A 144,179-nucleotide genomic window follows, 5' to 3' on the forward strand; every position below is an offset into this window, starting at 1 on the left:
GAAATTAATATAATTTGTTATCAACAATGAGAGTTATTTTTGAAAGTATGATGTAACGCATATGTTTGAATTACAATTGTTACATAAATTGTCAATCCTTGAAAGTTTTTTTTGTCTTCTTTTCAATTCTTGGTAAATATATATATATTAATCGGCCCCTAAGTACATTTAGTAACCTAAACACATCGCTCTCACTCTAACAATTTCATTACCTATAATTATTCAGTTGTCCTGAAGCTTCATACACTTAAAACATGAAACCACCATATTTTCTACAGGTACTCATTTAAACAGCTATGGGTCAAAAGTTTCAATGTTCCTGCACTACTGACATTATTGATTTAAATAATAGCCGATATTATTTATTAATCACTCTCGTTGACCTGGATGGAATCTGTCCTAATATAGAGTCAGCCAATTAAGTGACACTATACCATTTCACGTCAAATCAGTGAATCAAACTCGCTGCCTAGGTGAAAGGCAAGTGTGTTACCAATGTGTCACCTGACCACCACAGTGAAAGGCAAGTGTGATACCAATGTGTCACCTGACCACCACAGTGAAAGGCAAGTGTGATACCAATGTGTCACCTGACCACCACAGTGAAAGGCAAGTGTGTTACCAATGTGTCACCAGACCACCACAGTGAAAGGCAAGTGTGTTACCAATGTGTCACCTGACCACATGGCAAGTGTGGATATGATGGATATTTCTGCCAATCACAAAAAAAAAAAAAAAAAAATTCAAGTTGAACAGTTTATCATTCACGTATTGCTGGGGAGGCTAGGTCATGAAGGTCAATGTTTATATATATTATCAATGGTAACATTTCATGATAACATTATGAAACAAATTCAATATACCGGTAACTGGAAATATCTTAAATGAAATACCCAGTTCTCCAAATTTATTTCAACCCCCTCAAAATCTTGCTAACATTTTTAACCAGTATTGTGGTAGGACAGATGGATGAACAGAGTCAAGGTAAAACAGTTATGCCTGACTACAGGGGCATAAAAAACAGAAATGTGATATTGTGAAACTATTTTTATTCAAAAGTAAAATAATAATAATAGAATTATCTGATATTTCAGATACATGAGGTTCTATGGTAACAGTAAACACATGTGGAAAAATTCCACCTAATTTCATTATTCAGGAATATCTTGATTCACAACCCAGTCCTCACATAAATCATTAACCTTTGACATTAATGTACAAAAAACATATCCATATCTTAGACAAGCATTTCAAGATATCTGAAAACCATAGACAGATATTTACATTCAGTATGCATGAAAGCATTGGTGAACATCGTATTCATTCTTCATTAAAACATTAGCCTCATCACAGTGTGTAGTAATGTTGGGGACCACTTTATTGCAGGTAGTTCTCTCCGCCATTGGATTTTTTCTTCTTCTCGTGTTCTTTTAAATAAACACGGTCCATGAAATATATACATAAATCCAGTGTTGTTACAGTCTCCTAAAAGTTTAAAACATAAAAATCACTCCAAACATCTCACGGAATAAATGTTGGAGATGGAACTACATTTTGTTTGTGTTGTTGTTATGATGGTTGCTAATTATAAGAGCATGCCAAGAAATGTCCAACAATTTCATACAAAAATGGCTGTTCTCTCTCTGACGTTACTTCCAGGTAAAAACATGAAAACATTCATTTTATCTTAGTATTGGGTGCTTTAACAGATAAAATCAAAAATAATCATAACGTAGATATAAGGAATGAAATTTATTTTTGCATTTATATACAAAATATGTATGTCCAGAAGCCAATGTTGTTAAGATCTCATGAATGTTGAACAAATAAATATCATTCCTTAAATAATATCTGTGAGGTCATTAAAATCATAATCAAACATATGCCTATCTTGTATACTGTCAGCTTTTATAATAAAGTAATAATTTGGGAACCACTGAAGTATAACCTGAAGTCCCAATTTGCTTCATGTCCTATCATCAATGAGGAATAATGAATTGCAGAAATACTTAATAGTGTATTATAATCAAGTGTTGAGACATACCAAAATCCTAACTTGGCTAAAACCCTAAAAGGATCATCACCACTTTAAAGATCAAATGTACCCCTGAAATGCCAACTGTAGTTCACCAAAGATCAAACATATGCCTTACTGTGGACCACCAAAGATCAAAGATTTCTATAATCTGAAGATCACCGTCCAAAAGTCAAACTTATGCATAACTACATGTGGATCATCAAAGATCAAACATGTCTAGCTCATGGGTATCAACAAAGATCCAATACACCTAACTGGGTATCACCAAAGATCTAATATACCTAACTGGGTATCACCAAAGATCTAATATACCTAACTGGGTATCACCAAAGATCTAATATACCTAACTGGGGATCACCAAAGATCTAATATACCTAACTGGGTATCACCAAAGATCAAATTTACCTAACTGGGTATCACCAAAGATCAAACATGTCTAGCTCATGGGTATCACCAAAGATCTAATATACCTAACTAGGGATCACCAAAGATCTAATATACCTAACTGGGTATCACCAAAGATCTAATATACCTAACTGGGTATCACCAAAGATCAAATACACCTAACTGGGTATCACCAAAGATCTAATATACCTAACTGGGTATCACCAAAGATTTAATATACCTAACTGGGTATCACCAAAGATCAAATATACCTAACTGGGTATCACCAAAGATCAAATATGTCTAATCTGGGTATCACTAAAGATCAAACATATGCCTAACTGTGGACCACCAAAGATCAAACATGCCTAACTGGGGATCACTAAAGATAAAACATTTGCCTAACTGTGGACCACCAAAGATCAAACATGCCTAACTGTGGACCACCAAAGATCAAACATGCCTAACTGTGGACCACCAAAGATCAAACATGCCTATAATCTGGGGATCGCCAAAGATCAGGCATACATGTATATACAATGCCTAACTGTGGGTCACTAATGATCAAGCATGCATACCTCAGGAAGCAGTGAGATGAAGATATTTAACCTGGGTGTACTTACTTGTACCTATAAGCTAGTAGCTCAAGATTTTAATGCTAATTAGTAAATGGTTGATTTGTGGATAAAATAGTATACTCTAAACCAAATGACTGCATGTCACTTTAGACATGGCGGTCCACCACATGCTTGTTACTAAATACATATTACACATTCTTCATGTAATGAATATTATCTTATGTACACTACATTATGAAATACTGAAGTACAAAAATGTATATTAAAATAATTCAAATATAATGACTAGATATATAATAATATAAAAGCACCTACTTTAACTCAGAAAAATTAATTAATGCATTCATTTATATTTATCTTATCCAATAAGACAAGTTTGACAATAGGAAGCACATGATTGAACATTTTTGTACATTTTTTACACTTTATCTTATTCTACATAATGCTAATTAATTACCTCTTCATATGAAATAGGTGCATACATCAACAGGCAACAAAGTCGTCCTCTGATACTAAAACTATCCAAAATATTTTCAAAATCTACATACGGTAATAATTATGCATATGGAATGAACTTCTAAAAATATTTAACAAAAAATATCACCATATGAATGTTTGAATTAATAACATTTTGTTTCTTTAATTAAAGCTTTCTGTTACTGGCCCTTAAGCTACTAGGGATGAAAACATGTATAATGTGATCAGTGCTGGAAGTATTTATTTCAGAACTGAATGTGTTATGTCAGTATTATAATAGAATGTGTGAGTGTCAATGAAATATATCATAATGTGTAAGTGCCATTATACAAATCTAATACATGTGCATGAACTTAATTATAAACAACATAACTTATTTTTTTCGCCTGCATAAATCTTGTATAATAACATATATGATATACTACTTCTCCTTTAGATAGCAACGTTCAAGCTGAAAGGAGATCACATTGATTAACAATATAGTGTTATATATGGGTACCACTAAATGATTGTTACATGGTATACTAGCTGTCAAACGATTTGCAGGATTGTTACAGCTATAGGGTACTGGTGAAAATCAACGAATTGCAGGATTGTTACAGGGTACTGATAAAAATCAACAAATTACAGGATTGTTACAGGGAACTGGTGAAAATCAATGAATTGCAAGATTGTTACAGGGTACTGGTGAAAATCAACGAATGGCAGGATTGTTACAGGGTTTTCGTGAAAATCAACGAATTGCAAGATTGTTACAGGGTATTCGTGAATTCCATGAATTACAGGATTGTTACAGGGTACTGGTGAAAATCAAAGAATGGCAGGATTGTTACAGGGTACTGGTGAAAATCAACGAATGGCAGGATTGTTACAGGGTTTTCGTGAAAATCAACGAATTGCAAGATTGTTACAGGGTATTCGTGAATTCCATGAATTACAGGATTGTTACAGGGTACTGGTGAAAACAAAGAATGGCAGGATTGTTGCAGGGTACTAGTGAAAATCAACAAATCATAGGACAATGTAAAAGCTTTTGGAGCATTTAACTAACCTGTAATATGCATAGATGTGGGCTTATTACCATGCATGGTTTTATTGGCAGAAAAATATGGTGTATGAAAAAAAAATAGGTTGATATGCCAAAATAAAGCAAAATTGATAGTCGTTACATTTAATGTAATACATTTCAACACGTACATTGTATCTTAAAAAGAGACATTTCAAATCCACAGAGCTGGCAGTTACCAGTAAGACAGTGCATCTATTAAATAATAATATACTGAAATTATTTATATATTTCAATGAAGTAATTAAATCAAAATATTGAGTAATGATTAAAACAACATAGAACATGTCTTATTTCATTCCAAGCAAACTTTGAATATAGGTTTGAGGATTCTGTTTAACATCATGCAATCAGTACCTAATTGATCAATGACTAAACATTCACACGATTAACAATTAAAATGTATATAATTAATGTAAATCATTAATAATAGTAAGTTATTTCTGCAAATGTTTTAAAACAGGAATGTAACAATAAAAAGAATATTTTTTTTTTTTTTTTTTAAATATGAAGTAGTTTTGAGACATAGTAAATATGACAAGATCGGCTTATATATGTGTAACATTGACTTACAATAATGGTGCCATTAATATTGTAAGATGAGGAAAGTTTACATGGAAAGTGGGCAAGCAAAGACAGATTGAGACATTTACTTTGGAAATTTGAAAATATACAGTAAAATGTTGATATATATATGAATTATTTGCCTACTAAAATTTTGACAAAGAAAATGTTTATTGGATTTGAAAATATAATACAGTGTATACATATGTACATATAAACAAAAGGGAGGTCTAGAGCAAATATACCAACATACAGACTGTATATGATAAATGAAATTAATGAAACAAAAACTATGGGTCATATAAATGACCAAAAAGTATCACTGATAAATCAAAATAAAAAAAAAAAAAAATTAAATATATACGTGTATATATATTTTACATAAAACCAATACAAGGATATGCACCAATAATCCTTTGTTTGTTCCCTTTGTATCCTGTATTTACGTTTACAGGATCTTAATTCACAAATGTATAATTAAACAAACTGGACTTAAAGATTATACATACAAATTATGTACTTATATAATTGTTTAAACATAACCTTATTTTCATTTGATAAACTTTGAAGATCATTTATAGGAGCTGTATCCTTTCACAATATTGTAGTTATAATACAAACAGTTCAACACAGCATTTAAAAGGCATTTATACAACAATTGTTTGCCATGTAAATTTTGAGCAGCTGGACATATGGATTATCTCCCCTTACAAGTGAGATCTCTCCTGACTTAGGAGGTGCTCCAGCTTTTGGAGATTGTCTTTAGCTATAGTATGATTGGGGTCCATGGACAGCACCAGTAAATAGTGATGTTTAGCTTCTGTATAGTTTCCCTGTAATAAAGAACAACCATACATGTGATCTGTAATCTGTACATGATAACTAAAGTATTTAAAACACAATGTTACTGTCAACCCTGTCTGACTACACTGGCACTTAGTGATAGGCATTAATGCCTGTATGCCCTTGATCTCAACAGAGAAGTAACGTTTGAGTTAAGTCTATGATTTTGACATTAACACTATATATAAATATTATGTTACATATGTGTGTGATGAAGATGTTCTAAACTCAACAAGTCTATTGATATTCTGATGAAACAATATTTTCCAAAAAAGGGAAATATCTCCAGTGTTTCATCATCATATAATACATACCAACTTGTTAGTTTTATTAGATTCAGCATTTGAGTTAAATGTTATAATAATGAATAATGCTCTAATTGTGCAGTAGATGTTATGAATAACGCTCAATGTAGATGACAGTGTTATTCCTATCTTATGCTTTCGCCTACATCCGTTTCCTTTCCCCCAAAAAATATTTGATGCCTATAGCTGCTTCTTATCCCACCTAAAATATTTTTATTATGCCCCGCCAAGAAATGGGGGCCATAAAGTGTTACCCATGTCCGTACTGTCCCGTTTCGTGTCCCGTCCTGATGCAAAGTAACTAGCTAATCTTGGAAACTACTAATGCGATCCTCACTTAACTGTGTTTTAAGGTGTCATGTACATGTGGCAGCAGGGGGATGTCTTAAAGGCATTTTCTAGTTTGCTTATATAGCTGCTTTATTTTCCCACCTGAAATACATTGGTGTACATTACCTACCAGTATATGATTCAGAGCTCCTAGATTGAGATGGACATTGGGAGAGTTTCCTCCTAGTTTCAAGGCTTCATTGAAACTCTATAAGGACACAAAAGAAATTTACATTGGAAGATTTCAAAACTTACAAGAATATCTGCATAAAATGAATAAGATTTTTTCTGTTCCTCTCACCTCCACCTCTAATGTATCAGGTTACAGTATTTAATCAACCCTAATTTAAGATTTCACCATATCTTAGTAATCCAGGTGGTAAACGGAATTACCTGTTATTTTGAGTATAATTGGAAACCTTGGAAAATTATCAACAGTATATTTAGGCACTTAATCTTTTATGCACTACATCTTTCATCTCTTAAGCAATATTGATTGAAAGCTACCGGAGTGTTTTAATGGGATCAACACAACAATTTAATATCTGCATTTCATTTCAACTAGTAAATAAAGCTGATTGAGATTTAATTATGAATAGATACAGTGTTTGTTTAAAGCTAAATATGGAACCAAAGAAATCACAAAATAAATTCCTTACAGTTTTTGTTTTTGAGGAGAGTAAACCCCAAAGGAACTGTTATGACACACCCTTGGGTACTTACCTTGATGGCTGCAGAGTACTGTTGCATGTCTTTGTTATGATCACCATGTTGAAGGAAGAGGTCCATCAGGGCCTGTTTATCATTTGTCCGCAGGGCTACAGTGATAGCGTGGTCAAGGTAGGTTAGGGCCTGTGGGTGACATGAACATTCCTGTATTAGATTCATCACCTAGGTTTAAATGATCTATTCAGTTAATTACATAAAATATATAATTTACCAACCTCAGAAAAATGTTTCATAAAAAGTGACTAGCATACTCTACAGGAAAGTGACCCAGGCCTACAACAACCTGTAATATGGGCCAGTGATCTTGACCTGTTATACAAGGAAGTGACTTCTAAGTGACATAGACAGGAAAGTGACCTTGACCTAGCGTAACCTGTAATCTGGGCCAGTGACCTTGACTAAGTGGTTCACAAGAAACACAAACAATTTATATAAACAGGAATATGATTAATTACCTAAACACAAAGACCAGATAAAAGTGATCCAGACTTTATTAACCATGACCTTTAATTACCTACCTCTTTGTGTCTTGCCTGCTGTCCAAGGATCTTGGACATCTGAGTGAGGATCTCTATACTATTTGGAGACAGTCGTACAGCCTGGAGTAAAGCAGCTTCAGATTTCTCAAACTCCAAGTTCTTTGCCAACACCTGAGACTGTTAAAAAAAAAATATCTATTAAACATTTTTATGCACATGTAGGGTGAACTATTATAAGGTGGGTTAATTTTAACAATATTTTGGATTTTAACACATATCAACACTTGTATGCTTATATTTGAGCCAAAAAGAATTACATTCTATCAATGTTAATTATTCTTTGTAGTTTAAACTATAATGCTGCTCCTTACATAATGGAATAGTAGATTTGTATTGTTAGGACGGTCCTTTAGAACATCTTCATATAAAATAATTGCTTCCCTGCTACGTCCCATCTCAAAGTAGACAACCCCTAGCATGTCCAAGGTAGCATCGTCTTTTTCCATCTTCAGGGCTCTACAACACACCAGCACAGACTTAGGTATAGCTATTAGCTAACCATATCCAATATTTCAGTTTCAAAAAATATTAAGTGGCACCATTAGTCCTGACAATATTTCTGTCAGAAGCAAAACCTCCTGGATGAAAACAACCTATGTATTTGAAATACGAAACTGATAAATCTCATTCCAAATGAATCCATCTTTCTAAAACATATGACTTACTGTTTGAGCTTGTGTTCTGCCTGGACAAGTCTTCCCTGGTTCTTTAGACATCTGGCTGTATCAACAATTGAGATGATGTGGCCAGGGTCCACCTCCAGGGCCCGCTGATAAAACTCTAGTGCTCTTGTTTCCTCTCCTATACATACAGTCAAAACAGATGTCATTTTCATATTAATTGCCAATTGCATTTCCTTGTTAACTGTAATTCTACTATCGAGTAAACTCTTTCAATGCTAAAAGCAACAATTGTTGTGTTGATAATACTGACCTTAATTCACCTCTACATCTAGCAATGAAAGTTATTAGATTTCTAGCTTTTTTTCATAACTAGGCCAAACAACAAAATATATCAAATAATAATGTTGTTTTCTTCTGTGAAAAGATATGAACTTGCAAGCTTTTAACTATATTGCTACAGTCACACACAGGTCTTTTACGATGGTACATTCCTTCCATGGTCTTGTTGTCTTGGTAAGAACAAGAAATGTTTAAAAAGAATAATGAATCTTTAGCCTTCGCCTTCAGCATTGAATGCATTCTTATCTCCACTTTTGTCTGGATGAAATGTTTGGAATAAATACATATTATGTAACCAAGGAAAGGGTAAAAGTTGAGCAAGGGTTCTTAGATATAACAATTACATAGCTTGCCGAACGGTTTGAAATTTAGAATTTCTTTTTTTCAAGATAGGTCAAAGGCAGCATGTGGGTAAATGTAGTACTTGCATTGGGAATGTCTCGTCACAAGGAACACAATTAGGTAAAATACCTAAACTGTATCCTCATTAGTATTGACACAACACTGTTTTATAAAAACTTTAAGGCAGGGAGCACTAGCAATAGCTCCCCAAGACTCCCCAGAGCTGAGATCACATTTTTTTCAATTTCCATTTAGTGAGGTCACATAATACCCTAACACTTGCCTCTTCTGTGTAGAAAAGTACCGTAGTTGTGGTAGACCTGAGCAGACATGGGGTTGTTGGACATTGCTGACTGGAACAGTCGGTCAGCCTCATTCCAGTTCTGGGTTTCCACCATCATACCAGCTAGAGCTACAAAGGCTTCCTTGTAGCTGGGGTCAATCTCAAGAGCTCTCTGTAGAAGGCTTACACCAAGCTCTCGTTCTCCTCTGTTACTATCAACGAAAAAAGGAAAACCAAGGTAATGTATACTACAATGCATTTAATAGATCTATAAAAAGAGTTTGTAGCAGCATACAGAGGCTCAATGGGCCTGTATCACTCACCTGACTCTACAGCAACTTTGAAGTTGATCTAGGTGGTTTCTGCAGATACTATGCTGATTACCACTTCATTTAGATATCAGAGTATAGGCTAGGTTTATATTAATTTCAATAAATTTTCGTCTTTCATTCTAGCACACTATTGGCCTAATATAAGGTCTCAGAGTCTCTTGGCAATCGAGAAATCATTGTTTAAAGACTTAAACCTATTTTGACCCTGTGGCCTTTATTGTAGGTCAAGGTTATTCATTTGAACATTCTCCCCAGCATGCTACAGGCCCAGTATCAAGTCCCTGGGCCTCTTCATTATTGAGAAGAAGTCATTTGAAGACGTTAGCCTATTTGACCCATGTGACTTTGAATGTAGGTCAAGGTCATTGATTTGGACAAACTTGGCAGCCCTTCACTCCAGCATGCTTCAGGCCTAATATCAAGTCCCTGGACCTCTTGGTAATTGAGAAGAAGATGTTCAAAGGAAACAGTTGACGCCGGCAGGATGGACAATGGACGCTGCACCACGGCATAAGCTCACTTAACAATATGATATACTGCCACAATATCAAAATATAATTGTTGATATCTCCAAAGTACTTTTCATTGCCAATTGTATGGTTTTCAATAACTGCTTTTTGGACTACAAATTGAACCGGAGATCATATAGAACTTAATCATTTACATGTCAGCTCTCTTTACATGTCAGCTCTCTAACGTTTTATAATCATAACAACAGTGATCTCTCGTTCTTTTTTACTATGTGAACTTTAAATTTTCTATTTTTTTTTTTTTTTTTTTACATTTCTCTGGATAGGATATCATGGTATGTTCCTTGAGTAGTTACAATAACAGGGCCTATAATGATTTTGACATATGTGTAGTTACATTTAAAGCTCATTGGGTATAATACTTACAACAGCAATGAGCCCAGGTTAACATGAGCCCCTTTGTGGTCCTCACACAGAGCCAGAGCCTGTCTGAAGTGGTACTCAGCTTGAGATTTGTTGGACAGCAGTGTCCCTAAGTTGTTGTGGGCACTAGGATTGTCTGGGTACAAGCTGTGATGGCAAATGTTATAAAAGGACAAAAATTATTGCAAGGGAGACAATTCTGTTACACCTATTTCAATGCAACTCCTATTTCTAACAGGACCAAAGTCCACACAAGGAAAATAAGTTTCTATACATTTACTCAAGAGTAACAAAGGAATTCTTTAATAAATACAGAGAAACATGCATGCTTTGGTACATGGTTCAAAACAATCAATCCATGTGCAGCGTGGCCCAATTAAATAATGAAATTATATATATCAATCCCTAATTCTTGTGTATGCTATATATTGGTAATTAATATGATCATACATTTGTTTATTGAATAGTCAGTATGTTTTAAAAATTCCTGAATATCTCCAGGAATTGAGCAATTTATAACTAAAATATTGAGGACAAGGTATATTCACTGTTATGTCACTCCTCTAATCATACTTACTTGACTGCCACCTGGTAGTGATCGGTTGCAGCAGCCAGTGACCCTTTGTCTTTCAGGTAATTAGCATAATTATAATGAACTTTGGCATTGTGTGGCAAAATCTTCACTCCGGATCTGTAATGATAGACACTTTAGTCTAACAAATTACAAATATTCCGGCCTATATGTCATAACCTTAAAATACAGCAGGTGGATCAGACATATAAATGCACTCACTTACAGACAATGTCAAGGATAATAAGAGTTAGAAATCAGTTTATCAAATGTAAATCCATCTCCTGTATGTATTTCCTCAATTTTGAAATAATATATTAATTAATATTAGGAAACACATATCTATTTTTTATAGGATGTGAGACAGATCGATACCTGCATGATGGAGACAGACATAGATACCCTGAGGGATCAAGAAAGATATACAAAATGTATGGACTCTGGTTTATGTCACGACCAGTATTGGATTTAACCTGATGTTTCTGTGACTTGTAAAGTGTATAAGACTCATATAATCAAATTGACAGGTCTTTTTGTCTACACTATACCATAGACAACTGTACCTGAAAAGGGACTCCCTAGAGATCCAGGTGTAGTTCTGGTTCCATGTTTTCCCCACGAGAACCAGAATAAGAAGGGCAGAGGTGGTGAAGATGTGGGTTTTCCTGGTCGGAAATCTCTCCAGTAGATGATGAACACCCAGGGATATCAGGATGCAGTAGCCAGTACTGGAAACAGAAGAAATACACATTAAACATATTGGCCATGGAGTTACATAATGTGAGATTTATATATATATATAGGCATTGTTAATTGTAATACATGTATGTTGCACAGAATTACGATTAATACAGCATTATAGGCTGCAGTCTACTACCAGTAACGGCAGGATTAATTTTTTCACTTGATCATTCTGACACCTGTATCTTAGCAAAGTTATTACTATTTGTTATACCATACTCATTTGAGTTTTGCAGCTGTGCTTTTTGTGAATTTCACGTAGGGGGTAACTTAATTACAAGACTGATCATTACATTATCCCTATAAGCTCACTTTCAGTCAAACTTTGGTATCATATAGAGCAACACTTATATGTTACAATTGGATTCATCTTACAAGTGTATTGATATACATGTACAGTATATAAGCCAACCAATAAAATTATATTATAAATCACAAAACCTATATATGTCAGGTTTCTTCGGTACAAAACACTCGTATATAGCAATGGCATTTCCTTTCAGGATTTTTCATATAATAAAAAAAAAATGGACTTTGGTATGCCCAATAACAGACAGGGAAATAGCTTGTCTCAATTTAATTGCAACAATACTGCTTTTGCTTGAGGATACCTACAACAAACCTTATATTTATTTTGATAAGATATCAGCCCTCTCTATAACCCAAGACTTAAGAGATATATATATATATACATCTAAGATGTGCCTTTAACTCAAGTTTCAGTCAACTTCCCGGAAAAATGAATATATATGATATAAACTCTTGTAAAAGGTCAGACACCAGCCGACCCATGCCATATTCGAGAGATGAAATCTGGAACATAACTGCAGCAAAGATACTGCTGTGAGACATCTTTAAACATATAGCCTATCCACTGACTATATAATGGCTATCACAAGATCCCTGCTGACTCGTAACAACTGTGTACAAGGTATATATGTTAAAGGTGGTTACATTTCATGCTTTTACTTAAAACTGATAGTTTTATTATATATTTTCATCACATATATTACCCAAACTTCACCACAATATCTATCTACTTATAAAGATCACATTTATACCACAAACAAAATATTCAGATTGTACCTTATTGACTATTCAAGAATTAATATAACTGTGAAATGTTATACCGAGACAACAACCTACCAAAAAACCTGTCTATGAAGACATCTTTTCATCAAAACCCACTCACATTGAATTATGTTATATACAGAAACCATCTGTTTATATTAGATATCTGATAACTGAGACCAGAGTAGACAATACCACCAAATAAATTTAAAGCTCACATGTTATACCATTTCCCCCTCATTACCAGTCGTCTGCATACTGATATAATATGTTAATTGCAATCACCTGCTTATTGATGTCACTTTATTGAGATCACCTCTTTACCACAGTCCCCTACTTATTGAGATCACCTCTTTACCACAGTCCCCTACTTATTGACATCACCTCTTTACCACAGTCCCCTACTTATTGAGATCACCTCTTTACCACAGTCCCCTACTTATTGACATCACCTCTTTACCACAGTCCCCTACTTATTGACATCACCTCTTTACCACAGTCCCCTACTTATTGAGATCACCTCTTTACCACAGTCCCCTACTTATTGAGATCACCTCTTTACCACAGTCCCCCTACTTATTGAGATCACCTCTTTACCACAGTCCCCTACTTATTGACATCACCTCTTTACCACAGTCCCCTACTTATTGAGATCACCTCTTTACCACAGTCCCCTACTTATTGACATCACCTCTTTACCACATTCCCCTACTTATTGAGGTCACCTCTTTACCGCAGTCCCCTACTTATTGACATCACCTCTTTACCACAGTCCCCTACTTATTGACATCACCTCTTTACCACAGTCCCCTATTTATTGAGATCACCTCTTTACCACAGTCCCCTACTTATTGACATCACCTCTTTACCACAGTCTCCTACTTATTGAGATCACCTCTTTACCACAGTCCCCTACTTATTGAGATCACCTCTTTACCACAGTCCCCTACTTATTGACATCACCTCTTTACCACAGTCCCCTACTTATTGAGATCACCTCTTTACCACAGTCCCCTACTTATTGAGATCACCTCTTTACCACAGTCCCCTACTTATTGAGATCACCTCTTTACCACAGTCCCCTACTTATTGACATCACCTCTTTACCACAGTCCCCTACTTATTGACATCACCTCTTTACCACATTCCCCTACTTATTGAGGTCACCTCTTTACCGCAGTCCCCTACTTATTGACATCATCTCTTTACCACAGTCCCCTACTTATTGACATCACCTCTTTACCACAGTCTCCTACTTATTGAGATCACCTCTTTACCACAGTCCCCTACTTATTGAGATCACCTCTTTACCACAGTCCCCTACTTATTGAGATCACCTCTTTACCACAGTCCCCTACTTATTGAGATCACCTCTTTACCACAGTCCCCTACTTATTGAGATCACCTCTTTACCACAGTCCCCTACTTATTGACATCACCTCTTTACCACAGTCCCCTACTTATTGACATCACCTCTTTACCACAGTCCCCTACTTATTGACATCACCTCTTTACCACAGTCCCCTACTTATTGAGATCACCTCTTTACCACAGTCCCCTACTTATTGACATCACCTCTTTACCACAGTCCCCTACTTATTGACATCACCTCTTTACCACAGTCCCCTACTTATTGAGGTCACCTCTTTACCACAGTCCCCTACTTATTGACATCACCTCTTTACCACAGTCCCCTACTTATTGACATCACCTCTTTACCACAGTCCCCTACTTATTGAGATCACCTCTTTACCACAGTCCCCTACTTATTGGGATCACCTCTTTACCACAGTCCCCTACTTATTGAGATATCCTCTTTACCACAGTCCCCTACTTATTGGGATCACCTCTTTACCACAGTCCCCTACTTATTGAGATATCCTCTTTACCACAGTCCCCTACTTATTGACATCACCTCTTTACCACAGTCCCCCTACTTATTGGGATCACCTCTTTACCACAGTCCCCTACTTATTGGGATCACCTCTTTACCACAGTCCCCTACTTATTGACATCACCTCTTTACCACAGTCCCCTACTTATTGACATCACCTCTTTACCACAGTCCCCTACTTATTGGGATCACCTCTTTACCACAGTCCCCTACTTATTGAGATCACCTCTTTACCACAGTCCCCTACTTATTGACATCACCTCTTTACCACATTCCCCTACTTATTGACATCACCTCTTTACCACAGTCCCCTACTTATTGACATCACCTCTTTACCACAGTCCCCTACTTATTGAGATCACCTCTTTACCACAGTCCCCTACTTATTGAGGTCACCTCTTTACCACAGTCCCCTACTTATTGAGGTCACCTCTTTACCACAGTCCCCTACTTATTGGGATCACCTCTTTACCACAGTCCCCTACTTATTGAGATCACCTCTTTACCACAGTCCCCTACTTATTGAGGTCACCTCTTTACCACAGTCCCCTACTTATTGAGGTCACCTCTTTACCACCGTCCCCTACTTATTGACATCACCTCTTTACCACAGTCCCCTACTTATTGAGGATCACCTCTTTACCACAGTCCCCTACTTATTGACATCACCTCTTTACCACAGTCCCCTACTTATTGGGATCACCTCTTTACCACAGTCCCCTACTTATTGAGATCACCTCTTTACCACAGTCCCCTACTTATTGAGATCACCTCTTTACCACAGTCCCCTACTTATTGGGATCACCTCTTTACCACAGTCCCCTACTTATTGACATCACCTCTTTACCACAGTCCCCTACTTATTGAGATCACCTCTTTACCACAGTCCCCTACTTATTGGGATCACCTCTTTACCACAATCCCCTACTTATTGAGGTCACCTCTTTACCACAGTCCCCTACTTATTGACATCACCTCTTTACCACAGTCCCCTACTTATTGCGATCACCTCTTTACCACAGTTCCCCTACTTATTGAGGTCACCTCTTTACGACAGTCCCCTACTTATTGACATCACCTCTTTACCACAGTCCCCTACTTATTGACATCACCTCTTTACCACAGACCCCTACTTATTGACATCACCTCTTTACCACAGACCCCTACTTATTGAGATCACCTCTTTACCACAGTCCCCTACTTATTGAGGTCACCTCTTTACCACAGTCCCCTACTTATTGGGATCACCTCTTTACCACAGTCCCCTACTTATTGACATCACCTCTTTACCACAGTCCCCTACTTATTGAGGTCACCTCTTTACCACAGTCCCCTACTTATTGAGATCACCTCTTTACCACAGTCCACTTATTGACATCACCTCTTTACCACAGTCCCCTATATAGCTACTTAATGACATCACCTCTTTACCGCAGTCCCCTACTTATTGAGATCACCTCTTTACCACAGTCCCCTACTTATTGAGATCACCTCTTTACCACAGTCCCCTACTTATTGAGGTCACCTCTTTACCACAGTCCCCTTCTTATTGACATCACCTCTTTACCACAGTCCCCTATATAGCTACTTAATGACATCACCTCTTTACCGCAGTCCCCTACTTATTGAGGTCACCTCTTTACCGCAGTCCCCTACTTATTGAGATCACCTCTTTACCGCAGTCCCCTACTTATTGAGATCACCTCTTTACCACAGTCCCCTACTTATTGAGATCACCTCTTTACCACAGTCCCCTACTTATTGAGGTCACCTCTTTACCACAGTCCCCTACCTATTGACATCACCTCTTTACCAGTATCCTACTTATTGGGATCACCTCTTTACCACAGTCCCCTACTTATTGAGATCACCTCTTTACCACAGTCCCCTACTTATTGACATCACCTCTTTACCACAGTCCCCTACTTATTGACATCACCTCTTTACCACAGTCCCCTACTTATTGAGGTCACCTCTTTACCACAGTCCCCTACTTATTGAGATCACCTCTTTACCACAGTCCCCTACTTATTGAGATCACCTCTTTACCACAGTCCCCTATTTATTGAGATCACCTCTTTACCACAGTCCCCTACTTATTGGGATCACCTCTTTACCACAGTCCCCTACTTATTGGGATCACCTCTTTACCACAGTCCCCTACTTATTGAGATCACCTCTTTACCACAGTCCCCTACTTATTGAGATCACCTCTTTACCACAGTCCCCTACTTATTGAGATCACCTCTTTACCGCAGTCCCCTACTTATTGAGATCACCTCTTTACCACAGTCCCCTACTTATTGAGGTCACCTCTTTACCACAGTTCCCTGCTTATTGAGGTCACCTCGTTACCACAGTTCCCTGCTTATTGAGGTCACCTCTTTACCACAGTTCCCTGCTTATTGAGGTCATCTCTTTACCACAGTCCCCTACTTATTGGGATCACCTCTTTACCACAATCCCCTACTTATTGAGATCACCTCTTTACCACAGTCCCCTACTTATTGAGATCACCTCTTTACCACAGTCCCCTACTTATTGAGATCACCTCTTTACCACAGTCCCCTACTTATTGAGATCACCTCTTTACCACAGTCCCCTACTTATTGAGATCACCTCTTTACCACAGTCCTCTACTTATTGAGATCACCCCGTTACCACAGTTCCCTGCTTATTGAGGTCACCTCTTTACCACAGTTCCCTGCTTATTGAGGTCATCTCTTTACCACAGTCCCCTACTTATTGGGATCACCTCTTTACCACAATCCCCTACTTATTGAGATCACCTCTTTACCACAGTCCCCTACTTATTGGGATCACCTCTTTACCACAATCCCCTACTTATTGAGATCACCTCTTTACCACAGTCCCCTACTTATTGACATCACCTCTTTACCACAGTCCCCTACTTATTGAGATCACCTCTTTACCACAGTCCCCTACTTATTGACATCACCTCTTTACCACAGTCAGTACCTGTTTACAGAGATCACTTCCTTACCACTGAGTCATCTGCTTATTTATATCACCTCTTCATTTATATAGTTAGGATTAGAAAAAAACCCACATAATTTAAGGAATAATTCAAGTATAATAGCATATAATAATTCATGAATCTAACGTATATTTTTAGCATTTAAAAACTCTGAACAATTAAATTTTTTCTATGTTTACTGCAAAGAAAATATTGAAGTGGAATATGAAAAATATTTGCATATTTTTTTTTAATATAGAGATGCTAAATATTCATGAGTACATTATTGCATCATTATTACAAGTTTCTTTTCTGATATATATATATGTTCTACATACATTTATTCAAAATATACAAGAACAAGATAAAAACTAATCATAACATCACATTAGAAATTTAATGGAACTTTATTGTGATATACAAGGTGGGTGTGTATATCACATTACAGTTATGATTTTATTTTACCCATTAAATTTCTTCACCACTATTAACATAACTTAAGTCAAAACATTAACAACCTAACAAAATTCATTGAAGCATTAAGTCCATGACAAAATTTCAGATTATTTGCAATTAAAGTTGAAAATTCAATTATAGCAGAATGCTCAATTAAATGGATCTCCAGTACAGATGATCCATGTCATAAGAAAACAATGTATAATTTCCCTCCAGTAGTTGTGACCATCATAACACCGACACCGTAACTGTGAAAATTACGATGGCCGATATCAGCCTGGCAAAAAACAGTTACTAAAAGAGAAATGTGTACACCACCAACATGATGTTGGCAAAAAACTGTTACTAAAATGGAAATTTGTCACCAATATGATTTTTGTCATTGACAAAAAACTGTTACTAAAAGAGAAATTTGCCCAAACACTGTTTTCTGTCAATGACAAACAAGAGGCCCAATGGGCCTGTATCGCTCACCTGGCTCTACAGCAACTTTGAAGTTGATTGAGGTCATTTCTAAAGATACTATGCTGATAACCTCTTTATTCAAATATCATAGTAAGATAGGTATATTCACATTAATAAATGTTCTAGTCCTTCATTCCAGCATTCTATCAGCCTAATATCAGTCTCGGAGGCTCTCGGCTAGCGCAAAATTATTGTTTACAGATTTAAGCCAATTTCACCCTTGTGACCTTAAATGTAGGTCAACGGCATTTATTTGAACAAACTTTGTAGCCCTTCAACCCAGCATGCTACAGGCCAAATCAAGTCCCTGGGCCTCTTGGTTATTGAGAAGAAGTCGTTTGTAGATTATAACCTATTTGACCCATGTGACCTTGAATGAAGGTCAAGGTCATTTATTTGAACAAACTTTGTAGCCCTTCACGCCAGCATGCTACAGGCCCAATATGAAGTCCCTGGGCCTCTTGGTTATTGAGAAGAAGTCATTTGAAGATTATAGCCTAATTGACCCATGTGACCTTGAATGAAGGTCAAGGTCATTTATTTGAACAAACTTTGTAGCCCTTCACCCCAGCATGCTACAGGCCCAATATCAAGTCCCTGGGCCTTTTGGTTATTGAGAAGAAGTCGTTTGAAGATTATAGCCTATTTGACCCAAGTGACCTTGAATGAAGGTCAAAGTCATTTATTTGAACAAACTTTGTAGCCCTTTATCCCAGCATGCTACAGGCCCAATATTAAGTCCCTGGGCCTCTTGGTTATTAAGAAGAAGTTGTTTGAATGAAAAAGTTGACGCCGGACGGTCAGACAGACGGACGGACGAGCGGACGGACGGACGGACGGAGGGACGGACGGAGGACGGACGCCGCATAAGCTCACTTGCCCTTCGGGCAGGTGAGCTAAAAACTGTTACTAAAAGAGAAATTTGACCAAACATTGTTTTTGTCACTGACAAAAAACTGTTACTAAAAGAGAAAATTTGACCGAACATTGTTTTTGTCACTGACAATTATTTTTGTCAGGTGAATTAAAAAAAAAAATACTTTGATCTTAAATATCTAACAAGACGCAGATGTCGATTGGGGTTACATTGTAATTTGGCTGGGGTGGACCAGAATGTGATTCTTCATCTTTAATTGAAGATATGTTTAGATTATACATTTTGCTTGATATTTTCCCAAACAAATATAGCATAATGTACTAAGTATCAGTTACTCCTATTCCCATGTATGACTCATGTATGTATTTCCTTATTTTTTGGGTACGAATTCCACACATATGTAAGGATTAACACTGGGGCTCGTTGACGATAGATTATACAATTTTTTTTTATATAATGTAAGGTTATTCTATCCTCCACAATCGGTCTCTATATGTATATTTTATTCTTATCACCTGAATTTGGAATAAAATTATTAATTGCGACTTCGAATTCCATCCGAATTACAAATGTATGTAAAATATGTGTAAAGCCTAGGCCACAGGAATTTGCCGCTAGTGTATTCTTGCCTGGTTAAAATTAATTGGTACAGTCAATGTTCCTGATAAGACCAACATACACAAATATACACCTCTTAGTGATGTCACTGATAGAACAATGTTTGGGAAAGTATCTCTTTTAGTGACATTTTTTTGTTATTGACAGAAAACAATGTTTGGGCAAATTTCTCTTTTAGTAACAGTTTTTTTGTCATTGACAGAAAACAATGTTTGGGCAAATTTCTCTTTTAGTAACAGTTTTTTTGTCATTGACAGAAAACAATGTTTGGGCAAATTTCTCTTTTAGTTACAGTTTTTGTCACTGACAAAAATCATGTTGGTGACAAATTTCCATTTTAGTAACACTTTTTTGCCAGGCTGATATCGGTCATCGTAGAAAATACATTTATGTACAAATATCATGCACTTATGCATGACCTTGCACTACAGCAAGCCATCTGAATGTATTTGAACACTGATTTGATACTGTGTATATCAAAACTGAGTTAATCAGCCCGCAAAACCATAAAACTGTAAACTTATTCTTGGTAGATTAAACCCCTGTGACAGACGTTATACATAGTATAGCGCATTTAAGGAACCACCTTGATAGTGGTGGAAACCACATACTGAGATTCAATTTAAAATACGAATCAGATTTCAAATTCACAACAAAGACAAATTGAAATAGAAGAAAACTATATTTTTTATAAACTGGTGACTCACTAGACTCAGGTTTCTGTATTTTAGAATTGTACCTGTACATTGCAGCTAAATGGCACACACTGCACATTAATTTGTAGCACTTTAAAGATAGATTATTGTGAAGTAAGTTCATTAAAAACGTATAAGAGAACAAAATGGAATCGGAATTCATGATATGCAGCAATATTGATCTGAATAACCAAAACATGTATTCTCACAATACAATGTTGCCTACTGTACTGATCTCTTATTACATTGTACCAGACCAAAAATATGTTGTTTTTGCCCTGAACATTTGAAACAAACGATAAAAAAATGCAATATAAACCAAGAAGATTACACTGGTAAAATAGAATGATTTCAAAATTATTAATATGAAGATTATAACAATAAGAAAAAATTGTCACAAAAATATGGTCGCAAAAATAGATCTGTCTGGGTAACAACAGACAATAGATCTGTCTGGGTAACAAAAAACAATAGATCTGTTTGGGTAACAACAGACAATAGATCTGTCTGGGTAACAACAGACAATAGATCTGTGTCAGGGTAACAACAGACAATAGATCTGTGTCAGGGTAACAACAGACAATAGATCTGTTTCAGGGTAACAACAGACAATAGATCTGTCTGGGTAACAAAAAACAATAGATCTGTGTCAGGGTAACAACAGACAATAGATCTGTGTCAGGGTAACAACAGACAATAGATCTGTGTCAGGGTAACAACAGACAACAGATCTGTGTCAGGGTAACAACAGACAATAGATCTGTGTCAGGGTAACAACAGACAATAGATCTGTGTCAGGGTAACAACAGACAATAGATCTGTTTCAGGGTAACAACAGACAATAGATCTGTCTGGGTAACAACAGACAATAGATCTGTGTCAGGGTAACAACAGACAATAGATCTGTCAGGGTAACAACAGACAATAGATCTGTGTCAGGGTAACAACAGACAATAGATCTGTGTCAGGGTAACAACAGACAATAGATCTGTCTGGGTAACAACAGACAATAGATCTGTGTCAGGGTAACAACAGACAATAGATCTGTGACAGGGTAACAACAGACAATAGATCTGTGTCAGGGTAACAACAGACAATAGTTCTGTGTCAGGGTAACAACAGACAATAGATCTGTGTCAGGGTAACAACAGACAATAGATCTGTGACAGGGTAACAACAGACAATAGATCTGTGTCAGGGTAACAACAGACAATAGTTCTGTCTGTCAGGGTAACAACAGACAATAGATCTGTTTCAGGGTAACAACAGACAATAGATCTGTTTCAGGGTAACAACAGACAATAGATCTGTCTGGGTAACATCAGACAATAGATCTGCTTCAGGGTAACAACAGACAATAGATCTGTGTCAGGGTAACAACAGACATTTCTTATTCTATTTCCTAGTATATATACAGTGTTTGACTAGAACATAAGGTTATATACAGAAGTCTTATACCCTCAGCTATTTTCAACATTATATTTCCAATTATGTAATGAAACTACTATAACCACACTATATATCGTATTGGGACAGAATAACACATTACAGAAATCCAAATCTTCATACTTGAATAAAAATAAAGTCTCCCTGGATATTGACAGTTTAATAATACTGGGCTGAAACTGACTGATTTATAGAATCAAGAAGATGATTGTTTCAGTAATAAAATCTCTGGGTGACATTTAAAACTGTCACATAAATGAAGGCAGCAGGATGATGTATAGGAAAAAGGCTGACACACCACCTTTAAACCAAGAGTGTTACTTTTTATCTCCCAACAAGAACATTCTACATTCTGGTATCAGCAATTTTTTTTATAACACTTTGTACGGTTCTTACCATATACACTAGCTAATGTACATGTACGTATATATCACAAAATCGTATCTAGGCTTAGGTTTGAAAGAAAAAGTAAGAGTTGCAATCATTTTGTGATAAACACTGACAACATTGTGGAAAACCCTGTTGTTACATCTAGTTTCATGAATATGAATACTGTCCATTAATCTCAATGATGCAAGCTTAATTCATACACAACAATGTATTGCCAAAAGTTAGAAAATCTTGCTAAAAAATTGTAGTAATCTTTGTATTCATTGATATCTATTAAAGGCCCAATATTTTATTATGTTAATAATGATTGCATTTTTCGATGTGAATTTTACTCATTCATATTTCACATCAAAACAACAAAATAGCTCACCAAAGCCTGTATGCTAACAAGTCTTGATGAACTAGTTATACATGGTGTACTTCCGATTCAGCTCGTTTCCTGTTTAGCATATCAATAATCTTTTAGAATAAATTATCAGTAACAAATATCTTTACTCAGTTTTAACTACTTATTCAAGTTAACATCTTTAGTTTTAAAACTTAAAAAACTTCAAATTCATACAAAAATATCAATTAAGAGTGAAAATATAAGGCAACATTTCTATATTTCTCGCATCAAACTAACCAGACCTGGGGAACTATGGAAGTCCTACAATCTCTAGTTTTTAATGAAGGAACACCTACAACACTTTCTCCTGATATTGATCTCCATTCCTGTTAACTGAATAGCATTCTGTCCTCCTCTGTTACTTGTGATACATGGCCGACCTTTAACCTAACACTGTAATTTTAGGAATCTGTGTATATTAGACATTATAGCTACTGTTATGTAGAAGTCAGATGCAGATAAAAAAATTGTTTCATTTATTTTCCATACATAGTGATACTGCAACTATAGTGCATATTTATTCACGTACAGTACAGAATTTGAACAAATAATTTATCACAGCGATGAATTGGCGCCTAAGTAACAATTGTCATAGAAAACAATCATCTTTTCTGTACTTTTTTTTATTGTTGCTCTTTTCTTCTTATTCAAATAATTTGAAAACAAAAGGAACTTATAGGCCTATATCAAATCTAAGAAAGATCATTAAAGAACTTTCTGAGACATAGCAATAACGAACTTCAACAGCAAATGAAACGGAAACCTATACAAATATGAAATTTGAAATGCTATCATACTAATTCATGATAAACAGAATCGGCACAACAAGGGGAAGAATTACCTACACATCAAGTTTGAAAAATTCCCTTCCTTTACTTCCCAAGAAATATAATGATTACAAACTTCAGCTGTCAAAAACCAAGATAGCTGCCTGTCAGCCATTTTATTTTCCTGATCATAAAGGTCCAAAATTGAGTGGTGACACAACAAAGTACCCAGGGGAACTTACATATGAAGTATTTAATAAGGGAAATATCAGTGTTCCTCCATGAGGACAGACTGAGGTAAGGGAAATATTAGTGTTCCTCCATGAGGACAGACTGAGGTGAGGGAAATATTAGTGTTCCTCCATGAGGACAGACTGGGGTAAGGGAAATATTAGTGTTCCTCCACAAGGACAGACTGGGGTAAGGGAAATATAGTGTTCCTCCATGAGGACAGACTGAGGTGAGGGAAATATTAGTGTTCCTCCATGAGGACAGACTGAGGTGAGGGAAATATTAGTGTTCCTCCATGAGGACAGACTGAGGTGAGGGAAATATTAGTGTTCCTCCATGAGGATGGACTGAAGTAAGGAAATATTAGTGTTCCTCCATGAGGACAGACTGAGGTGAGGGAAATATTAGTGTTCCTCCATAAGGACGGACTGAGGTGAGGGAAATATTAGTGTTCCTCCATGAGGACAGACTGAGGTGAGGGAAATATTAGTGTTCCTCCATGAGGATGGACTGAAGTAAGGAAATATTAGTGTTCCTCCATGAGGACAGACTGAGGTGAGGGAAATATTAGTGTTCCTCCATGAGGACAGACTGAGGTGAGGGAAATATCAGTGTTCCTCCATGAGGACAGACTGAGGTAAGGGAATATTAGTGTTCCTCCATGAGGACAGACTGAGGTAAGGGAAATATTAGTGTTCCTCCATGAGGACAGACTGACGTAAGTTCCTCCATGGACAGACTGAGGTGAGGGAAATATTAGTGTTCCTCCATGAGGACAGAGCGAGGTAAGGGAATATTAGTGTTCCTCCATAAGGACAGACTGAGGTGAGGGAAATACAAGTGTTCCTCCATGAGGACAGACTGAGGTAAGGGAATATTAGTGTTCCTCCATGAGGACAGACTGAGGTGAGGGAAATATTAGTGTTCCTCCATGAGGACAGACTGAGGTGAGGGAAATATTAGTGTTCCTCCATGAGGACAGACTGACAGACAACAGAAAATGGGGCAATGAGATGTAAATGAATAGCCTACACCATCTATCAGGGCGGTGGGCTAAAAACCAGCAACTGATAAAGAAGAGTTCAATTAATTAAGCTTAATTTGAGAACTGGTAAAAGAATTTGAGAACTGATAAAAGAATTTGAGAACTGGTAAAAGAATTTGAGAACTGGTAAAAGAATACATATCTAATTAAGATATCATTAACATTGTGGCAATAGGTTAATTGTTGATGTCATGAAATGTATATGAACTGAAACAAGAATGATGTGCTGAAGTAGTGGTAATGGGCCATCTCCTGTGTGGCCTGGTTTTAATCACATACATTGATTTACACACTGTACAGTGACAGATAATTCAGAGTCAATATTTTTGTTGGTTATCCAGAAATTGTGATTTTGGTTAACCAAATAATAGGATATAACTAGATTTCTGTATTAAAGAAAACAGGAATTATTACTTTAAATGGTAATAAAAAACACAGTACATTACCCGATAACACCTCATATTGATTGGATAATCACAAAAGGGAGTGACAGCCCAGAGCCTGCACAATTGCACAGTATAAAGTTGGCATGGGTGCAGCATTATCTCAGCTTCAGTTCACAATCTCCAACAGCTATGAAGTACATGTGTATATATACTAAATCAAATATTGCATTCTGCTCAGGCACTTTATGGTAATGTCTTTGGAAGAAAATATTTTCATGATTTTTTTAAAGAAAACAATTTTAAGAGGCCCAGGGGCCTTAACGGTCACCTTAGTTTCCGATATATATATATACCTGATATTTCTGTAAATTTGACCATGTTTTACCCCACCAATCAGCCCCTGGCAGTCAGTTGTAGCCAATAATCTCATTCCAGCAAACTGCCTTCCAAAACTGCTAATTCCAATAGAAATGAAACAAACGATATTCAAAAATGTGATTTCCTAATATAGAAACTATTGTAAAGTTTTTCTCTTTCCCAGGGGCAAGCATGAGACTCCAATGATGAATGTAATGAAATTCACAACTCTGGTATAGCACCTTAAGACCCTTCCATCTAGTATGAAGAGTATTTAATTCTACCTTATTTGGGTTGCGAGAAGATCTATTTCAAAAGTTCAGTTAATATGACCCTTTTTGGCCCCACCCATCAGCCCTTAAGGGTCAGTCAGGGCCAACATGTGCATACCTGATGTTGACCAAGTTAGAAGGAATTCCAATAGAAATGAAACAAATGATAATAAAAATGTAATTTCCATATATATATTTAGTTAAGTTTAATAAAAATGTAATTTCCATATATATATTTAGTTAAGTTTAACCCCTTCCCCAGGGGCAAACATGAGACCCCAGGGTCATGAAATTCACAATTTTGACCTTTCTATCTGTAAAGAGAATTTGATTCTATCATATCAGGAAGTTGCAGAAGATATTTTAAATCTTAGTCAATTTGACCCATTTTGGCCCCCTGTCCCTAAGGTCCCCTAAGGGGTGGGGACCATATTCGAAATTTTGGTTGACCTTTACCCATAGAAGCTTCCTGCCATATTTCGAATTTGGTTCAGCGCTTTTGCAGAAGAAGTCGAAGATGTAAATTATAATATTTATGATGGACAACGGACAACGCCGGACAAAAGGCAATCGCAATAGGTCAACAAGTGACCTAAAAAATTCCACATTGTTAAAATATGGACAGTGATGTTTTTTTTTTATAGAGCTGGCCATTAGCCCCTAAGTCTTTTTACAATGAATTGCTCAGCTGAATTCTAAAACTAGATTATCTCCCCCTTGTTTAAAACTTAGAATCGGTCATAATTAACCCTAGAAATCATACAGCTAAATTTTATTTATAATATTAATATTCAGGACAGGGGGCCAATCTACTGCTTTTATTAACTTGAAACAGTATGTCAATTATTGTCATACTTCAATGTCAGGTTAATGTAAAATATCTCAAAAAAAATAATCTTACACATTATGTAAGCATATGTAATAGCTTGAGTAAATAGAAATATCATATCCATGCTACACTGGAATGTAACTACACTGTAATAATTAATCCCAGTGGTTCTATTTCGCTCAATCTGATATATAAGGCCTTCCTCATTATTATCCCCTTTACCTTTCATTTGGACACCAAATCAACAAATTCTTGCCCATGACGGAGCTCATGCAACCTTGGAACCTTTCACGCTCTAAATTGAAGTGAATGTAATATCACTATAGGCCAACAAGAAGTTCCAACCAGATCAAGATAATATTATTACACTATCAATGAGGAAAATGCATGGATTTATGTGCATTAAGCTCACGTGCAGAGCTAATGACCGAGATTCTCACTTTGTTCACATCTGGAATTCAGATTTAAGAAATCAACAGGTTTCTGTAATAATGCGTCTAGCCATTGTCATTAACAATCTTTGTTATGCCAGTCATAATGAAATGGGGTTTAAGAAGGTGACAAATATTTCTTCCTCGTTTATTTCCGCAGACAATACATCGAGTATAATAACATCACGGTGAGAGACCCCTGATAGATTTGTCGGCATCAATGTATTTAAGTCAGCACTCTGTCAATTTCCCATTATCTATATCTCGCTGTATAGTCACAATATCAGTGCTCTACTGAAACGGTTTCCTGTCAGGCTATGGTAGGGACAGACCGATATCTAGTGGTGATCTGGGGTCTCCTGCAATAAATCACTGGTTATTATTGGTGAGGGCTAGCTGGTGTTATAGCTTTAGTTATATAATGAAAGGTTTTAAGAAAGAATATTGGAATATTTTGACTTTGAACTAAACAAATTGCCATAATTGCATAGCAATTTATGTTCACCAGGACCATTTCTCAGATAAATTGTCTTAAAATGTTTTTACCCTGTTTTATTATTTTGGAAATACAACTCAAAGTCTCAGGAGATTTTAAGGCATTGGTAGATACAGTCAAGTTCTTGCAACTCAATAACAAATGATTACATACAAGACATTATGGCGTGCTTAAAAGTTCACAAATCTAAAAGGAGGCAAGAAAAGTGAAATACAATCTCTGCAGAATATATATAAAGACAAGGAAATAGAATAAAAGATGATTGGTAACTGGGAGCTTGAAATATGCTCACAAATAAGTTGAAATATTTCGCTAGATTTTGTAACGAAAACATTCTGAAGCATGCATTTTTAACAAATTTTAACAAATTAATGTACAGAGTAGGAGTTTGTAGAATAACTAAGCTGTTTCTTATTTTATTATGTTTAGGTTTTATTTTGTTTATAAACCTCCTATTAACATCCAGGGTCATTTAAGGACTTACCAGGTTTTGGAGGTGGTGGAAAGCCGGAGTAACTGGAGAAAAACCACTGGCCTATGGTCAGTACCAGGCAATTGCCCCACATGGGTTTCAAACTTGTGACCCAGAGGTGGAGGGCTGAGTGATTAAGTGTTGGGACACCTAACCACTTGGGCACTGCAGCCCCCTGCTTCTGTTTCTTAAAAATCTATAGGAATTGTTATGTTTAAAGTATAAGGAGCAGAAATGTAATAAAAAATAACAAGTAAATTAGTAAATTGCAGTTGCTATATAATGAAGATCGATCTAAAACCCTATATACAGAAGGTCAATCTAAAATGCTATATACTGAAGATCGATCTAAAACCCTATATACTGAAGGTCAATCTAAAATGCTATATACTGAAGATCGATCTAAAACCCTATATACTGAAGGTCAATCTAAAATGCTATATACTGAAGATCGATCTAAAACCCTATATACTGAAGGTCAATCTAAAATGCTATATACTGAAGATCGATCTAAAACCCTATATACTGAAGGTCAATCTAAAATGCTATATACTGAAGATCGATCTAAAACCCTATATACTGAAGATCGATCTAAAATGCTATATACTGAAGATCGATCTAAAAGTCAATGCAAAGTTTCAAAATTTCATTAATTGTTTGGCTAATCAGAAACAAAGAAATGCTTTTTAAATGGTAATTGCTTTAACAAATGTGATGACAAAATAGTCTTCAATTCTCCCAAGTGAAACTGAGAATTTTATATACAGACAGACCTTGGGAAAGGACATCTGTATATTCAACTATATCAATATTTGAGATAGGATTTTTTATGTCTACTTTCGTTTCCATTGTTTCACTTCCAGTTGTGTGCGGTGAGGGAACTAAGTATTTTGTAACTTTTGGTTTATCAGTAGATTGGTACTTTTGTGCTGGGATCGCGAGTTGTCAGCAAGAGAAGAACAAAATTAGAAAATTTGCAAAAACGTTTACCCCCAGCATGCACTACACTTTTCTATTCGGAACTCCCCAGAAGACGGAGCGCATTAACACGATCACACTTCCGTGTGGTTGCAATCTCCCCTGGGGGAAGACAAGTCAGAGTATTCGGTCCAATCATTTTGTTTCTCGGTTTGATTTCTAACTTATATTGAATAAATTTTTGAATAAGCGTTAGTTTCAATTTTCTAGCAGTCCAGCACAGACGTACCAGCATATATAGCTGTCACATTCGCTTTTTGCTCCCTCCCGCCCAACCCAATATATATATATATTTCTTTCATAGTTATAGTCATTTAGTTTAGTTCAGACCAAGGTTTAAACAGGAGAATATTACTATACTAGTGGTTTATTACTACCTGTCATTTTTAACTCTAATTGCATAGCTTCGGCTCATTAATAACATTTTATATATAGCTTTATGCAATTATGCATAATAATCAGTGTTGTTAATATGAAGCCTCTTACGTAATGTTACGTAGCATTACATATGCTGAAGTAATAAACCTCGGTTCTTCACCCAAACTTGATTGTTTATGTTGTTTATATTATGAATACCAAGGTCACGTAGAGACAACGCATCATAGATGCGTTGCTCCATGCATTCGAGACGAATAATGTTTTAATCTGCAAGTAAACTCTGAGATGTAATGGAATCTGATATAATTTGAAGTGAATGAAGCTTCCAGCAAGCAACTCCCAGAGGATGGTTTACCAGAAATGCTTGCATCAGTTACTTTCTTATAGATATATGAGAGTACTGATTACGACATTATTATCTGTGTATTAATGCCCTCCAATCCTTTAATCTGACAATTCTTCAATGTGACACAATATGGGATGAACAAATGTACATGATTTTAGCTTTAAGATTGCAACAAATGTACCAAATTTACATATATAATGTTTTCTGCAAATCAATTTCCTTATCATAATCCTACAGGTTTAACTCTGCATACCGGAAACTTTATCTAAACCAGAATGCTGTAAGAATTAAATATTATAGGTTGTGATATCAAATTACTCGAAATCATTGCCTCAAATAGATCTGAAAACATTAATCAGCTCTTATTTTGGAGGTAAATGTGTTCTGCTAATTATCATTGCTCCAATTTAAGTTTCTTTTTTATTTTAACATATAATACTCTTGATGCTGTAACTCATCAATACTGATTTATCTAAACAACTGGAGTTCACATGTTGAGCAATTTGCAAGTAACATTTCTGGTTTAGAAACGGGAAGAAATATGGGGACATTATCATAAATACTCTTGAAAACATATGAAACAGATATATTTGTAAAATCATTCTGTCTGTAGACTCATCAATATTTTATTGTCTTTGTTCATGTTACAGATGTATATATATATACTGTCTTATAAAATATATTGTGACCAATAATTTCAAGGACATGTGGCCAGCATGTAGTCACTGGTATATTTTTCACAGTACCAATAATGTTTCTTCTTTTGGGTCCATTTTTATATTTTGTCTTAAAAAACAAAGCGTTTTTACCTCTCATTCTTTATAATATTGCAAACACTTTATCATACAACATTTATTGATTTGGTGATGTTGAATAATGTGATGTTAAAATGTAAATTTTGTACCAATGTTTGATATCTGGAGACATTAATCCTCATTTTCCCCAGATATTTCCTCAAAAGATTGCTATTAAGGTATGTTGTCATGATCGAGTAACAAAAAAGTTGTCAAATGCCAGTTTATATGTACATGTGTACTAACATGCCTTAAATCAAGATTTTTGGCTCTGTGCTCTTGGAATGATTCCTCTAATAACATCTGTAAAAACAATGGCCATGACTTATATTTAAGGTCATAGGGGTCAAATTTGTTTAAACAACTTCTCAAAAAACAAACAGCTGGAATCATGTTATTTGGCTAGTATAAGGTTCCTGGGATGCATTTCAACAAAGTTTACGAAAAGAAATGATCTTGAATGATATTCAAGGTCAACTGACCAAGGGATTCAATACTTCAAAATGACTTCTAATTAACTTAAAATGTTTTAAACCAATATATTTGGTTGGTAGGCTCCTAAGATGAGGAATGGCAATTAATGTTTGTAAAAAAGAATATGTCCTTGAAATTTAATTCAAGGATATGTCCTTGAAATTTAATTCAAGGTTATCAGTGTCAAATTGGTTAAAGACAGAATATCATCGAAGAAGTGAATACCAGGTAAGGGATGCAGGCCGAATGGGCCTCTTGTTTATAGTTTACACCCTAGTAACTTATGCAGTGCTCAAGGAAATAATATAAAAACCAATATAAAAATCTACATGTTGATAGTTAAATTTAGCGATGTACTTTTGATGCATTGTTTGGAACGCAATAAAATGTTTGTCAACTAGGGCAAATACATTCACCATCAACAGGTGACAAATCTTTTTTAGTCATCAACACAATGCTCATTATTTACAAGTGAAGTTTATTGCTATGTTGAAATATAATTGTAGGGCAGTATTGTAATGAGAGCTGTGCGAGTTAAATACATTGATCTCCTCTTTCTGTTTGGATAAACATTCATTGCTGAGGCTCCATGACATAATAAAGCAGTTGTGGATAATTTGTATACATTTCCTCAGGTGTTCACACGTTGTGAGCATTCAGAATAATTGTATAAGTATCAAATTTCCATTCTTTTACAGTTGACATTATATTCTAACTGAATTCAGACAAATACACATTTCCTAAAAGATCCTGTTGTGGTTTTGGTGACAGTCACGTAATGACACTTTTTAACAAGTGCAATCAATGATTGTGTAAGCTCACCGGCGGCAGCAATCACACTATGCATTCATTTTTTATGTATGTATAAGCATGTCATTTTAAAATTGTATGTCACATAATATCACTCCTAGACCTCTAATGGATGTATAAACCAAATAAGAATGGTGTGGACTTACAAGCTATTCAAAACTAACCCCCAAAATCTTTAAAGTGAGTTTTTGTGTCAAAAAAAGTAAGTCCACTAAATAGTAAAATGCCAAAATGCCAATTTTTTTCTGCATGATTTGCCACAGCATCACTCCTGAATCTCTTATGAATGTATAAACCAAATTAGAAGGGTGATAGATGTATACTTTTGGACTTACCCCCAAAACTTTAAAGTGAGTTTTGGTGCCAAAAAAGTTAAGTCCACCAAATGGTAAAATGCGAAAAAATTACATTTTTTTTCTGCATAATTTTGCCATAACATCACTCCTAGACCTCTAATGAATGTATAAACCAACTTAGAAGGGCATGAGGTGTATACTTTTGGACTTACAAGCTTTCCAAAAACTTACTCCAAAAACTTTAAAGTTTTGGGGTGGGACGCGGACGTGGACGCGGACGCCGGGGTGACAGCATTAGCTCTTGGTTACTCGTAACCGGTGAGCTAATAAACACATAATTTGATAAGTTACACTGAGACTTTTAAAGCTTGATTCATGCTCAGAATTGATTTCCTTTACAGACATGATGATGAGAAGATTACTGAAGATTTCGTATTGTTTTGATTCTTGACTCTTAAATTACTATATATAGTTCCTGTGATAACTTGAAACTACATGAGTATTTTGCTCTCTATGTAAAACTTTGCCACTAGGTAATCGTATACTCTTCATTTTGTATCTATCAAGTTTTGAATCAGGCTTAAATATAGTATTCATCTTGTTTATTTGGATACACTATACTTAAACTTGATAGCTTATAATAAAACAAAAATGAAATTGTCCATGAAGGTGTTAATCGCAGTATTAAGTTCTGTGTGGTCCTTTTGATCACATGTTGATTGCAAACTGAGAATACATCTACAAAAAATTTATTGGTTTTGTGTACATTGCCAGATTTTTATTTGTAAACATAATTCTGCCATTTAAATCTGCACCTGCACTCAATGTTACCTTGACGATAATGAAATATAAAGTAAAAACATTCTAAATTTATACAGGATCTGTGTAAATACAAAATACTGAAAAGTGTCAGTGATCTAACAGTGATCCTCCCACCATACACCACACAGATTATTTGTCATCCTCCCACCATACACCACACAGATTATTTGTCATCCTCCCACCATACACCATACAGATTATTTGTCATCCTCCCACCATACACCACACAGGTTATTTGTCATTCTCCCACCATACACCACACAGGTTATTTGTCATCCTCCCACCATACACCACACAGGTTATTTGTCATCCTCCCACCATACACCACACAGATTATTTGTCATCCTCCCACCATACACCACACAGGTTATTTGTCATTCTCCCACCATACACCACACAGATTATTTGTCATCCTCCCACCATACACCATACAGATTATTTGTCATCCTCCCACCATACACCATACAGATTATTTGTCATCCTCCCACCATACACCATACAGATTATTTGTCATCCTCCCACCATACACCATACAGATTATTTGTCATCCTCCCACCATACACCACACAGATTATTTGTCATCCTCCCACCATACACCACACAGGTTATTTGTCATTCTCCCATGACCCATCCTCCCACCATACACCACACAGATTATTTGTCATCCTCCCACCATACACCACACAGATTATTTGTCATCCTCCCTGACACACCACATGGGTTATTTATTATACCTCATGTTTATAACTGCATGTGATTAGCCGAAATGCATCACGTGGAAGGGGGATAAAACATCATATCTCCCTGAGGCGCGTGAGCCAGGGAGATAAATATCATATCTCCCTGGACCGCGTGCCCCCATGGTGACCCCCATATTCTGTTGTGAGGAGTTGTCTCCCTTCCAGTTATTTACAAATGGCAGTCGAAGAAGCAGAATAGAAAAAATTCTGTAAAACAAGATTGCTCACAACACGAAAATATCAACAAATGTACACGCCAACTGTTTCAAAGTGTTTCTAAAAGAAACTGTCAATAACACCTTGACTTGGAATCGTATTGATTGAGCGACCGGGATCACAGTGGTTTGTGATAAAAATGAGATTTCATATCTTCAGTTTATTTTTGAGTATCATCATTACTGATTATTTTTCGGTATAATAAACAATTTATGGCCCTGGATGCAGGGTAATATGAAGGCTTGTTTACCCTCAGCTCTCATATTTCCCTTGGGCAACCTCCCTCACACCACACAGATTATTTGTCATCCTCCCAAAACCCATCCTCCCACTGACACACCACATGGGTTATTTGTCATCTTCCCCCATACCACAGATTATTTGTCATCCTCCCTCACATCACGTGGGTTATTTGTAAACCTCCCTCACACCACATGGGTTATTTGTAAACCTCCCTCACATCACGTGGGTTATTTGTAAACCTCCCTCACACCACATGGGTTATTTTTCATCCATCCACCCAACATGACATGGGGTATTTTTCATCTTTCAACCCTCATATCACATGGGTTATTTGTCAACCTCCCTCACACCACATGGGTTATTTGTCAACCTCCCTCACACCACATGGGCTATTTTTCATCCATCCACCCAACATGACATGGGGTATTTTTCATCTTTCAACCCTCATATCACATGGGCTATTTGTCATCCTCTACTTAGTGACACACCAGATGGGTTATTTGTCATCCTTTAACCCTCGATTAAACCTATGACAAAATTTCCAAATTAATAGCGATCCATCTTGGCCAATACAACATGAAAGTTGTGATTCACATAATACAAATTTTAAGGAAGTTTATCTACCTTGGGATATATAGGACCCTCTCAGCCAAGACAAATCCAACCCGGAATAGGATGTTAGAGGCAGGTAGGAACGGCAGCACCAGAAGGAGAAGGCTGGTCAGGAGGACATCACTGGAGGACTGAGACTGTAAAGGAAATATATAGGAGGAATACAGATCATGATATTATGCTTATTACTGCAAAGCTTTCAGGGATAGAATTAAATAGTGTAAAATTGATTCAGTGGTCAGTATAGGAAAGCAATTTGGTTGAATCATGAGATGTCAATTACAGATAATATCATAGCTAACAGTCCACGAAACATGTAGAGGCCCATTGGCCTTAATGGTCACCTGAGTTTTGAAATATTTTAGCAAATTTGGCCCCTGTGAATGAAGGTCATAGTCATCCATTTGAACAAACTTGGTAGCCCTTCATCTCAGCATATGCTAGACCTAATCTTGGGTCTCTGGGCCTTTTGGTTATCAAGAAGTTTTAAAGATTTTAGCATATTTGACCCCTGTGACCTTGAATGAAGGTCATGGTCATCCATTTGAACAAACGTAGTAGCCCTTCATCCCAGCATACTACAGACCTAATATTGGCTCCCTGGGCCTTTTGGTTATCAAGATGAAGTCCTTTAAAGATTTAGCATATTTGAATATTAGGTTTCTTCTTGGTAACTAAAATGCCCCTAAATTAATTCCACTGACTGGACCAGAAAAGGTATGAGGTCACCTGTCTGGTGTCATGCATCACGTTTTCTCCCACAGTAAGACTCCTCACACCCCTTCCATCCAGGCCAATAAGTGTTATTAATATAAGATGATATAACTTGTTTTGCAATTGATGTAAAATAAATAGATTTTAAATTTCAGACGCCCTAAATTACTGGTCTTCAATCTAATGTACAATACAGTGTAAGCTAGGTCCTTTCAATAATGATACATTATACAATTCATAAGGTATACTTAAGTCCATGTACCTTGAAAGAAATTAAAATTGTACTTACATCAAAATGTTTCCACCAATGCCATATCAGTAAAGCCAACATAAAGAAAAATGAAATGGTTGCCAGGTTACGGGGGTCAAAGATGCTTTCAACCAATGGGATACTGCCAACTTGCCAATCATAGCAAAGTGTAGAGGGAAACAGAAGGAGCAGTCCATTGTACATCCACAGATAGGAGTATGTCAGACACCTGGGAAACAAAATGTTATACAGGTTAGCAAGTGGGAAACAAAATGTTATACAGGTTAGCTAGTGGGAAACAAAATGTTATACAGGTTAGCTAGTGGGAAACAAAATGTTATACAGGTTAGCTAGTGGGAAACAAAATGTTATACAGGTTAGCTAGTGGGAAACAAAATGTTATATAGGTTAGCTAGTGGGAAACAAAATGTTATACAGGTTAGCTAGTGGGAAACAAAATGTTATACAGGTTAGCTAGTGGGAAATAAAATGTTATACAGGTTAGCTAGTGGGAAACAAAATGTTATACAGGTTAGCAAGTGGGAAACAAAATGTTATACAGGTTAGCTAGTTAATAAATTAGGGAAAAATAAGTTCATACAATGTAGAAACCATGCAGGCTCCAGGGAACTACGTGAACAGAATATATTTGTATTTACAATCAATTTATTTTACACAGTTACTGCTATCATTCATTATATAGGTATGTAATTTTGAATATTCATCTACCAAATAAAATCGTATATTTTGTTGCAATGTCTCTCCCTTCAATATGTTACATTTTAAGCTCTTTTCATCTCTATGTGGATCCTTTTATAAGAACGAGGAGGTTTCTGAAAGGGAGCTGTCAATTATTTCTGGCTTAAACAATTACTGTATACCTGGTATTTTTCATCCCAGGTTATTTTCACCCTTGAGCAACACAAAAGATATTCGCCCCTTTTTAATTTCGCCCTAAACTACTTTTGAGAAATTTGTCTTTTCTTCGTTCACAATCTTAAAATTCTGTTCGGAATTCTCGATACATTTGCACTCGGAACGCTCAGGATTTATCGAGTTCCCCCATTTTCTTTTCTTTGCATATCCCACTGAGGTGTGAAATGTAATCAGGTGTGAAATATACAACGCTTGCCTGTGTTCAGATTTACTTTTAGCCTTTATTGATTCAAATAGTATCAGGTATGCATGGTCGATTTTAAGCAAACATGATTAATGGTAAGTTCACTGTGCCGTGACAGTGACTACATGTAATTAGAAGTCTACTGACCAGTGTTTTCTTTTGTTCATTTGTCATTGATGGAAGCCACAAGCGATGGTGAACTCATAAAATCAGTCTTCACAATGGCAAGAATTCTATGCTATTTTGTGTGCATCATTTTAAAAAATGATTCGATTTTAAAAGTTACTTAATAGTTTTCATAGTTTTTTTTAAAAAATCAAATACACTTTTTATACTAAACATAGTACGCTGTCTTAGCCCATATTCTCGATTTAACTCCATGTGATATTGCAAATTTACTAGGCCTAGATTTAGATTTAGATCTAGATTTTATTTCACATTAGATTGGAATAAAACAATAAATTAATTTCTAAATTTAGTGTAAACATGTGTTGCTTGTAATTGTATAGGATAAAACACTTGAAAAGTATGAGGGCATGTTTTGGATCCGACTACAATTAACCTAAGTACGATAACTTGTAAATCCTACAATTGAGCTCGAAATTTTCGCCGTCATCTTAAATTCGCCCTATCATCAAAGGCCGAAAATGGCGAAAATTAAACGGGGGCGAAAATTACCAGGTATACAGTAATTAACAAAATTTAAAACCCGCTTATGTAACTCAATCCCTAATTTTAAAGGTAATGAATCAGGCAGAGTTTAGATAAGCGATCCAATTAAACAAGAATCTAATCATAGAAGAAACTTTTAGAAAACTGTATGAAAAAACACAGAATTTTTTAGAACATTGTTATTTTTCTCTAAGGGAGATTTCTGTCTGGAATCTGATCGTCTTCCTACAATATTTCCTACAAGTCCAGGTCATCCACCAGGCTGGGAATTAATTTATAAAAAAAATTGTCTGGTTGAGTCAATTGCTTTACTTAATGTGTCCCTGTTATAGCTTCTTTTTAAATGTCAGCCACTTCTTACGGCAATGCTCGAGGAGTTGACCCAAAACCAAATTGGCAGTCACTGAATATTTTGTTTTCATGCAGACAACAATGCACTGTACACTGCACGTTTTTATCCTTTTAGGGGAAATCAGTTGTCATGTATTAGGTTTAATTTGTATAACTGTTCAATTACAATATCTTTTTTCTGGTTGAACATCAAAATTTTACTCTTTATTATTTAGAATCATTCAGATCTTGCTGTGTAGGAAACGAGATTTCAATCATGGATGCCTCTAACTGGGCATAAGACTATGTATTCCCACAGGAAACGATTTTAAAGTTCAAGGGGTATAGAATTGATTGGAAATGATAGCTTATACACTTAAAGACAGTTTCGCTTTTAGGGGGAATCATGATCAGTTGTCCTGTATAGGGGGAATCATGATCAGTTGTCCTGTATAGGGGGAATCATGATCAGTTGTCCTGTATAGGGGGAATCATGATCAGTTGTCCTGTATTGGGTTTACTTTGTATAACTGTTAAATTACAATATCTTATTCTGGTTGAACATTAAAAATTTTACTCTATTTTCTTCACAGGAGCCATATATATGATAATCAGTCTTTAAAAAGAATCTGTTTATATTAAAATAAAAAGTATCCTTTGCCTGTTTGGAAAATGGACCCAACAGTCCTCCAACTCATGCAAATCTGAACCAAATTGTATAGGATATATTGTACACTTCCATAATTTTCATATAAACACTATATAGATGTAATAACAGAATGGTGATAAAGAAATATATCTAGCTTATAAAAACTCAAATCAGGTCGCAATGGACTACCAGGTATATGTAAAAGCATCATACATGAAGATCTAGAGTTAATAAATTGCAGTGATGATATCAAAGACAAAATCAGTAATTAAGTGGTTCACCTGATAAAAAGGCATTATGATAATTCATTCTAGAGATAAGAATCATTCTAGAGATAAGAACAGTTCTAGAATCATACTAGAATATTAGCACACTGACAGACCAGCAAAGGCCCAGTCTTGTGGCAATATGTCCCCAATAATCACAGAAGACATCTTCCCATATAGCTGCAGAGGTTGACATTAGACATTTGGACTTAAAAAACAATCGCATGTAATTATAAGCAGTATATACATTTTACATTTACTATATATATATATGATGAGACTCTTTTTGCTGGGCTAACAGAAATGTAAATACTGGACTGTGCAATCTTAATTTGATAGTTTTGATTTGTTTTATTTCAAAGCCTCCCTCATCAGAGATCCACTTTGTCTTTGCCCTTTCCACTAAAATGCCATTGACCATTAATCCAGTGAGGGGCTGTGATACACTGTAGCTCATAAGAGCAAAGATTTGGTTTGTTTGTTTTTGTTTAACGTCCTATTAACAGCCAGGGTCATTTAAGGACGTGCCAGGTTTTGGAGGTGGAGGAAAGCCGGAGTACCCGGAGAAAAACCACCGGCCTACGGTCAGTACCTGGCAACTGCCCCACGTAGGTTTCGAACTCGCAACCCAGTGGTGGAGGGCTAGTGATAAAGTGTCGGTACACCTTAACCACTCGGCCACCGCGGCCCCATCATAAGAGCAAAGAGCCACAAAACCTCAGGCTAAAGATACAAGATGAGTGGTTCGACACTCCCTACCTGTGACGATTTGTGTTTCTCGAGAAGCTAAGAAATGCTCACTTTAAAAAAGCACTTCACCCAAATTCATCTGGATGGCATGCGATGGCCGGACCACCCCTGGTTGTTCAGTGAGGTAGGCACAACCTACTACAACTTGAGACCCTGCTTCAAAATGACCACAGAATTCACGGGGTGATAAACGCAAAAAACAAACAAACCATAATCAAGTGACCTTGACTTTTTATCACTTGATCACTTATCCTTTAATTCAGACCAAATTTGCTTCATAATGTCATAACAAAATTTTCATCAGAGAAAAATTCTAAATCTGACCTTGACATTGAACCTTTGGACCCTGTGAGTCAGTTGACTCCTTGTTAAGATCCAACTTATATCGCTTAATAGTGTCATAGCAAAGTATTCAATAGTAAAAAGTTACAAAATTTTACCCTTGACCTTTGGTGAGTTTACTCCTTGTTTAATTCAACCAACATTTAGGTTTTTTGGCCATTTGTCTCAAATCTTAGTACACAGCTATAGAGGCCATGGGGAACCTATAAATGAATTTAGGGAAGGATACATGAAGGCATTTCTGAGAAATAGAAATAACAAACTAACATTTCAAAATGGACAACTGTTGGCCATTTTTTTCTGATCAGTCTCAATTCAATTCAATATGTATACAAGTAGAGACCAAGGGGAGCCTATTGAAAAACAACCACGAAGCACTTTTTGATTGACTCTAATTTTTTTCTGATCAAAAGTTTTTAACTATGATTCCAGCACAATTTGAGCAGGTCATGATATATTGGCTAATATCTAGTTTACCTGACATTAGGTTGGTGGGGGACACTGCTATGAGTACACATGTATCAAGAAAGAAACTGTGTGATTATATTACCCTTGCTTCACCCAAACATTTATCTCACAACAACAAACACAAACATTATACCACAATGTCACTTACAAGGCTTCTCCAAGTGTATAAACATTTGTATTCAATTTGGATGGGAATTGATGTGTCGTGCCACATATGTTTCTGATTTTCATTCTGCTACATTCAACAATGATGGCCTAATAAAAACCCAGTCCGCAATTTTTTACAGTAAGACTGACGATTTCTAAGGAAAAATCAATGAAGCGAAACAAGTAAGCATCAATATTCATGTCTATGTGTATTAAACACCCTCCGTGGATCTCTTTCAGGTATTCTTCCTATTGAAGGAGAGAAAAAAAAGGAAGAAGGAGTGAAAAATACAAACTAATCCCCTATGAATACCACAGGTAATCTCATTGACTTCTCAACAGGTGAGAATCATTGTGAACAGCCATCTCAGTATCTGTATCAACTGAAATTTCACCAACCTTTAACTTACATCTCTTCAGTTTTGGTATGCATAAAAGCAAACAAACATATAGGCTAAATGCAACAGGAGAATATCTGAGTTCGACCCTATGGACTAATTCAGAACTCCAAATGATTAATGATTTAAAATCATACTTTTTTAAAAGAGCATGTGGTTTTCTAATAGGACGGAACACATACTTGGAACTAGCTCTAGACACGTCAGCTGACAGGATATGCAGCTCGAAGTTAAACACAACTATCCATTACTTAAACAGTCACTGGTTAAACTGTGTCTACAAAGTAAAGATCTGGTCCCTTTTTGATGTCTATATCATTACCCTTACATTTAATTCACAGCCTGTAATGCGTGTTGGTCAATGGTGACAAGAGATGATAGGGAAATATCACAGGGACTTTCATCTAGGGTCTCTGCATGAGGCTATTCTTCTGCACCTGATTCTACAATTTCAATTATTTCCAAAACCAATTTTTTTCCCATGAAAGCAGACTTTCCATTTTTCATCAAATGAAGGTTCAAGCATTATGATCCTTTCATAAATGGATCCTGCAGTTATTTGAAAGCATGCTACAGGGCTAATATAATGTCTCTCGGCACTTTGGCTATTGACAGAAGTCATTTAAAGACTTAAGCATACTTGACAGACGTGACCTTGAATGTGAGTCAGGGTCATTCATTTGAACAAACTTGGTAGCCCTTCACCCCAGCATGCTACAGACTCAATGTCAACTCTGTGGGACTTGGTTATTGAGAAGAAGTCGTTTAAATATTTCAGCCTTTTTGACCCCTTTGACTTTGAATGAAGATCAAGGTCATTCATTTGAACTAACATGGGAGCCCTTCACGCCAGCATGCTACAGGCCAAATATCAGGTCTCTGGGACGCTTGGTTATTGAGAAGAAGTTGCTTAAATATTTAAACCTATTTGATCCCTGTGACCTTGAATGAAGGTCAAGGTCATTCATTTGAACAAAGTTGGTAGCACTTCACCCCAGCATGCTACAGACCCAACATCAACCGCCTGGGACTCTTGGTTATTGAGAAGAAGTAATTTAAAGATTTCAGCCTATTTGCTCCCTATGACCTTGAATGAGGGTCAAGGTCTTTCATATGAACAAACTCTATATAGCGATTCACCCCAGCGTGCTACAGACCCAATATCAAGTCCCTGGGTCTTTTGGTTATTGAGAAGAAGTCGTTTAAATGATTTTAGCATATTTGCTCCCTATGACCTTGAATGAGGGTCAAGGTCTTTCATATGAACAAACTCTATATAGCCATTCACCCCAGCGTGCAACAGGCCCAATATTAGACAACAAATTTTCCAATTTAGGGTTTGGCGCCAGTTTCCCAAAATTAGGCTGGATACTAATCCCTGGGTATATTGATCTTGTTATCTTAGACATTCTAATGAAAGCCATATAGCTGTCTTTGGTATAGTTTTTGACAATCTTAAAGTTCCCATTCATATCATACAAGAAGTCCAGCATTTAAGCAATACGTTAGAAGTATTTCACCAATAATATCAATATGGATTAATTGTTTAAAAATACAAGTACAAATTACATCAGGCAGAAAAGACTCAACATCTTTGATCAACATGTTTTCGAGTCCCGCTTTTTCATTACTTTTACTTATCTTCCATTTTTCACTTAAGGGTTTTCCAGGCTGAATCTTATATTACTACTTGTACAAGAGGTCTTATATATACCCGATTGCATTGGTGGATACACAGCACCTGTGTAATGTTTCTCACTTAATGTTAAACCTCTAACATTCATGTGTGTGATGTCAGGAGAGCAATTAAGCCCTGATGTTTGTAATAGTGTTGTATATAGAATTTATACCCTGTAAAGAAAACCACTATACATGATAATAACATGTATATCACATAGGAAATAGGAAAATCATGACAATTTCATCATTTTCATCCACACGTTCACGGACACAAACTTTAGGTGAAGTTCATTCATCTGACTGTTTTGCTTCTTTATCATGCAAACATCATCAAAGTCATCATCGTCATCGTTGTCATCATCATCCAACATCATTACTATCATCATCATCCTTATTACTATTCACATTGTTCATCAGCTTGATTAATGAGTATGCTTGTTAATGACTCCTTGTGTGTTAATGACGTGGTGGTGGTGGTGGTGGTGATGATGAGCCAAACAGATAAATATTTGATAATGTTTAAGTATATGATGTAAAAATTCTTCAAAAGTGAAAAAAATATCCAACATGATATTATATTACAGTAAGCTGTCAGATACCATCACGGTTTCCTAAATCAAATATAATGTGAAATGTTGAGAATTTTGAAATTTAAAAATTTCCATCGGAGTGAATAATTAGAATTATCTATGTCTACAGGTAAATACATCTTCTGATATATATAGACTGTGTTCTCACACTATTTATTCAATCTTGTTAGTATCAATGTCATGTCTTTTCATTCCCGATAATTTGTTCAAGCTGAGAGGAAAACTTGTCACTGTTTGCCCTGCTGATCGCACATTGTGATATAGAAAATAATCCTCATCCAGGTCAATAACAGCATACAACATAATTTGACTGCCATTCAACACCAACTGGCTGTTTTAATGGTTTTTATATATTTTTGATATTTAGAAAGACTCCTCCACAGGTAGCTCCTGAATCCTGATGCCTTATGTGAGACTGTTAAATAGCCCACCAATGTCACTGTAGAGCTCGATAATATATATAAAAGACACTTCATATGTGACCCTGAGATAGCCGCCTCGGTGAGAAAGGTGATCACGAAGGATGAAACAGTACAATATGTGCAAAATTGCAAATGTGTGCACATCAATTTAGAAAAAGAAAGTTGTCATTTGCCTATGTTTCAAACTTAGCATTTTCATGTTTTGTACAAAAGAACTCACTAGAAATATGTTTCTACAGTATGACCTTGATTTTACTGTTATAAACATATCTTTAAGTTACTACACCATGCACGTCACGAACATACAATTTAATCACTAGATCCCAAATGTGTTGGATTTTTATATGATTATACTGCGTGTTTCAATCTAGACATAATTCAATTTGACATTTCAGCTGCAAGTAATATATACTTCTGGAAATATCTTAACCATGTTGTCAAATACAGTGGCCAAATTGTGTCTATACAATTTGTAGATCTACATCCCTGCTGTGAGGAGATCATTTGCTATTTGGGTTGAAGGTTCTTCTCCTCCATTCAAATCACTATAATGTCTTTTGGCTATATACACTTGTACAGTATGTAACTATATTTCATTTCTGTATTTCTGACAAATTTGTCAATGAATATTAAGATTGAGTTTATCCAGTCTCACCACTAAATTTAATATACCTATAAAACTGGCCCTCAAATAAAATTTGATTTATTCATCAATGCTGTGGGACACAATCTTCCCAATAAGCCTTAGCTTTCCGCCATTATCAGGATGTCCTTCGGGGATTAACTTACGGTAATAGTAAACTTAGCTCTATTGATATATTCTTGTCAGCTGGATAAACTTGTATATTTCGGTCTGTGTTCCTGCTGGGTTGTGTAAGTTTCCCCTGATAGCATCTGTATCTCATCCTTTTGTACGGACAGTGAGTTTCACCCTATGATGCATACACGGCCTTGAATCTTCTGTATTCACCAAGGTATCTGCATATATACTCAGATAAAGTACTGTATGTTTTAAATCACTACTGAAGAGATCTAATCAAGGAAGGGTAATCTCCAGGCGGCGGTTACAACAAACAGTCTCCTAGAAAAAAGTAGCTTTATATTTCAGATTCTACTAATCAATACCATCAGAGGAAACCACGTCTCTGCAAATGTTTAATTTTGTTGAAGTTTAAAAACGACGGAAGTTTTATCCAGCACATCATATTGTGTATCAGTTGTTAAATTTTACTGGGCCAATATTTCATTCTTGTCAGTTTGAACTAGTTTGTGGCTATTAAATTTTCTGCAACACACCACCTCCAAATTCTATAAGCAGTTAAATGGGTTGAGGCATTTGTGTGTTTTAAAGGCATAATATGATTTTACAGAGATGATAATTAACAGTATAAATGTTTGAATAATTGAATAGCACAAATAATTTTTTTTTTAAATATTTTTGCGATACTTAATGAAATTTAATTTATGAACTTTACGCTTTAACACTTAAAGGTAGCATTTCAAAATGGCCTAAGAATATACAAAAGCTTGTATGTGCTATTGCATGGTAGCCTCTGTATAGTCCTACGTTTACAAAGATATGCAAGAATATAACACCTTTTTGTGCCCAAAACGTTTGGGGGAAACATGCTGCAATATATACCATTTCATTTTTTTTTTTGGACAATAACATGATAGATATATATATATATATGCAAAGCAAGAAGCTAGATTTGTGAATACATTCAGAAACAGGAGATAGAAATGTGATGGATTTTTAGTAAGAACTCTTGTTACATCAAGCAGAATTTTCTGAAGGTCAAATATCAATCTTCCTATTGCAGTTCATTTGTAACTTAAATGTGCTAAAAACATCTTCAAACAGTATAAAATAAATAGCCCAATAATAGTAATAAGTTTTGTGCAAAGTAATTAAAACTGAATGACAATATTGCAATGTAATTTTTTAAAGGAAAATGAGTAAAGAGGAAAATCGGTTTTGCCTTGAAATATTGTAAAGTAAAATTTCATACTTGCTTTTATTAGTATACACTGACACCGGTACCTACACTAATAACAAGTGAAATTTCCACTTTCAAAATGGTCATCATATTCCCTGATAACCACATACATTAAAATATATATCAAGCTCAATCAATTGTCTGACAAGAACGCTACACGATAGTAATTTATGTTGGTTTACACATTAAACCCCTAACCTTGAATACAATATGGCTTCCTCGTTCTAGAACCTCAGATTGGCCATGTCTGTGTTGGCCTACATCATAGTTCTAATTGTCAAAGTTAATCCTACCTTACCTGGAAGATGACAGTTGGTAACGAAATCTACATTACTTGAGGTTTATGTTAAACGTTTTGACTTTTGGCTACAAAGGCTTACTGGTTTCCAAATAGTATAGGATACAAGTTGTGTGGCCACATGATTCTCTGTCCAGTAAGACACCGGCAATGATAATCCTTTATGGGATTAGTGGTGTCGGAGCTGTCATGCTGGATCTTAGAAGATTGCACTTTACACTGCTCTAAGTATGCCTTGCATAGATCTGACAGCGTACAATATCCCGTGAGTGCCGTTAGATCCAAATCTTATAGTCACCATCATCACTGAGGTGCTAACTGATATAGCCAGCTGCTAGTGATATTTGGTATGTAGTCACAGGATATTGTCCGAAGGTAGTCCATATCTAATTTTGGAAAGTCACAATTATCCAGAGTCATTATTCCATATCTAATTTTGGAAAGTCACCATTATCCACAGTCATATCTACCCACAACTATAGTGATTTGGCCCTTCTGGTAGGATCGGGCTGATCTTTTGCCAAGCTAAAGCACTAAACTTAAAGGTGTTGTGAACACCAAGGTGTGTTTTCATTTTGTCAGCCACTGCCCTATCATTTGCATCTGCCTCTGGTGTTCAAACATATATGGGTCCTTGGATTCCATTGAGGCAGGCTGTTACTATTCAATGAAAAAGCTGGAGACAAGTTGTGTATCCATTGCTTGAACCTTCCATCATATGACTCCAATACCCATTGGATGTAGTTTATAATGGATCTATCAATGCTAGCTTGTAGGTTATCGAGTCTGCCCAGGGTTTAGCTAAGACGGCATCTTAGATTTGACCATTTCAAACCATGCATTTCTTAATCTGGCAAACCATCCCTAAACCCTCAATCAACAATGACATTGTATGATCTTTCTTCAGCCAGGAGACACTATCCATGGTGGCTTTTGTAAATCTTGGCATCATTATTGCTTCCAGGAAAAAGGTCCTACCGTGTCAAGAATGTAACCATTAGGCAGGACTATGCTCATGGACTTCAAATAGTTCTAGCTTCTTCTGGCAGCAGTAGGAGATTCTCTAAATTATGTGATCAGAACTCTTAGGAATAAAGATACAATTAAGTATAATGACATTCACCTGCTTGCCAATACATGCTTCGGAGAACACAGTTGTGTCATGCTCAGGAATGTTTTCTCTTGTAAGATGCTCATGTCCAAGGAACAATGGAACAATATTGATGTCTATATAATGATTTTACTATGGAATAAAATATTTTTGATATACTGGATACTGACATAAAAAGAGTTGAACACTGTTTCCATGGCATTCACTTTTACCCAGAACAACAGTAGTGCATCCTCGTGGTCTGGAGTGTAATTTACCCAGAACAACAGTAGTTCATCCTCGTGGTCTGGAGTGTAATTTACCCAGAACAACAGTAGTTCATCCTCGTGGTCTGGAGTGTAATATACCCAGAACAACAGTAGTTCATCCTCGTGGTCTGGAGTGTAATTTACCCAGAACAACAGTAGTGCATCCTCGTGGTCTGGAGTGTAATTTACCCAGAACAACAGTAGTCCATCCTCGTGGTCTGGAGTGTAATTTACCCAGAACAACAGTAGTGCATCCTCGTGGTCTGGAGTGTAATTTACCCAGAACAACAGTAGTCCATCTTCGTGGTCTGGAGTGTAATTTACCCAGAACAACAGTAGTCCATCCTCGTGGTCTGGAGTGTAATTTACCCAGAACAACAGTAGTCCATCCTCGTGGTCTGGAGTGTAATTTACCCAGAACAACAGTAGTCCATTCTTGTGGTCTGGAGTGTAATTTACCCAGAACAGTAGTCCATCCTCGTGGTCTGGAGTGTAATTTACCCAGAACAACAGTAGTCCATTCTTGTGGTCTGGAGTGTAATTTACCCAGAACAGTAGTCCATCCTCGTGGTCTGGAGTGTAATTTACCCAGAACAACAGTAGTCCATCCTCGTGGTCTGGAGTGTAATTTACCCAGAACAACAGTAGTCCATCCTCGTGGTCTGGAGTGTAATTTACCCAGAACAACAGTAGTCCATCCTCGTGATCTGGAGTGTAAATACCTTTGTCAAAAGAGGACGATGTAAAAGAATTTCTAGAGACTTATGTTCTTGTCAAACTAGTCCAGGCTTTACAATCTGCATCATCCAGAGAGGAGAAATGCAAAGTAAAGGAAGACTCCTGATTTGATAGCATATGTGATATCTCCAAAAGATCATTGATGATTTTCTTTTTTTTTATCAGTGCAAATTTCACATTAGGGTTAAGATCTTTCCCTATGAGGTGATGTGAAAAAATACAAAAAAAGGGACCAAGGATATCATAGTTTTGGATGAAAGATTAGTTGCTGTTTTGCACACTTGAAGAAAATCCGTAGGACAACTTTACAACCCGCACCTACACACCTATTTCTCATTGTGAGAATGGTACTGTATTAGGTGTTTAGAAGTCTCCATCAAACACAATTTTATAAATAGGATTGAAGCTCTTTAAAATTGTATTTCAAATCATGGACACAGAAGCTATCTACTTGATGAAAATATAAAAAGTAATGTGAAAAGAACAATAAGACTGGGGTATATGGGGTATATTGTTCCAAGATTTGTTAATTTAGTCACTATCAGTCGTGTAATATATCATATTTTACGTCCTAATAATAATTAACAGTGATGGTCATTTAAGGACATGGTTTACACATGTTAGCATGCTATGGGTTGTTATATATTAGGAAAGCCACATGCATATATGTGTACATTAAAGTTTGGGGTGTAACGTCACAGGGGGTCTGTTATGTCAACTAGTTTGGGGTGTAACGTCACAGGGGGTCTGTTATGTCAACTAGTTTGGGGTGTAACGTCACAGGGGGTCTGTTATGTCAACTAGTTTGGGGTGTAACGTCACAGGGGGTCTGTTATGTCAACTAGTTTGGGGTGTAACGTCACAGGGGGTCTGTTATGTCAACTACTGTTCAATTAACAAGTCATTCAAGTGACATGCAATTCAAAGCCGGAAATCTACACTTTGCACCAATGGTGAAGTTTTGATCTTTGGGCAGAGTAAGTGATAAAGAATGGACTCAATATGGATGACATTCTAAAAGTCATTTGTTCACAAAAATTTGATGTTTTCTTCACAAAATACTTAAAAAATCAATATCATTGGCAGTAATCACTTACTTTTTTAGTATTGAAGTATTTAGTTTATATGGTTCTAACTTTCCTATTTTGTTTTTTTTTTATGTTTAGAGACAAGCTGTGTTCTTTAAGTTAAGTAATATTCAGTTACGTAATTAGTTAATTAGAGTAGGAAAGTGCATCCTCCATTAATCCGAGTTAAATGTATAGCCAAGGGAATCAACTTCGATCGAACAAAGCAATGTATCGGTGACAGTGGTCTTTAAGGGTAAAACATTCCTATAGGCCAATTCCTATGGGAAATTAACATTGCTGGAAAGCCCACCTTTAGAAAATTATCTTGAACATTTCACAGACTCGGTATATAGTCTCATTTGTAATTTGCTGGACTGCAAATGTATGATTTTTAGCAAATAAAAAAGTGGACGCCGTAACAAATCACTTTCGGTTCAATTAAGACTGCTAAATATATAGTGTACGATTTTCAGCAAAAGCAATATCTTATCTTGAATGCTTAACAATTGGAGAAATGAGAATAATTGAAAATCCAAGAAAAATTCTCAAATCAATAAGTAGTCACTTACATGTATATGTCTAAGATACTCTCTTTTTTCAAGTGATGTCTATATTTTCCGGACGATAATTATGAGTTGACTCAAAAAACAATCACTAATATTTCTTTAAACACGACAATGAGAGTGAAAACAACAAAAATGTAAGGTATTTCAAATTGAGAGCTGTCTCCATGAAAACTGGACATATGTTTTTCACAAGAATATCACAGTCCCTATAACTTTTATGAGCTGGGATACATAGACATGTTATATGTTTGCATGATATTTTATTTCCAACGCTGACAAATATCTCCAGGGACATGTTATGTTTGTATAGACTTAGACTATTTCTACTTGTCTACAGTCATATAAATGTCAGCAATATAATTGTCTATGGATGCAGTGTATATATATTATACATGTAGTCCAAGCATTTAAGATGTTGGAACCTATACCTTAACAACTTGTGTAGTAATAAGAAAGTTCTGAGAGTTCCCATTGATACTGATCATGAGGGTATCATACAGTACACATTCCCTAGATCTGTCTGAGATACAAGATCTATATGACAGCAGACTCCAAACAGTTTCGGCACCAATTATGACCATCACGGGAAGCATCTATGTGTAAAAATGGTCAAGAACACACTCAGACTGAATGGTCTTGAACTGTTGGCCTTTTACACTATTAACATCATTATGAGAGTTGAGATAGTATTGATTTCCTATATCAGCTAGAAGCAGCTGTCAACTAGTCCCCATGTTATTTCTCTGTATGGGAGGAATAGATGTTAAAAGCAAGTGAGAGAGAGAGAGAAAAAAACCATTATAGTGTATGATTCTGGTGAGAAAAATAAATTCTCTAACAAAAGAATAAGAATATTAAATCATATATACTTGTACATCATCTGTTGGATTTGTTTCCTTGTGTGTTTAGATATTGTTTGTTTGCTAGGTTTGTCATGAACATGCATGCAGCCAGGGTTATTTTGAGGCAGGGTCTCCTTGTAGTAGTTGATGACTACCTTACTGAACAATATACGGGAGGCCCATTGCATACCATCCAGAGCAATAAGGGCAAAGAGTCTTGTCCAAGGACACAACCATGACAGTACAGACCGTCCTGTTTCTCAGCTTCCCGATAAACACAAACCAACACAGGTGGGGAATGTTTAACAACACACCTCCAATCTTCACCTGAGGTTACATCATGCTGAAGCTCTATACAACTGAGCTATCACAGCCCCTTCGTCTGTTCCGAGGATTTGACATTAATTTAAAATAAAAGCTACATGATGTCATGAAATTTGTTCGAGCACTTCACATCAATGTGTTGCAGAAGGAAGATTCAAAATGACATAAAAGCACGTTATTATGAAGTTCTAAGACTTGGAAAGACATTTTCCTTTATAATTGGCCACGTTTGTTTAATAAACAACCTTAGCTGTGTCTTTGAAACTGTTCAATCAATAGTCAGTGAGACTTCTAGAATAGGTTCCCGAGTTACACGAACTTTATAATCTCTGCAACTTACTTGCATCTTATAATGAGAAATGTTGTTTTTTTTATTCACTTTTTGTCATTATCAGTTGGAGTTGGTTTAAAGCTTCAGTTCTGCAAAGCCTTCTTCATCCAGTAAGACTGACAATTATACTTTAGAAAGATTTTTCTGTCATGCAGGGTGGTTAAACCAATTCTAAACAATTAAGAGACAATTTAAATCTTCAATTTCATGTTCAACATCTATTTAACTATAACATTTAATCCCAATAAGTGTATATGCATCAATATTATACATTGACCTAAATAAATTATGTTTTGTTTATGATTTCCAAACTATTTTTATAAGGACGCATACAGTCAATTTAACTCTTCATTTCTGTACTGTCATTCTCAACCAACATGCAAGGTTTTCAGACTTAGTTGTATATTCAGTGATATTTTATTTGAGTACACAATGGGGATTTTGCTGAAATAGAATTTTGACATCATATTATATATCAGAATCCGGAGAAACATACATCATAGTCCATAAAAATGTCGCACTGCTGAAATCTTGTAGACCAGCATTGCCAATAACAGTGTCTAAAGACATAAACAATTTGATTGTCGATTCCCACAATGATGGAAGATTTTGTCAGTGGATGCTGGATTCTCTAAGGAAATCTAGTCCTGATATTTCAAATACTAAATCCCTGAAAGATTATTGTCTAAACAAGTATGGCGCTGATTCCCTCCAAAGTCTAACAATGTTATTCCTAATTTTTGTAGCTGACAGATGACGGTTGGCCAGGAATACTTGCCCAACTAATTCCACTGAAACTTGCACAGGAAAAGTGAACTGTAATGAAAATATGCCCACACTACTGATTTCAAATGTTTTAAGTTCCAGTCAATGCAGCCCAATTGTACTATGTAGCTGGGGGGCTAGTGGGAATTTCCTTTAGCCTTTAAATATATATATAACTGGTGGGTGATGTATAAGGCTTAGAAAGTGAGATGTTGCTTAAATATATAATTAAAGCCATCAGCACAGACAGGATATTTTTCATTACCCATCCTGTTGCAGATTTGGTGTTGTAGACCAAACCAAGTGTTATTAAGCCAATAGGAGATTGAGAGGCTCCTATGGAGCCAAAGAACCTGGATTGATCACAGTCTTCAGGGAAGAAATATAAAGAAGGGAGTAGTATAAAAGTACAAAGAATGCATGGTACATAATTTTTTGTTACGCTTTCCTATAACAAAATTTGTAAAAACAAATGTCTGAAGAGGCCCATAACTCTAATAAATAAATCCCAAAAACATAACTGCTTAAAATACTCAGAGTGTATAAACCCCTGTCAAGGTTTTCAGGCAAGTAGCAGTTATAAAATCCCTTTATCATATACTTGACAAGGACATAATCTAAGTGTCAGAAAAATTGTAACACTGATAAGAGTACCAGATCATTATACCAGTGCACGGGTAATATAAGATGAGCTATTGCTTTTTAATTGTTGCAGAAAAATATTTCTTAATTTGTTACAGCAAATTGCTCAAATCCTTGTACAAGTGTACATGTACTTTTGGGTTTAAATTCTGTTGGGACTAATACTCAGTGCTCTAGAGTTTCCATATAAGTACAGTGTTTTTCCTGTTTTAATCTATTTGGGTAAAGTTCTGTATCAGAGGGAAGCTTAGAATGTCCTGGGAAAAAGCTCAAAACTAATAAATCAATTTAAATGTTGATCGAAACATTCAAGTATACTAAGCTATATCATACAACAAAAATCAGGTGCGTAAAACATTACTATGGTTTAGTGAATTTAATGACCTACTTAGTTATTTCCAAATCATCTATACTGTGTGTTCGTACAAATGTTTTCTCCTGCCATGAGCCTAATTTCTATACAGCTATATATTCATCTGTAGAAGTGTACTCATGCACGTTCATTCTGCTCCCTGACATACCTCGATAATCCTTTACTTTATAATACTTTCATGTTCCAACCCTAAATCCTCCGGATGGTTTGAATGAAAAGGAACTTTGATGCAAATAGCCATAAAGGATATACAATATACAATAGAAACTCATTCATCGACAGCAGGTTGGAAGTCATCGATGTGTAGGGTTGCTGAATCGTCTCCATGAAAGTGCACAATGTATTAATAAATTACATGCTGTCTGACTACAGTCACTATAGACAGCTAGGGAAGCATGTTTCTTGTTTTCTGTGGTAATAGGACAAGCTAACTGTAGTAACATGAAATTCTCAGTTATGAACATTTAACCATAAGATGTCGCTACAGATAAAACTGCTGAGCATTTTCAAGAAATTATTTCATGGATTGATGTATATATATACCATGCTAGCATGGCATCTTGAATATGACCAAAACTAGTATTTGAGGTTATTAAAGTTCAAGGTAAAATAGAGGTCATGAAGTTATTAAAGTTCAAGGTAAAATAGAGGTCATGAAGTTCATTTGGTATGTTATTCATATTGAGCGATGAAAACCAACTTAATTCATAGTTGTTGCATTCCTTGTCATAATATTCGAAGTATGGATGATGATGATGATGATGATGATGATGATGATGTCCAAACTGTTATAGCATCAATAAAATCTGGGATCTAGTTTTGACTATACAATGTATATATATCTCCTGTGGAGCACTTAACATTACCACACATGTAGAGATCAAATCTTAAATTACAGTTGTTTAAGAAATTTTAAAGGTCATTGAATTCATGCAGGCAGTTGCTAAAGCAATTTTGACTGTACTTGTGAATTCACATGATACAAATATGGTTTTGTGTTTACAGCCTAGCAATTGAACTGGAGCGAACATGGCTTTAATGACTACTAAAGTCACATTGATCACAATACTATAAAAAGTTCAGAGGATGAAAGCAGAAACTAAACTGTTTCATGAATTTCTTATTAACATTTTATAGATTTCTTCATCAAAAGAATTGGATGCATGCAAAATAGAAGGTTTTCATAGTGTATTGATTCATATATGTTTGAGGATTCTGAAAGAGCATTTCAGAAAAACACACCAAACATGTAATGTATGGTTACATGATGGAACATTTACCAGAAAGGCATCGGAAAGGGTTAAAACCTTCAAACTCAAAGTATCTTTTAAAGTCAGGGCCAGAAGACCTAGTTCACTGTTCTTCAATCCTTTTCAAGATCTATTCCACAGATTACACAATTCCTTCAAATGAGACATAGACGATTAACTGACCTTAACAATAACTAAATGCTCAGAAATAAATCCAAAACTTGACTTCTTCATTTCACCATGACATCCAAGATTGAGAATTCACCTATGCACATGGACAAACAAATTGCAGAGACACATGCACAACACAGAATAAACCATTTGACCCAGTTAAAGCAGCAGAGGCTGAAATGGGCATCTTACAGCTAAGAATGCATAAAAGCATATCTGATCTTGCTTTAAAGCACATTTAAGACACTGATTTAATGTGTCACCACAATATGTTCTGTTTTAATTCCAAGCACTTTTATAGTTAGTCAGTAAATCCATACTTCCAGCTTTTATGTTCAGGTCACATAGCTATAGGTATAGGTTCAATTATGACTCAAATGATTTTTGTAAATATTTTATCGATGTAAAAGTGAAAATACAATATTGCCAAGTCCCGTAATATCTATGTACATATGTAGGTATCAAATGTTCTTGTGCTTTTTATGAATTGAGAGCTAATTGTTATGACCAGCTATCTCCCCCACCCCTATCTCACAGATCTGTCTATTGGTTGCGGGTTTCATGTTTTCAGTAACAGTTCAGGCCATATTTTGAGACTGTGGCAGACAGTGTGAAAAAGGTTAAAAGATAACCAGAAAATTGAAGATTTCTCATTTTATACACTATACTCGCGTTTAAATGTAATATATTAACTTATAAATCCCTCACTGAATTAGGGAGGAAGTTAAAACCAGTATGCCCCAATATACATTTCCACAAATCAATAGTCTTTGTGGGGGATAGCAATGACATTTACTTGTCAGACTGACATCTCAGAGACTTAACAATTGATATATTTGTGTATTCTGGGATTGCTTTAAACCCATAGAAAAAACAATCGGTAAGCCATCCATCACTGGCCTTGGCAGCTTAATGACTAGTAAGTGAAGGCTACATCTATAAAGACCATCAGAAAACAGCATCTATTAATAACCAATTACTACTGCAGCTGTTGTTGTGTTAATTAACCTATAATGTTTATATCACATTTCCAATCTAAAAATCCTATCTGAATAGTTAAAAGGGAAGAAAATGGCAGGTATGGGTGTTTCAAAATTAAGGAGTGTCTTCTTGTCATTGCCTGATCTATAATCTGAAATTCTGAAACAATTAAGATTCTTGGTTTGTAAGATCCTTGAACACTTCTTATCTATCAAGGAATATTTACAGAACGGGTTTATTGATTCACAACTAACTACATAAAAATGCTATTGTAGATTGATGAACTTATCACAGAGTTGCCTTATCTCATTAGTTAATCAATAGTCTCCAATTAAACTGACAGCCGACTAAATCCTATCCAATCTACTAGCTATACATACACGTACATGGGGAATAAGCTCAGCATACAAATCTTTGTTAGACTGGTAATGTCATCAAGTATTTCACCAACCACAATCCTCATCACTCCTATGGTAAGATACAGTCTGTGTATATATATAAACACTTAAGTATGGTGATAAAGCATGCAATGGTGTCAGATTTGAACCCGGAACCTTTGTACTCTAGACAGATTACTGTAGCTGAGCCACCAAATCATTGATACTATAGCTTCTATATACACATTCCCTTATTTCCAGGTCTATTTCCCCAGTTTAGTGTACATATAATCCACCACCCACGTTCATGTATCCTGAAGGTGTCCATGTGCAGCATACTAAAAGGACTGCTTGTTTGTTTGCTGGGTATTTCACCAGCTAACAGCCAAGGTGGAATTGAGGCAGGGTCTCATTGTAGTAGTTAGTGATTACCTCTCACTGAACAAGAAGCATGAAGCCTACATCAAGAGCAATCGAGAGGGGATTGTCTTGTACAACCATATAACAGCACAGGACTTCCATAATGTGATCTTCCTGAGAAATGAAAATCACTCCAGGTAGAGATGAAGACAAGCATATTGGATCTTAATTCTCCTGAGGTTGTGTTAGTCTGATGCTATTGTGGTCCAGACACTATACCAATAGAGTATGTAACTGACCGAAGATTTGGCCACAGGTTAATGTACAATATCTTATAACTGAGATAAATCACCAAAAGAAACTTTGAAACTTAATTAACAGTGCATTTTTCGGTAATAGAAAATTCAAATTAAAGTTTTTTATGCATATAATTATCAAGCATATATCCATTTTTGTAAAGGCAATGAAATTTAACCATATCAAAAAAGCCTGGCACACATGACTTTTTTTCATTTAATATTTATCTAAATGCCTAATCCTCTAATCTTTGGTTTAGAAAATTGAGGCTAAATTCCGGGGTCTCATTAGAGATTAGATTGTTTTTTGTTCAAATATTTGTCCTGAGTCATTACAAAATAGTTAGAGAAAGTGAGGAGTGTTTTGTAAACATTATAATACCTAAGATAAGGTTTTTAAACAAATGTCATTCACCATCAAGTGATCCCAGATTACATTATCCAGACAATACCTAATCTTATATATAAATCTTGTCTGTAACATTAGCCACACTACCATACAAGTCATCTCATTCAGCCACAGGGGGATTTTCTTTTGATACAGTGAACTTAATTTGTCACTCTGATCAGATAAAACGTGTAATTCTAAACGTAAACCTCATTATGTCAAAGTATTTTGTCAACATGAATAAATGAATAAATAAATAGTTAAAATACTTTAACAGTTAAGCTGGTTATAAATTTCTTAGCTGCAATTTCTTAAAACAGAAAAAGTGTGAATTATTATTAAATTAGATCATATTAAAGGCCAAGCACACTTTTCTTCAAAATATATATCATCTATCATAGGAAATTATCTGTTTAACCTGTGCAATCTCTTTCTGATTGAAATATATGCTACTGTAAACCAGCTAAGTTTTGCGGTGACTTATTTCACATTTTCATGCCTCACAACATTTTCATATTGACTTAATTTTGCGATTTACAGTCATATAAGGCCTACTGTACATGAGATTGAAATTATTTGGCAGCAATTTCCTGATTTTTAATCACCTGTGAAATACACCGAAATTAATCTGCACACATGGCATAAGTTGGTTTATAGTTAAAGGATGTATGTGGTTATGAATTATGTATTTAACATTTGAGTGTTCAATTTGCAACTGATAAATTCAAACATATGTACAGGTACGTCAGATTCTGTACTTTTATAAAAAAACATTATCAAATAAATTAATTTTTAAATTTAACAGCCATTTAGCCATTAACACTTCTTAAGATTTTTTTTTTAAAGGACAAAAATTAAAAAGTTTACAAAGAACTACAATGAATTTGATTTATATGACAAGCCAACAATTTAATTACAATCGTTTTAGATTAAAGCAGGTTTCAAGTTAAAACATGACAATGAACAGGCGACACATCAATATAACTTTTACTGTTGTCTGTTATCATTCTGTCATTCATGAATGGCATTCAGGCGAAGTAATCAAAGTAAAGGTTTTGTTGGAGCCAGACCGTGTAATTCTAACAAACATCTGACATAAAGACATCATCCTACCTTCGTGTTTATTTTTTACGTTATCAATTACACACTGAACCCTCCTTTTTTGTTTTATGTAGTTTGTGGTCAATTAATGTCACTCATTTTTGTGAACCATGAACTGATACCACCATGAAACCATTACACCAGACCGTTGTCAAAACGATCAGAGTATTAGTACACTACCTTATACATGTACACATTTAGAGGTGAATACGTTGTATCAAAAGCTAATGGTGATAGTGACAAAGATTTATTTCTCAAAACTAAAACTATTATAACCAAATAGTTTTTAGTGAGTCACACTAGAAAAGCATGAAACCAAGACTCAACTAGAACAATGACGGGTCAGCAATGGCCTGATTGACTATGTGGCTATATATCCTCCATAACCATCAAGAAATCATTTGCCCATATTGCAGAAGTTGACATTTATCATGAACAAGCACTTTCAATAAGAAAGCACTTGATGATTTTTGAGTTTGATCGTCTCAAAGGAAACTTGTGATACTGCAAGGAAACTGATTTTCTATTTATAGCATCAGTGACCTAGACCTTTGACTTTAAAATTGCAAATCAATTCTAGGCAAATATTTTAAGTATAGAAGTACTGCATGAAGTTTGAGTTAGATTGGCCAATTTTGCATGAAAGGTGATTTCATTATTTGATAACATTTAGTAACAGTAACCTTGAACTTTGAATTTTTATGCTAAAAAGCAATTCTAAGCAAGCTCTTTCAATATGAAACCACTGTATGAAGTTTGAGTTACATCCGCCAAAGAAAACTCTCAAGTTATTGCTTAGAAACTGCATCCTTGCCCTCAGACCTTTAATTTCTATCTAAAGTAAGTGTGAATTTGACCTTTAGCCTTTAAAGCTGAAAAGCAATTGTAAGCAAGAACTTTAAGAAAGAAGCATTTTATGAAGTATTAGTTTGTTTGGCAAAAGCAAACTCAAGTTATATTGCATGGAAACTGATTTTCTATATTAAGCAACAGTGACCTTGACCTTGGACTTCTGAAACAGAAAAGCAATCCCAAGCAAGCACTTACAATAAAAAACAATTGTGTGAAATGTGAGTTTAATCAGCCAAAAGAAAACTCATGTTACTGCAAGGAAACAGATTTTCTATTTATAGTAACAGTGACCTTGACATTTGACCTTTCAAACTGTCAATCAATTCTAAGCAAACACTTTAAGACACTTTAAGTATGGAAGTACTGAAAGAAGTTTGAGCTAGATTGGCCAAAGCAAACTTTAATTTTGCACAGAAGGTGATTCGTTAATTCATATCTAGCAACAGTGACCTTGATATTTGACTTTTGATGCTGAAAAGCAATTCTGAATAGTCTCTTTCAATAAGGAAACACTGTATGACGTTTGAGTTACATCAGCCTAAGGAAACCCAAGTTATTGCATGGAAATTGATTTTCTATATTTAGCAAGTGACCTTGATCTTTGACCTTTGACACCTAAAAGCAATCAAAAGCAAGCACTTTCAATAAGAAAGCACCGTATGAAGTTTCAGTTTGATCGGTCCATTGGGAAACTAAAGTTATTGCATGGAAATAGAATTAAGTGCTGACGGACAGACTCAGATGGGTGGACGGCCGGACTGACAGTCAGATGGATGGACGGACAGACAGATGGAGGAATATGGTGATTACTTTAGGGCATAAGCACTTTCCTGTGGGGCCCTCAATATCTTAGTCACAAAAATGACTTCAGACTTCCATGATATGACACAATAATAGAATTCTTAGTGTATGTGTTAAAGAATGATTTATCTCAGTTGAGGGGCAACATTTCGTAACAAAATCTTGTTTGAAGAAATGATGATATGATGTCAGCCCAAGAATGATAAATCAATCTCGACCACATACCAGTATTAAGTTATGTTCTTTTATGTAATTGCATTAAAACTACATAAAACCAATACGAACTTAATTCTTATTTCCAAAATTTTAGAATGTAACTGAATTATATCCCTTGTGGGTTATAACTCAAATTGGAGAGATTATCGAATGAGACATGAGAAATAATGACGCATGACGGACGGCGACGGACAAAAGGCGATTAGAATAGGTCACTTGAAACTTCTTCTAAGGTCACCTAAAAAGAGAACTTTTTGAACATATAAAAGACATTTTGATTGCTCAGATAATAACATACCTGGTGAGGAGATGTGGTGAAAATGAGGCTGGATTGTCTTGGTACTGGAAGAATGGCATCTGTCCATTCATCATCCACACTCGGAACACAAGGAAACATACACCCTACAGGCAGAGAAAACAAGAATTAATCTGTCAAGCCTGTCAAATTAGACAGATTTAATATCAACTCTAGAATTTTAACTTTAGAGGGACTTTATTAAGCCTTGCAGGAAATCTTATTTATATCAGTTATAGATAGTCTTACTTGAGTTACAGCATTGAGTACATGACCCAATTAACTCCCACACAATGCAAGGATTTTAACAACTTCACACCAAATTAATTATGTATTAAACTGATTTAATTACATACAACAAGCTTTCACCAATGAAAATGCCAAAGACTTCCATGCAAAACAAATCTTGCACTAAAGAGGGAGGCTTATAAACCTTGCACATAGAAAAGAGGTTTGATCCTCCCACAGCTAAATGAACAAGCTGACTTCACTCAAAATGTGGACTAAATTCAGATAACCCTATAGTAATAAAACAAACTTGAGCATCCCCGACTGACATACAGACTACAAACTGACTCAACTTACATTTACACGTACACCATGAAAAATGGTCTTATTAGATAACTGGGCATTATTTGGATAGATTTTCTCCATTTTATGTCTAGACTACAGTGTAATAGTTAAGCAATAAGATAAGAGTACATTGTTTAACAAGATATTATGCCGTTTTTGGAGTATTCTGTTGCTATCATAATTGCGTTTGGTGCAATTATTGTACCCGAGAAAATACAGTAAACAGCCATGGTAGAAGTGCAATCCTTTCTGAATTCAATTAGGCTTCTTGTACATATCCTGCTACTTATGAGGTTTGATTGCTAAAACCCTGAGTTATTCTATTTCAAAACATCAATAATATCCTCAAAATCACAGTACCTTGTGCTAATGTCAACTATTTCATTTGTTCTACATAATGATAAAGTATCTTATACGCTTATCAATCTTAAGCTTATCATTATTTCTATCAACCTTAAGCTTGATTATTATTCAACAAAATCAAAGTCAATTAACATACAATTAATCAGGGTTTTCCCTGGGACCCTCAAATTTTATAAATTTAGGAGTCCTGGGACTCCAATCACAATTAATATGTAGTAAAACTCTATCAATTTTGGGAGTCCTTTTGCAATTTAAGGAGTCAAAATGCAGGTTTTTGCGAGTCAGGGAAAACCTTGTTAATGTAAGGATATCGACCTAAATGAATGAACAAGAATGCTGGCATTTTTTCTTATGATTGCAACAGTCTAGATTTGTGTTTGGACTTTGACCATTATATAAACATTCCTACAATTTTTCATAGACACTACTTTCACTTTGAATTCCCAAAAAACCTCATAAAATAATCTCCTCTGTTCTTAATCCATGTTCTCTCGTAAACTTACACCTTAACAAATATTTACCTGGCTGTTGTGTGCACCTTTTACAGGCATTAGAGAGATGACAAGTGTTTGATAAAAATAGAATTGAATTGTTGTACATAACGTGTATAACCGTAAAAAATTACAACCCTTACACAGCCTAATGGTTAAAGGAGTGTTTGTTATGTAAATTCTCTACCTCAGGTGTAAACATGTCCAGGAGGGATAGGTAGTCTTGGTTTCTTTTTAGTTTAGTCATGAGAAAAATATACTAACTTTTACCTGGGACATACAGTAATCTTTCAATCTGGTACTTTAAAAGTTTGAACACAGCTATTGATTTTCATGTTTTATCAACAAACAGCTACATACCGGTACATGTAACAGCTAATGATAAATTAGATTTAAATCACTACCTCTGCTAGGGATGAAACCTTGGATCTCTGACTAACTTTATTTATCTTACCTTCAACAAATCAAGCTAAAGAGAAGATCTCCCTAGGACTTAGTAGTCTTACCTTCAACCAATCAAGTTAAAGAGAAGATCTCCCTAGGACTTAGTAGTTTTTACCTTCAACCAATCAAGTTAAAGAGAAGATCTACCTAGGACTTAGTCTTACCTTCAACCAATCAAGTTAAAGAGAAGATCTCCCTAGGACTTAGTAGTTTTTACCTTCAACCAATCAAGTTAAAGAGAAGATCTACCTAGGACTTAGTCTTACCTTCAACCAATCAAGTTAAAGAGAAGATTTCCCTAGGACTTAGTAGTTTTTACCTTCAACCAATCAAGTTAAAGAGAAGATCTCCCTAGGACTTAGTCTTACCTTCAACCAATCAAGTAAAAGAGAAGATTTCCCTAGGACTTAGTAGTCTTACCTTCAACCAATCAAGTTAAAGAGAAGATCTCCCTAGGACTTTGTAGTTTCTACCTTCAACCAATCAAGTTAAAGAGAAGATCTCCCTAGCTGAGTGGTATATTAATACCACTGGTATTTTACCAGGGCTATATACTCCCCTTCCAGGGAAGACCTTGTCTAATTACAGTGATGCTTTTCCAGTCCTTACATGTGTGCCAATGTAATAGAGCACATGATTAAATTTAAATCACTGCCTCTTCTAGAAATCGAACCCGAGACCTCTGACTTACTAGTCCTATGCTCGACCGATCGGCTAAAGAGAAGGTCTCTAAAGCCAAGTGGTATACTGAAGATAGTATTTTACTAGTGTTACATAGAGTACATAGAGTACAGTGTAATGTTTCAAACCATTATCAGGATAATTTCAAACAGGTGTGAAAGAACAAGGGAAAACACATTCCTGTCTGTTCCTTTTTGCACAGGTAATATTTAACACTTTTTTCTCTACTATTAAAGAAATCACAGACTATTGTCACAAGGTTTTGTTATTACAAGTGAATGTATCAGTAACAAACTATTCAACCTTAGACAAGCCGTCCTATGATGGGCCTTAACGGTCATCTGACTCTCATGCAAGTATAGTGGCACTGTTGGCCATGGTGGCCATCTGAGATTACGGACCAACCAGAAAAATTACAATGCTTGGTCAGCACCATCTCAGGATCATTTCTGGTTAGATGGAGCTTAATAATCCACTGGTGGAACTTAAGAAGAAGTGTAAAATAGATGTTTTTCAGGAAAATCATGATTGCACAATCATATGTTACAAAATGGCCGCTGTGGCTGCCATGTCAAAGTTTTTAGAAGGCTGAAAAATAACAACACTTTGTTGGCTCTCTTTCCTTACCATAATTCTCACCTATTTCCAGCTCAATGGCACCAGTGGAACTGGAGAAGAAGTTTAAAAATGTGTTTTTCAAGATGGCTGCCCTGGTGGCCATCATGGATTTTGGATTCACCCTAAAACTAACAACACTTGGTTAGGACCATCTCAGAATCATTCCAAGCAAGTTTCAGCTCATGAATCCTTTGGTGGAACTTGAGAAGAAGTTTGAAATGTGAAAAGTTCATGCACAGTGGATGGCGCAGATGACATAAAGATGCAACTGTTAACTTGTGAAACCACAAGTTTGGTTTTAGCTTTATATTGTTTAACGTCCTATCAGTTAGGGTCATTTAAGGATGTGCCAGGTTTTGGAGGTGGAGGAAAACTGAGTACCCGGAGAAAAACCACCGGCCTACAGTGAGTACCAGGCAACTGCTCCACGTGGGTTTCGAACTCACGACCCAGAGGTGGAGGGCTTAAGTGATGAAACCACAGGTACAAATGCTTAACAGATGTCTATAGATGTGACATCAGAATTAACAAATGTCTATAGGGGTGACATCAGAATAAACAAATGTCTATAGGTGTGACATCAGAATTAACAAATGGCTATAGGTGTGACATCAGAATTAACAAATGTCTATAGGTGTGACATCAGAATTAATAAATGTCTATAGGTGTGACATCAGAATTAACAAATGTCTATAGGTGTGACATCAGAATTAATAAATGTCTCTAGGTGTGACATCAGAATTAACAAATGTCTATAGGTGTGACATCAGAATTAATAAATGTCTATAGGTGTGACATCAGAATTAACAAATGGCTATAGGTGTGACATCAGAATTAACAAATGGCTATAGGTGTGACATCAGAATTAACAAATGTCTATAGGTGTGACATCAGAATTAACAGATGTCTATAGGTGTGACATCAGAATTAACAAATGTCTATAGGTGTGACATCAGAATTTACAAATGTCTATAGGTGTGACATCAGAATTAACAAATGTCTATAGGTGTGACATCAGAATTAACAAATGTCTATAGGTGTGACATCAGAATTAACAAATGTCTATAGGTGTGACATCAGAATTAACAAATGTCTATAGGGGTGACATCAGAATTAACAAATGTCTATAGATGTGACATCAGATTTAAAAACATACAAGACATTGCTTTGATTGCCTAATGACAGTGAGGTAAGCCAAGTTTTATGGGGTTTAAGTATACAATGTGTACATGCATGAATCCTCCAGAAAAAAAGGTATGGGTATGAAGTCAGGTATATAAACATTCAAGGTTAAATACAGTTACTATGCCACAATCTAAAAATGTCTTGTAACTACCTAAGAATGACATGTTTCTACAATTCTTATGAAAAAGGAGTTAACAATATTGTGTGGATTAAAATTTCCAAAGTTACATCCATATTTACCTGGAATATGAATATGACGATTGTACCCTAGCTAGTACCTGATATAGTCATTAGTATGTATAGGAGAATTTTGTAATCTTGTTGAACGGAACGACCTGGTATTTCTATTAACACCAGTTTTAAAGCACTCTTATTAGACATATTTAGATGACTATCATGTTCTATTTACACAAATAATCTCAATAAAGTCACGTCTTGGTACTTTAAAGAATCAATGAAACAGAAACAATTACAGTGATCGAGAGCTACCATGGTTGGTAAAGCAAGTCTATCCACGTGGAATCTAACTTCAAAGACACATGCTGCTACAGTACTGTCCAGCAATAAGAGTTGCATGTAGCCTATCACTAGTTTGTATACATGTATCATTCCTTTGACTTTTTACAGTACAAAACACAGTACAATTTGCATATCAAATAACAACAATATTGTAACTCAAACAGTCACAACAAATCTGTGTTATAACACACAGAGACAGCCAATACCTATTAACACATAGATCTAGATGAGACAGCATGTCAAAAAGTTTTTAATTAAGAACCATAATGCACCTATTTGATGAATTACCTAATTCTGCATTTCTGTAGTTGAATCGTAACTTACCACAGAACATAAAAGACCCATCCTTTTTGTAAGTGATACACATCCATCACATAACTTTCTTCCTTCTAAAATCCTGTAATAAACATAAAAAAGTGTTATTGTCAATGTGATAAATTAGCAAACTAAACACGACATTTTCATCAAAAGAGAAGTTTTACGACCAATCTTCACCACTGTTTACTGTTCCACTACATTAGTTGAAATATCAAGGTTATATTGCACTCCTATAACATATTCATCCAGCATTATATACCCATGCCTGGTAATAAGCCCATGCAGTCCCATGTCTGTTATGGTCCATTGAAATGTTAGCATTTGCTATTTCCTCTACTTGCAATAACCTCACCTCCTATTAAGAATCAAATTCTAAGTGTTGTTCCCCTGTATGGGATTTATTACAGGACAAGAGGCCTAGAGGGCATGAATTGTTCACATGGCCATTCCCAATTAGGAATAAATTTCAAAGAACTCCATAGCAGGAACCTACTGGCCAAAGACAAGTACCCTGGGCCTTTAAGAACTTGAAAATAAGAAGTTTTAACTGTTTAAATTTGGCCCCTGTGCCCTTGAAAATAGGTCAAGGTAATAATTTATACAACAAACTTTAATCCACTCTGTCCTACTTAAAGGTACCTAAAATATCAGCAATCTAGGCCTTCTAGAACATGGAAAGAAGATTTTGGAAATGTTTAAGATATTTGACCCCTGTGATCTTGAAAATAGGTCAAAGTAATTGGTATTAAGAAATTTCATAGCACTCTATAGCAGGTACTTACTGGCCAAAGATGAGTACCGAGGTCTTTTTTGAATGGGAGCAAAGGTTTGCAAAGGAACCATATGACCTTGAAAATGGGTCAAGGCCATTTACTCAGGCATATGAATAACCTTTATACCTCTCTGTTCTAGGTTCTTCCTGGCCAGATATTAGTTCTCATTTGCTGATAGTTTTCTAGCTAAAGTTAAAATGTTGACATATGGACATTAACACCCACTCCTACACAATACCATACGCTCACTGGCACTTAATTTACTTCATGCTAATTGCATGTGAGCTAGATAATAAATGTGGTGTGTTCAATGTCTCATCATGTTTAAGAGTCATTAATATTGGTTTTCATATATGTGAATGAGTAGATAAAAATTTGATATTTCCAATTTCCAAAGCTTATTAAGTTTGAAAAAAAGGTCCATGTATTAACCTTATTCATCCACAAAATTGTAAACTTCAACTCTAAAATTCCAAGATGGCTCCCTCTTGGACATCTGGTTGTTCCAAACGCTCTCAAAATTGACTGGGCGCTACTAGGAAGCAAGAGGAATCTACACCTCAAGTATAGGAAATATATTTTTATTGTCAGAAAGTCATAATAAGTTCCCCCAATCATTTCTTCTATTGTACAACAGGCTCCAGAATATGATGATAACCAGATTTTTTCTGTACATATGACAGCGAGATGAACGGACAGACAACAGATATAGGCGGACAACAGATAAAGGACAGACAACAGATATAGGACAGACAACAGATATAGGACAGACAACAGATATAGGACAGGCAACAGATATAGGACAGACAACAGATATAGGACAGACAACAGATATAGGACAGACAACAGATATAAGACAGACAACAGATACAGGACAGAAAACAGATAAAGGACAGACAACAGATATAGGACAGACAACAGATATAGGGCAGACAACAGATATAGGACAGACAACAGATATAGTACAGACAACAGATACAGGACAGAAAACAGATAAAGGACAGACAACAGATATAGGACAGACAACAGATATATGACAGACAACAGATATAGAGCAGACAACAGATATAGTACAGACAACAGATATAGGACAGACAACAGATACAGGACAGACAACTAACATATATAAGACAGACAACTAACAGATATAGGACGGACAACAGATATAGGACAGACAACATATATAAGACAGACAACATATATAGGAGAGGCAACAGATATAGGACAGACAACAGATATAGGACAGACAACATATATAGGACAGACAACAGATATAGGAGAGACAACATATATAGGACAGACAACTAAAAGATATAGGACAGACAACAGATATAGGACAGACAACAGATATAGGACAGACAATAGATATAGGACAGACAACTGATATAGGGCAGACAATAGATATAGGACAGACAACAGATACAGTTCAGACAACTAACATATATAAGAAAGACAACTAACAGATATAGGACGGACAACAGATATAGGACAGACAACATATATAAGACAGACAACAGATATAGGAGAGACAACAGATATAGGACAGACAACTAACAGATATAGGACAGACAACAGATATAGGACAGACAACAGATATAGGACAGACAATAGATATAGGACAGACAACAGATATAGGACAGACAACAGATATAGTACAGACAACAGATATAGGACAGAAAACAGATAAAGGACAGACAACAGATATAGGACAGATAACAGATATAGGACAGACAACAGATATAGGACAGACAACAGATATAGTACAGACAACAGATACAGGACAGAAAACAGATAAAGGACAGACAACAGATATAGGACAGACAACAGATATAGGACAGACAACAGATATAGAGCAGACAACAGATATAGGACAGACAACAGATATAGGACAGACAACAGATACAGCACAGACAATTAACTAACACATATATAAGACAGACAACTAACAGATATAGGACGGACAACAGATATAGGACAGACAACATATATAAAACAGACAACATATATAGGAGAGACAACAGATATAGGACAGACAACATATATAAGACAGACAACAGATATAGGAGAGACAACAGATATAGGACAGACAACTAACAGATATAGGACAGACAACAGATATAGGACAGACAACAGCCCACTATCTGATGGTATACCCCTCCCTAAACATTTCCAATAATTGAAATACATAAGTTTTCCATATTAGGATAAAAATAATGATTAACTGTAGATATAATTATATATGCATACTATATAGCATATAAGAAAAAGAAATCTGTCCTTGCGAAGGTTGCATACTATATCTATATATATATGTGCATACTATTAGTAATATGGAAATTAGTGTTTCACAAAAGCTGGTTTTTGTTATTACTCAATCTTAGTGTAAACATATGACTTTGTATATATATTTATGGAGTGTGTAATATATGTATTAAACTGTACAAAGAAAATTCAAAACATTATTTCATTAGAGCTGAAAAAACACAGATCTAGTTTCAAGTGATGTAAACATGTGAGAGTTTTCTATCAAGATTATAATAAACATTGTAAAAATTTTAAAAATTACAACATGGAAAACTTTATTTCACAGAAAAAAATGTGACATACTGGTATGAGTTAAAGCTGTTTTGGTTCATAAATTTTAACCTTTAGACCTTAAACTTCCAATTAAGTAAAAGATAAATCACAGCATTACAAAAATCAACATAATGTAAATTATATATACCCTGTACATATATTTCTGCATATTCATAAAGTAAATATAAACTGAAAGTATATATAATCATTTCTTTTTCACACCTGTACATTAGGGATAAATTGGTAAATTAACATGATACACTGTAATAAGCTTCAATGTATAAGTGTACACAACTATTTTTTCTAAAGTAGTGTTTGTAGGCGTTCTGATAGTCATTATATTCCAATAATAAAGATTTATATATTTCTTTGCCATATATAGCATTTTTGAAATAAAGTTAATTAACCTCAAGTTCATTTTTTTGCCATTATTATATGTTGTATCGTTAAGGAGACAGTTGGAATTTTTTTTTCAAAGTATAATTTGAACGAAAACTTTTAACAGTCATACTAAATGTTGATATGTCACATGAATCACATGAGAATGTTATATATATATCATTAGCATCCAATTACCATGGAAAGTTAGAATATTCATTCATCTGTGAGTATTTATAAGTTTTATGATTCAAAGTTGGGAGGAAGGGGGGGGGGGGGGGGGGTTAACCATTATAGTTGATCATTCTAACAACAGGACCCCTGGCTTCCTAGTCATTACTCAACCTTATATTGAGCTGAAAAGAAATTCTCTATAGCCAATAAGTGATATTACAATGTACGACTAGTATTTACCATGGTTACATATATATATGGCACACGTTCAATTGTTCAAAAAGAGTGATAAGGAAGTTGTAACAGGTGAAATACAATGGTCCAATATATCTCAGGGCAAGATTATCTACTGGATACACATGGACAATGAACAGGTGGCCTTTCCTGAAAACAAACGTAAATACCCGACATATATTCCTTGTAACTTTCAATGCAGTATTCCATTTTGTTTTGACTATACCTTTATTTACACAGTCTCACAACGATCTGTCTTGTTAATCGAGACAATATTAGGATAATAATCACAGCCTCAAGTCAATATTTACATAAGGAATAAAGGTAGATCCTTTTTATGTTAGTGAAGAAATTTAAAGAATAATGAAAATATCAGAGATTTAGTATCTCATTTAGTAAACCATTAGGTTAACAGGATTACTGAAAACAGGTGCTATATTGTATACCTGTACACCTTATAAACAATAAGAAGGTTGGCATACCAGAAATAAAACTTCCTGATGTAATTTAATCCACATAAAGGTGAATCACAACAGTTCTTTGATATAGTGTGACTGTATACATTTCTTAATTCACACACAACTTGGGAGCAAAGGGAACCTACATATGATATTTGAGAAAAGATTCATCAAGAAGTTAGAAGTTTCTGATAAATAAAGCAATACCAAAGATTGTGTTGTGACAGACGAGAAACGATCTTCGGTGAACAGACGGACATACAGAGTGATGACAGACCACGGAAGAAGGGTCCACCATCATCAGCTAATAAATGTAACTTTCTGATGTAATCCTCATGAAGGTCAACATAAAAGCTCATTATGATTATAGCTTCACACAAGGAGGTATTTTCCTTTTGTTGAGTGGTGGGCAAACAAGCGAAGGGTCGCAACTTGTTAGGTTTGATCCCTGGTGGGGGCATGTTCACTACTAATGCTTTCCTGTTACATTTTTTTCGTCATATTTTTTCTACAAATCTAATGGGAGTCACTCAAATCCCACAGAATAATACTTTGCTTTTAGTTTTCATCATAACATCAATCATTGAACCTAATTCTTCTTATTTCAAATGCTCAGTACAATTTTTCAAAAAAAAATAGCTACATCTGAATTTTAAACTGTGAGATCTTCACATGCACAATCATCATATAAAGGTCATGAAATATGTCACAATGTTATTTTACAGTCCATTGTGTTTATACCTGTAAAGTAACCTAGTGACAATACTCAGATGGTAATACATTTTGTACCTAGCACTAACAAACTTGATGACAAAATCAAAAATGGGCCTGCCTGGTGGCTAATTTGCTCATACCCTTAGAACTAAAAGTAAATACACAACGTGGCAGTATTACAAATTGTTGACTGACTGGTCATGGCAGTCAGGATCCAAGCCAGACTGAATGAGCTATAAACAAACTAAAACATTACATATGTACATACTTAAACATTCATATTGATAATAAAAACAAGATAAGATACATTTTAATTTCCTGTCTGACAAAAAATAAGAAAATTCAATGAACATGTATGTCAATACTCTATGGTACAAGTCACTTGTCCCCACCCAGTGTTTTATCATCTGACTACAAGCTTCCTTCCTTTACCTCATATATTCATGAGATAGCCTGTCTAACCTGTGTGCTAGGGTGTATATTTCACATTCCTCCAACATTATGAACATATCAATATGTTGCACCAATCACTCATGTTATTTTTTATAAAACATATCAGCATTAAAGTACTGATAAGGTAAACCAGTTTCTCCATGCTGTTTGGATTGGGATAGCATATATATAGTTATTATTAAATCTATATGGTTTTGTTTTAAAAACCACTTGATCTTCATTTCAGTCCTTCGGTAATATTGATGACAGTGATGAGTCGATAAAAAATATAATCTGAATATTCTCCTATACAAAATCTTTACCCCCCCCAGGACCCCCCCCCCCGAATGTTTTTTAACTCTGTGACAATGTATCCAACCACAGCCTTAATGTTTTTTAACTCTGTGACAATGTATCCAACCACAGCCTTAATGTTTTTTAACTCTGTGACAATGTATCCAACCACAGCCTTAATGATTTTTAACTCTGTGACAATGTATCCAACCACAGCCTTAATGTTTTTTTAACTCTGTGACAATGTATCCAACCACAGCCTTAATGTTTTTTTAACTCTGTGACAATGTATCCAACCACAGCCTTAATGTTTTTTAACTCTGTGACAATGTATCCAACCACAGCCTTAATGTTTTTTAACTCTGTGACAATCTCCTTTAGTTTACAAGGAAGTGAACAGGTATACTGTCCCTGTGACAAACATCACAATTTACTGACCTGACCAGCCCTGGCCTAGAGCATACCAGGATATCATACAGAGCAGACATCCCCAGGACTGTGATCCCTTGTTCTTTACACAGCATAGCTACTCCTGTAGACACAAGGCTACCACACAAGAGGCCTGCACTCTGTACCTCTGGGAAGAGGACACTGCTCTTCTGCCATCGTATGTCTAGACTCCTGAAAACAGAAAAATAATATTTGAAAATCTGTTAAAACATTCTAATGTTCTGAAAAGAATCACATTGAAAAACTTATAATCCTTTTCACTATAGCGAAATTCATATCTGACTGTCACAAACTATAAGACACCTTTAATTCATAAAAGAATCTCCCTGGTATGTTTATTGACCAATAGTAATTGTACATATCATTGAAACTAATAAAGCACGGCCCTGATGATCAGAACACCCAGACCACAGGATTAACTAAAATTATCTTTCTTAACACCCTTGCTTACCATCATATATCAGACTATAATTGCACCACCCCCTCACTGAAGTCATCCTTGATACTCTATGTGATTGCAACCCCTGGAGAATGGAAGATGCACTAAAGTATTACAACACATCACAAGCGCTAACAACCCCATTGAATTATCCTGCAATGTGAGAAGTTAAGCTAAATACTTGACCATTTTCTATAAAAAAAAGAGTGTCCTTGTCCTATACCTTGGCCCCTTGAAGCACAAACTCATTTGATGCATACTCTTTCTACTTGACCAATTAATGTATAAAGTTTCAATTGAAAATGAAAAGTCACTGACCAAAGGTGAACACACAAATGTATAGCAGAATGCAAAATCCCCTCCCCACTTCATTACAAGGGTATAACACATCCATCATCAAAGGATGAGGGGGATTTATTCAAACATTATTTGCCAACCTAATGAGTGAGTGATAAAGAATTTCAAAGATGAAGTTCATCTGTAGGGCACTGCATGTTCCTGATCAGAATATAAAAAGGCATGACCAAACCCTGACACAGCTTTTTTGTTAAGTCATAGTTCAGGACATTTATGTAAATTAATAGCAACAAAAAGAATGTTGCAGAGCTGATTGGAAGAACATGTAACTGGATTGGGGTGTCAGGCTCTTTAAATTGGGAGGATGTTTTAGTATTGTGACGAGTGTCACCATATCTATTATAACTGAAATTTAGTTATGTAACAATAAGCCAACTATCTGAAAATCTCTCAATGTATTACTTTATAATCGGCACCAAGAGACATTAATTAGAAACAGCCAGTCCTCACCAGAATCTATAAAGAGCTCCTAAAATCATGAAAATTCATATTTTTGGATAATGTGGCACTTTATTTTACCAAATTCTGGACATCCTTCCTGATCTGATGCAATATTATCAATGAAATACTAAATATTCTACAACCTGTAACCCAATAATACATTTGTCATACATGGATCCAATCTTCTTGTCACAGCAAACAAAATTAATTGAGAGTTTTTACGCATGTTTTCTGTTGGTATGGTAATTATCCCTGAAATCCAACTCCATCTGGAGCATATAATGACCCAAACAAATTAAAATGCCACTCGGATTTCTGATCACACCATTGTGCAGTGGGAAGCATATTAATTTCCGGCTTTGATATCTCTCCACAAAACATGCTGTTATATTGCTTTCTATGTTATTAGCATGACAAATTCAGAATTAGAAAGCCTAAAGTGTATCTGACAATATCTGAGGATGACACCCTCATTCATACTGAATGGTGTAACTGTGTGATTACATTGTGAGATACTGTAGCTGAATGTTTCAGTGAAAGGATGAAGCTGTTTCAATAGACACACATGCATGCATTGGAGACTGTCAACTTTGAATACAAACTGTGATAAAAAGATAATATACTATCACATTTATTATCACTCATCACAATCATGGTTTAAATTAAAAACTTAATTAACTGTCAGAAAAGAGTAAATTTCACCAGCAATTTAGGAATTGTCTTAGTGAATGTAGATAGACTTCTTAGGAGGCCACTTATTGTGACACAGTGTGTTTAGAGGTCTTTTGTGACTTTAGACTTCCTGTAGTGAGATACTGTGTAGATAGACCTGATCTATTGTAATCTTTAGATATTGTCTTAAAAGACCACCTAATATGAGATACTGTCTTTAGAGACCACCTAATGTGAGATACTGTCTTTAGAGATCACCTAATATGAGATACTGTCTTTAATGACCACCTAATGTGAGATACTGTCTTTAGAGACCACCTAATGTGAGATACTGTCTTTAGAGACCGTCTAATGTGAGACACTGTCTTTAATGACCACCTTATGTGAGACACTGTCTTTAGAGACCACCTAATGTGAGACACTGTCATTAATGACCACCTAATGTGAGATACTGTCTTTAGTGAATACCTCATGTGAGACACTGTCTTTAGTGAACACCTAATGTGAGACACTGTCTTTAGAGAGCACCTAATATGAGACACTGTCTTAATTAAGAGACCACCTAATGTGAGATACTGTCTTAATTAAGAGACCACCTAATGTGAGATACTGTCTTTAGTTGTATACCTAATGTGAGACACTGTCTTCAGAGACACCCTAATATGAGACACAGTCTTTAGAGACCACCTAATGTGAGACAATGTCTTCAGAGACCACCTAATGTGAGATATTGTCTTTAGAGACCATCTAATGTGAGATACTGTCTTTAGTGAATACCTAATGTGAGACACAGTCTTTAGAGACCACCTAATGTGAGACACTGTCTTTAGTGACTACCTGTTGTGTGAGACATTGTCTATAGAGACCACCTAATATGAGACACTGTCTTTAGTGAATACCTGTTATGAGAGACTAGCTGTCTTTAAAGACTTTCTATTAGCACAGATGTAAGAGGACATACTGAAGTGGTCCTTGCTGAGAGAAACACTAATTTATATATACATGTATATAACCTGTCGTGAGAGAATACTATCAAGCAGTTATAATCATGTGTGTATGTTTTTTTACTATTTGTTGCGTTTTTATGTTTTTTGATGCATCTGAAATGATCTTTGAAGTTTAAAAAACTTACCGTTAAAAGTCAAATGACAGGAAACAAGAATTAAAATGTGCTTTATATTTCCTTTGAAATAAATTCCTTGTCATTTCAAGGTAAAGATATAATTACATTGCTTCTAACACTGTCAGCATCAGATGAATTTGGCCTTTTACAGTCAGGTGTGAAATGATGATGTCACTTTGAAATATATTTGCTATCATATCATGATCAGGAAACCATGGATACAGCAGGTTATTTTAAAAGAAAAAACTGATGAAACAACATGTAATAAATCATTATATCTATTGATAAAAAAAATATTTTAGGTCACAATTTACTTTAAAAAGAAGACCTACAAAGACGTATCCGATGTGCTGTGAATTATGCATTGACATTATGTATGTATGTAGTGAAGCATTAGTCATATCATGAATACCTGAGTAATACATGTTCCTTGATAGAAACATGGAAGTTGATCGAATATTAAAAAGATATATATTACCAACAAGCATGATGAATATATGACCTTGTTTTTCTTGAAATATATAAAGTAATGATTACTATAATGGACATCACAATCTACTTACTTGATATGTAGAATAAATGATATCAAAAAGAAAATCCCAGCCAAGATGTCAGCTCTTCCAACAATGCCAGACACCTAGAATGAAGAAATGACTGATGTCATCATATTTTCAAATATAAAATGACTGAGGGGCCTGTATTGTATAACTGACTGGTATAAATCTAACTGGCTTGTTTAAACTTAAAAGTGAAATATAATGGACCTAAGCTTTCTGGTCAAAAGTCTTTCTGCAAATTAATTTAATTTTACAATACTGCAAATTAATTTAATTTTACGATAATTTTTTTGTATTTTCAGCTTTTCTCAATCACTCAATTGCCCTGACTTCATTCATGATTGTATTTTATTGATGTTTGGTGTGCTTATAAAGAAATATATCAAATGTTTTTTATGTTAAATAATGATTGATGCACAATACCCTGAATGTTAGAACAAATTAAAATAAACAACAACAACACAAATTACCCGTGGCATCTTCATCATTCATACACTTACCAAAATATCATCAAAGAAAATTCATTAAGTAAATAATCTTTTGAATTTTCATGTAAATGGCGACAGAAATAAATGGAATTATTATGAAAATGAACTTAAAACCAATATCTTATAATGCAAAGATTGGTTAAATCGGCCTGATGAAAATGAACTTAAAACCAATATCTTATAATGCAAAGATTGGTTAAATCGGCCTATCAACAAAGTCATGAAAATTCTTTGAAATAAGAATTCCACAGTAGTGGATGTGTTGCCTGTGCAGCAAGTTGGGTGATTATGAAGAATCAGATATATTTTTCACTTCAAGAAAGGATGTTAAAAGTAAGCAAGACCAGCATCACTCAAATATACTGGAAATTCAGCAAGACAGAGAAGAAGTTTGAGCTTGATCGGCCAAAGAGAATTGGAGTTATATTGCATGAAAACAGATTTTCTATTTAGAGAAACAGTGACCTTGACTTTGTACTTGTGAAAAATAAATCTCATGCAATCACTTGTGGTAAGGAAAAACTGCATGAAAATTGAAGGGTATGTGACCTTGAAAATAGGTCAAGGTCATTCATTTGAAAAAGTTTCTATCTCTTCATTGCAGCATATGTTAAATGACACATGGACCCTTCTTGCTTGTTGGAAATTGCAGCTTACTTGCCTGAGTGAGCCATTAGTGATTCATGAGCTATACTAGTTTTTTCTCATTTTCACTCGAAATGTTTGCATTTAAATTCTGCATACTTTTAAACAATAACTTCATATTGAATTCAAAACTTCATGTAAGTTATACATTGTATTATTTAAGTTTGTTCAAAAGAGCATCATAATAAAGGTTTTAAAAACGATCTTAATTTTCATCAAGCACCGTGATGTTGTCGACAGGTATATAAATCTTATTTTCATATACCAGAAGAAGTGAAGTGAACATTAACCTATTTAATGGATAAGTTCAAAATTAAATGAACTTGTCATCAATGAGGAATGAAACCAAATGCTTATCAGTTCATAATTAATCTTTCCCAAGTATATATATGCACATTGACCAATTGATCATTAATTGTCCCAGTGTTGAACTTTGTATTGGAGCAATTTTCCTTTATAGAAGTAATTCCTCAAATGAGGCTAGCTAATCAATAGTTTTATTAACCATGATAACTCAATTAGTTGTACACTGTGACATTCCTGTTAATCAATGCAGATTTCTTTACCCCTATAGCCATAATGTTAATGTTAACACAGTCAAATCTATACCTATATACTTAACAGTGGATCTATTGTTACAGTAACAGCTAGCACATTTATTTGTGCTCTGGAATGACATAATATATCTAGGTCCTGTTTAAGTCTAATCACTAACACAAAATAAATAAAATGCTATAGATATGTTCAATATCGCTTAGGTCATGTAAACCGTGAAGGCTATTGAGAGGAAAAAACTCAAAATCAAAACAAATAAATATTCTTTTATAACATTTTAAAATTATCTCATTTATTTAATCTGAGCTAGCAATATTGATCCATATCCTCTGTTAAGCTAGTCAATAAACAGATTTTTATTTCTTGCCAAAATCGAGGAGCTGGGACCAAAAGGGCCCAACTAATTATAACCTACATCTACTGTTGGCTGCTGTTTCAGACAAGTAGGGCAATAAATCTGTCACAATCTATACTACACATAATAAATTTGGCTCATTCAAATTAATTACATATTTCACATTGACATCATTAAGATTTTCAACCTGGCATTTGTAGTCTCTGAGGTATTCCTTAGCACATGTAGTAGTGTCCTACGATTACTTCATGTTAATTCATAGGTGTAATAGAGGTCGTATATCATAGGTGTAATAGAGGTCGTATATCATAGGTGTAATAGAGGTCCTATATCATAGGTGTAATAGAGGTCCTATATCATAGGTGTAATAGAGGACGTATATCATAGGTGTAATAGAGGACGTATATCATAGGTGTAATAGAGGTCGTATATCTTTGACACCTAAGTTTTTTCATGACCACAGTGTTATGTAGATTTCGTTTTATTGTACATAGCATTAATACATGTTTGTTAATTATGTAAATTAACCATTATAGTTTCAATTGTAGTATGATTTAATGTCCATAGATTTATATACAGTACACTAAAGAATTACATTTAAAACCCAAATCATTTGAATAATTATACAATTCAGATTAACAATGTCAAACCTGAAAATGTATGTCTCAAAACACCAGGGTAATAAAAAGGCAGCAAGCTAAAAAAACACATGGTGAAGATACTCTACTGATAATGTATACATTTGAACAGAATTTGTTTAGCCTTCATACAATGCCTAACAGTAAAATGTGAGTTCAGAAATTCTATCAGTTTAAAATTAGGTGTAATTAGAAATCATTTTTATATCCATTACAATATGTTGAAAGGTCAAATCAATTTGGAACATTTCAAATAATTTCCAAAACAATCATGACAATTGTCTCAATATGATCCAGTGTAGATTGACATTTTGTAGTTCATAACTGGTCATCTATCTCCTTGTGTACATGTACAGGGATTCGAATCAGAAGGCAACTATATAAGCCAGCAACAAATCCTTAAAAAAAAATATTTAAAATATTCTACACCAACAGTTTTGATTTTTTTTCTTCACAAGTCTAGATCTGCTGAAGACTATTAGATTGAGACTATGTGTTCAGTTGTTATTAGTTTAAGGTTTATATAAAGTTTGATGCTTAAAGAACATATTTGAAATAATAAAATATTAAAGAAATAATAATTTCTCTAATGAAAATTGTGAAACATCATAATTTTCTATACTGATTTTCTGTTTTCACAGTTTTTACTTTTTTTTCAATTTCGTTCTTGATCCTTAAAAATAGGGAAAAAATATAACCTCTTAAATAAGCATTTGAACCTATCAAAACCCCCTGTATGCTTTAATTCATGCATCCAGCTAGGCCAAGAGGAGTCAGCAAAGATAAACTTTTCTATAGATTTATAACTTTAGAACTTAATGTTTCAGAATTCGAATATAGTGTTGTAAAAATTTAATTCTAAAAAAGTGTTTTTCAAAACTGGTGTCACTATACCTAGGGTACTGTGTTCGGTAAACAGAATCACAGGATTGATATTGATATGGGTACCAGTAACTTAAATGTACACTTACTGCCTCTGTATGTATGGGGTGAACAGCAAATAGTATTCCAGCCATTAGACACACCCGATTTTGGAGTAGGAATATATCCATGCAGGTATAGACAAGAAGTCCCGTCATGACAGCATGTAGAAAAACATTTGTTACGTGGAAAGCGTAGGGATTACCATCACTTATGTAGTAGTTCCATCTGAAAAAAGTATAACATTTAATGAATGTTAATGAGTTCACAAATACTTCTAGTGGATAGATAATCAAAGTCTGAGTGAAGAAATTAACACCTTCTATAATATTATTACTCAAATTAAAGTTTACAACTATATCCCATCCCGAAATGATTAAACTAAACAAGAGGCCCATGGACCTAAACAGCCACCAGAGTTTTAATATATTTTAGCATATTTGGCCCCTGTGACCTTGAACTTATGTGACCTTGAACTAAGTTCAAGGTCATCTATTTGAACAAACTTGTTAGCCCCTCATTCCAGCATATCTGCATATGCTCCCATCATATATGCATATGCTATAGACTTTATACTGGGACTCTGGGCCTTTTGGGAATCAAGAAGAGTCATTTAAAGATTTTAGCATATTTTGACCCCTTTGACATTGAATGGTGGTCAAGGTCATCCACATGAAAAACTTGGTAGCACTTCATCCAACTTCCAAGCATACTAAAGACCTAATATTGGGTCTGTGCGCCTTTTGGTTATCAAGAAGTAGTTGTTCAAAGATTTTAGCATATTTGAGCCCTGTGACCTTGAATGAAAGTCAAGGTAATTCATTTGAACAAACCTGAGAGTCCTTCATCTAAGCATGCTACAGACCTAATATTGGGTCTGTGCGCCTTTTGGTTATCAAGAAGAAGTCGTTCAAAGGTTTTAGCATATTTGACCCCTATGACTGAATGTCAAGGTCATCCATTTGAACAAACTAGTTAGCCCTTAATCCCTAGCATGCTACAGACCCAATATCACATCTCTAGGCCTGTTGGTAATTGAGAAGAAGTCGTGTAAAGATTTTAGCCTTTTTGACCCCTGTGACCTTGAATGAAGGTCAAATTGAAAATGTGAATTGTTTACGACGCACGACGCCGGACAAAAAGCGATCACAATAGGTCAACTGAGACTTTGTCTCAGGTGACCTAAAAAGTAATATGTAAATTGTTATTTCTAAATTAACTGTAATCTTTTTGTGTACAAAACTAATATTTTCTAATTTTTTTCAAGTCATGTATACATGTATGTAGTAATGTTTTAAAGATCTTTATGCAATATTCTGAAATTCAGTTCAGCATTATATAACATTTAGCCCCTCAACATGATCTTGACATTTGTAGTTCAGTACAGGCCTAGCATTATAACTGACATGCTATCTAATCAATTATTGCCTTCTAATTTATGATGGCAGCTAGGTCAGATGATAATTCATATTTTGTGCTTTTTTGTTTGATTTTATTTACATAAGTCACATTCAGGAATAATTTGTTCAATTATCAACATGATAAGATATACATTCCCCACACACCAATGACAGTCTAAGACCTTTGAAAATATGTCCACCAGAGCATTTAGTCTGAATATCAAAATTCAAATAAATGGATTTCCTTCAGAAAGACATTGTATAAAAATCCAGTTTTTCACCCTGTCAAATGAACTTGAAACAGATTGAGTGCAAATCATTTCCATTAATCATCTTTACAGTGAGATTCTCTTTTATATCTGTTTCTGACAGGTTTATGTTGAAATCTAAATTCATTTTGTGCACAGATATTTGCAACTGAATCATAATTGTAGATGTATTTCACAATTGTTACCCAAAACACATCTATCTTTCAGTTTTCCCTAGGGCAATGTTCAATTGATGTTCAGTAGAATGCATCAAAAAACTATTCATATCATAATAAGTTTTCTTCGGGTGATAGAGAAATAAAAATTCCCCACTCAAACTTTAAAAGTCAATTTTAAAAATTTGATTCTCCTTAATTAACTTTTAGTGTGAACAACAATTCCAAATATACAAATTGTAGTTGTTTTATCAATTGGACCAACACTGTTAACTTTCTGATTAATTTTTTATAATTTATTTTTCCCCAAAAAATATTTGCAATTTCATTTTTCCAAAATATGTTAAAGTACAGTCACAATTATGCACCGTATGTTCAATATTGATTTGAATTAAAACCCTCACTGTAGTAGAATCCACCAGTAGTCAATAAACCCTCTTTTTTATAATAGGAGGGCTATAATATTTTGAGGCCCAAACATACTACAGAAAACGTACAAATGTACTTTGTGAATATATAGACCTGCAAGAATGAGACAGGCCTAAAGATCAACTGCATGAGGATGGACCTTCTTCCAGTTGTCAACTCGTTTGTGCAATGTACAAGGCAATTTGTTGAGAACTTGGAATGGAGTCTGTGGAGACCAAGGTAGGATATAAAGCTGCAGCCTCCAATTAAAGCAGGGACAAAAACAACGAGATTAATTGAAAGGTGACAAATGACAAGTAACGCAGATTCTGAATGAAATGTACTTAAGGGTCAAAAAGACAGAATGGCTTGAAAACTCAGACAAGGAAACAATTGGCAAAATCTTAATGAGAATACAGACACAATTGTGATGGAATGCAGGCCAGGGCTGTATTAACATTTAACAAAAACAGAAAAGTTGGCTACATTTGTTTCCACTGTGAATTTGAACAAGGTCTGCCATGGACATGGAGAAGACATGTACAGAAAAAACCCAGATGAGACAATTTGTAGATTGCTGTTACATCAAGTAGGAGTCAAGATATAGTTAATAAAATCATACAGTCAAGCCATGTATCAGGAAAAGTAGTCTAGCTGTCATGATCCTGTGGAAGGTGGAAAATACTTCTGTCTGCCATGATCCTGACGCTTAATGTGGAGAATACTTAATCAGTCTTCAGATTGAACTGCAGCCATGGGAAAAGGCAGAGGGACATGCAAGAAAGACATAATGGATCTGAGCAGAAGAAAAGACCCACAAGAAAATGAAAAACTCCTGAATCTGGCAGAAACTTGTAGCAATTAGATGGAAGTGAGCAACTGTGAGCCGAGGCATTCAAGAACAGACCAATATTGCATGTATTGAAAAGCTACTTTAGGTAGTTGTGAAGAGTTGGTAGGAGACCAGAGAGGTGGAATACAGCAAACTTAAAGGGACGGCTTCAAATACTATATGTAAAGAAGAAGGTTGAAACTTGTGTTCACAGGATGCATGAATGTGAACAACTACATACATACTCATGACAGTGAATAACTGGAGATATTGCAGTTGAAAGGATCTTGAGGGATCTCCGGGATATCAGGACATGTTGAACATTACCAGCATAATAACATACTGATCATCAGGGTGGCATCTGGGAACTGGAGAAAGGCAACCTTACAATGACCTGGCTTCATCTAGAAAGTGTCTGGTCACACTGTAAAAGTATAATGGTATATGCCCGAGAAATGCACGTTGAAAGACTTTATTACTTGGTCTTTGACAATTTCAGAATACACTTCAACACTGACAATATACATGTCAACAGCTGTTGGCGGTTAGAAAGCTGATGGTTAAATCCATATGGAATCAACAGCAAGCCAAGCCTTACATTGGTGGAAGACATCAGAGTGCCGACTACATGGGCCTTCAGTACCGAAGATAAATGATGGTGATGAGAATAAAGTCTGGTATTGATGGAGTGTACCCAAGGAGATATCAATGAATTTGCTACCTGGACATCCATGTCATTCAAATCGAACCATGTACTGACCTGTGTCCTAAGAAAGTAAAGGGTGAGTGCACATGGTTGAGGATCGATGGGAGAAATAATACTAACAGACAGGACATCATTGGCAATTCTTTAAAAAATAAGGGCATGTAGTTTAGTGAGCTACAGATACACAGAATTATAGGCAGATGATTGAGATACGTACATAAGAGGTCTAAATACATTCTGTAGGTGCGGGTATTTTCTAATATACATGTACGTATATTTTGAAAAATAACGGGTAGACAGCTATTATATGGGTTATAATTACCAGTAATGTTATCATGCTTGATCTGATCATACCAGAAATTTCTTGGGAATTTCAACAGAACTAATCAGACACAAAAAGTGAGGGTTGGTAGTTTATTGATTTTGATCGAGTGTTATAGAATTGGAATTATCAGGCAATTATTCAAAGAAACAAATGAATGATGGACTTAAATATATTGGTGCTATGTCAACTGGATTCCAAATGAATAATTAAATATGGCCATGGAGATGACTGGTTTATTTTAGAAACGAAACCTTAAATTTAGCTATAATTAATAAGGCCAAAGGGCCACCAAAAGTTGTAGTTTAATATTGTCACATATCAAGCAAATTATCTTTAATCTAGTATATTTACAATTGTACTTGATAGCATACCAAAGCACTCAATAAGACATTGATTGTTGTGCCTAGATAATTTGCCCTGTCTCTAAACATCGTCTCTAATTCTCATCAGCCCTTCTCATTTTTTCTATTAAAAAGCATTTCAGCGGCTATTTTGGATTTGTACTTCCAACTGCCATTGGTGTAAAGATACACTTTAGGGAATAGCTAACATACCCACCGAGTCTTAGCCTGGTTACACATGCTTTAATTTGTGAAACGGGCTGTAACTTTTATGTACAGCTTTAATTCAATTACATAGAAATTTATATATACATCCTTTGTAAGTTAGTGACCTCATCACATGTCCATAGTGAAATTCCCACACAGACTGCCCTACAATTTTATACCACCACCTCCTTCCACTACACCAATCTACTGACCATGTTTCATGGATGTTTTATTTCCAAATACTACCTCCCTTCTTTAATTTTTTACAAAGTCTTTGACCCTGCATGGAGACAGACATCCTTTGACTATGTTCTTTAGCTCTGATGACATGCCTTTAAATCTCCCTTTTGATAAGTTTACAACATATATACATATACAACATTAGCAAATGCCCTGTAGTTATAGGCTAAAGGGAACTTAAATATAACTTGGTTTTAGTACAAGTTTGTTTGCACTTAAAACATTTTAACTTTGGCTTAATTTGTAAAATGTATATATGAAGATTTCTGTTATAATTATGGGGAGTAAGAAGGAGCCGCTATATTGTGTTGGCTAGTTTGTACATTCTGCGAAAAAATAACCTCTTTTGACCATTTTTGTGCTCCATGACTGATGTCTAGTTCAGATTTATCACTGTATTTACTTAACATCCTTTAAATGGTAATTGAAAGTATCTTTTATAGCATGAACTGAAATTTAATGACTGTTTAAATGTAACCGAGATTGAGAGTAGCAAGTACCTGAGAGTGGTTGATACTTAGCTATCATACCCATAAAGGTGTTATTATAACTTTTGAAAACATTTCATTTCCGTTTACATGGATACAAGGATACAAATAGCTTTGCACTAGTCAGTGTCTGGTGTAAGACTAATTAGGCTAGACGGTTGAGATATTGGCACAAAGAATTGTCCTGGGGGTCCAAATTTATCAAAAATTGTTATCACTTGTTGAAGGGTAGGCAATTTCCCCTGTGTAACGGCTCAAATAGTGACACTGTACAGCTGATAACAAGTGACGCTACTGATACTATCATGTAAAACGGGGCATCTTCTGTAAACAAACATTTCAAAAGTATCAGGAATTTCAAACTTAAATTAATGCTATAATCATTAAAAACATCTATGAAAGTAACCATTTCTGTAAGGGACTCAAATTTAAATCAGACACAGAACAAATTCTAAGATACGTACATTACTTATACACAAAATTTGGTGACTATAAATTTTGCTTTTCTCAATTTTATGCAAAAAGTAAAATCAATATCCAAAGTGCATTTATTCATTTTTTTCAAACATATCAATGGTCAAAAGTTATTTTTAAGAAAAGTATTTATTCACATTTAACTTATCTTTAACAGTTGTTAACTTCTTTGGTACAAGCTAGTTAAGTACACAATACTGTAAGATCCATTTTTAGATAAACATAAAGAGCCAATTTCTGAAGTGTCCAAACTGTTTATAGGTAATAACAGTTATATGATACATTATAGCTCAAGGCTGTGTAGGTGAGGTAAATAAATGGTCACTTTGAATTAATCCCATGTACAATAAATATAAACAGTGTATACAATAGACATGGTAGCTTTCCATGCTAAATATTTGTTGCAATTTTATAGTTACTGCCTGAAATATATGTAACTCTATTCCACCAAATCTTCTGTAATTTTGGTTTTTTTTTTCCTTCAAGAGAAAACCATCCACGATACTCTAGAGATTACGATCACATACGAGCATACATGCATGATCTTAGTAAACCCCTGCTTGAGGAGTGGTAAAAAAACTTTAATTCTCTAAATAGTGAATCTCATGACTTCTTTATTCTTAAAAAAATGATATATTACAGAGTGTATACCAATAATGTTTTTTTTTTTTAATTATACAAATGTACAATTGTATCACTCAACCCCCCCCCCCCCCCCCCCCCCCACTTCAAAACATACAAAGTTTCATGTCCGACATACAATAGCACATTCTTTTCCTGTACCATGTTTTTAAAACTGTAGATGGGTTGGGCCATTAATGTAAGGGACACTTTACTGAATACATTTAGGCTTCTGACAGCTACAAATACACAAATAACTATACTGTTTTAACACCTTTTAAATGTATTAAGCTAACCTTTTCCCCTGGTAATCACTGTGAGTCACGTAATATAAGCCCAGGATTGACTAGACCATGAAAGTGTACTTGTATATATCCTCAAGTTTAGGTTTCCATTTTTCATTAAAACTTACCTGAATGTTTAATCAGTATATATGGCTCAATAGACAGTTTGACTTTTACCATAAATATGTGTCAAAAATTGTTCATGATGCCATGATATCCCAAGAGTATTAGTAATTAAAGGAGTCATCTTGGTGAAAATCTTCAAATTCCAAGGCTGGGTTCCACTCTGAATGTTTTTATGTGTTCTGGATACTGTAATTTAATTCTATGGCAAAATGATAAAATAAATAGCTAGCTGTATTTGATTGATTCCAACATTAAAATGCTGGTCATGACCTGGGTCAGGTAAATCATGACTCCTTTAAAGATGAAAACAAAATACACACTTAAATCATTAATTAATAATTTTGTTTTAGTATAATAATGTGCTGCTGCACTAATTGTTTCAGTCTAATTCACAGTTTTGCAGGGATTTGTAGCATTCATTCTGATCATCTACAACTTCAGGTCAAGTAAGTTATCGTTAATTCTGTCATATAACAGATATCAAGCGTTATCAGCCTGGCATGTAGTATATTTCACTTAAGTGTAATATATATCCTGGAAGTTTTTCAATTGCCATGGACACCAATCAGAAATCGATTGTGACAACGTCGACACGATACGGCAATGTTGTTATATACCATGGAAAAGATACCACAACAAAATGCCTAGTTAAATTTGATATATTCCACCACATTTTGACTTTAAAATCTGTCAAAATGTAGGTTTTCTGGGTTATGTGATAAAATGTATGAATATCTTTATATGAAACTCGGTGGCTTATAAAAATTTTGAATGCTCGTTTCATAAAATCTTGCACATTTATTTAAGATCGGCTAATTGGTTTTGCAGTAATTAAAGAGAGCTGCATGTTGTACTAACCAGTATGGTAGTCAGGGGTCAACATATACACGACACATAGGTCATTCTATAACCCTGCTGGTCTGACTATACTGTAACTTGATCATGAATTGGCTATTAGATTTCTTAAAGGGAAATTAAGGATTTTTGTCAAAAAAAATTAATGCCGAGAACTCCAACATTAACTAGTACATATATTAACACACTGATCTTAAAATGCCCTTAATTTTTATCAGTATATAATGTGTGTTATCTAAATGTTATTTTAAATGGGATTTGCTGATGTAATTGTATAGCTATTAATTTTCAATTCCTTTTAAAAACACCAACACTATCTTAATTAATCTGTGTGGACAGGTGTACTTCATTATTAATGCTAGTTTCACTAATATCCCTTCAGGACCTGACACAGAATTGAATCACCTTAAACAAACTGTATCAGAATTAAACATAAACATATAAAGAAGTTTTATACTTGACGGATTTATCACAGCAATTGTTTGCCAACTGGTCTACATAATCTCAACAGTCAATACATTTATGTTGACTTTTATCATTAAAATATTAATGATTCACAACATTGAACTTGAACAGTCTGTGATCCATATATATCAAATCATCAATATGGAGTTGATTTAATTGTCTGTCAACCAAAAACTATATTCTACCTGTAGCTAAGGTACATAGATTAAAATACCTGCAAGATCAAGTACTAGGATTCAAATTGCATCAAATCATCAAAAAAAAAAGAAATTAGTCCACAAATATGTTTAACAAGGTAATTGTCAAATAAGTATGTGAAACACAACTCTAAATGTACATGTAATAATAATTGGTTCTACCTGTAGAAGCTTTGAATCTTCAATCTGTGAACAGATTGACTGTAATGTGTGATTTTCATTACTTCAATCGATCTTTCTTTTACAAATTTAGTGCCATTGACAACTATAAATTTAAATTTGCTGTAGGGGAATGGAGGGACTTTTAAGAATGGTCACATCTTGTGTATTATTTGGTTGTATTCGAGGATGAAAACTTTACTGGTGAAGAAGTAGAGTATAAATTGCACCTTAAGTAAAATTATGTGGCCAGTTCAGATCTAGAGTCGTTGCAATATTTTCCTGTAAATGCAATAAAATAGGCAGGATATTTTTCATGGCTGAATCAATCCCACACTGGCCACAGAAAGACTGAATGGACATTGACAGTTGAGTGTATCATCAAAACAATCAATGATCCTTCCTTTCAAATCAATGTATGTCTCAGAACTACACTGAATACATAACAGCATCAGAGATATTGTTCTGCACAGCAGCTAACATAGCAATGAGGAAGGATTGTAGCTGGCACTCAGCATCAACAAAAGTCAAGTCACTTAATTCAATCAATTTAAAAACAATAGAAGTATTTAATGATAGAAGAAAAAAAGATAAGTGAGTAAGCACCTGTACAAATTAAGCAATTACACCAGATGTAATTTTTTGGGTTTATTTTTGTTATAATTTCATATTTGTATACATGTATAGTTTAATTTATTCAAGACTGGCTAATTTGCATCAAATAGCATTAGATGTGTCCTTGTATGTACACACTGTGATAAAAGGAAAGAAGAGAAAAAATTTTGATACATGTACCTGTATGAAATAATGTTATGAAATATATGTTCAGTTTCATGAAACATACATTTCTGGAATGCTGTACATAATTATATATGGTACATTGTACATCAGCATTAAGTCTTCCTGCATGAGAATACTAATTACTGTAGGTAACATGTATACTAGACAGACATGATAGTGTATTTGTCTGTAATGCAGGTTTATTTTGTGTCATATGACTACATACCGTGTGTGATTGTGAAAGGTTTGAAAAAGAAAAATGTAGTTGAAGGGCATGGGGTCTGTGTGCTTACTGAGTTTTTCAAAACTTTGCAAGCATGATACATTTTTCATTACTTGTATATATTTTAACTTAATGTTGATGACAAGGATAATCATATTCACATGTGAAAAATAGTATACCTGACGTTTATATAAAATTTGGTTCAGTTATATATAAGCTAGACGGAATAGTCTTTATTACCATAATTAACAACTAAATATGTCTACATTATACGAAAAAAATATTAATGTCTTTTGAGACTGTCTTTTGAGACTGTCTTTTGATACAGGTATAATGTTATGTTAATATTGAAATTCTTCCTTTCTCCCAAAAAAACTACATTATTAAACCAATAGCTAAAAAGAAAGCATTTGCAAGATTGAGAGGCAACTTTATAGTTTACCTTGAGTTAAGTATCTAATAATCTATAAACTCTGTACATACATACGTGCATGTACATTTACCTGTATGTTGAAAGGGTTGCATCTTACCTGAAAGTTAATACTGTTATGGGCCTATATGATTTGTGACTGGTTTTATCCGTCATAGCTTTTCCCCAGAAGTCATTATAAAACACTTGAGATAAGGAAGAGTCACCTCTAGCATCCCGATTCGATTTTATAGCAAACAGATCATCATGAAGGAAGTCACCCTCCAAACAATTCACGTAACACACAATGGCTGCTGCAACTGGAATTCCAATGACAGCCGATATATTGCACTGTTTAAATCTCACTTTCCAATTATTTCTACAACGTTTTGTTGGTTTGCTAATATTATTGTTTAACTCCATCATTCCTTATTAGCACACCCGCATTTTTAACACTGCTTCACGTTTGTCGTCTGCTACAGACACGCGTCAGTTCAAACGACCATGTGTTTGTGACAGCAAGTGTTTTGACTTGGCAAGCACATGGTAAGTTATTGTCACGTGACACCTGACGTTTCACAGGTAAACAATATGGCGGCTTCCATGAGTGTTGCCAACGCCGCCGCTAGCGGAGATTTGACAGTAAGTTTTCGTCGTTCTCCGAATGAGATACGAGTCATTGTAATATAAATCAATAGTCAGAAATGAGATCTTCATTTAATGTGGTCAAATATTAACAAAAGAAGTCAAATGAGACCTTTGTTAGCCGTTGCTATTATCAACTTTCCACTTGTCTTATGCAGCTTTCGGTGTTCAATCACATTTAATTTTAGGGCCACTTAAGCTATATTGCTGGTGATGATGTGTGACTATATCTATGAACAAAAATCATTTAGTCTGATGTTGTGTGCGATAACAATAATACGATGTGGTTAATGTAGTAAAATAAGTCGCATTCAGCCGACATTATCAAAATTTCTTGATGAAGGGAGATAACTCGTATATGTACTAGGCTACAGTAAAAGTTCAATTTTCAGTAGTCAGTAACCACGAAACATTTGCAGTTGTAATACAGCATTGAAGGATATGTAAACATATTTTAGCTGTATTTCAGACCCATTTAAAACATGCTAACCATGCACATCACCAAACATTAGAAATTGCAAGATTTCTAATGTTTTGACTCAAAATGACAGCAGTGCCCTTCACATTTTTGACTATCATTTGTTTGATTTTTATTTGAATTCATTTTAACGTGGTTAACACTATCAGCATGATATGACATTTTGATTGTATGCACATCCTGGCCCCGACTGACCTTCTGGGCTGATGAGCAGGGCCAAAAAGGGTCAAATAAATTGAAATTTCAAAAATCTTCTCAAACCCAAATAAGGTAGAATCAAATACTCTTCATGAATTAAAGGGTATAAGGTGTGCTTTACCAAAAATGTGAATTTCATGACCCAGTGGAGTCTAGCATGTTTTCCCCTGGGAGGAGGAAGACTTTACTATAGGTAGAGAAATCATATTTTGACTATCATTTAATGTTTGAATTCTTTTGGAATTAATTCTGACTTGGGTAGAATTAACAGTTTTGGAAGGCTGCTTGAGTTCGATGGTATATAATGTTTGCCCTGACTGAGCTCACTGATAGGTGGATCAAAAAGGCTCAAATTGACAGAAATATTTCAAAACTCAGGTGACCATTAAGGCCCATGGGCCTTTTCGTATTGTATAAAATATAAAACTTGTAATTTATTAATTTCACAATGTAAATTAAACTTTGTTGATATAACAACAATTAGATATGATGATAATCACTCTTGTTTGCCCCGATGGAAGTGTGTGAAGGAACTTAAACTAACTGTGGGAAGAAACCAAAGTTAGAAATAACCTTGCAGGTGGTTGGACATGGTGATTGTCTCATATTTTGCACCTTTAAGGTCAGATTAAGAATCAACCCTGGCCCCTAAATGATAGCCGAGTTTCCTCTGACCCTGAATACCATGTCTGGTGTAGTCAGGGCCAGAGGAAACAAGGGCTTAACCTAGATGAATGTCAAGTGTGGTAATAACCACTACCGGACTAGAAATGTTGCATATACATTTGTATATATTATATATATATTCATTGTTCAATGAAAAATAAATATTTTTGTACCTTTACTTGTAATTTGACTCCTGATAATGATTGAGTGTAATTACTAGGAGATCAATATAGATTTAGATTGAGCTTAAGTCTATTTGAATGTTAAAGGAAGGATGCAGTATAAATACGGTTCATACAATGTTGATGAATATACATGTATAGCAAACTTGTGTCACGTTTCTTTTAAACAGTTGGTGAAGGAACTTCTTCAAAAAGGTTGCTCTCCCAATGAGCGTTCCAAGGATGGGATGACTCCACTAGCTGTAGCAGCTTTCTGGGGATATGCTGAAATTGTAGAAGTTCTGCTGGAATGCAGGTATGATCACAGTTATGCATTAAATATCTTGCAGAACAATGTTTTGTGTGATCGTACTATCAATGTGCATATAGTGTCTTGTGTGTGTATAGCGGAAATACATGTAGGCTCATGGCTTGACAGAAACATCCAAGTGTATAGGTGTGCTTAAGTTCTACAGGGGTATTTTAGTTCCCTAATGTACAAGGCTAAAACACATTAATGATCAAAGGGAAGGGATTTATTATTATGAATGATATAACCTGTTGGTTTTATATAAAGTAAATAAAGTAGAGGCCGGTATATGAAAAAATGAATACTTCATTGTATCTAGCAATTAAAGACCGATAGGTCTTATGCTAGCAATTGTCATGCAATATATAGATTAGCTTTTTTAAAGTTAAAGTTTACTTGCATTTGGTCCCCTTAATTTGACATGTTACAGTGTAGTCTTGATTATGATGTGATGCTTTAAAACCCCCACTGTCCTACTCACATTCATGTAGATAGAGCTTATATATTTTTTTTAATCTATTGTTTTGTCATCAGGTATATATCCATAATTAAGGAACTGGAATTATGTAAGCTACTGCTTGGCTTATATAATGTACCACCCTGATTGTGTTATTTCTAGTGCCTTAATTAAATTATGTCACATACTTGCAAATGTATAGAATGTCTATCATTGGTATTTAAATAAGTTGGTGTACAAAAGTGATAGAATCTAATTATGTCTATAGATACATTCCTTATAAAAAAAAAGTTGTATTATAGACTATGAGTTATGCTACATTAGTGTATTTCATTTTGCTTGAATGTTGTTTAAAAGAATTGTATGTGATGCATTTGGCCCAGATATTTTTTATACCCGGATGTTTTAGGGGTGAATGCCCTGCCCTTTCTGGCTATATTAGCCTTATTAAGGAGTACTATACTTTATTTGATTTTCTGTGTTTCAGAGCAGACATTAACACTTGTAATAACAACACCCTTTGGACAGCCTTGCATTGTGCTGCTTTCCAAGGTCATGGAAAGGTCATCATGAAATTGATGGATTATAAACCTGACCTCTATCTCAAGGACAATCAGGGGAGGTATGCAATGGAGTGCCCCATCAGGGTTTCCTTATTTCTCAAAATGTCTGAGATTGCAATTAGATATGGACAAGTATATATATAGCTATCAATAGAGTACATCATATCCAATCATCAAACAAACATAGACAAATTTCTTTGCAGGTGTGTATATAATTGTGTATTTCTGTTAAATTACCCCCCCCCCCCCCCCCCCCCCTCTTTTTTTTTTGTCAGAAAAATCTATCATGACTGATTTGCTAGAGAGATTGATTTCCTAGAGAGATGGTTCACAATTCCTTTTCTGAAAAATAAGTCACCATTTAACAAAAAATTACAACATCACTGTAATTTGTCAATTATTGTACATGTCTCAAAAAGTATAGGATTTTGATTATAACATCAGTTTTACAATGACGTCATGTGCCATATTGTTTATGGCATGGATAATGACACAGACAATAATGGGTGATATTAGGCTTGTCATTCTGTTGTCAGTCTTGTTAACATCAAGTGTACTTCTGGTTATAGTGTCAACAAATCAATTATAAGTAACTGGTCAATTTGTAGGCCGCGATGGCCGAGTGGTTAAGGTGTCCCGACACTTTATCACTAGCCCTCCACCTCTAGGTTGCGAGTTCAAAACCTATATGGGGCAGTTGCCAGGTACTGACTGTAGGCCGGTGGTTTTTCTCCGGGTACTCCGGCTTTCCTCCACCTCCAAACCCTGGCACGTCCTTAAATGACCCTGGCTGTTAATAGGACGTTAAACAAAACAAACCAAACAAACCAAAAATCAATTTGTAGTGTCATTATTTATATCTTCTAAATTACCTTTACTTTAAGGGTGACATCATACTTGATAGTGAAATGTCACATCAAATGATCAATATGCGATCTGTTGCAATTTTTTAACCCTGTACATATATTTTAATATAACTTGAATGTACATAATGATGCAATATCCATAATTTTTCCCATTGATATCGTTTTTACAATTTTTTATTTCTATTTCTAGGACTGCGGTTGACTTTGCTTCTGCACTCGATGCAATATGGCCATTTTTTGCAGGTATGTTTGGTGAGATTAGGAATATTGTTCACAATACATGCACCCTTTAGATACATGCATGGTTTATTTAGGTCTGATTATATATCCAACTAGATGTACCTTTAATCTGGTATATTGTGTACATTGTGTGTCACTTAAATTGACCAAGATTGTTAGATTTTGTATAACATTGCATGCAATTTCCATATTTTATGTGGGGGAATTCTTTGGATTACCATTTGTCCACAAAACATGAGCCTGACTTATACAGAGTTATGTCCCTTCATTCAGTACATCAATTCGTACATATCTCTAATAAAATTGCCCCCACAAATACTGTGTTGTCTGTTAAGTATACATTGATCTTTGTTAGTATATATACATGTAAAAATAAAAAAATTCTAGAAATTGAAGCTACATACTCGACAAGAAATATATTACAGTTTACAGACTTATGTAATATATACCTATCAAATTGTCCCGAATCAAAAATTGGAGGAAAATGTGGATTTTCTGAATTTTATCAGTGTTTTGTTGTATCCATATTGCTATATTTTAAGATTAAGTATTTAGTTGTATATTTGTTTATATTGATCAGCTATTACAAGAATGTTTTGCTAACATGTTCAAATAAATGCATTGTTATAGGCAAGTTAAAGAATACTCGATATGTATAAACATCAGCCATGTGTATAGTTTGTGTGTAGTGTATATTGTTGTAGCCTTGTTCTTGGCTTCATGACAAATCTCGCAACAAAAAAAAATGCAGCGAGTTATTTTCATACACTGATGTCGCAAGGACTCCCCCGGTTAAGCGTCCAGTCCAATGGTCATTTTGATGTTAGGAGAGCATGAATGAACATCTTGGATTGCCGTAATACATGTGTGCAACTAGAACTTAAGGTTATTTGGGAGTATGTCGCTTTAATTAAGTCAAAAATATTAATACAATAATTGAAAATAGCTGGAACAAAAATGTTTGTTTTGTACAATTTCACTCTTTCTCTGTTTTTCTTTTCAGCTGCTGGATGTAAGCGAACTTCAAAAGCAGACCTCATTCGCATGGACATTGTAAAAAAGGTATGTTTTCACAGGCTAAAAATCGAGCATATTAAATAATATCAATGAGTGTACAGGTGAATTTAGACTGCATGAGCACATATGTAACAGTACACATATATCAAATTGAAAATACTTCTTAATACATAACTCAAGAACATGAGAACAAGTTAAGCTTTTTATTGATGATTAGTTTAAACTATATTTAATAACATTCAAGTACACACAACATCGATCAGAATACAAATCATATTTATATATAGGATTAGAAAACAAACTAAAAGCTTATACTCATTCCTTTCCTATAGCCACAAAGCAATTGCTTTGGTGTACAAGCCGGGCTCTTCACTCATAAGCAACTTAAGAGCATTAAATAAATAACTATAAAACTACATTCTGGATCTATAGAGGAGGATGTGACTCTAAAGATTAGAGTAGTGACTGTCTCTAAGATATCAGAGAATCTGTAGCAAGAACCAAAACACAGCGTAGTAGCTGGTGGCTAGTGCCATGACAAACTTGACTCCTATGCGCTATCAGAAGACCCTTGACTCTGGATATGAGTTGCAGTGACTCATGAGAAGACTGTGACTATATAAATAACTCGCAGACGTAGCTGAGAAGACCCTTGACTCTAAGTTGCAGTGACTCATGAGAAGAGTGACTTGAGTGACTCATGATTGGAGAAGCTTGACTTGAATACATAGGCTTAATATGCTAAGTAATAAAGCAAATTACAAATCTACTATAATAGACTTAATAACTATGTACATAAAATATGACATTTTGAAAAGATTTTGGAAAAAGTACAGCAGACGAGAGAAGTTGATAATGGAACAATTAGGAAACAACAGGTGTATATAGCTGGGAATGGAGGGTGGGTACATATACATCACAGATTCAGACTGAATGCAAGTGCCCAAGGGAGAAAATGAAGCTGACAATACCCACACCCCTTTAACAATAATTGCTAATTGGTCAAAATCTAACAAGCATATGTAACACATTAGCATATCAACTGAAACAGAGGGAACAGCAAAGGCGTCAGTATAGCCTCTGAAACATAACATCTTCTAATCTTAATACAATCAATGTCCAGCATAAAAATTACATGTTCAAATATAAAGAGTAATTACAAACTTAAAAAACAATAAGTAATAATATAAGAAGAGCTAATCAAAACCATGTGATGTATAAACTAAAATTGAATCCAAATTTAATTATCATTTATTGTTAGTTTTATGTGAACATTTTACAAAGATTAAATCAAGAGATACGGTTATGTAGATTACTAGTACTCTTGATGATGGTTTTTAGAAAGAAAATTTTGCCAATTGTCTTAAATTGATTTTATCCTTTCTTATAGCCATTTTTTTTATTATTCAACAAGTCAATTTCCTTAAGATTAAATTATGAGGATTTGCTTTCAGTTACTTTTTAATGCCACTTCAAGATTTCAACATCAAAGTTGTGACAAATCAACTTAATCTTTATATACATGTACTTTCAAATACAAACAGTAAATTTTAGTCATACAGTGCATTTATAAACATATAAATTGTCAAGTGTAAGGAAAATAATTTGATAATCTGTAAATTCTGATTTTTTAACACAGGTGTCACAAGATCCAGCTAATGTAAATCCTTCCATACATGGTATACAACAGTCGGACTTTGCTCACTTCTCTAGACCTGGGTCAGCATATGTGATGAAGTCCCAGCCGTACCGAGGGCAGAGCAGCTATACAGACTCCAATATGGTAGGGAAGCAATACATTTGAATCAGATATTAGAATATAAGTAGTCAAACATTAAAACCAGTAATTCTCTAAAGTATATACATGTATCAGTGTGATGAAAATTTGTACGATACATCATGGACTAGAGAGGGTAATTGAAAATCAGATTACTGAATCATATCATCAACGAATCCTTTATAGTACACACTACTTTCTTGTGTCCTTTTTTTCGCTGGGTAGTTTAGACTGTTGTGTACATAATTGTTTCTTTATATATACATTGTGATATTTGCCTTTCACAGGCTGTGGCATCAGTAACAGGAGATGTTCTGGCTGGTACCCCAGACTCACCCCATGCCAACAGTAGGGCACCCATCCCATCCTTCTCATTATGGCAGCACTGACCCTTGGTCAAAGACCTCTGGTGTTGAGGTCAAAGACAATGAAAGAGCTATTTAGATTTCCAAGTGATGCTTGAGGACGTTTTTTGGGGAAATTATGACATTCGATCCGTCAATGTAAGTGTGGTGAAACGGTAATGGTCGCTCATCAACAGTCCAGAATATTGTACCAAATACTTCAGCAAAGTGGATTTAAATGACTGCAGATGATGGAATACTTGCACATTTTGAAACCAAGAGCTATTTTCACATCCATATAAGCCATTGTTTGTCAATGGTTTGTATTGATTGATAATGTAATAGCCAGGAGTTCAGAGATACCAGAAAGAAAGCTAAAGGTCAGAGATTTTCAGATCTTATTGACAGATATTTCTTTAAGAACTCCATGGATTTGTCATATGGTGATTGAGTTAAACACCTGTGTAGAATGGGGTCGGCAGCTTTAAGAAATAACAATGTTAAGAAATCATCATATTATATATGTTGCTTACTTTAAGCTACCAGGACAAGTGCTGCCAGTGTTTGCCATCATTTACCATCTTGTCATTAACATTACACTATTGTTTGCCAACTTTGAGCCACTATTTCAATAACCATACTTTACTGTAGGTGTATTGTTTGCGAACTTAAGAACTAGCAATACAATAGCTTTTAGTGTTCATTAACTTTAATCATCATGCTTATAACTATAGAGTTTACCGACTTTGAAATTTTGAGCCTTTAGGTAAAAGATTACAATTAAAATCTCTTGCTTTGAACTATCAGGTTTACAATTGATTCAAAAAGTTCACTGACTTTGAATAAATGGCTGCCACAAATTCACTGACCTTTAAACCCTTAGGTCAAGGACTATCATAATATTTGAAACATATAAGAAGAGGAACATAAAGTTCTTATTTTTTCAATAAGATAGTCTGTTTGATACAGTCTGTAATAATCCAATGATAGAAAATGCTCTCAGACATAATGAAAGGTTTCATTTTCTCATTGGAGTTTCAAGAGACAGAACTCCTGTCTGATCTGATGGTATGGTAATCACTCGTAGGACCATGCAATATGTTTATTAAATGAAAAAATTTCGTTACAGATATTTCATATCAAGCATATTTATTGTGTAATAATAAAGAAGGAAATGGCTTAAGATAATTATTTTGTTCCTATCAAGCAAATTTCCGTTTATAGTAAGCAGGTTTAACTGTAAGCTGACTAAAGTTACTGTTTTAACATCTTCAACTTATTCGACTTATCTGTATTGAACTGTAACTTAATCAACATACTCTAACATTATACTTAATACAGTAGCTTGCTGTAGTTTAATTTCCAAATAACTTGTGGAAACCTTCGTAGAGCCATAAGTGGCAGTTTATCCTTTGAACATGTTTAAAGATAACCACAGTATAATCATTTGTTAACAAACTTCAATAACATATACTTCAGTAATGTAAATATTCTTTAGTAACATACTCCAGTAACATACTTCAGTACTGTACTTCAGTAATTTTCTTCAGTAACGTACTTCAGTAATGTTCTTCAGTAACATACTTGAATAGTGTAATTGAGATACTTACTTCAGTAGTTTTCTTCAGTAACGTACTTCAGTAATTATATATAATGTACTTCAGAAGTTCAGTAATGTACTTCAGTAATATACTTCAGTAATTATCTTCAGTAACATACTTCAGTAATGTTCAACAGTACTTTTTCGCTCTTTATCCTAGTATAGCTTTCTTTAAAAAAAAGTTGCACATATGAAGTCATATCTCAACTTTCTTCCTGATATACTTTAGTTTAACCAAGTTTAGCTTTACAATTACCCCCTCAATTTACCGTATTTCAACTAAAATTAACATTCTTAACTTTACTGTACTCAACATACGACTTTCATTATTGGCCCTAGTTTAACCTTCTTTAACTAACTTTACCCAGTCTAACATGTAATTACCATGGTCATATACATTATACTACGTTACTTAACAGATGTGTGACCATGAAAGGCTTAAGTATGGTAATTGGTAAGACTAGGTTTTAATGTAGGCTTTGTAGAACATATGAAAATATCTATTATATGTATGCTAGTAATTAACTCAACTTTTCTTTTTTCACCTTTTTAACATGTATTTTATACTTATCAGAAGTGTATACATTCCATGGTTTTCCATCTCTCATTTCTGATTATGTGTTCGAAGGTTGAGTTAATCTTAAGTGCAATCTTGTTATCCAAAAGTCAATTTCACATTCTTTTTTTTTTTTTTTTCATTGTAAATGTAACTGAAAATGTGTGAACCTGATGAAATTGTTTAAAATGTTGATTTATCTTTTTAAATTTTTAGTCAATATCTGAATAGTTTCCTCTGGCCCTGACACCATGTCTGGTGTAGGACCTGGTGTCGGGGCCAGAGGAAACTCGGGCTAATGTACATGTGCTCATTCCTTATGGTAAATCAATAAGTAGCTCAATTTATTTAAATATCCATCATTAGAATTATATCTATTTTTATACCAGTACCTTATCCATCTGAGCACACCCTATGAGCTCACTCTACCTTCTTTACCTAAAAGAGGATGGATGAATTGCTTATTAAAGCACATAAAAGTGTGCTTACCTCACTATTATGCTAATAGTATTTCAAACAAAAATTTCCTGAGAAATAAAATCGGCTGTTTATTGTGTCCTTATAGTTAAGTTTTATTAAAAATAAGCACATTTACATGCTTTTGTAAACACATGATATGCTTATAGTGAGTTGCATAGAGTAACTATAATATCACAGGAGATATTTTGAGACATTCTACTGTTTTTAAGTAAAGATAATTTATAACAGTCCATTACTGATGTAAACATGTACTGTATGGAAACCAGGCCAATGACACACCAGTCACATGACCAAGAGTGTGAGAATTTTATAGTCTCATCTCATTGGTGTGATAATTGCCTGCCATGTATGTCTTTGTTTTAGTTTTAAATGTTTATTTTCTATACATGCAATACCATAGCTTCATATTGTTCTGTTGGTCCAAACTATTAAGACAGGGTAAGATTATGAAATAAGGAGACAGAGTAAAGATTATTCTTACTACTTAAGGCTGTCATATGATATAATTCTTTTGTAAACAAGTGATAAAAAAACTTGGTTGTGTAGTGCCTAAATTGTAATTTATCAGTGAGATTAGGAGAATCTGATAGCCATGTGTTTAATTTCATGGTTCCTCTGTGTTGTGATTTATTTAAGCAATGCTCTTTTTGTATGTTCTTTAAGTGCCCAATACTCTTTTAAACATTTTCAATGCCCTGCACACCTTAAGTGTGTACTTACATGTATTATATCATTATTGTAAATATTTTGAATACCATAATGATGTCTGGGCACCATGTCACCAGTATAAAACTAAACAAAAGAATGTTGTTTCTATTTTTTGTATAGATGGTATAGGGATTCACACTTGTGTATCAACACTATTGAATATTGTATCTATGTGGTATGCACATGTTAATGATTATGTATTTGAAAATTAAAAAGAGATACTTTAAATGGGTTGTTTGGTTGATTATTTCATTAAAACAAGATATCCCAGAGTGATCTTGGCACTCTTTATTGAATTATCTTTATTCCCCAATTTGGTTCTTAGTCAAACTGATCTCTCTACTTTTCCCTTCTTTCTTCTTTTCCTCTTAATAGGTTTGATAGCAAGAACAAGTGGAACCTGTACATGTGAAGTTTAAGAAACATTCCTTCAACACTTTTCAAGAATAAAGCGATACCAATCTTCAATTCTCAAGATCAAAGTTGGGCGCCTGTCAGCTATTTGTTTTCCCGATCAAAAAAATCAAAAAGTAAATTACCACGACAAGGAACAAACGGGAACCTACCCATTATGTTTGAGAAATAATCCTCCAGTACTTTTCAAGAAATAGAGAAAACAAACTTCAATTATCAAAATTCAAGATTGCTGCCTGTCGTCCATTTGTTTTTTAGACCAAAAATCAAAATTGAATCCGCACGACTAGGGAGCAGGGGGAACCTACAAAAATTGTACACATAAAGTTAAAATTGAGGAATATCCTTACAGGACTTTCATCAAGGTTGGGCTCGCCAACTCCCTAACTCCCCTCTCAACATCCGCATTAGTTGATGCTGACGTGCTGCCCACGAAAACAAAACATCGAAGCGTGTTGGATTCATCGCAGTCTTCATATAAGCCTTAAAAGTAGCCAACTCCATTCTCTTCTCGTCCTCAGAATCGGAGGCAATAGGTCTAGCTATATATTCGTCTACGTCTTTCCAACCAGCTTCAGATGTGTCTATTTTAATCTATTTTTGACCGTAGTCCCAACATCGAAATACCTTACAAGATCTTCGCAGCGGCGAGTCCTGGCCCGAGCCATGAAGCTTGCTCGGCTTCATTGAGTCTAGTCTTAAGTTTAGCATTTGATTTGTATTGATCTTCACAAATCCGCTTGGAGAATCTATGAGCGTTCGTTGTCTCAACATTACTTTTCAAGCCAGAAACTCGTTCCTGTTATATTTACTTTGAACAAATGCGAGCCTCGAACTCTTCGAGTTTGTTGCTCAATAATGTGTCACGTCATTGCCCAACAAAGCTGTCACCGGCCCAACACCTGTGACGACTGCATATATAGACGGCCTACCATGTGGCGAGCGTTATAGTGCCACACGAGACAAATTATTCACAGCTTCTACTGCTTTTTGATAATTAACAGTCCACTATTGATGTAAACATGCACTGTTTGGAAACCAGGCAAATGATACACCAGCCACATGACCAAATAAATGTAGTAACTTGTGGTAATTGGATGAACTCACTTCGACAGTGGCATAGTTGCCGGTGTCATATTAAATTTGCAGGGGATACAAATATGATAGCCATCATAGAGGTATCTGGGGAAGATTGTGAAGTATCAGAGGGATTCAAATAAGAAAGCCATCATAGAGGCATCTCGGAAAGTTTATGGGATACCAAGGGGATACAAATATGAAAGCCGTCATAAATAAAACATATGTACAACTGTACATGATGGTCAGCAATTAATGTAGGAGAGTTCAGCAGATTAGATCATCATTGTTTGACTAACGGTGAATAGAGACAATCAGCATTAGCACAGTGAAACACGGTGAAAACAAAGGTATACTTGAACAAAGGAACCTATCACTAATAGCACAGATAAGATATAAACAGGTCTACCATGCTATTTAGATTTACAGTATTTGGATGGGTAGAGACATTTTCATACCCAGATGTCATGTCCCATTGATTAAGAAATATTACTTGATCTATCATGTCTCTAAATTCCTCGTAAAGAATTTGTTCTTGAACTTTTCGGAAATAATCCAAGGGTACTTGGAATTCCGATGTCGTTACTGCGTGAGGCCCCTTAATGAAAACGACAGCATTTGGTGCACGTTTGAAAAGTCTGTCAATACCTGTTTTAGCTTCTTTCACGTGTGCGCGATACTCCTCTGGCACTGTCCTTGCCAAATGCAGGTACATATGAATAACTACAGCAACACTCCTAGTGGTGTTGATCTGGTCTAGTTGCCAAGCTACCGACTGTACAGAAGATTTCGACAAAGCTGTACTACCGACGTAAAAGGGATTCGCATGAACAGCTAATGTCATGGAGGTATCAAGTTCTGAGTTTTCAGCTTCTAAAGTTTTATACCAGTACACGTTCATATTCTTCGTCGTTATTGTCATATTCAAAGTATCTGTAATGCGTACAAACCATGAACGAAGATTCGAATCGCCTATCAGTGAGACATGAAACCCTCTGAGACAGCTAATGTACGACGTAGGTGTGGAATTATGCATTTTGTTTGAACATCTCAGTGTACGCCACTGTCCCTTAAAGTAGAAACCCGTAGGAGACGGTTCTAACCATGTTTCTCTCTTCGGTCTCTTGTGGCAAGGAGTCTTGTCGGATTCGATAAACTGGTTATCTGAAGTAAAAAAATACAAAAATAACTGCGTATGGTTCTATAACACATTCATAAAGATGATGCATTTTTTGAGTAACTGGTACTCGTATCTCAAAAAGATATTTTACATAATCCAATTTCATGTACTTGTTTTTTACAACAATTGTTTTATAACCAAGGAATTATTCATTCTCTAACGAGGATATATACGGTATACATTTGAAATAATCCGTTATACATGTAGTTAGAGATACGGCAAACATCAAATACTGGTATAAAACTACATCATACATCTGTTTTGTCCTAGGACTCGTCCGTGATATTATACAGGGACACCATAACGCTGTTCTGTTTTTGGACTCGTCGGTGATGCTAGGATCCAAAAGCGTAAGAGAGGTCGAAATTGGCAGGTATGTACTCTGACCTTATTGTTTAATTAATTTCATACGTACATATAATGTATTTCGAAAAGAAATTTTGTAAAAGCTTACATGAGTATCAATTTCCTGGCCCCACGATATTCTTCGGAATTTAAAACGTTGAATACAGGGTAACACGAACCTCGGGAACCTCAATACCAACAGAGCTTACCATCCTGCTATATCACAGGATTTTACATAATTAAGACATTCAATTTAAATATGAATTAGCAATAATGCAGTACATGCCTAAAATCAACATACTTATTTGTGATTTGAAATGTTCAACAAATAGAACTTCATATATTTCATAGCTAATTTTAAAACGCATTTTTTAAAATGCCTAACCTCTCGCACAGAAATATTTTAAAGGAAAATTACAAAATTTTATGCCAAGAATTCACAGACGATAAATAAATCCGACTGATAAGTGGTATTTTTACCATGAAATTGGATCTGGCTACATCTATTCATTATTTGATTGTATTTGGTGAATTTAAGTAATACATGTATCACTAATTTTTGTATCAGGATTCAGATTTGAAAACGAAAATTTGAAAGACGCAATGGGACTACGATCGTATTTCCCATACAGGTCGGCCTTAAGAGTTGTCTACCCTTAGAATCCACTCACCGAAGCATTGCTTTGTATCATCAAAGTTGGTTCCCTTGGCTATACATTTAACTCAAACTTAATACCAAAATACTAAAACAATAAGTATGCCGCCAATAATATTCATTTTTAAGCATTTTGTGAAAAAATTAAAATGTTTGTTAACAATTGACATTTTGAATGTTTTCCAAATTCAGTCCATTATTTCAAAATCGTTTAGCGTATAGAGTGTTTTAGCATGCCAAAATATCAAAACTTTACCATTGTAAAGTGATGTTTTTGGCTTTGATGTGTGTCACCAGAATGAATTGTTGAGCGATAGAGGACATAACAGACCACTCTGTTACATCCCAAACCTTAATGTACACACGTGCCTCTCCTAATATATAATAACCAATTACACGCATACTATAAGTGTTGACATGTGTAGGTCATGTCCTTAAATGACTATCGTTGTTAATTATAATTAGGACGTTAAATACGATATATTATTTTTATTACATGGCCGAGAGTGACTAAACAAATTGTGCAAAAACATATTCTGTATATATTCCCATCTCATCGTTCTTTTGACATTACTCTTTCCATTTTCTTGAAGTAAATAACTTATATGCCCATGATTTGAAATATTGTATTAAAATGCTTCTATCCTATTTATAAAATCGCGTTTGACAGAGACTCTGAACACCCAATACAGTACCGTTCTCACAATGAGAAATAGGTGTGTTCGATGCAGTTTGTAAAATTGTCTTTAAGAGAGACATTAAAACCAAGAAAATAAGACTTCCACAGCACAATTGAATGCTTGGTGTTTTAAAAGCAGATAGCAATAACTTAATTGATGCTCAAGAGATTGAGATGTGTGATGGTGTTGTGATCCTGTTTCAAGAATAATCATTAATGGAAGCTTTGGTTTATTTGGTTTGTTTTTGTTTAACGTCCTATTGACAGCCAGGGTCATTTAAGGACGTGCCAGGTTTTGGAGGTGGAGGAAAGCCGGAGTACCCGGAGAAAAACCACCGGCCTACGGTCAGTACCTGGCAACTGCCCCACGTAGGTTTCGAACGCGCAACCCAGTGGTGGAGGGCTAGTGATAAAGTGTCGGGACACCTTAACCACTCGGCCACCTCGGCCATGGAAGCCGCCACCTGGAGATCAAAACGTAGGTTTTGATGATGATACGTGGAGGAATGCTCCATTCTTATCCATGCAGAATCTATATACGTTATGGTCAGTTTTCCCATGCTGAATTCACAATGTGCATGAAGAGTTTCGGTCGAAATTCGAAGGGAAATATTGACATCCTAGATATCTTCCAGATCAAAGGGAATTCTAAATGGTATTTTGGAGAAGCAGACGTTTTCAGTCACTCTGCGTTTTTCCTCTCTGGATGTGCAGATTGTTAAGCCTGGACAGTTGGCACATGTACAGTTTCTAGAAATTCGTGACATTGTTCGACCTCTAAACCACGAGGATGCACTGCTGTTGTTCTGGGTAAAAGCTCCAACACCATTAATCCAATAAAGGATTATCATTGGCAGTGGCCTACTGGACAGAGAACCATGGGAGTAGGTGCCCACGTAGCCAGTATCCTATACTATTTAGCATACTACATGCATTCGGAACTAGTAAGATATTACATCCAAAAGTCAAAAGGTTTAAGACAAACCTCAAGTAATGTACATTTCGATACCAACCGCCATCTTACACGTAGTAGGTATTGTATGGCCGACAATTATAACTACGATGTAGACCAACACTAACATCATATTCATCATATCATATTCTAGGAGGAGGAAGTGATATTTGATTCCAAATTAGGTGGTATCAACATAAGTCTATCATGTAACGTTCTTCGTTCTTGTCACTGACGGACACAATGTAAATCTATTATAGCCCCCCCCCCCCCCCCCCCCCCCCCTCATCAGTCCAGCCCCCGACCCCCACACGCCACCACTCCCCCTCCATCCCCCCACTCCCCATCCCCACCCCCACCCCCTCAGTTGACCCGGTCGAGGGACTGAAAACAGAACGCCTTGATGAGTATAATATTGACCCGACCTCCTGTCACAGTGATTACTGGCCGATCACGCAACACCAAATTCTTGTGGGAGCTGCAAAAGAGAAATTAAGCATGAAAATAGTGCAAAATCAAGGAGTTATATTTTATCATTAATATTTCGTGGCTTGGTGGTGATTCTCACTGAGAAATGTACGGCTTATTAATAGTGATTGCTCTGTCGTATTTGTAAGAATCTATGTTTCAATAATGACAAAACTCGTAATGATGCACCGTATTAAAATTACATATTGTACTGTAGAATAATCAATTTTTAGTAGAAAAATATGTAACAATACGTTTAATAAGATGGAATGCGGTAGAAACACACATGGATATGCCAGCAAGTCTGTAACTGCATTATTTTTTAAAGAATTATTTTTATTGTACGAGTTCAATTGCATGTCATATAAACATGTCATTGATCAGTTTTCGTAAGTTTGCGGTAAGAGTTTAAATAACCACCTTGTTAACTGGAGGGCAATAGGACTAAGGTTGTTACTGTCTGTGCCAGTTGTCATTTTCCAAGTTTGACATGTTAGTAGCCTATGATGTGGACGTCCACAGTACCAATGTAAACCATGATTTTCCTCTGTAAAGTTACAGATATGTTGGTAAACTGGTTTAACACTACACAGTGTTGTCTCAGACACAGTCTTATTTTCTAACTGAAATGTAGCTTTTATGTTTCTCAGCAGTCCATGTTCCTCTAAATACTGTACAACCAGTCCAATCTGTTCTTTGGTGTTGGCAATGGATATTTTGATCAGGGCTTTACCCTTCCATACAGCCATCACGTGTCCGATGTAGGAACCATTTCTATTGTCAGTCACATAACCATTTACATTAGCATTGTTGGACGTATCCGTCATCCAGATACGAAGAAGATCCCTGCCAGCAGATAGAGGTTCGCCATAGCCATTGTACAACTGAATGTGCACGGATATCACTTCTCCTAAATAGAAAGTCGTTCGGTTGCTTGGGATGCTAAGTACAGAAAACAATCCATTGGCTGTCTGATTTAAATTTGTAACATTTCGTATTTTCAAGTAATAAGGATACATGTCCACTGGATTTTCCGCCACTGCAGCATTCCATCTATCGTTACCTTGCCTGTTTAAAATATTGCATAATATTCTATACACTAATGTTAGATTAATGTAAATTAAACTAACTGAAACAGAAAGGTGTACGTTTTGTAAAAATGGAAGAGAGACAACACAACATTTATTTTTAGACTGTTGTTATATAATGGCTTTTTGGTTTTCAATTTTTAAACTTACAGAAATACAATGTGGTATTGGACTAACATTGAACTCTCAAATAGTACTTTTTGGGGTAAGTAATATTGTATCAGAATATGAAATAAATGCTTTGTTGCTTCTCTTAAGGGTTTCATTTACTATTGTAAGCAAAGGGAGACTATTCCTTAAATTTCCACAGATAAATTATATTTATCCTATCATAAAATAATAGAGGAAATTAGTATGTACACCTACAATGTTAAGAAAAGGGGCAAAATCAATTAATAATTAATTAGGTGAAATATGATTCTTTGTATACCAATTATGGAAACATCCTTTAAGTGCATTGATGTATATCACTTAATTTATACTTGTATATCATTTTCTAATTATCTATCATTTTTTATTCTTAGTGGATTTAGATATATGTATATGCATTATTTGTTGTAACAATTGAATATATGATCAATAAAAATATATATGAGAAAAAAAATTGAACGTCCCACCAGCTCTAAAACGAAATACGAAACTAAAGCCTACCTACATGAGTAAGTTATAGTGATTTTCAAGAGCAAAAACCTTCGCTGAAACTCAATAACATTGATGTGCGAATTGATATTGATTTTCACTAAATTCGCAAAGTTTGTTTATTGATACTCATCGGATACCAATTAATTTACATAAAACAATAATTATGACAATAACGATAACTTACACCAGGTAAAGATTCTCAATACACAAAACTGACCTAATATATTTACACGAAATAAAAAGATATACTTACTGTTTCATGATAGGGAGGGAACAGGGAATGGTGGTGATGTAGTAAAAAAGGATTTCAATACCAACGAAAATGACGGCACAGAGGATAGCTAAATAGTAATGACGCCTGAATTGTGGTAGTGATGACAGGATTCTGGTACCTGGTAGAACAGAATAACACAGATAATCTGGATTCTATTCTTTTACAGTATAACATTTATATTATATAACTGTTATTTTTCAGATAATTGACAAAATCATATCTCTATCGACAATCAGTTATCAATAATTTACATTTCAATTTTATCAAATATATTTAACAGTATTAATGTAAGAAAGCGAAAGAAGTTGTAGCTGAATGAACAATTAATCATGGTAATATCATAAATATTTTTGCTACTGATATGTTCTCGCATGCGCATGATGACACTCACAAAAAGACATAATGAAACTTGTGGAAACTTATACTGGTGTTCTCGTTGATCTTTCCTAACACTTCGGCAAATCCGGAGAAAAATCGGAAGTTCAAAGTCCCGGAGTTGACTGTTTAACCATACGATATGCATTGACGACTACCATTACTTAATTACCACAGCCCGTGTTGTAGTTACCTGTGAAAGACAGATTGAGATTACCCGAAATATATAGGTCGCATTCATATCTCACCCGCATATCAGTCAGCTGATATGTCTATCGTCATTTTGAAAAGTTATTATAAAATGCAAGTTATCATTCTATTATATAATAGTTATACATCAACATAACAATAAACTGCTTAGACTGCCTTACCAGGTTCCATGTATTCTTGATTGTCTGGCTCCTTGTAAGAAGAATGCAAGGGGTTGATATGAGTAGTGGCCGCACATGCGCTTTCGATGATATTGAAGGGTTGCAAGGTCATAAAATATATGTGTAACGTGGAAAATTGACCCTGCGTGTTAATTTGTTGTACAAGAAACTGAATACCGACCAAATGGTTGGAGGTCCGAATGCATCAACTCAAAGATTAAGTTCTTCGGATATTATTTCAAAATCAGTATGCAAGGATGTAAAAAGTTTCGTATGTGACGACCTAGATTTTCTTATCCATCTACCAGAAAAAGTCAACAGTACAGCCAAAATTAGTAACCATTGTACGACGGCCCATATACGCCTGGGCAATATACACATAAGCAATTGATGTTTGTCCGAGGTTTCCAGAAAAATGTGGTAAAAAAACTGCATATGCAGTTGTTTTTTGCCAGGTGTCGGACACAATTCATCGTCAGATTTTGCTTTGTTTTTTGTTTATTTCGACAACGCAGTGGTGGCCCGTTAGTACGATGGCCGATGTGAGCCATGTTCTTACAACAACAACAATGATAATGTTGTACGTGCAAACAAAGTATCAAAGTGACATGTCGGCACACACGTCCAAGTAGTATATAGTTGTACATTTAAAACTTGACAAAGTATCAAAGTGACATGTCGGCAAACACGTCCAAGTAGTATATAGTTGTACATTTAAAACTTGACAAAGTATCAAAGTGACATGTCGGCACACACGTCCAAGTAGTATATAGTTGTACAACATTACAATTTAGTTCATGGTATGTAATACAGAAAGATATTTATTCAATTAATTTATTGACGACCTGTGGAAAATAAATTAATTGAATAAATATCTTTCTGTATTGCATACCACGAGCTAAATTGTAATGTTGGCCCGTCCTTCATTATCCAAAAAATTGCATTGACAAGTATGAACTCAGATTCTAAACAGTTATGGTTACAGTTAAAATTGGAGAATAATCTGCTGTATCGTCGAAAACAGGATAGTCAGGGTAAGAACTTTCTACAACTAGTAACACCCAAAGTAATTAAAGATACCATTTTTGAGCACTTGCACATCAATAGGACTGCAGGACATTTTGGGAGAGCTAGGACTATTCAAACTATCAAGAATAGATTCTACTGGCTAGGTATGACAGATAGTATAACAAGGTGGTGTAAAACGTGACATCTGTGCAAGGTGTAAACCAGGGCCAGGGCTGGGTAAATCTCCCTTAAAACAGTTCAAAGTTCGTGCTCCAATGGAATGCGTGGCCAAAGATATCATGGGGCCTTTACCTATGACTAGTAGGGGAAATGAGTATATCTTGGTATTAGGGGATTACTATACCAAATGTAAGGAAGCTTTCCCATTACCAAATCATACTGCTCTCACGGTAGCTGATAAACTAGTCTCAGAAGTATTTGGTAGATTTGGGTGTCCATTCATTGCAATCAAATTACATTTCTAGATAAGTTAGTAAAAAAAAAATGCATAACAAATCAATCAATACCGATATCTATAACAAGCCTACAGGCTTCCGATGTCGTTACTGCGTGAGGCCCCTTGATAACAAGAGGCCAATCCTGATGACTAGAGTAGGTGAGTTGAAAACAGGTCAAAACTTTGTAACTTCTAATTCCCACACCCTAGCTGTGTCGGTGATGTACTGTGCTCTCGCCACAAGGGATTGCAGGAATAATGAGTCATCGCTATAGTAAGACACATACTCGTCAATATCTTTACAACCAATCAAACAAAAATTTACAAAATTCTACTTACGGTATTAAGAAATATTTTAAAGAAAGGCATTTAAAAGCGTGAGCAGGGTCTACCTGACTTTGCTCAGTTGTCAATGACGTAACACTTTAAATCATCTTACCTTAAATTTTGCTAGTTCTTTACCATATTTAATATTTGTATTGTGTATTGGCTGTTGACTTAGTTAAGATAAAGATATTCTACGTGTTACCGTATTTGACCCCTCTGACCTTGAAAATGTCAAATGTCATTGGTATGAGGGACTTTAAGAATACGCTGTAGCACTTATTCAATGACAAATTATTGTCATGCTCTATTTGACCAGGGACATTCATATATATACATACATGTAATTGTTGTATGGATCTATTTGCATCCCTGACAATGTACATTAAACAGCCTGTTACCGACAGAAATGTTTATACATTTATCAATATATAAGATGTTTTCTAATTAATCACAATCAGGCCTTCGGTGAATTATTTATCGACCGAGGGGATCATCTTCACAAACATTACGATATTGTTCGTGGCTTATCTACTAATTTGTGTAACTGTGTTCTATGCCTATATGTGATCGTTTATAATTTACTCGTATTTTGATAAAGGGTCAGATTGTCTCGACAATTCGACAATTTACTTGTCTGTACTGTCGTTATTACTACTTAACAATTTATACATATATAAATAAAAGTAAATAATGTCCTTGTGATGGATGTACATAATATATATATTTCCACTTTAAAGCTATGTGTCCGGTATTATATATGAAAATAATAATATTAAAATCTTGTATTATGATATAAAATGAAAGCGCTCATGCTTTACAGATCAACGTGGTATCGCCGTTAGGCTATATGAAGGTATGTTTGCACATGGAAACTGACACAATTAATGAGGGATAAATCATGACTCCACTGTAGAGTGCCAGTGCGTGTTACCCGAGACCCAGCCTGTTGGCCCCTAGCAGGGAACAACCAACCAATTGAAAAAATGTATTTTTGAAACAGCCCCTGTGTATAGAAAGTTGAGCAAGGATAAAATGTCTGGCAGCCACTGATTGGCCAGTATGTTATGAAGTGAGAAAATAGATATGTAGCCTGATAGGTAACTATCAATAAGAAATGTTGATATAAATTTCGTAAGTCCGATTGGTTTTTTTCCCAAAAGTTCACGTAATAATAGTAAACAGGTAAACATTTAAGATTTTTGAGAATTTTTACTGCGAAATTCACCTATTTTCAAAATGGCTACCATGGAGAAAATTTGAGCTGAAGGAACCAACTTTTTTTTTGATTAGGTGTTATATCAGACCCTAACTTTTGTCATAAACCATAATCGTCATATTCAATTCAAGAATTTGAATGAAATAATCCAAAACGTTAGCACTAAAGTCTATGGGAAAACAATTGGTTGGTTGGTCTCTAGCAGCAATACGTTCTCAACATACATTATATGTTATATGTAGAGTAGTGTCTATTTATAGTAACACAAATGCAAGTTTTCCCTAATTACTCGCTAATGAATTGGGTCAATGTCACCACAAACTTCTCAACTCGAGATTAGCATAATATCTTAATTGTATTTAATCAATTGTTCTCTGCAGGTACTAGGAAAGCACAAATCGTTGACGAAAGACAAACTTTACCCAAAAAGTGCGACCAATGACTATATACCTTCCTCGGACTACGTCCAGGGAGGTAAACAACCTCAACCCACAGTATGAAAAGTATGTCAATATCCGTTTCAACTTCTTTCACGTGTTCGCGATACTCTTCTGGCACTGTCCTTGCCAAATGAAGGTGCATGTGAATTACTATAGCAACACTCCTAGTGGTGTTGATCTGGTCTAGTTGCCAAGCTACGGACTGTATAGAAGATTTTGGCACAGATTTAATACTGACGTAAAAGGGATTTGTATGAACTGCTTATGTCAAGGATGTATTAAGTTTTAACCCTTTACTTTGTGACTTGGTTCGTATGGAACAGCAGCTGATTGGCTGAATAAGTTGTGTGAGTAAAAGTTTCCGGTTTTTGAGTTGTCCTTATATAACCATCCGGTTGTCGTTACCCAAATAAGACTTTTCGACCACCATTCTAATTTATTTTAATGTTTAATTACGCATTTTCATATACATACGTTTATAGTATTTAGATATTTATTTAATGTACGTTAAAACAAATTAATTTTAGTCAATGATATGGGATTCGCCACCCGAAATTGACACTGCTACCCGCTGTAGGCTGAGCTTTGCGAGACGAAATGAACCTCCTGCTTAGAAAAACAAAAATAAGAATATTTACTATATAGCACGCACTGCCATCATATGAATTCAACTCGCGATGTTATTTTGTTGAACCTTTTTGTTAAACTGTTTCTTTATTTTTTTTATTTACTTTTACCATCTGTATATTTTTTATCTACTTTTACCATCTGTATACTACCTAAGATGTTTTCTAATTAATTACAACCGACCCTCGGCTAATTGATTATCGACCGAAGGGATCGTTTTCGCAAACATAACGCTTTTTTCGAATTCGTTGTTTATCTACTATATTTGTGTAACTGTAATATATTACCCCACCTAGGACCAAATGTTTTGTTATGTACTTAATGTTGGTTCAGGCTTGGAAATCCATATTTCCAGGTCTGTCGTTTATATATAATAAACGGCCAATTTCATTCTAAACTTGGTTGTCTGTCTTATTTGTTATGGTTATATGCATTTGGTCCAACAAGCTTGCCCTCACGACAGTCATGTATAAATTATATTATATATTATATTTCTATATGTGATCGTTTGGAATGTACTTGTGTCTTGATAAAAAGGCAAATTGCCTCGACAATTTACTTGTTTGTACTATCATTGTTACTTGACTTGTTTGGTTTGGTTTGTTTTGTTTAACGCCTATTAACAGACAGGGTCATTTGAGGACGTACCTGGTTTTGGAGGTGGGGAAAGGCCGGAGTACCCAGAGAAAAACCACCGACCTACGGTCAGTACCTGGCAACTGTCCTACGTGGGATTCGAACCCGCGACCCAGAGGCGGAGGGCTAGTGATAAAGTGTGTGAACACCGCGGCACCTAATTCCAATGTATTAAAACAATTTAAAAACTGACAAATAGTGAAATTGAATATATATCTTTATTTTATCAGTTTATTACATGTACGGGAGTTAAAATTTTTGTGAAGACAACACATGAATTACATTACAAAAAAAGAACTAAAAAAGAATAGACATACATACATCATCAACAAAACAAAAAAGAAGAAGAACAAACTACACAAATAACCACAACCTCTCGTACATAAACAGGTAGAGGTACTATAAACACCATAAGTCAATTTGGCACATTACTTTATATTAAATACGCATATTTATCTTACTGTTGTAATACACAACTGATGTTCATGTTTATTTTTTCTAATTTCGCATAACAATATTAAATTACAATGGGGAAAACGTAAGTTTGCAATAAAGTAGTTGATTCAGTTTTTTTATCAAAATATGCATGCAATATTAACAAGAGGCCCATCGGGCCTGTATCGCTCACCTGGTTGGATTTGACCAAACGTCAAAATAATTTGCATGCTCAATTTATTAATACATAGCTTTATTTGTCAATCTTGAACAATGCTATATATGGTTATAGTGCGGTGATCCCAACTGATTTTAAGAAATAACAAAGTCCAGACTCTCTAAGGGCCTGAAAGACCTCAAAGGATTGTTTTTACAACATGATCGTGTTTAATAAACTAAGTCCCTTAGGGTGGGGGAAGACCCTTAGGCATATTTTTACATCAGAATTGTGTTTATCCGTTAACCTCCAGCGGTGCTATACATGGTTATTGGATGGAGGGTCACAGCATCCATTTATGCAAAATCTGTTCCCCTTTCCCTTAGGATGCTTCTGACTAAATTGGGTTAAAATCCATTCATAACTATATGACAAGTAGCGCTTTCAAGGAATTACCTCTATTTCCCCTATTGGGCACCACCCTTTTAACCCTTGGGATAAGAGTCGACATTTGTGCAAAATCTGTTTCCCTTCCAAAAGGATGTTTCTGACCAAATTGGGTTCAAATCCATTCGTAACTTTATGACTTGTAGCGATTTAAAGAAATTTCCCCTATTTCCCCTATTGGGCCCCGCCCCTTTGACCTCTTTGGGGTCAGAGTCACCATTTATACAAAATCTGTTCCCCTTTCCCCGAGGGTGCTTCTGAATAAATTGGGTTCAAATCCATTCATAACTTTATGACTAGTAGCCTTTAAAAAAATACCTCTATTTTCTCTATTGGACCCCGTCCCTCTGGCCCCTTTTGGGTCATGGTCATCATTAATGTAAAATATGTTTCCATTCCCGAAGGATGCTTCTGACAAAATTGGGTTCAAATTCATTCATAAAATCCCTTCATAACTTTATGACTAGTAGCGATTTAAAGGAAAAATTCATTTCCCCTGTTGGGCCCCGCTCCTCTGGCCACTAAGGGCCACTTATGCAAAATCTGTTTCCCTTCCCGCAAGGATGTTTTTGACCGAATTTGGTTAAAATCCACTTAAACAAATTTGGTTAATATCCACTCAGTATTTTATGACTAGTAGAGATTTAAAACAAATGTTGACGGACGGACGGACGGACGCCGACGGATGCCGCGCCATAGCATAAGCTCACCGGTCCTTCGGTCCCGGTGAGCTAAAACTTATCAACCTGTGAACTACAACATAAATGCATTTTAACAAACTAGTTTTCAAACATCTCTTTCCAACCTTCTTCAATACAAGCATTTTTCATGGATATTTTGCTTTTCTCAACATCATATTTAGAAACAAAAAACTCATTCAAACTATCTATATTTAGTTTGTCCTTTTTTCTGTATGTAGAATATATATAGAATGTTGCATACTGAATCAGAAAATCAAAAGTATTGTTTCTAGTCTAAATTGTATAATTTTACAAGTCTTATCTGTATTCTTTATTTTCAATCTTGTCATAATAAAAATATTGTAGGGCTTCTCAGAAATATTTTCTATAGTTTAAATAATTTCTATATTACAGGTATTGCAAATATTACTGTCAGAGTTGTCGATATGTTTTGTATAATTATTCAGTGTAAGAATGTGGTGGTGCAACCGGTATTGTTGTGTGTGAGGACATTTTTGTATTTTGCTGGTGTCTTTGAAAATAAAATTTTTGAACCTTTTGAAAAAAAAAAAAAAAAAAAAAAAAAATGTGGTGGTGCAACCGGTATTGTTGTATATCCATTTTTGCTTTGTCGTTATCATAATTTACTTCCTTCAATAAAACATAAATACATATATGTACATCCCTTTTTTTCTTCTTTTTTTTAAATATAAAATATAAAAATAACTGGGTATAAAAGGTCTTTCTATTTGTTATTTGCCCTTGGGTTTAAGTTTTTTACAACTTTGTTTGATTATGCTACATAACTACGTTGATAAAGCCAAAACATATCTTTATTCGATACCAAATATCAATTAAGAATTGATAAAAGACAGAAATTTGTTCTCATGATCCAGTAAATCACATATATTTTTGACACTCTTATTTAACCAGATTCTGTTAAAAAAGAGTTACCAATGCAATAAATTGTGTTATACCAATAGACAAACATAGAAATACACACGGAGTCTGCACTTGTGTTGCTTCTGAAACTTTAACCCATGTCTTGAAAACATGCTTTCAAAATGTATGATTAGTAATAGAATGTTTAAAGGTGCTACACCTCCGGCATCTAGTCATATATGTATACCTATTTAAGACCTACATATAAAAAAAGAGAAAAATATAACGCCATAAATTGTCGTAAAGAAGCTATGAAGTTAGGAACTTTTGCATATCCCTGCCTATGGAAGAGTCCAACTTTATAATCGCCTTTACATACACGTGACCTTGATCGCAGTGCATTCGGGGAGATATTTACATACAGAAGAAAACAAATATGGTAGACTTCAGCTGGGGCAAATACCGCCTGTTGCCTAGCATAACTACAAATTTAAAATGCCGACGTTTTAATGCAAAAAGAAAATAAAAACAAAATGAACATTTCAAATACTATCCATCGCGAAAAATCACGATCCTCTGCATGCTGCCATCCACGAACCGAAAAGCTTTCCTAGCGTTACCCCCTTCGGCCCCATTTCCATGGATTGATACAAATGTGATTTATCAATAAGTCTAAGCTGTCGAGCTATGCAGTCTCCTTCCTCGCTTCTTAAAGCGATCGCCATTTGAGCTCGTTGGTGTTTCTGTTTTCGGCGCATGCACAGTCAGTATTTCATTCAATATGGGGGCGGAGCAATATGGAATATTTTAGAGATAAATAAGTAGTAACGGTAATAGTGTAATGTATGTAACTTTTATTGCTTAAGAAAAATACATATGAGTCTATTCGTGTTTTTAATTGGTAAAAATGATATTTTTCGGAGGTGTAGCACCTTTAAGCCAGATATTTTACCAAAAGGATCTAATAAATTTAGAGTTTCGTTAAATAAGTTTCTAGATCCGTCCAAGATGATTGAGGTGCAACCTTAATGAGTTTATGTTTTATATGTACAATGTACTTTGATAACTGTAATATGTTTATTATGTTTAAGAGAATAATCAGTATTTCAGCAACAACCAAAAAAGACAGGGAGCCTGAAGTTAGTTCCGAGTTCTGAGTTCCGTTTAAGTAAAACGGTACTTCCGATTTCCGAGTTCAGAGTTCGGTTTAAGTAAAACGGAACTCGGCCGAGTTCCGTAAGTAAACGGAACTCCAGTTCCGAGTTCCGTTTTACTTAAACGAAACTCGGAACTCGGAACCAACTTCAGGCTCCCAAAAAGACATGGGGAGATAGGATCCCCTTGTGGACAGTCCTTCTGTATGTTTGGTGTAACAGCAAAATAGGTTTTACTAAACAAAGTTTTTATCCATTTTAGTGCTTTCTCCAAAATTGAAAAAAAAAACGAAAATTACTTTGTTTAATTTATGAGACTGAGTTGAATGCTTGTTCGAAATCAATACATATTAGATGACCTGGTATGTTATTTAGTTATCTATAATGTAATATATAAGTCTAGTGTTTACACCATTATTTCTGTCACTTACGAGGGATGATCGATATGTTGTGAGCCTCGTATTGAAGGAGGTACTCAAGAATATTCTGTTTAAGTCCTACTATTCTTTGATTATCTAGGGATATCAATCAGCCCTGGTCAGATTCCCATTTGTGTTTCGATGTAATACTGTCTAGAACTGATTTTAGTCTTATCTGCTGATGCTAATTTATATACACCATCTAACAAAGTAGACTGATTGGATATTGATTATTGATAAGTCGATCGATCATGGAATATTGATTGGTTATTGGTCATTGATCGGCTGTTACTCATTGATCAATTATTGATTGGTTATTCAATGACTATTGATCAGTTATTGTTCGGCTATCGATTACCGATTGATAACCGATTATTGGTCATTGATTAAATGTTTTGGATAGTTATCGATTAGAGATTAATTACTGACGCAGTATGCAACATAATAATGAAAACAACCACTCAAGTACTCATAGAAAAAACCTCATTTCATTATGTATGGCAATCCAATTGGTCTCTTGTTTACGACCTTGCTAATCAAGTTACCTTCATCATTCTTGATGTACTTATCTTTTTCGGAGAAGCAAACTATTGCATAATGAAATTGGGTCTTTCGACATCAAGCATAATTATAACCATTAGTTTGTGCATTTGTATCAAAGGTTTTCTGTGGTATTATCCAAGTTTTCATACTATATATCTTAGAAATGTCGGACGTCTTGTGCTAATACTCGGTTAAAATAATACTTTCTACAATGCATAGCAATTAATACACCTTAAAAATAACTAAGGGAAATCCTTATGTATATCTGTTTATGATGGTAGGCAATTAGAGTAGGATAGTTCAGCAGGTTAGATCATTACTGTTTGACTAACAGCGAATAGAGAAATCAGCATCAGTAGTATTTTTCAATACATGATGAAAACAAGGGCATACTTGAACAAAGGTACTTATCATTAATAGCACAGATAAGATATAAAAAGGTCGACCATGTTATTTAAATTTGCAGTATTTGGATGGATAGGGACATTTTCACACCCAGATGTCATGTCCCATTGATTAAGAAATACTATTTGATCTATCATGTCTCTGAATTCCTCGTAAAGAATTTGTTCTTGAACGTTTCTGAAATAATCGACGGGTACCTGAAATGCTGGTGTCGTTACTGCATGAGGCCCCTTGATGAAAACGACAGCATTTGGTGCACGTTTGAAAAGTCTGTCAATACCTGTTTTAGCTTCTTTCACGTGTGCGCGATACTCCTCTGGCACTGTCCTTGCCAAATGCAGGTACATATGAATAACTACAGCAACACTCCTAGTGGTGTTGATCTGGTCTAGTTGCCAAGCTACCGACTGTATAGAAGATTTCGGTAAAGCTGTAATACCGCCATAAAAGGGATTTGCATGAACAGCTAATGCCATAGATGTATTTAGTTCCTGGTTTTCTGCTTCCAAAGTTGTATACCATTTTATGTTCAACTTCTTCGTTGTTATTGTCATATTCAACATATCTTTAATGCGTAAAAACCATGACCGAAGATTCGAATCGCCTATCAGTAACACATGGAACCCTCTGAGACATTTAACGTATGACGTAGCAGCGGGATTATGCAGTTTATTCGAGCATCTCAGTGCACGCCATTGTCCCTTAAAGTAGAAACCCGTAGGAGACGGTTCTAACCATGTTTCTCTCTTCGGTCTCTTGTGGCACGGAATATTATCGGATTTGATAAACTGGTTATCTGAAAAAATAAATAACTGCGCATGATTCTGGAAAATATCATTAAGATAATGCATTATTTTTGAATGTCTGGTGCTCATGCCTCAAAAAGGTATTTTACATAAACTAATTTCTTGTGTTTTACAACTATTGCTCATAACCAAAGAAACATTCATTCTCTAACGAGGATATATTCGGTACATATTTGAAAAAAAACTGTCTTCAGTATAATGATAAGTTTCGGAATTGTCCAAACACAAACAATAAAAATGAACAAAGTATGAATTTTGTTGAAGATATGGCAAATTCAAAATACTGGGATTTAAAACTACATCATGCAGGTGTTTTGTAATTCTAGGATTTATCAGTGATGCTTGGAGCCCAAAGCGAGGAAATCTAAAAGGGAAGTCGAAACTGGCATAAACGAAAGTGAAAATACAGCAAGAAGTGACACGGACCCTATTGTTTTATCAATTTCATATGCATATTTGATAACTTCACACAATTTCATTTTGGATAACTTTAAAAACATATGAATTACACGTGTATCAATCAACTGGCCCCATGATATTCTGTAGAGTTTAAAACGTGGAATACAAGGTATTCAGTGAATACAGGGTAACAACAAACCTGGGAACCTCCATACTAGCAGAGCTTACCACCAAGCTATCTCACACAATTTCACAACTGACTTTAAGGTAAAAAGTATTTCACTTAAGTGAAATCATTTTAAAGCATATTTGACCTTAAGAGGAAATGAAATTGAAAGTTAAAGCGGCTTTTCATAGACATTCAAATCTAAATATGAATTAGTAATAGTACAGTTCATGCCAAAAATAGAGGTACTTCTTTGAGAGATTAGATTGAAAATATTCAGCAAACAGAACTGGATTTAGTAGTTAAATTCAAACGAACTTGTATTCAAATGCAAATCCTATTGCACAAAATCATGTTTTATGAAAATTGCTAAGAAAATAACTATAACCCCGTGATAGGTATTATAATAACCTCCAGACACAGTGATTGCAGGCCGTTCATGCAGCAACAAATTCTTGTGGGATCTGGAGAAATCAAAATTCAATATAAAAACAGTATAAGAAGGAGTTGATAATGAAATAACAAATAAAATGAAATAAAAATAAATGTGAAAAGTGTCTTTAAAATTCACGTTTTTAATAGAACTTCATGGCTAGGTTGTGATTTTTATCGAGAGATGTACGGTTCATTAATGATAACTCCTCTGTCTTAGCTGTAAGAATATAAATTCCAATAATGGCAACAACAAATTGTAATGATACATTACATTATAAATACATCGTGTAGAATAATCGATTTTAGTGGAAAAGCATGCCTACATAATTAGATGGAATGCTAGTGTGGCCAGCAAATCAGTAACTGCATTATTTGTGTTAAAATTACAGTCTTCTTATTTCTTTTAAAACAAGTCTAATCACAAGTAAACAACTGCATGTCATACAAACATGTTAATTATCATATATTTTTTTTGAAACTTTGCAGTTAACAGTATAAATAATCACCTTGTTAACTGGAGGGCAATAGGACTAAGGTTGTTACTGTCTGTTCCAGTGGTCATTCTTCCAACTTTGACATGTAAGTAGCCTTTGTCGTGGACGTCCACAGTACCAATGTAAACCATGATTTTCCTCTGTAAAGTTACATATATGTTGGTTAATTGGTTTAACACTACACAGTGTTGTCTCAGACACAGTCATATTTTCTGACTTAAATGTAGCTTTTATGTTTCTAAGCAATCCGTGTTCCTCTAAATACTGTACAACCAGTCCAATCTGTTCTTTGGTGTTGGCAATTGATATTTTGATCCGGGCTTTACCCTTCCATACAGCCATCACGTGTCCGATGTAGGAACCATTTCTATTGTCAGTCACATAACCATTTACATTAGCATTGTTGGACGTATCCGTCATCCAGATACGAAGAAGATCCCTGCCAGAAGATAGAGGTTCGCCATAGCCATTGTACAACTGAATGTGCACGGATATCACTTCTCCTAAATAGAAAGTCTTTCGGCTTCTTGGAATGCTCAGTATAGAAAACAATCCATTGGCTGTCTGTTTTAAATTTGTAACATTTCGTATTTTCAAGTAATAAGGATACATGTCCAATGGATTTTCCGCCACTGCAGCATTCCTTCTATCGTTACCTGGCCTGATGAGGCGTACTGGTTGATACTGTCTGTAGAAAATAATAAAAAAAGGCCAACAACAAAACATTTTTAAAAAGAAGGTATTTTTAAGCATTTTGCAAAAGTTATTTCAGATAGCGCCTACCTGCAAATTGGCATCGGTTAATACGACGGTTAAATCCATAAATTTGTATACATTTATTGTTTTGTACGTGCACCAATCGGATGTTGTACTTTCAATCGAATATTTTATGACCATGAGCAGTGAACACTTTTATTTTGTTTTTGTTTTGTCTGATAGTTTTGTGTTAACAAAGAACAAATAACAGCCCATTTTCTATATCTATATTAAAAAAATCCCAATCCGACAAAAAGCCTGCAAAAGACCTCTCCAGATGTAAAGTATCGTAGTCGCAGGCTGTAGGTAGGAAATTATGGTAACTTACATTAGTTCCAAAGAGGTTTCATTACGATGTCGCTAGCTCTAACATGTTTACCATTATAAACTACTGTTACCGTGTATGATAAATACAATGTATCTCTGAAGTTAAAGAAATAACTTTTGACAATTTGGAAAATAAATGTCGTCGCAGGATAATTATTGTCAATAACTTTTTGTCCAACTCTACTAGAGTAGGTCTACCTAACAACTGACATCATGACTTTGTGGTACTGCTTTTCAGTACTACTCTGCCTACCTGCTATGTTCACAGTGTCTTTACAAATCATGTATGAACCTACAATGGGTTGATATATCCCCGAGCAATATATTCAGCTTATGGAGTATACCTGCAATGGTAGTCCTAGATCTCCTCCCAGTTTTCATCCGCCTGTTCCCCTGAATGAGCTACACACTGCTTGCACTGAAGTGCTTGGAGAACATCATTATCTCCATATAAGCAGCGTATCTCGTAGTTCCTGATATTCTCATAGATAACCGCCCCCCGCCCTCTTTTGTATTTGCGTGTGATATTAAGGAAAATCCGACATGAGATGGTTTCATCAAAGTCTTGGTGACACAGGTATATATTACTAGAGTGCTTAAGAGTTGTTAAACTAATCTCCTTCGCCGGCATTATCCGCTATTTGTAAAGGCAAGTGAACATTTCAACACGTCCTCTTCATATATATAATCTATTCCCGTTACTAAAAGCTAACTTTCTCCTCAGAATCTCCACAGACAATATCTAAAGATCTTGGAAACAAACATGTCCTTCCTAGAATCAGCTAAAAGTTCTACTGGATGAACACCAAACTTATGTAAATCAAAATTGACATTTGGGGTGTTTACTCGTTTTTGTAAAGAATATCAGCCCTAAAATTCAGAGAAAGAATATCACCCAGTAGCTTAATCCCAGACTGATATCAATAGATCATGGCGTTGTTAAACAAAATTAATCATTTTAGTCAACATTACATAATGCTCTGCAAACACAAGTGTTTGTGAAACTGAATATCCCTTACATAAATTCCCCTGTTTAATACAATATGGGGGATTATCTATTTATTGTCAGGATACTTAGTACAAAGTTCCACAATTGGGTTTAACTTTTTTGTTAAAAATGATCAGCATTTCTTATTAATGTTATTGTGAGCCAAATATATGGATTTTCCGGAGAGGTGAGATCACATGTAACGAGCTAAATGTACAAAAAAACAACATTGACCTGTACTTTCTAACAATGTTTCCAAATTTCAATGTTAATACTCTAAAGGAAAATTGTACGTTCATGCTATTTAACAGCAAACTTCTAAACTAAAGTCAAACAACTGGAGTAAGTCATGGGGATATTTAAGAGCAAAGTCTTTGCTGGAACTAAATACTATTAATTTGCGAGTTAATATTGGACTTATCAATTTTGGTTTTTCACCGAATTTTATTGATACTCATCGGATACCAAATAATCTACGAGGGCTCATTGATAAGTTGTGAGTCTCGTATTGAAGGATTTGAATTTGCCGGACATATTGTTATTAATATATTAATCCCCTTCAGTATCTATACACTTTTGCCAGCGGTGTTTAAGGGCCTCAATGCCACTTTTATAGAACTCCTTTTCTTGGCTGTTCTGAAAGCAATTCATTGCGTGCTAGGGTAAGGGTAAGGGTTAGGGTGCCTTAAATAGCTGTTTTCAATTTTGGAAATAGATCAAAGTCTGATGGAGCGAATTCAGGTGAATCAGGCGGATGCACAATCAATTTAAAGTCACAATCGCGAGTGGGAGGCATGGCAATGACAGACTCTTCCACTCTAACCATAACCCTAAACGATTTTGTCCATTCTGCAAAAGCCGCCTGTCAGGTTTACTTTAGAGTGCTATTTCGTCGATATAAACTTACCAAATGAGACCAGTCCTTGGGTAAACGGCTCTGTATAGTCAGAGAATAGTAGGACTTAAAAAGAACATCCATGAGTACCTCCTTTAATACGAGACTCACAACTTATCAATCAGCCATCATACATAAGACAATAATTAGGACCATAACAATAACTTACACCAGGTAAAGATTATCAATACACAAAACTAACCTAATCTATTTACATGGAATACAGGGAAAACATACAACGTACAAAGAAATACTTACTGTTTCATGATAGGGACGGTACGGGGTATGGTGTCGATGAAGTACAAAAGGATTTCAATACCAACGAAAATGACAGCACAGAGGATAGCTAAATAGTAATGACGCCTGAATTGTGGTAGTGATGACAGGGGTCTGGTACCTGGTAGAACAGAATAACACAGATAATCTGGATTCTACTCTTTTACAGGATAACATTATGTTATATAACTGTTATATTTCAGATGATTGACAAACTCATATCTCTATCAACAATCACTTACTAATAATTTACTCTATATTTTAATAAGATATACACAATAATAATGTATTTAACAGAATTAACAAAATAGGACGAAAAAGCTTGTAATTAATGAAAAAAATTACCACGGCAATATTAAATCAACAAAGTGTTAATCAGACTATGGTTGTCCAAGTACATGTCTCTGCTGTAAATGAGATACACAGCTATCACAACAGTAACACAAATGAGCTACACAGCTATCACAACCATAAATGAATCCTGGAAGTTGTCGTACCGAATGATTTCGTATTGGGTTTTTTGGTACTAAATCACTTTCATACCAGAAAAATAATGTAACAATAAAATAAAATAAATTGGATAATGATTCAGATGCGAAATCTTGGGATCATTTACTATTGTGTTGGAGATAAATGTAATATTATTTTCAACAAACAACATACTAGGTAACATTTCGGCTATTTTTCATGTATGACTTCCTGTTTATGCGGCCGTACTAAATAAGGTTAGGGTTAAATGTGGCTAATTACAGTGTGCATAAACATTCAAAAACTAATAGCAGATGTTTAAAATATCAAATAATTCACATATGGTATAATACTACCCTAATTAACTGGCCCGTTAATGGCAATGTTTGCTTTACTGACGTAAGTAATCATTACGTGTAATTGAGTGATTTCGTATCAGATTTTTATCTTTCTAGGATCATAAGATCGCCGTATAATTGTCATGAAAACTGATAAATTGAGAGGATAAATTGAGGTGCTCCAATTAGAAGGAGTGTTAAGATTAGATCTGATGGATGAGCTGAGTTTGAGGTGGTCTTATCAAGTTCGACAAAGCCCCACACATGGGTCATAGTCCTGTATTTGAATAACAGTTACTAATTTTGGTAATAAATAAGCTACTTAAATGCAAGATACATTAAAATAGAAACACAATAAGTTCTTTTATACATTTGTGACGTAAAAGGGCGTCTATTTAACATGGCTCAATAACCAATGTGACAGTGTATATCCGCACAAGAAAGGTTCATTTATCTTACCTAACTTTAGTGCTATAATGACAATTATATCACCGATTTCTTTATTCTACGGTCTCCGTTGACTACTCTGTATGAGTAAATTGTCGAAGTTTTATGCAGTCCAACCCATTATCAAGCCAAAGGTCAATTTAATACAGACATAAAAACATTTTCTAAAAATATGACACTCTGTTTAATTACAAATGCATAAAAAAGTTAAATGTGTTTCTACTTCCAATTATCCTGCATTTGAGTAATCATTTACCAGCGTACCTCTATAAGTGGCATGGGAGGAATAAGTGCCTATAGAGGATATAGGGACGTTTTGCACGCCCAGGAATTCACTTAGTGTTCATGGAGGTCATTTTACGATCTTTTCTTTTGTAAAATCATACACGCGTTACAATCGAAGGGAAGGAACTCGTATTGAAATAACAGACAATATAGACTGTATTGCGGTGATAACTAATGTTCTAATTGGAGGTTGCAATAAAATGTAGCTTTATTCGGAGTATCCATCACTAATTGCCTAGACCATGGACGTTACGGCAGCTATATGTCTACCATACAATGATTGTCCAATTTTAGTTTCACAATTTAATCATTTATTTATCTCACTACCCAACCCAGATTATAGGTTTATTAGTAAGTTAAATACTATTTTCTTTGAATTTTTATGGAATAGCAAAGTTGACAAAGTTAAAAGAGATGTAATTGTTCAAGACTACATTAATGGTGGTTTAAAAATGATAAATATTAAGGCTTTCATAGACTCTCTTAAGTTAGGTTGGATAAGAAGATTATTTTCTAGCACCTCCAAATGGCAAGCAATTATAAAAACATATGTGAATACTGATATGTTGATACAGTGTGGTTCAGACCATTTACAGCAATGTGAAAAGAAATGTAAAAATTTGTTTTGGATAGATGTTTTGAAAGCATGTAGAAAGTTTGTTACATCAAATGAAGTAAATATAAATATTAATTGTATAAATGCGTATCTGAAGGCACCATTATGGTTTAATGACAAAATTACTATGGACAAAAAGTCTGTTTTTTTCCAAGACTGGTATAAGAAAGGAGTTGTAAATATAAATGATTTGATAAAGGATCATAATGCTGGTACATTTTATACGTTTCAAGATTTTACACAACTGTATCGAATACGGACTAATTTTCTCCAATATCATAGTGTCATTTCAGCTGTAAAAAAGTTCAATCCCAATCCTGTTCTCCCCATGCTGGAAATAACACGTCCATTTATTCCAGTAAACTTTGAATTTTTTTTTTAAACATTTCAAAGGGTCAAAACACTTTTAGAACATTATGATCAGAAATAGTATTGTGCCCTCAGGACAAAGAAAATGGAATTCAATTTTTGATAGAAGCAATATTTACTGGAGTCAGGTTTTCAAACTTCCGTTTATCGTAACTAATAACACAAAATTCCAATGGTTTCAATATAGAATCAATCACCATATTCTTACAACAAACTCTCTTTTATTTAAAACTCGAATGGTGCCATCACCTTTGTGTACACTGTGTAACTCAGAGATTGAAACCATTATTCATATTTTATGGGAATGTCAGGAGGTTCAAAATCTTCTTCTTAGCTTTGAAACTCTTTTAGATACACTCCTTATTCCTTTTGGTTTTAATAAAGAATCATTTTTATTTGGTCTTCTCACACAAAATGTAAATGGTAAAATTGATAATGAAATTCTCATTGTAATTAAACAGTACATATATAAAATGCGCTGTCTGCATAAGTCCTTAAATTTAAATGCTTTAATAAATACTATACAGGACTATTTTGATATACAAAGATGTGTAGCTTATAGCAAAGGAGGTATGTATAAGGAGAGATTTAGAAACGAATGGCTAAAATGGGAAAAATTAATTAGGTTATAGCTTTCATGTCATAATATATTTAACTGACATGTCTCCTAGGCTCTAAAACACTAAACTGGTCAATAATTTTGCTTTGTTGCTCTGATAATATATTGTGATTTTTCCATCCCCTTTTTTTTGTCTATTTATCTTTCTATTTATGTATGTCAATACTGTCTGTATGTCTGTGTCTCTGTTTAGTCTGTCTGTGTCTTTCGGTCTAAGTAGGTTGGTGTTAGTCTATGTATCTGTTTGTCTGTATATGTCTGTCAGTCTTTCTGTATATGTCTGTGTCTCTGTTTAGTCTGTCTGTGTCTTTTTGTCTAAGTAGGTGGGTGTTGTTACTTGTTAGTCTATGTATCTGTCTGTCTGTGTGTATGTCTGTCAGTCTTTCTGTATATGCCTGTGTCTCTGTTTAGTCTGTCTGTATCTTTCTGTCTAAGTAGGTTGGTGTTGGTTTATGTACACTGTATCTGTCTGTCTGTGTGTATGTCTGTCTGTTTGTCTTTACATGGATGAATAGCAGGATAATAGAAACAGAATGTGTGTTTAATATGCATTTTCTTATATATGTATGTATACAATAATATATACAACATATGTAGTATGTGTGCACTTGTGTGGGTATATTTGAGTTGTAGTAGGTGCGGTATGTAGATATGTTTTCATGTAAGTGCTGTGTGTACATGCCAATGGATGGATATCAAAATAGTACATGTATGTGTTGTAAAGCATGTGTGCGCATTGTCATATGCAATAGTTAGTATATGACTATATGTAGTACGTATGAACATGTATATGTGTATAGTATTGTGTACATGTATGTATATGTACTAGAACATTCATGTGTGTGGGAAGGTGTTTGCGTGGGGTGTGTCATTCTCATTCATCAGAGTTACTTCCCTTCGTTTCATATGTCACTCGGTCAGTACGGTGGTATAGCGTAGCTTAGCAGACTCTGGGGGGCGAGAATGGGAGTGTGTGGGTGTGTATGTGTGTATGTAAGCTGGTGCGTAGTAAATTATAATAGAAATACATATCAGTGCTGAAAGGTGTGAATGACCATAAAATGTAGATGTCTTGTGTTTGTTGATAATATATGTTTAACTGAATAAAATATAAATTACAAAAAAAAAAAAAAAAAAAAATGATTGTCCAGTGGAGTCTCCGTGTCATTGTCCAGTGGAGTTTCCGTGTCATTGTCCAGTGGAGTCTCCGTGTCATGGTCCAGTGGAGTCTCCGTGTCATGTTCCAGTGGAGTCTCCGTGTCATTGTCCAGTGGAGTCTCCGTGTCATTGTCCAGTGGAGTCTCCGTGTCATTGTCCAGTGGAGTCTCCGTGTCATGGTCCAGTGGAGTCTCCGTGTCATTGTCCAGTGGAGTTTCCGTGTCATTGTCCAGTGGAGTCTCCGTGTCATGGTCCAGTGGAGTCTCCGTGTCATGGTCCAGTGGAGTCTCCGTGTCATGGTCCAGTGGAGTCTCCGTGTCATTGTCCAGTGGAGTCTCCGTGTCATTGTCCAGTGGAGTCTCCGTGTCATTGTCCAGTGGAGTCTCCGTGTCATTGTCCAGTGGAGTCTCCGTGTCATGGTCCAGTGGAGTCTCCGTGTCATTGTCCAGTGGAGTCTCCGTGTCATTGTCCAGTGGAGTCTCCGTGTCATTGTCCTGTGGAGTCTCCGTGTCATTGTCCAGTGGAGTCTCCGTGTCATGGTCCAGTGGAGTCTCCGTGTCATTGTCCAGTGGAGTCTCCGTGTCATTGTCCAGTGGAGTCTCCGTGTCATTGTCCTGTGGAGTCTCCGTGGCATTGTCCAGTGGAGTCTCCGTGTCATTGTCCAGTGGAGTCTCCGTATCATGGTCCAGTGGAGTCTCCGTGTCATTGTCCAGTGGAGTCTCCGTGTCATGGTCCAGTGGAGTCTCCGTGTCATTGTCCAGTGGAGTCTCCGTGTCATTGTCCAGTGGAGTCTCCGTGTCATGGTCCAGTGGAGTCTCCGTGTCATTGTCCAGTGGAGTCTCCGTGTCATTGTCCAGTGGAGTCTCCGTGTCATGGTCCAGTGGAGTCTCCGTGTCATGGTCCTGTGGAGTCTCCGTGTCATTGTCCAGTGGAGTCTCCGTGTCATTGTCCAGTGGAGTCTCCGTGTCATTGTCCAGTGGAGTCTCCGTGTCATTGTCCAGTGGAGTCTCCGTGTCATTGTCCAGTGGAGTCTCCGTGTCATTGCACGGAACATTCGATTGATTAAGGGACATTAACGGCTAAAAATCATCTTCATCAAAATATATTTGTCTCTGTTCCTGCTATCATTATGGTTAAATTGTTATTTTTCCTGAGTTCATCTTGTTCTTTATTTTGCAAGCATTTCTTTTCGGTCACTACATTTTCTATCGACTGAATTTTCCTATGTTAATCTATTTTCATTAACTTACTCTTTATGTTACTCACAATGTATATGTATTTCGTATGATGACACTCACATATAGACATTATCAAACCTGTTGAACTGATACTGGTGTTTTGTGGATCTTTCCTTGTACTTCCACTTATTATGCAAAGAAAAGTCCTGGGGGTGACCGTTTATGCATACGTTACGCATGGATGACTACCATCGCTTGTCTCTTGTCGTAGTTACCTGAAAGACAATGACAAATTGAGATGACTCACTTAAATTCATTTATTATTTTAAACCTTACGGTTTTTGTGGATTTCACATAATGTAATTCTTCATAATTCTCAGGTAATTAAAAATATCGAGGAGGTGTTTGTCGTACATATTATTTTTTCGCTCTGCTGGCTGCTGAAACTATATATGCTATTCATTATGAATGTTATATATTCATTTATATGATCAATTACACGTGGCCAGTTTATCAAATGAAATAATCACAAACTTTGTCCTTCTATATTGATATTTATTGTTTGAAATCAGTTTGTATATTACTACAATAGTTTTTACTTGACAACTGATGTGAACACTTTAATATAACACGTACTAGTATCATTATGTTATCAGTTTTCAATCCTAGTGAGTGTTTTTATGAGTATAGAATTACTCTGAAATGTATAATTACGTACATATGCAAACATAACATTGTCGGTTGGATAATAAAGACCATACAATCAGTACAAATATATAAAGTCAATACATGACAACTATTTACATAAACATACACACACATGGTACCTCACATACACAAACAGACCTCACAAACACGACCGCTGCCGTAGTGTAGTGTTTCTATATATATTAAATATAATTCAATCGTCTCGATATACCGATACTAATGACTTTTCCTAAATTTAGTAAGTCTTTATTATTTCCTATTTCCAAACGTTGGATAAAATTGGTCATACTAGGTTTTTATGGTATTAAGTTTAAATAAAGCGTTTTCTAATATCTAAATAATGGATATATCAAATGATAAAATGATATTCATTTTCCACATCACCGCTGTCACAATGTGTACAAATTCGATTATTTCTTCTATGTTCCCATATCTCCCCGTTTCTATATTCAACTGATGCGATGATAATCTAATTTTTGTGATTTCTTATAAGGGAACAACCAACCAATTGAAAAAAAAAGATTTTTGAAACATCCCCTATGTATAGAAAGTTGAACCAGGGATACAATGTCTGGCAGCCACTGATTGGCCAGTATATTATGAAGTAACAAAATAGATATGTAGCCTGATAGGTAACTGTCCATAAGAAATGTTGATACAATTTCGTAAGTCCGATTGAATTTTTTTCCCAAAAGTTCAGGTCATAATAATTAACAGGTAAACATTTAAGATTTTTGAGAATTTCTTCTGCGAAATTCACCCATTTTCAAAATGGCTACCCTAAAACAAACACTAAATTCTATGGAAAAACGATTGGTTGGATGGTCCCTATAACAATTCGTAATTCAATAGGTTTTGTTAAATACTGTTTCAGACAGAAATTACCACACATATAATTATACAAAGAACACTTCGATGAAAAATTCATCAACTCTATACAATGTTGTTGGAAATTATCCCGCATTCTATATTTAATAACACTCATTAGTTTTGCTTCATTACCGTTGGGTTCAATCTCCCATAAATATCCCAAACCTAATCGAAGTAATTCATGTTTTAAACCAACAGCTCACTTGCTGTCCTTCTAAATCATTTCTTCATAGCAAACCCTCAACATACAATTATCTGTATTTTTTAAGCCAATATCTAAAAATTATACATTTTTTAATTATATGTAAAGGCAGTCTACCAAGTTCTTGATATATCAGTACATTTGGTGTACTTCTCTTAATCCTTAAAATTCTCTTACAAAATCCTAAATGTATTTTTTCAACTCCCGCCGCTTTATGAAACCCCCCAAAACTAAGATTCATAATTTAATATATTACCCACCAAAGTGTCGAAAATGCTCAGTCGAGTTTCGACATTGAAATATTTTCTTTTACAAACATTTAAATCGGCAAACGATGCCTGTCTCCCTTGTTCAGATATGTTTTCTTGTATTATTTAGAATTTGCCATTTTTCATCAAGATTCCAAGATAACTAAAACTTTTACAGTGCCATTTCTCGGCCTCATTCAATTTACCGCCATTTCTGAAAACCATAACTTTTATTTGTTTTATCAAAATGAAGAGTTAAGTTCCATTTATCAGTTTATAATAACAACTAATCTAATATATTCTATAGTCTCTCTGCTGATTCAGCTTATAGTATAATATCATCAGCATACCGTAATAAAAATAAGTTAATCATTTGCAGTTCTATTGATAGAAATGCTTTTCGCAGTCATTTATACAAAGAGAAAATAAACCGGCGACATGATTTTACCCTGGAATAAACCATTTTTGCAAGTGAAGATATCCGACATAGAATCATTACACCTAACAACATTTAACTGTATTATTTTGGCATATCCTTCAATGTCCTTTAAATTAATGTTTGTAACACAAAAACAGCATCTGTGGTAGATACATTTTTTTCTAAAACCAAATTGAGCGTCACTTATTTTTGGCAAACCAACTAATTAGGACAATTCCTCTGTAGTTATCAGTATCATCTACATCACCTTTCTTAGATACAGCTGTAATATTACAAACAGATTGAAATCCGGTAAAACTGAAACCCCCGGTGTTTGGTGTTCATTTTATAGAGAAGGGTGAAAAGAACTCTGTGACAAACCAATAAATCCCGCCTACATTTCTCGATGAAAAAAAATCTGTTGGGTGTAAAAAAGATATGATTTTGATCGTTTAGATTTCATTCAGTACCATCCTATATGTCAGAAATGCGACCTTTATACAACCATTTTGCATTGTTTTCTATTTCAACGCAAGAAAAAAATTCCAAAAACCAAAAGACTTCAGCAGCTTTTGGCAATATTTCTTTTGTACCAACATGTTACAATACATGAAAAGCGGTTGCGTATAGGTCACATCTCTTAGTGTGATTGCTATTTCAACACAAAAGTAATAATTGTTCTTAAAACAGACAAAACATGTTAAATATGTACCATGTTTTTAATTTGGTTTGTTGAACTTAAAAGTAAAAACAATATATAATGTCCCCTTCCGACCACCACCATCTCGTGAAGTTGATTGCAATGTCTTCATCTCACGTGCTGTTAAGCATTGATCTATCGCTTCATGTTAAATGCCTTTGTCCAGTCGACATTATCAGCCCATAACTGCCAACTGAAAGCAGTTCAATGCTTATATTTACCACGTGCGATTTAAAAAAAATCACTATGATTAACGGATTTCAAATTTCCCCGCCATTCTCGGCTGTTAGCCTGTTAAAAGCTTTAGCATGATGTTCCGCGTAAAGAAATAGTGCATATGATCAATGAAATAAATCAAATAATTAATGCAAATTAAGATTATGACAATATTAACGGTCTGTCTAGTTTTTAAAAGGAAAATGTGTAGTTAATATCTTTTTCGTAACTGCGATGTGCATCAATTAGCACATTATTAATGCGCCAGTTGGCAGTTTATGAGATGGTAATGGTCAACTTCTGTTTATATTTTTCTGGTTATATAGTGACAATGTCACAGAGTGGTTAATGTTATAAGATAATAAAACAAATGAATTACATTTGTATATTGTTGTCTTCTTTTGAATTTTTACATTTTCCTTGATAAGCAAATAACTAAAAAAAAAACATAATTTTGAGAATATTTACTTTAATATATCCAAAAACATTTTTTAAAGCTACATATACATGTATTGTAATTGTGACTTCATGTACATGCGGTCTCAAATGTATCCATGTAGTATATCATATATCCTGTACAATTTTGTATGTAGGTAATTCTCTATACTTTATATCTTTATGAGAATAAAATCTTGTCATTGTAACTGATTGTTTTAAAATGCCATGTCCATTCAATTTGCCGTACCATTTAGTGGCTATGTATATTGTCATTAGAGTTAAAAATTAACATTTTGAATAATGTACTGGTGTATACTGAATATCTGGTCTGTGTTACCATTTTAAAACAACGCTAAACAATTATCAAACAAAATAAGCTTAAAACTTTTTCTTACGCTTAACAATGAAGCACCATGTTCAGCAGGGGTGTTCTCTGAACGCCAACATTTTTTTTAAAGAAAAGGTAGGTGTTGTTTCAGGAAACAATGGGAAGGCAATTATATACTGCTTCATATAAGTTGTCTTTTTTACCTGTACAATCAACTGAAATTTACCTGTGTTCATATAGCATACAGCAGAATTGTTGTTTGGTGTTTTTTCTAGTATATACATGCATTCAACAAAATGTGCAATATAGTAATACAGAATAATTTAAAAAATAATTAACAAATATATTTTACTGTGTCACTTAAAGTTCAATTACAGCATTACATATTTTACTTAGTTTATCTATATATGTTTAAGAAATAATAAACGATGATTCGTGTATTGTTGCAGGATATACAACGAGGACGAGGATATTTTGCAATTAAATTAATAACGAAGGCCGCAAGCCTGAGTTATTAATTAAAATTGCAAAATATCCGAGTCCGAGTTGCATATCCTACAACAATACACGAGTCAAAGTTGATTATTTCTATTCTACCATGTACTGTTTAGTTCTGAGATCGACCTCTTTCTAATAGAAAAACAGCAAAGAAACCCCGGGAAAACCTTGTAATTTATTTCTTGAGTATTGCATTATTTGTTGATGAAATATACATTTCTTTACAGACACTACAGTACTACGATCAAGAGCATCTATCATATGGCATTGATTTTGAAAATTAAAAAAGGGATAAAAAAAAGAAAAGAAAAAAAAGGAAGGGTCCTCATAGGATTCGAACTCGCGTCGTGATAAAAATTGAACGAAAGACTAACACATTAGCCCACTCGGCTATAGTAACCTTACTTAAAGTGTGTGAATATTAGATATATAAAATTGTAACAGCCTTGACTCACGAGCGTGTATTATTGACACGAGCGTGTATTATTGGAAAATAATACATGGTTTTAAGCCAATCAAAACTGGCGTTGCATAGCAAACATGGTAGAATGATTAATATTGTACACATAGACATCTTATTATCACTAATAATACAAATACAGATTAGGCAATATGACATGTTCATATCTGCATGAAAATGATCAAATGTCTGAAATAATTTTTTACATAGAGACAGTTAACATATCTGAAATAAAAACTTACACAGAGACAGTTAAAATATCTGAAATAGAAACGTACACAGAGAAAGTTAAAATATCAGAAATAAAGACAACTATATTGCTTTCCTCGTCCTCATTCGATTGTCTCCTCTCAGGTGGAGAAGGTTGAAAGCAGCATCTGCAAAATCCATCAAATCCATGGTTCCAGTCTCCAGGCTCTGCTTCAGAACAGCCAGTCGGGTGTCGATTCTCCATACTTCCTGGAGCGAGGTCGTTTGCTTTCTCCGGCGCGCTTCGGTATCCTTGACATCTCGTTGGATGCCTCAATTTCTTTGAACGTCTGAATGATGGTGTAGATGTTCGGATGAGCATGCTGAACCTTCTTCTTCAGTTAGGCGTTCCATGACTCCAAGTGGTTGGTGATACGTGGTCCCTCTGTGGCATAGTGGTTCCACATGGTCTGGTCTCCCTCAATCTACTGGTTGATCACGTAGTCAGTGAATGGTGTGGTGTCGTTGGGCAGGTCAACATCCTCAAGGTCGTCCAAGGCATGAAACCAAACATCCTCAACCTGTTCCTGGGGAATAAGAAGGAAGGCAGCTCGTCGGATCAACTTCCGGAGTCCGGTCAGCTCTGCCTTGCGCCAGATGCACTGCGTATAGTGGAAGAAGCATCCTTCCATGACAACTCCTGGGAAAACATGGCACATAGAGTTGTGAAGGGCGATCTCAAAATCTGCAAACACTCTAGTTGGAGACATCGGGATGTTGCAGTCGTTCATGGCTGTCTTTAGGGGATAGATGCCCTGACTCTTTCCGGGTAATAGGGCGTATACCAAGGGGGTCATAGTTCCGTCAATATCTGCGTGAATGGTGTAGATTTGCTGAAACAGGGAAGGGCAGGTATAGAATGTCACGTCACAGTAAATCGTGTCGGAAGCAGCAAGGTCCGCCATATTCACAGAAGTGGCGAAGGCTATGATGCGTGCGTCATCTCCGTCATCAAACAACATGAAGTGTTTCTCCGGTCACTGTCTTGGTCCATCGTCCATCAAGGTTGATCGCAGCAGTGGTCTGTGGCAGCTTTGGTGTCAGTTTTCTTCTCGCTCTGTATATTGCTGATCTGGCTGAGTTGAATGTAGGGATCTCCTCCACAACGGACATTGTCTTATCGTCCCAATCACCATCACGTAGCTTTGATATCTCCTCCTGGTATATAGATGGGATGGGTCTTTCTTCTCTCTGGCTTTGGGACTTGACATAGGACATAATATTCTTTACCACGATGGTGGCATGGTTGGCAGGGTGGTTGTGTGGATGTCGTCCGAATCCTACTAGTATCCGGTTCCGTGTGTTCACGGTGGCTTGGCAAGTGAAGATTGTACAACGCCAATAAGTCCTGAAAATGAAAATAAATATACACGTTATCAATATATAAAGTCATTGACAGATCATACCTGTATAGTTGTATAAGGCTACTTTAGATTACAGTATTTTATATTAATTATGGCTGTAGACAATGCTGACAATATAAAAACCAGGATAATTGGAAATTATCAACATATAATTATAATTTACCTTTCACCACGGTTGAATTTAACTCTATAAAGGTGACCATCATGTGCTACGTTCTGACCACCTAGTCTGTTATCAACAAAATGAGCATTTGCCATGATAGTAGCAGATAAAAATCAGATGCAATCAGATAGAGAGCAATAACCTGAGTGATGCATTTTGAGAAATGCTGTTGCTTTATATAACATTATCTATCAGCTCGGGTACTTACCTGACTTAGTTATTACATTTCCTGTTGTTATTGCTATTGAACACATGATCACTCTAACAGCTGCTGTAATGAAATATGGTCAAAGCTTTCCGGAAGGATGGTGAACATGTTATCACCTTAAGCATAGGGCTGGTGCACCTCCTGTCTTGTTTCCCTAATAAGAGTTTTTCAGGTTGGATGGCAGGCTCGGTTTTACAGGTCAATCACGGTCTGAGAGGAGGAGTTGGTTGAGTGTGGGTTCGATACATACGCATTTGGAATTTATATTTTGGAAATTAAATGCCGACTCCGTCGTTCCAAGGCCGATTAGGTTTATTTAGGTTTATTTTGTTTAACGTCCTATTAACAGCCAGGGTCATTTATGGACATGCCAGGTTTAGAAGTGGAGGAAAGCCGGAGTACCAGGAGAAAAACCACCGGCCTACGGTCAGTACGTAGGTTTCGAACTCGCAACCCAGAGGTGGAGGGTTAGTGATAAAGTGTCGGGACACCTTAACCACTCGGCCACCGCGGCCGATCAGCTAATCGCATATATTGAGTTTGTTGTTATTATGCATGTGTCGAGTATATAGAGGACATATAACTATCAACAGGTAACTTTTGGCAATGGAACTCCTTTTGGGAAATCACTATCAAAACAAACTGCCCTACAGATAATTTTAAAATGTAGGCGTTCAGAGATACACCCGTTCAGAAATCCTTAATACACAGGTATTAATTGTCCGGCTCTAATTTGCAGAGACAGTTCGAGTTTGGGATAAGCTGACGTTAGCCGTTAGCTGAAGGTGCGACAACAGTATCAATCAATTTTCATATCAAAGCATGGTATATTTATTAGGAGGTAACAATTATCAAACTTAAACGTCACGGAACATTGAAACAAAAGTATCATTTTGATATTTTTCATGTTGTTGTGCTATTTTGATTTTATCGAAAACTTTCAATTCTTAAAATGATAATGCAAAAAGATAATAATAACAATTAGAAACCTTTAGATAAAATAAAAGTTCACAATAACAGTGTTTCAAAGTAAATATTATAATGATAATTTTGCATCATTTTTTCCTACTCTGAGCAATAAATTATTTTCATCACTTATAAAGATAATGATATTCGTCTTCCATTTCATCTGCAATGTACATTTTCACTATATCAGCAAATAATCAAGTATGAAATATGACTGTTTTGGATGGCCACATACATTTCAACCCTAGATCATTTAGCTTTGATTTTACAAATTATGATATTTTGCATGCACCCGTTTCGTACATTTATCTTTTTCTACTTTTAGTTAAATTATGAGATAAAAACATAAATGACGATTTCAAATCTACACACTTTCTTGTCATCCTCAGTTCTCGTTGACAACGGCGGTAATGAGTCAAGTAAGGCTTGACCAAGACCCCTCAAAAAGGCACATGTTCAAAGATAAAGGCGCTACTGCGCGGAGAATGTTATTAGTGTCACTTGACAACTTGGAGCTACATTTGTAGGAGGACTGAGGGACCATGCCTCTGCAGGACGAGGATTAAAAAAAAACAAAAAATCATTGAATATCAAACCCGTACGTACGTTGCCAATGTCGCTACCACAGTCTTACTTGTATTTAAAATTGATACAACGTCATAGCATCGACGTTGTTTCCACGGTTTGGTTTCGACGTCTGACTGACGTTATAAAATGCTTGTCGACGTCGCGACTACAATTCAAAATATAGCCAACGCTGATACAACGTCGTGTGTCCACTGGGACCTGTAACAAAGGCCCATGTTCCTGTGTTCACTGACACATCTATCAGTTGATACGTCTATTATCATATTGAAATATTGTTATAATAATGAAAGCTATTATAGTATTATATAATAGTTCTACACCAATATAACACAGTGTACTGGTTAGACTGTCTTACCAAGTCCCAGGGGTCCACGATTGTCCGGCTCTGTACCCTAACTACGAGAGTGCGAGAGGTTGAGGAATCATGTTTGGATGTTATGTGATGTGGTCGCGCATGCGCCTTTGATACTATTCGAGATGATCATAACTCTATGGTTCATTCCCAATCAGTCAACATGATGTTTTGTACAGTCAGATAGGTATGGTATAAAAGTCTTTGGTACAGAGTATCATGGTTAATATTAATTTTTTATTATAGGTTTCAGAATATTTTTTTCCAGATTTGAATTTATAATTGTATTAATATTTTATTAATATCATGTTTTAAATGGAAATTGTTTATCATTTCATTAGACTAGTAAAACATGTTTGGGGTGATATGTATAATACATATATATACACATGTATATACACACAGGTAAAGGGTCACCTAAGAATCAGCCACTTTCCCAAAACAGACTATAATCTTACCTGTAATTAGTAACTTTTGTTGCCATCCAGTAACACAACTACCTGTGCCCAATGTTAAAATAGAAAATGTTGGCCGAGTGGGAAGACACCAGCCTTATAGCTAGGCCTGTGTGTATGTGTTTGCTCGATTCGTCAATAATAGCAGGAGCCCGCCGGCTGACCGACGAGGCGGCTACGTGTACAATGTACGTTACTCAATTATTCGGCTCAATGATGCTTCGAGGCTCATACGCATACTAAAGACTACATATAAATTATAATCATGCATTAAAAAGGAAGATGACAGCATTAACATAATTACTTTACATATACAGTAGATATATACTAGGTAAAAATAACTCTAGATTAGGTTACAGATGTTATGACATTTCTGAGCGGCCTTATCGAATGAGTGAGTGGAGTATACAATAGTGTAGTCAGGGGATAGACGGCTATAATATCGGCAAACCTAAAAACTGTGAACACAATCAACTAAACTGAGATCTCAAACGTGCTATTAAACAAAAGTACTTCCCTATAAGGTTCAAGTACTACTTTTTGATGAACTTTGCTCGATCATCTTTGTAGAATTGACAAATCATAACAAAATGAAACTCATCCTTTACCTGGTTTTGCTTATGCTTATTTACTTGCAATTTAATAACTTTAACTATAGTCTGTGCTCATATCAAACATGCTCAAACATCATTATAACTATATCAGATAGGCTTCAATTTCGCATCGTGCATACTTGTATGAGGATACCTTAATATTATAGAAAAAATATTAGATATAACTATTAAAAGTCTGATATATTTCCCTATTTTTTGCTCTCTTCAAATGTCTTACATACATCTTTAGTATTCGAACTATCTTTATTTGTGTGCTTTAATTTGGGTATATATTTTCTATACTTAAAACATAAGGAACAAAACTGGACGCTAATAAGTAATAAGTAATACAATACAAATTATAAATAATGGTATGCCCTTACGTAATAAGAATAAATTCTTAATGTATATAGCATGATACTGAAAGGAGAATTATCGATCTTTACAATGATCAAAATCATATCTGTCTTTACCCAAAAAGAAAAAGGTTTTTATCGAGGAACGATAGGTCCCTGTACATCAGATAGGTACCAGGACTGGTTATAACCACAGGGACACGTTCGTATATCCCAGAATGAAATATAATTAAAACCCAGCGTCTGACCTTTCAGATTATTTGCAAATGATCTTGGGATTCAATATTTTATTCTAGGTCATAAGGAGGTGTCAAAACCCTGTAACACCCCAACATGGCAGGTTGTAACAGGCACAAAACATTTATGTTAGGGCCATCTATATAGGAGAATAATGTTGAATTTCAAACAGAAATAAATATCTAAAAAAGCATAAAATAGTCGAATAATATATACCAAAATGTTCGCTTAGACATTAGGTTCCTTAAAATCACCAATACTTTGCTGTAGATGCTAACAGTTTTTTCCATAGAGTAACTTTGTGGTAAGATGTAGTATGGAATACTTCGCACAAATAACCAAACCTGAAAAATAGCCAAGCTGTTAAGTGTTTATAGCAAACGAAGGAGCACTTTGTATAACCGGATTTGACTTTATGTTAGCATAAACACTTATTTTGATTTGACCTTGAAATGCAAATGGCTGTTGGTTTTACTCCAAACGCAAAGGTTGAACATATTTGCTAAAAGCAGTCTTCTTGTCATGTCTAAAGTTCCTTATAGTGTCTAATAAGAGCGTGTTTGATGCTTGAAATACCTTCTTTTATGCCATATTTGAGTTTAGCTTACACGACCGCAATTTGCATTTCAAGGTCAAAATAAAAACACACATTACATTCATATTATAAAGTCAAATCTTGTCAAATCAATGCTCCTATTTTGTGCTTTAGACTCTTGTGAGCATAACGACATGGCTATTATGTGCAATATATGCGATACAAATGAGCTAAGTATATCGCCCTGAAACATGCATTTTTTGGATGTTTTGTTGAAATCAACAAACAGCCTAACAAATTGCATGTCAACAGGAAGTCCAACGGTTTGCCATGATACATACTAAAAGTTCATCATGTTACTTCTGTTAAATTGCACCATAGTAGGAATTTATAGGTTTTTAAATATCACTGTTTTGAATGGATTTGCTGTTTAGATTTCCCTTAAATTCTGTCAAACATTTATCAAACCCCTTCGCTTAGATGTTGAAAATTACATCAAACGTACGGCAATAAAAATCGACGTCTACTAAAATAACTAACTGCACAGAAATCAATTTCGGTGGACAATCTTCAGGCGTCATCACAATGCACCATTTTGTTATCAAATTTCGTGATGATATTATCACGTTTGAATTATTCCTAAATCACGTTACTGTAAGGTACAAACAGTATGGACAGTTGCTGGGTCCAGTTGTTCAAAAAGTGACTAACTTAATCACTTGATTAGTGCAAATATCATTTCTCCTTTTTCTGCAAAACTATTGCATGTGTATATTCTTCAAATTAAACAGGTATGAAGAGACAGATGAGTGAACATTTTGTCAGGTAAATTTTATCAGGATCTCGATATTGTTGTTACACTGTGATAAGCGTAATCGCCCTTTAAACAACTGGGCCCTGGTCATTAGTCAGTTCGTTTAATGACGTGATAACAGGTTGGATTACAAATCATACTCAATGTATTAATCACTTTAGATTAATGGCCCTAAGTATGTTTTGACAAAAATGATACCGTATTGAATAACTTCATTGATAATTGGTCAAAATAGTAGGGTGATCCTTTTTTCATTTTATGAAAACGCTATGGCAAAAGCGCTTAAAATATATGAATACTGCCAGTGGTCAAGCAACAGATGTATAATGTAAGAAATCCAAGGATAGAAATAGTTAATAGTTACAAAAAGTTAATGTAAGTAGGGCTATGTCCGTCATGAATGAATACGACGGTAATATATTTTTTTTCGGGATCGCCCACTCACCTGAACGGCGTACGCCGATTTGTATCCGGCTACCCTCTTCCCAGAACGAATCGAGCAGGGCTACTCGCGATCGATCTTCTTTCCACCCGATCCAAATCACATCTCAACAGCAACTATGATTGATATAATATGATAACAGTCGGCTCTACCCCCCCCCCCCCCCCCTCCCCCAACCCCCCAACCCCCGCCCCCCAAAACAACTACAACAACAACAACAACAACAACAACAACAACAACAACAACAACAACAACAACAACAAAACAACCAAATAAACAAACAAAACGATGGCACAGAAGACAAACTGTTCTTCGCCACAGGAATAAGGCGTGCTTTTTTTTTTATACAAACCGATTTTAATATTGTTTAAAACTTTTTTTTTCTAGTTTCATCTTTCTTTCGTCTTTTCCTTTTAATTATCAAATGACATGGGGAACCTACTAATGAAGTCAGAGAGTTATCAAAGTAGAACCTTCTGTGAACAAGAAAAAAATGATAACACACTTCAACTGTCAAAATCAAAGATAGCTGCCATTTTAATTTCAAATCAAACATAATATTGAATGTTGAGAACGGGGAATCGAGAAGAGCCAACACATCACGTTTGAGAAATAATATTTCAGTACTTTAGAAATAGTGATAACAATCTTCAATTATCAAAATCCAAGATTGCATCCTGTTAGCTATTTAGTTTTTCAATATGTCTCCAAATCTAATTTGTCCAACTAGACACCAAGTTGAACCAACAAATTAAACTGAAGAAAGAGCGGTAACAAATTTCATCTTGTCAAAATTCTCGGACGACGGACTGATGCCAGATGAACGACGGATGACCGCCGATGCAAGACGGACGAAGGACGACGGACAACCTACATATGATAGTGGTGGCTTAAAACCAAGAGGTCGTTTTTGCTTTTTCTGTGTGGTAGAGTGCAATGAGTAATAGGGAAACATTAGGGCAAAAGAGAATAGGTTGTCTGCATATGTTCATACAACTGCAAACATATCAATGGTATTACCTCCAATCTTTACGAAATGAAGAGAGGAACAACACACTATTAAACGCTACTGCTCATTGGGAAATAAAAATTCAATCTGATTAAAATCATATCTTAATCTGCGCTCCGTTCCGTAAACTACACTCCACAACAAGATTTGATTTTAATCAGATTGATGAATTATTAATTTCAAAACTAGATATTTATCAACTGGGTAAGTATTTACAGGAGAAGAATTTAAGATGATAAGAACACTTATTTTGTTTTTATAAACCTTAATGTTTTTAATGAATTTAATTCTCCGATATCTTATATATTTTTAAGAAAAATACAATATTTTACAAAGTGTAACTAGAAAGTGTGACTGGATGTCTTGTTAAACCGCCTTTAATGTCTCATTCTTGTCCTGAACATTTTCAATGAGTGCTAATGAAAATGGGATTATTATGCAACTAATGATATGTTCTTAGTGTTCATAAACGTTATGATTAAGTTGACGCATTTGTAACACCACATACCTTGTAATCCACTCGACTACTGTCACGTACATTATACCCGATATTACTGCTATTCTGATGAAGCAGTCAATGACTATGTCACATTGCGCGAACACGCACACAAAATGCAGTTACAAGCTGGCTAGCTATTTAAACATATCTATAATATGAGTACGGCAATACTGGAGCCCTCGTTTCCATTCAAACCTGTTGTTACCTATTAATTTATAAAGTGCCATAGAAGTGTTAGTATAGTCAAATATTCTGTAATGGATATATAAATAGCATAGATACAAAAATAGCAAGCATTGAATAAACACACTATCATATAGCTGTTCTTTCACGACCTGCAATGATTTTTGGTAAAGTTTTTGAATCCACATGAGACGTTACTATACAGAAAGGAAGCAGAAACAAAATCAGAAATTGGCCGTAATACTACGGGAAATAAAAATATGTTATATAATGTACGATATTGATTGGCCCAGAACACCATTCATTATTCATTTTGGGAAGGGTATCCTCATTTTGGGAAGGGTATCCTTGGATCAACATGAATTTG

At 35.1% G+C, this 144,179-nt stretch overlaps 2 protein-coding genes and 1 long non-coding RNA gene across 3 annotated transcripts; 1 reads left to right on the forward strand and 2 right to left on the reverse strand.

The window, feature by feature from the left end:
• Positions 1–5,028: 5,028 nt before the first annotated feature.
• Positions 5,029–89,773, reverse strand: LOC117327611 (protein O-mannosyl-transferase TMTC1-like). The gene is made up of 18 exons (XM_033884667.1): positions 89,396–89,773; positions 79,361–79,538; positions 75,715–75,788; positions 72,108–72,290; positions 65,642–65,714; positions 60,447–60,550; positions 36,253–36,442; positions 35,262–35,386; positions 11,800–11,964; positions 11,243–11,356; positions 10,669–10,812; positions 9,441–9,652; positions 8,519–8,654; positions 8,165–8,309; positions 7,833–7,970; positions 7,309–7,437; positions 6,716–6,793; positions 5,029–5,940 (listed from the first exon to the last, which is right to left on the reverse strand). The coding sequence occupies exons 1-18, from the start codon at positions 89,698–89,700 to the stop codon at positions 5,815–5,817; spliced, it is 2,619 nt and encodes an 872-aa protein (XP_033740558.1). The 5' UTR covers positions 89,701–89,773; the 3' UTR covers positions 5,029–5,814.
• Positions 89,774–89,828: 55 nt separating this feature from the next.
• Positions 89,829–100,568, forward strand: LOC117327612 (protein phosphatase 1 regulatory subunit 16A-like). Its single transcript, XM_033884668.1, has 7 exons — positions 89,829–89,916; positions 91,614–91,738; positions 92,677–92,811; positions 93,809–93,861; positions 94,862–94,920; positions 96,515–96,658; positions 96,940–100,568. The coding sequence occupies exons 1-7, from the start codon at positions 89,866–89,868 to the stop codon at positions 97,039–97,041; spliced, it is 669 nt and encodes a 222-aa protein (XP_033740559.1). The 5' UTR covers positions 89,829–89,865; the 3' UTR covers positions 97,042–100,568.
• A 16,656-nt stretch (positions 100,569–117,224) lies between these two features.
• Positions 117,225–121,034, reverse strand: LOC117327614. The gene is made up of 2 exons (XR_004532703.1): positions 120,476–121,034; positions 117,225–119,489 (listed from the first exon to the last, which is right to left on the reverse strand). It is a non-coding gene; the product is annotated as an uncharacterized LOC117327614 (long non-coding RNA).
• Positions 121,035–144,179: the final 23,145 nt, after the last annotated feature.

This window comes from Pecten maximus, chromosome 5 (genome assembly GCF_902652985.1).
Source record: "Pecten maximus chromosome 5, xPecMax1.1, whole genome shotgun sequence".
Classification (NCBI taxonomy): Eukaryota; Metazoa; Mollusca; class Bivalvia; order Pectinida; family Pectinidae; genus Pecten; species Pecten maximus.

Excerpts from the sequence above, each read along its gene's own strand:
- LOC117327612 (XM_033884668.1), top strand. The coding sequence starts at position 89,866 with ATGGCGGCTTCCATGAGTGTTGCCAACGCCGCCGCTAGCGGAGATTTG. Across the intron at positions 92,812-93,808 it reads CTCAAGGACAATCAGGGGAG|GACTGCGGTTGACTTTGCTT; the intron begins GTATGCAATGGA and ends TTCTATTTCTAG. Across the intron at positions 94,921-96,514 it reads GCATGGACATTGTAAAAAAG|GTGTCACAAGATCCAGCTAA; the intron begins GTATGTTTTCAC and ends TTTTTAACACAG.
- LOC117327611 (XM_033884667.1), bottom strand. The coding sequence starts at position 89,700 with ATGATGGAGTTAAACAATAATATTAGCAAACCAACAAAACGTTGTAGA. Across the intron at positions 10,813-11,242 it reads CACTACCAGGTGGCAGTCAA|CTTGTACCCAGACAATCCTA; the intron begins GTAAGTATGATT and ends TTGCCATCACAG. Across the intron at positions 7,438-7,832 it reads AGCAGGCAAGACACAAAGAG|GCCCTAACCTACCTTGACCA; the intron begins GTAGGTAATTAA and ends TGTCACCCACAG.